General features: G+C 37.2%; 1 protein-coding gene across 1 annotated transcript; it reads right to left on the bottom strand.

Moving 5' to 3' along the window:
- Positions 1 to 61,617: 61,617 nt before the first annotated feature.
- LOC149217154 (uncharacterized) lies at positions 61,618 to 105,896 on the bottom strand. The gene is made up of 3 exons (XM_089390145.1): positions 105,345 to 105,896; positions 104,957 to 105,258; positions 61,618 to 61,781 (listed from the first exon to the last, which is right to left on the bottom strand). Exons 1-3 carry the CDS (start codon positions 105,773 to 105,775, stop codon positions 61,618 to 61,620), a joined length of 897 nt encoding a protein of 298 aa, XP_089246271.1. The 5' UTR covers positions 105,776 to 105,896.
- Positions 105,897 to 144,179: the final 38,283 nt, after the last annotated feature.

The following is a 144,179-nucleotide window of genomic DNA, read 5'->3' as shown; positions in this document are numbered from 1 at the left end:
GGGTTGAAACCCTTGGGTTTGGGTCCAACCCTGAGGCTTTAGTACCTCTCATGCATTCTTTCCTTGTTCTTCTTAATTCATTGTATTTCATTCCTTGTTTAAGTAGGAATTATATTACAAATATTTCATTTGTAGGATTAACCACCACCTCTCTTTTGGGAAGTGTGGTTGGAGGATCTACAACAACAAGCCAAAAACATGTGTTTATGATTTCTTGGAAATTGCTAAGTTTTGGATTGTAACTCTTTTGCATGCTTGGTTTCTGCAACTTAGAAGTTAGTAGCATTGATTTGACAATTAGAGTAGGTATATGTTGTAGGATAGAGTAGATCTTAAAGAAATAAAATTCAACTCATCCTTTCCACTTTGATTTACTTTGCTACAATATTGATCATTTAATGCATGCACTTGATTAGTCTGTTGGGGTTGTTTTTGACTTGCAGGGGTTGGAACACTCATCCAAATTCACTTATACAAATCCATCTTACTCGTGGACACCTCATACTGCTCTCAAACTCTACCACCGAGATCACCCTTTCATGGCCAATCAAGGACACCGCGGGTATGCACTTTTGTGCAAGATAGGCATTCGAGGGGTATTATGATTAACAAAAAGGGCTCCCACATCCTTCATTCACCTTAATCCATCTTCCTCCACTTTCAAGACACCATCCTTACTCTTAGAAATCTCTCAGAACCACTCTCGTCACAAAAAATGGCACTCATGTAGAAAAATAGGGCTTCTTGTAGCGCTTCTTGTAGAAGTCCTGTAGCACTACTTAAATCCAACTAGATTTTCCCTATGACCTTGACTCTTGCATTTTGAAGTTGAATAATAGCTCCTAGGCTCTAATTTCATAAATAAGGAGACTCCAAGACCACTCCAACCCTGTCTTTTCTCCACTGCAAACACAAAACAACAATTGGATTAGACTTAGTTTTTTTGAATTCCATAGTGTGTTGAAGTTTGAATTCCTCCTTCTCAAGCAAGTTGCAATTAGATAAATGATTCATGCAAGTAGAATATTGATTTGGTTAGTGTGCAAATATAGTAGCATGATTTACTGTTGGCATTATGATGCATGTGTTGTCCTTGATGGAAACTCACTTGTATATGGTAACTAGATGAATCTACAGGAAAGATCAGAGGTGCCAGAATGATGGAACAGAATAATGTTTGATACAGGGAGATTGTGTTAGTGTTGTCCTTGATAAGCAACCTACCTGATGAGTTTTCCTTAATGACAACCTATTTGATGAATTGAATAATTAATAAAGTTATAAACAGGATGTGATAGAATGCATGGCAGTTGTGTTTACAAATGTGACAAAATGGAGGGTAGTTCAGAGGAATCAGTTCAGAAACGATAAATTCATGACAAATCACATTGTAACATGTCTATTCAGAGGTAACAAAGTAATGGCAGAGAAGAACAAGATGATGGAACAAAGGATTTCAGATCAGAATCAAGCAATTGAAGAAAAGAATGTTTTAAGTTGTATTAAGTTGTATACATTGTTTCACCTAGTCCAAGTAGTGTATAGAAGAGGGTACACAAAACAAAAGGAGCGTATACATATGCACACATTTTCACAAGAGGAAAAGAGCGTAGGGGATGGAAAATTAAGGTTAAATAATACCAAGGTTCCATACCATGGTATTAACCCACAATATTGAGTGGAATAATGGTTACTTGATCCCGACTAAGAATAACACATGTTCTAAGTGTTGTTTTGGTCTGAGGTATTGATAAAATACTAAAACTATATAAGGAAGTGAATATCAAAGTGTGAGGGCATGCAAGAAATGAATATCTTATGAAGAGTTAGATCAAAAGAAAATATGCATGTTATGGGTTTTGGTTCTTTTCTTGATCTGAACTAAGTATGCACCTGAGTGTTTGATGATGGATGAGATCTAATGATGGATCAGGATCATGAGACGTGAAATGACTTATCATTATATGATCTTATAATGGATATTCTAAATCTGAGTGCTAACAAATGTTTTGTCCTTTAAATGCTATGATATGGGTATATTTGAAGTCTAGAATAGCTACGAAGTTATAAGTTATTATTTGCATATCTATACCCTAGTTCGCCTTGGCAAAGGTGCGTATACACGTTAGTTTAGAATTTCCAAGTAGCGTATGCAGAAGAAAAGCTTGTTGTTCAGATATGACTAATCTATTTGATCAGTGTTATTGTTTTACTGTTGTTTGTCAATATGAAAGTAAAACTGATTGTATAAGGAGATTGAGTTTGGTTGATTTATTGATTGAGTAAGAAGGGTGATCTTTACTACTACCTATTTCAAACTCTATAACATGATAGTAGATCTTTAGAATGTATTTGGGTAATACAGTTTTTGGTTTAGAAGTTTTATGATTCAGTATCTTTAGAGGTATACGCAGGTTGGGTTACAAAAAGTAGCGTATACATGCAGGTTGGATTCAATGAAGTAGCGTATACATTCTGACATATGATTTTTGAGGTTGCAGTTGGTTCTAGTTGTTGATGCAATTTTATAGGTTTAGTTATGTGTTCTGGTGACAATGATCTGACTGTTCTAATTTTGATTAAGTGTCGGTTGATTGGGTTTTGAATGAATGGTTGATTCAATTTTATCAGAAATTGATGATTGGGCGATTCAGTTATGTCAGAGGTTTCAGTGATTGATTGATTCAGTTGTGGTTGATTCAGGGATTGATGATTGAGTTTCAGAGTTGATGAGTTTTAGTGATTATTTGACACAGATGTATTTTATGGGTGTATTACAGTTGTGGTGATTGATTTTTAGCTTCAATGTTACGGATGGGTCCAGTATGAAAATTTGATGAAACTTGGCCTACATATTGTGTTGATGTGTACCAGGAGTATCCAGTCTGAAAAAAATTATGAAATGTGGTCCCTGGAGAAAGAGTGAAGGTAGTAGCCTTCTGTAGGTTGGTGCCTACGTACTGGTAAACATATCAGCTAGTATAAGAGCTAGGGGGTTGGATCTCCCTTCCAGTAGCAGCTGGAGAACGAGTGAAGGTTGTAGCCTTCTGTAGGTCAAAGCCTACATATTGGTAAACATACCAGACAGTACAAGAGCTAGGGAGTTGTAGCTTCCTTCTAGTAGAAGCTGGAGAACGAGAGAAGGTTGTAGCCTTCTACAGGTGGGTGTCTACGTACTAGTATGAGTCTGCGGTAGTACAAGATTGTAAACAATTTTTTTATATTAAAAATAAGACAAAGATAACAACAATAGGTGGTTTTCTCTTGCATTGGGTTTCCACCTTAAATCTTGGTGTTCATGTGTGTCACTTACGTGTGATGGTTTATTTATTACAACACATGGTTAATGTTTATCTAATGGTTAATAAAGTACTAATGCACTAGTTGAAGAAAAACATATGATGGATTAACTTAATTGTAAGTTCACTGAATATACGCTAATTGTCTTAAGAGCAGTAGCGTGCACACGTAGGTATGGTATGTGAGGGGTGCATCCATGTTATGTAACCATAAATTAATGATAGAATGTTGTTAACTTTGATTGAGTGTTAACCAATTGATTCTATTTATGCATATAATTTGCAGATACCTCATCAGTCTACGATCTTCCAATTGATAATTTAATGTACACCAATTTAATCAATTAATTTTTCCATCATTTTTGGCATCGTTTCTAGGGAGGTGTGAAGGAATTATATTTTGACTAGTTTGATGCGTGACTAGATCCCTTTGCCTACAATACCTGAGCATCCTAGAACATAAAGTGGTAGGAAATCTAATATGAGAGGTAAGAACTTGCACGTTTATTTTCATGAGTTAGCCTACCTTGCTGGATTTAGATGATGTTGTTACTATATGAGCTATAAGGGAAAGGTAAAAATGTTAGGGGTAAGGTAAATTATAGTACTCCAACTAGTGAAGTTAAAATGAAGAAACCCCACAATACTAACTTGTCAGGTAATAGTTCGGATAGGAGGAAAGATGGTGGAGCATTGGAGAATTCATAGGGGATATCAGTAGTTGGGAGAGTGATTCATGCCACTACTTCTTCCATTGGTCCTAATATCGAAACATTATGGGTAGGAGGAGCATAATTACTACTTCACAACAACCCCAGTACTGGTCTGTGGCCCCCTAGAATTTGAGTATAACTTTTTTGTAGGAGAAATGATGGCCAAGGGTGAAGGTGATAAAAATCAACCAAGGATTTAGGATGAGACAAATTTTGGTTTCCCAATTATCAATCCAACTTCCAATGTACATATGAAAAATATCTCTCCAACAGTGCTTCAGCAATTTCAAAGATTGGTAAGTGAGGATTCTGACACTTTCTTATTTTAATTTGATGTTATATGTCATAGCATGGATTATTCGACCGAAACCCAAAATTTGAAGTTATTTCTGGCTACCTTTAAAGAGTCTTCCCTGCAATGGTTCATGGGATTACTAGAAAATAATATCACAACCTGGGATGACATGAGAAATGCATCACTTAAGAAATATCAAGATTACTACAAGGCTCAAGAATTGAAAGAGGAAATATTTAGAATGGTGTAGAAGGAAGATGAGAGTTTGGAGGATTACTTGGAAGTATTTTTAGATCATCTTCTATGTGCTCGGTAACATAAATCGGACCCTAACATAAATAAAATTATTTCCTTGAAGGGTGTGATATAAGAATCAATGGATATACTTAATCTGATGGAGGCAGGTGATATCTTTGTGTATTCCTTTGATGGAATTATTGATATTTGTAGGATATATTCTTGTGGACAAGGGTGAATAGTGAAGAGATCTCAAGATCCCCCTAAAAATAAGAATACAACCTCTAATAGGTTGATAAGAAAAGAATTATGGAATCTCTTGGAATATTCTAAAACTAGCATATTAAGTACTCTTAATTTAAAACTCAAAACTTGATTTTTTAAGGAGAAGCAGGAAAAAGAACATGCCTCCCTTGCCATTTTCCACCCAAGATGGTAGAAGAAGCACCCCAGGAAATATTTTACTCTTGATAATGTCACCATTTTCACCATTTGTGCAGAATATCACTCCACAAATAGTTTTCCTTCTTTAACAGGTCTTAAAGCAGTGTACCACAAGGATGAGCAAAAAATAGATCAACTTTACATGTTAGCGACTAGGAAGTCATGGAAACTTAGACCTTAAGGTACATATTTCAATTCTACTATTGCAAAATTTTTGAATTTTAAAAATTCACAATATGCACCTTACAGTGTCACAACACCATGGAAGAAGTGGCTACAACAACCACCTTAGAACCAACCTTGGCAGTAAGGTTGGTGGGGATTAGGTTATGGGCCTATACCTCTGTATTGTTATCCGTTAAAGCCTAAGTATCCCTCAAAATCTCAACCATTTTTGCAAATATACCAAACACCAACATCTACCCAAGAACAACCTCTGAATACGCAATTACAATTACCCTCTACTCAACCTCTTAGGCCAAACCAACTACTTATTCAACTTTTCACTATTTCGAATAATAAAGCATCCCATCCTATTTTGCAAGTTGAGTTGCATCCCTTGATGACCTATATCATTACTCTTGTACAACTGCAATATATCTATTTGTGGTTAGGGAAGTTTTTTCTAGATTCCGACCCCATTAATGTAGAGGAAGAAAGAGAGGAAGAAGCCCCTATCTCAGTAGAAAGAACTAGTAGTCCTATAACCCCTCAACCAAATAATAGACCCTCAAAACAATCATAAACTTTGGTAAATCCTCATTATCAAGAGAGTTTGAAAGAGAGAAAACTAATAAAACCCTCTTAGTATTATATAAAATGAATTGAGGAACATTTTTGTCAATATTCTCTTACTACAAAATATCTAGGATATACCTATTTATGCTAAAATAGCGATGGATCAATGTCTTAAAAAACCAGGGAGGAAATCGAAAGATCCAACTATTATTCATCTTGTTGGGGAGTGTGTTGATGTAATCACTGGAAATAGTTTAGCAAAGAAATATATTGATCTTGGAACTCCTATCATCTCTGTGCATATTAATGAAGTATGTGTTCCTAATACTTTGATTGAACTTGGAGTGGCCATCAACATTATAACTGCACACACCATGAAACTAATTGAATTGACTGATCCTTATCCTACCCCAACCGTTCTCGAATTAGAAGATAGATCTAGAATCAAGCTAGAAGGAATTTTGGACAATGTGACAGTTTCCCTTGATTTATGGGAATATCCAATGGATTTCATGGTTTTGCAAACTAAATAAAAAATTAGAGGACATCCTATAATCCTAGGAGGCCATGACTTGCTACGACAGATGCATTTATAGGATGTAGGTTAGGTAGCATGTTTATTTCTCATGGGGGAGTTATAGATCATATTATATTTTACCCTCCTACAAACTCTGTCATGGAATTAGAGGAAGACCCCTATTTTGATGACTCGTTGAGTGACGAGGAAATGGTTCAGCCAATGTGCGTGACAAACCAGGTAAAGAATTTTTAGCAATGTTATGAAGAAAAGAAACTTAATTTTTTTCTATGTAATTCAAGTTCTTCTAGTTTTGATGATCATCCATTAGAGCAGGTTTGAAAGAGTGATGTGTAGTAAGGGAATGATCTAACAATTTTTCCTTCATTGTGTAATGATGTTAATGTTTCATCACATGAAATAGAACCATTTTGCATTTATGCTAAACACAACATTGGTAAATTTTTGAATATTAGTAATGAATTTACCGATGAGCAATGAAAAGAATTGATTCATGTTTTACAGGAACAACTAAAAGCCTTCGCATGATATTACTTGGACATCAAGGGAATTGATTGTGGGGCTTGGGATCCCCCTAAGGCAGGTTTTGGGACTTAAAGCCCAAGATTTGACTAAGTCCATTGTAAGGACTTTGTGATTTGTGGGCGTGGAGCGCGAAGTTGTAATAGAGTCATAGGGTTGTCTGCCCTTACTTTTGTAAATGTAGTGTCAGTTTGAGAGATCTACCCATGGTCCGCGGACCATGGGATTGTATAAATTGAGTGAGGCTCTAAGTATAAAGAATCATCTAAGGATAGAAAGAAATCGATGAAGCATTGAGTCAAAGTGTAGAGTCATGTCTTTGGGTCATAGAGTAGGAGAAGGCTCTGTAGTTGAGTGCACAGAGGCCTAGTAGTCCGCAGCTGAGTGCGCAGACCCCTACAGCTGAGTGCGTAGGGTAGGTCTAGTCTATAACCATTGGGAGCATTAATAAAGAGAAGTTTTACCATATTTCTATGTATCGTTTCCTATTTTATGAATTTAAGTATATTAGGGATGAATTGCAAGTTTACTATTTATTTACTGCTCGAACTTATATAAATGTGTCGAGTAAGTGAATATATTATAAGGTATCTGTTTATGCGAAGATAAGTAAGATCCACGGTGTGACTTGGGGAAAATGTGCATATTGCTGCTCCAGCAACGTGAAAGCCCCATAGGTCAGGGAGGTGCGCGAAGTAACCTACGGGAAGGTATTCAGAGTTGGACTAAATCAAACCCTCAGACATCTCAAGAGTACGGAAACCTGCTTCCAGTATCCCCCCATACTACTTCGGGTGAGACCTCAGTTCGTGGTTCGCGGACTGTTGCCAAAAGGGCCAGTTGTACAGGGATTTGTTTGGCTAATTAAACTCCGAACTTGGGTCAGGCCCCAACAAGCCAACAAAGGGTTCTGCTACTGGGACCAGAATCTACATAGAGATGTCTGATATCGTATCTTTGGAATCCAACTAATAAATAAATTGAAGGTTAGTTGGACAGGAGAATTCACGAGTTCGCAACACAGGAGAACAGGAATCTGCGACTATCAAAAGAAGAGTGGTTAGACTGCTACCTGTACACAAAGATCCACGAAATTTTCTTCTCATATTTCCCTACTGATTTGTATGAGTGGATCGCGAAGTTAGCAGATAGCCAAGGAAGGTGCAAGCTAGACAGTCCTATTGTGTGGAACCAAGAGTTGGTGTGCAGATTGGAAGCATCGGAGGATAAGATCGTGTGCGCTGTCGATCATTGGCTTGATCGAATTATAGGAGGATTCATTATTGAGTTCGCGGTAGATACTTCAGTTAGCTATAGCAAGGCAGAGCGACGCTTCCTCAAAGGATCGCGAGGTAAGTATGTTAAGTCTCTGAACACTTGGATTAAAATGCTACTGTGTGAAAAGTGGATTATGCGAATACATTAATGTTCGGGGCTACGTGAAGTGGGAGAATTTACAGAAACAAAGGTAGTGCAGAACTAGAAACTAGCCCCTTGATTTCACCTTCACGAGGGGACGAGGAAGAGCTCGCGAAGGTCTCACCAAGAAGTGCAATCAATTTGATAAGGTAGAGGATTCCGCGCATACCACCCCCACCCACACCACCGCTAGTTTCACCACCTTCACCCCCATCTTCGTTCGTACCACCTCCGCCACCACCGCGAGTCAATATGGCAAGCACGATAAAGTTGTCGGTGTTCAAGGGAGTAGGAAAGGAAGATCCAAACTAGTTTTGGTTGGTAATAAAAGAAATATGGGAAGCGGAGGGAGTTACAGATGAAAATGTAAAGAAAGAGACGTTGGTCAGCGCTCTGCAAGATCGCTCACTGACCTTGTATATTAAGCATTCTAATGACAATCTGAATGTGGGGATCACGGATATCCAAATTGCGCTGAACAGAGAATTTAGCAGGTCGAAGTCAGAGGCGCAGTCGACCATTGGGTTCAAGGAGATCATGATGCTACCAGGCGAGACCGCATGGGAGTTAGATCAAAGACTGAAGTGCATGATTTGCAAAGCTAATATGACTTTGATGGATGGACAACACCGCGAATGGTTTGTAGCATCGCTAATGCCACATTTAAGGAACGTGCTGTCACAACAAAGGGTAACAACTTAGGAAATGTCCTTGGAGATCACAATGAGGCTGCACAAGACCGTGATATAGGATCCTAACCTGGGAGTTCAGCAGATCCACGCATAGTTGAAAAAATTGTGTCTTGAGATGCAGAGTCTGAAATAGGATAGGACAACTCGCCCGGAAGTACGCAACGAGGTATGGTGTGTTAAATGTAAGGGTTAGGGTCATGACAAGTACCACTGCCCAGTGTTTGTGAATTACCTCGTGGGAGGAGGACCGATGCCATTAAGACTAGAGGCCCAAGCAAGACCTAGCATGGTGCCTGCTTTGTGGTGCACGTTTTTTCAAATAGGAGGAAAGCATGCTATGGACAACTGCCATTTGTTGCAGAAGTACACGCAGAATTCACAATAGTTGTTATGTAATTTCTGTAGATAAATGGGACATGATGAATGCACCTGTATAAGCTATGAGCTAATGATGGATAGGACTCCCACCTACAGAGTTCAGGCCGAAACACGGTCCCTTGACCAGAATGCAGGAGTGGCGTGAACCGGATTTCAAGGGCACGAACGAGGCCGAGGTGGAGGAGAACTTGAAAGAGGTCGCGGACAACTGATATGTTATAATTGCAGGGGGCCAGGACATTATGCCCATGATTGTACGAGTCCAACGTGCTCATCATGCTTGGATTGTACCATGTTTGATCATGGGATAGAGGATTGTCCCCCACTCATAGCGAGGTTGCGTGACAAGGGAGCGCTCAAACCTCCCCCGACTCAAAACTCGCAAATGATGAGGTCTGAGTCGCGCGAGGAAGAACCTAATGTGAACATTGTGCTCCGAAGTGGAATTACGACAGTGGATGATAAAGGCAAGCAGCATGAAGATAGTACTTGGGTTTGCAAGGCTCCGACGAAAGAAACAGAGTTTGATTTGGAGCGCGCTAAGGAAACCTTCATGGAAGCTAGGAAGAGCTTCGCTAATGCCTCCACTTCAGGAAGCAAAGATAGACCAAAGCTAGAAATGGACCCATAAATGCTCATGACATTCCTAGAAACATGCATGAAGCTACTGCGTGACAATAAGGTTGTAAAGGGATTGTAGGAACTCATAAATAGATGTGCTAGCACCGCGCCAGGAGAACTGCACATAGTCCAGAAGATTGGAAAGCATGCGACGAGGACAGGAAGAGAAATGAGATTGACCGCGTAGATTGGAGAATATGAGATGGACCAAGTGATTCTGGATTTAGGATCAGATGTGAATGTTCTGCCGAAGCAGACATGGGAGTGCATGGGAAGGCCTATGCTACAATGGTCTCCTATCTAGCTACTAATGTCGAACCAACAAAAGATCATAGCTATTGGGAGATTGCAGGGAATCACCGTGGATATTGAAGGAGCAAGCGCGCTAGCAGACTTTGAAGTGATAGAGATTTCTGATGACAGCAATCCCTACCCCGCGCTATTAGGAATCGATTGGGTCACCGACATGAATGGGGTGATAAATTTGAAGAAGCGCAAGATGATTTTTGAAAAAAAGTCTCTACACATAGTCATACCTTTCAACCTGTTGTGGCCAGCAACAACCCCCCCCCCCCCCCCCCCTTTTTCATTTAAGTGTTGTCCAAAATACTAAATGAATGGGGACCCTTAGTTAAACTTTAGGAAAATCAAGAGTTTCCTTTCTTCAAAGTAAGGTTACCATCGTAAGCTTAGGAAGTTCTTTTGAATAATTTAAAACCTAAGTTTATGATAAGAAAAAATCTTTAAAAATTCGCATCATATAATGATAGAAAAACACCTCCATTTGGGTATAATCCCGGTATGTGCAAGATTCTCGTACTAAGCAATATATGGCATCGCAATAAGGTAATGCTAATGAGAAAGACTTCAAGATTTTCCGATTTGCGATAACCCCGATTGCAAGATCACATATCGCAGGGAATGGGCTAACAAAATATGGCAAGCATAAAACTTCTGCGATCTGCGATGTTGCGATATCACGATAAAGAGATGGTTGTGATATTAAGCCAAATCAACTCTGCGATGTTATATTTGTGAGTTGGTGTGAGAGCGCGATAGTGCAATAATGCGATGTTGCGATCTGCGACGATTGCGAACCAAATCACAAAATCACTCCATCACGAATCTTTTGGGCACGCTATTCAAGAAAAGCCACTTACCATAATCTGACTCAAGATCATGTGCTTTTAATGATAATAAAGGAATTAGTTGTCATCTATTAAATGTAGACGCGTGCTTTTGCAAAGAATTACTTCACGTAAGGTGGCATATTTGATATATCTACTGCATTTAAGACTCTCCCATCACCTTTCTTGATCAGTCATTTCCATTTCGCTTGTGAGCTATAGGAACGAAGAACGAAGGACGATACCAAGCCATATGCAGGAAGAAATGGGAAAGAAAAATAAGGCTCAGGGCTCTGAGGTGAAGGAAATGGTACCTTTATATACAGACACAGCTTGTAGCAGAGACGCAGGGATATCGACGTGGGAAAGCATGTACAGACTGCTTGAAGAAGAAAACCCCAGAATAATGAAGGTTACCACTATCGTAGACTCACAGGGCTCTTCCGAAGCATCCTTAGAAGAACTAGTGTGCTCATTCCTTCATCGGATAGCAGCAAGGCCTAAAATTCTCCCATATACGGATATGGTCAAGTGGATACTTGAAAATGCAAAAATGAACGACAGACAGTTCAAGATTCAAGGACATGGGCTCATCGAGTCATTCACTGCACAAGACTTAAAGCTCATGTATCATCTTCCTAAACCGCAGGCGACTTACAATGTAAAATTCATTAAAAAAATTTTGGCGGAGAACCCAAACCTATCAGAGACCACCAAAGATTGGTCCAGAAAAGATGAACCGCTCAAGAAAGATAAAAATGGTATGTACAGCACTGGTTCCCTCACCTCTTCGTATTGTTTTGCTGCGGCCATGCTTTGCAGATTATTTGGGATGCCAGATATCAATAAGTTTTCGTCTGAATGGTTACCATTGATCGATGCTACCACAAATGTCGTTATTATAGATTGGGCCAAGATCTTTTCTGATAACCTATTCACGGCTATTATCAATTACCAGTCTAAAAGATCCATGTCTCAAAGGATCTATCCTCCTTTTTACCTATCCACATATGTTATGGATTCTATTTGTTATGTGTCTAAATTTCCCACTATGGGTTGGAAATGGACAACTCAGGACCCATTACCCATCCATGTTTATCATAAGATATTATGGGATTCTCAGTTCATTCCACATTTCTACCAAATTTGTCATGGGCTTATCTTACCCATGTATAGAATGATGTATGATAAAGACCCCCAGAGGTGCTCACCTGAGGCACAGATAGATATCATCCCCATCGCAAGATGGTTTGGAGAAGAATGGTTCACCTATATTTGAGTATTTGGAAGCACCATCCCCCCTCATGTCCTGCCTTTGTATATTCCTGACAAACTTCTGGCTCAAGAAATTGCATATCAAACCTGTTCAGAAGGCGGCCTAACTAAAGACCTAAAAGACAAAAAGAAGGCCATATGGCCACAGTTTCCTGTAGCTTGTGGGGCCTTTTCATTGTTCGATGTAGGTCACGCGTTCATCGAAGTAGAGAATATGACATGTCTACAATTATTTAAATTCCCGGCAAGGCCATTTGACCCAAATGAGGTTGCCCAGGATTTCACAACGATAGTCAAGATAAAAGTGTTCGTTGGAAAGAAGGATTTATTTGATGATTTATTTCAGAGTAAAAGCTCACTCCAGGAAATTTTGCGGGAAGCTCAATCGCGATTGTCTCCAGATGACCTCCAAAGATTCATGGTATACAGGGAAAGAAGACTAGCCAGTGTTCCTCTAGAAAAGCTGCAACTACCTGCCAGAGAACCTACTCCAAGCATTAGCCTTAGTGGGAATGCAAGCGCTTCCGGATCTAAATCTAAGACTGGACAAGAGATGCCTGAGCATTATAAAAGATCTGAAAACAACCAAGATAGAGGCAAAGAGTCAGCTAAAGACACCGCTCAGTCAATGGAATTTCCACAACAGCAAGTTATCGCCTCCTCGCCAAGAGATGTCCCCCCTCTCGTCATTGAAGCACCACCCGTCACAACAGAATTAGATAAAGAATGGGAAACCTTCAACGAACTGATCAATCTTGAAGGACAGGCCCCAAAAACACCTGTGAGCAATACACAGGTAGCACAAGAAGTGGGCTCAGCGTTGCTCTTCAACGAGTGGGACGATCAAATCAGGGAGGCAGAACAAGCAGAATGGAAGCAGAAGGCGCAAGAAAAGGGAAAAGCGGTCCAAGCACTAAACAGGTTAAATTGGGAGTGTTACTGGGCATACTTGGTGAAGCCGCATAGTCAGTGGATGACTGTGAAATGTATCAAAAATGTGGTCGAAAAAGTGGTGCCATCTCTCATAGATTCTGTTTTCTCAGCCCAGCTCAAAGCAGAAGTCAGCCAGTCGACTCTCCTCAAACCAATGATGAATGTATGCAGCCTTAAAGATCAGATTCAGAAGTAGCTTAATTTAGAATGTTGTTTTTTATTAAAAATAAGATTAGAAAAAGGACGGTCATTTGAAAACCGCATCCTAAATTTTGTAAATAAACTATTATTAGAATTAGGAAGTAGTATTTAAACCCTTCTCATGCATTTAGAGAAGGGTCTAGAAATTTGTCAAAAACTTGTCCTCAGAACATGCACTTCTGCACCCTCAGAGGAGGTTTTGATGAATGAATGGATCAAGCTTTATTAATGTTTGCATTTGATATCTGCTACTGATGTTGCACTTCTGTACTCTTGGTAGATATTAGAACAAGTAGAGATAAATCATTGTTGCTTGAAGCTTATGAGTAGGACCAGTCATAAATGGTACTTTTATCTCTTGGCCATTTCTGCTTATATTCTTAAAGTGATATATAGTTTTTAGTTGTTTATATGTTATTGCATGAATGTTTGAGTTACCATTTGGCACTTTTGTACGGTGTAGTCATTTATTTATGTTTGATATATGAATAACTTATTATGCGATATGCTGTTCACAACTGTTTTGCCTAACTTTTTATGCAAAGTGGTTCATCTTAATTTATTTCCATTCTTATGATAGCTGAATGATCTTTATTACCAGTTATTATTTGAAATCTCTTTAGATCGCATAATAGAAGAAATACATCCCGGGTTAGCATAGATTAGATGTGCTGTTTTCATTAGATTACAATAGCATAGAATTAGATTAAAGTAGCTTAGATTAGAACTCTTAGATCAGCATCATCCAACTTTGCACACACACACACACCCTTAGATTGGGAAACTGGTCCCATTATCCCCAGTCGGACCCGCTACACCAAACGGATAAGGAGCTGCCAACCAAGGTCTGGACCGGGTGGGTATCCCCCTTGTTGTCGACTCGATTTTCGGGGCTTCAACATATTTGGCGCTAGAAGGAGGGCCTGAGCATAGTGTCTGTTGGAATGGTTTGAAATCATAACATTTGAATTAGGATGGCTGCTCACAAACTTCCCATTTGGAGTTGTATCCATGTTCGTGCCTCTTCCAACACTCCACCTGAAGTGGTAAGACTCTTGTCTCAGGTAAAATTCAATGGTAAGAATAATTCTTTTGCTTTTAATCATGCCCTTCAATTTATTCAAAGTGTTTCAAGTTCGAACGTTCAAAGAATTGATGAAGGCATTTTATGCAGAATTTTTACTCTCACATTCACGACGAAAGCTAGAAAATGGTGTAGAACCCTCCCAGTTGCCTCAATTCACAGCTGGGACCAATTTGTCAAGGCTTTCATTTGTAAATTTGATTGCTATGATTATGATCAGGTATATGATGAAATTGAGAATCTACGAAAAGAAGATGAATCTGTTAGGGATTTTAATATGCGATTTCATCTTGATTGTCCAAAATATGATCTTGAAAATTAACTCATGAATGAAGAATCTTTAGATTATGCTGAGCATTCCCTACCTCCTATGTCCGATCCATCAGAAATTAGTCCAAGTCTTGTTTTATTTTCTTCTAATAGGAATGAAAATTCCAATTTGAATGTGCGAATCACTCATGATGAAGAAACTTCCCAAAGCTTAGGAAACATGCCTGCTCTAATGCAAGAAGACAAAAGCGAGAACGTTGCAAGAAAGCCTGCCTTGGAACCAGAAAGCAACTTGGAGACAAGGCTAGATAATATCATCGCAAGTCAACAAATGCAGACGCCAAGGTTAGAACAACAAATTAATTCTCTTTTGGAAAATACAAACATGCAAAGGTATGATCTAAAGCCCGATGTCTACAATGAATGTGATGAACAAGAATTTTCTCACGATGATATTTTCAAATGCATTGTTTCGGAATCACATTTCTCTCTTTATCCTGATGTATTTAGTGATGATAATTTTTTCCCCCTCAGTATTAATGATATCTCAAAAAGTACAGAGGATTATTCAAACGAATCACCGTTAGGTTTTCAAGATAAAGAGGCAGCTATAGAACATCCTTTGGTCATTTACAAACAAGAACGACTTGACCTTCCTTTTCTGAAAATATTGGATGAAAAAGAAAAATCTAGAGAAACCTGTAAAATCATTTATGATAGCTACTTTGATGATGATGATGTTGATTTATCTCAAGTAACTCAATAGAGCTCAGATAATGAGAGATATTTTAATTCGAGAATCATATCAGTCGATCCTCATTCCAGAGTGACAAATCATTTGCATGATTTTACTATCCAAAACAATATCCCGATCTATGATTCGTATCATGAGCAAACCCCCATGCCTGTTCCCAATCATAACTTGTTTTCTCATTCACAAGACGTAATTTGAAATTACTCGGATCCCGTAATTCTGGCCAGTTCTTGTGAAAAATAAGATATTTCAAGTCAATCCCAGTTGTGCTGTAACATTAGTTGTACAGATAATCATTGCATTCTTTTTCGCTTGCACTCATTTTGTATAAAATCGGATTGTATTTTAAATTTTCAGACTTTTGATAGATTACTATGGTATATTGAGCACCTTATCAAAGAACATTCGAGAGATGTATTACCATTTTGGAAAACTAAATTATGTCAAGGAAATACAGAACTTTTTCAATTCCAAGATCAATCAATATCAGCCTTTCAGAAGAAACTTCTATGTCATCCAAATCGTCATCAACGAAAGAAAGTATTTTTGGAAACTTGCTAGCAATTCACGTTAATTGATAAATCTCTTTCCAAAAATTTCCATCTATTCTTCATTGATTTATTTAGTGATTTATATGTGGAAACTTTCCTTTTACGAGAAATTGCTAAAAGCTTGACTTTAACGCATAGTAGATTACAGGACATTAAAACTAAAAAATCATATTCGCAACCTGGCTTGTCATCTTTCCTATTACATGATCACCAATCCATAACAGAAATTCATCTTGATTTTTATGATCCAATAGGTATCCAATTGGACAGAAGATTTCATAAGAAAGAAATTTCAGGCGGAATTCCGACTGAAGTTACACTTTCTAATCCTACATTCAATATTCACAGTCCAAGAAAAGTTTTATTCTTAACGCTGATGTTTGAAAGGTACATACGTGTAGGAATAAAAATGAAAAGATGGTTGCACTGGAAATATCATTTTACCTAGTTAATTTTTCTGTGTATAGTTAGAATAGGAGTAGGGGTAGTTTAGCTAGGTTATTAGGTGGATAATTTAATTTTTAAATGTTGGTAGGCAAAATAAGAGAAGAAATTATCCCTATCATGTACATAATCCAAGGGAATAGTTACCTCTCATTTCTTTAAATATTTTCCTCCCTAATAAAATTTGCCTGTGGTTAACATCATTTGACATTTACTAAAGACACCATTTCTCTATCAGATTTTGAAATTATGCTTGTATAAATAGCAAATCTTTTGGAAACTTGATCTTTATTATTAATAGATACAGTTAAAAACTTTAAACCAGATATGATACTAGTTTCAACTTCAAAAAATTTGACGAAAGCAATCTTAGTGAAGAAATTGTTTTATATCAGTGCAATGAAAGGTATCAATAACAAAATGAGGATTCCCTGTAGAACAACCATTTCCAAAAAACTCTATTATTGTCATCCAGGGCTTTCTTAAGGAAAAAAATGACTTCCTCCCTACTAAAAAAAATCGCAGCATTTAGAGAAAGACCCAAGAATACACTATATCTTGAAGAATAAGAGGTCTCATCACGAGCCGGCTTATCATGATCACAGATATTATAACTTGTTGTCTTTGCCATTACTGTCCACCAAAACAGGGCAACGACTTAAGATTGTTGAGATCAAAAGACAAGGGGTCTCATCACGAGCCAGCTTGTTCAGAAAAATTGTAAATCAAGTGAATGACTGTGTCATAATTTGGCTACCAAACCAAGACATTGTTCTTTAAGAATAAAAAAGAAAAAAAAGTGTCAATGTGGATTTTTCTTTGAAAGTTGTAGATCGCCTTAAGCAGGATAAAGGATCATTACTGGGTAATAGTTAACCCTGTCGAGGCTATGAACGCCTGCTGGCAACAGAGGCTCTACCTATGACAAATGAGCATATTTAAAAAACTGGTACACAGGGAATACCTTATTTTATCTTTACAAGACCAAGTAATGGCTGATGTAAATGCAAGGACAAGCTGAGGAAGCAAATAATTAAAATAGAAAGAGGTTGAAACAAAATGTCATTGATAGTTTGGAGTATAATGCGCTTTATATTTTTATAATAAAGTTTAATTTTCTAAAAATTTTGTTTTGGAAATTTGAAAAGTTCAATAGAAAATCAGAGATAACTGGTTCTCCCAAGTGAATCGCCAATTGTTTTGGCCAGCAACAACCCCCCCTTTTTTCATTTAAGTGTTGTCCAAAATACTAAATGAATGGGGACCCTTAGTTAAAATTTAGGAAAAGCAAGGGTTTCCTTTCTTCAAAGTAAGGTTACCATCGTAAGCTTAGGAAGATCTTTTGAATACTTTAAAACCTAAGTTTATGATAAGAAAAAATCTTTAAAAAGTCACATCATAAAATGATAGAAAAACACCTCCATTTGGGTATAATCCCGGTGTGTGCAAGATTCTCGTACTAAGCAATATATCACATCACAATAAGGTAATGCTAATGAGAAAGACTTCAAGATTTTCCGATTTGCTATAACCCCGATCGCAAGATCACATATCGCAGGGAATGGGCTAACAAAATATGGCAAGCATAAAACTTCTACGATTGCGATGTTGCGATATCGTGATAAAGCGATGGTTGCGATATTAAGCCAAATCAACTCTGCGATGTTATATTTGTGAGTCGGTGCGAGAGTGCGATGGTGCAATAATGCGATGTCGTGATTTGCGACGATTGCGAACCAAATCACAAAATCACTCCATCACAAATCTTTCGGGCACGCTATTCAAGAAAAGCCACTTACCATAATCTGACCCAAGATCATGCGCTTTTAATGATAATAAAGGAATTAGTTGTCATCTATTAAATGTAGACGTGTGCTTTTGCAAAGAATTAATTCACGTAAGGTGGCATATTTGATATATCTGCTGCATTTAAGACTCTCCCATCACCTTTCTTGATCAGTCATTTCCATTTCGCTTGTGAGCTGTAGGAACGGAGAACGAAGGACGATACCAAGCCATACGCAGGAAGAAATGGGAAAGAAAAATAAGGCTCAAGGCTCTGAGGTGAAGGAAATGGCACCTTTATATACAAACACAGCTTGTAGCAGAGATGCAGGGATATCGACGTGGGAAAGCATGTACAGACTGCTTGAAGAAGAAAACCCAGAATAATGAAGGTTATCACTGTCGCAGACTCACAGGGCTCTTCCGAAGCATCCTTAGAAGAACTAGCGTGCTCATTCCTTCATCGGATAGCAACAAGGCCTAAAATTCTCCCATATACGGATATGGTCAAGTGGATACTTGACAATGCAAAAATGAATGACAGACAGTTCAAGATTCAAGGACATGGGCTCATCGGGTCATTCGCTGCACAAGACTTAAAGCTCATGTATCATCTTCCTGAACCGCAGGCGACTTACAATGCACAATTCATTAAAAAATTTGTGGCGGAGAACCCAAACCTATCAGAGACCACCAAAGATTGGTCCAGAAAAGATGAACTACTCAAGAAAGATAAAAACGATATGTACAGCACTGGTTCCCTCACCTCTCTGTATTGTTTTGATGCGGCCATGCTTTGTAGATTATTTGGGATGCCATATATTAATAAGTTTTCTTCTGAATGGTTACCATTGATCGATGCTGCCACAAATGCCGTTATTATAGATTGGGCCAAGATCTTTTCTGATAACCTATTCACGGCTATTATCAATTACCGGTCTAAAAGATCCATGTCTCAAAGGATCTATCCTCCTTTTTACCTATCCGCATATGTTATGGATTTTATTTGTTATGTGTCTAAATTTCCCGCTATGGGTTGGAAATGGACAACTCAGGACCCATTACCCATCCATGTTTATCATAAGATATTATGGGATTCTCAGTTGATTCCACATTTCTACGAAATTTGTCACGGGTTTATCTTACCCATGTATAGAATGATGTATGATAAAGACCCCCCGAGGTGCTCACCTGAGGCACAGATAGATATCATCCCCATCGCAAGATGGTTCGGAGAAGAATGGTTCACCTATATTTGAGTATTTGGAAGCACCGTCCCCCCTCATGTCCTGCCTTTGTATATTCCTGACAAAATTCTGGCTCGAGAAATTGAATATCAAACCTGTTCAGAAGGCAGCCTAACTAAAGACCTAAAAGACAAAAAGAAGGCCATATGGCCACAGTTTCCTGTAGCTTGTGGGGCCTTTTCATTGTTCGATGTAGGTCACGCATACACCGAAGTAGAGAATATGAGGTGTCTACAATTATTTAAATTCCCGGCAAGGCCATTTGACCCAAATGAGGTTGCCCGGGATTTCACAACGATAGTCAAGATAAAAGTGTTCGTTGGAAAGAAGGATTTATTTGATGATTTATTTCAGAGTAAAAGCTCACTCTAGGAAATTTTGCGGGAAGCTCAATCGCGATTGTCTCCAGATGACCTCCAAAGATTCATGGTATTCAGGGAAAGAAGACTAGCCAGTGTTCCTCTAGAAAAGCTGCAACTACCTGCCAGAGAACCTACTCCAAGCATTAGCCTTAGTGGGAATTCAAGTGCTTCCGGATCTAAATCTAAGACTGGACAAGAGATGCCTGAGCATTCTAAAAGATCTGAAAACAACCAAGATAGAGGCGAAGAGTCAGCTAAAGACACCGCTCAGTCAATGGAATTTCCATAACAGCAAGTTATCGCCTCCTCGCTAAGAGATGTCCCCCCTCTCGTCATTGAAGCACCACCCGTCACAACAGAATTAGATAAAGAATGGGAAACCTTCAACGAACTGATCAATCTTGAAGGATAGGCCCCAAAAACACCTGTGAGCAATACACAAGTAGCACAAGAAGTGGGCTCAGCGTTGCTCTTCAACGAGTGGGACGATCAAATCAGGGTGGCAGAACAAGCAGAATGGAAGAAGAAGGCGCAAGAAAAGGGAAAAGCGGTCGAAGCACTAAACAAGTTAAATTGGGAGTGTTACTGTGCATACTTGGTGAAGCCGCATAGTCAGTGGATGACTGTGAAATGTATCATAAATGCGGCCGAAAAAGTGGTGCCAGCTCTCATAGATTCCGTTTTCTCAGCCTAGCTCAAAGCAGAAGTCAGCCAGCTGACTCTCCTCAAACCAATGATGAATGCATGCTGCTTTAAAGATCAGATTCAGAAGTAGCTTAATTTAGAATGTTGTTTTTTCTTAAAAATTAGATTAGAAAAAGGACGGTCATTTGAAAACCGCATCCTAAATTTTGTAAATAAATTATTATTAGAATTAGGAAGTAGTATTTAAACCCTTCTCATGCATTTAGAGAAGGGTCCAGAAATTTGTCAAAAACTTGTCCTCAGAACATGCACTTCTGCACCCTCAGAGGAGGTTTTGATGAATGAATGGATCAAGCTTTATTAATGTTTGCATTTGATATCTGCTACTGATATTGCATTTCTGTACTCTTGGTAGATATTAGAACAAGTAGAGATAAACCATTGTTGCTTGAAGCTTATGAGTAGGACCAGTCATAAATGGTACTTTTATCTCTTGGCCATTTCTGCTTATATTCTTAAAGTGATATACAGTTTTTAGTTGTTTATATGTTATTACATGAATGTTTGAGTTACCATTTCACACTTTGGTACGGTGGAGTCATTTATTTATGTTTGATATATGAATAACTTATTATGCGATATGTTGTTCACAACTGTTTTGCCTAACTTTTTATGCAAAGTGGTTCATCTTAATTGATTTCCATTCTTATGATAGCTGAATGATCTTTATTACCAGTTATTATTTGAAATCTCTTTAGATCGCATAATAGAAGAAATACATCCCGGGTTAGCATAGATTAGATGTGCTGTTTTCATTAGATTAAAATAACATAGAATTATATTAAAGTAGCTTAGATTAGAACTCTTAGATCAACATCATCCAACTTTGCACACACACACACCCTTAGATTGGGAAACTGGTCCCATTATCCCCAGTCTGACCCGCTACACCAAACGGATAATTAGCTGCCAACCAAGGTCCGGACCGGGTGGGTATCCCCCTTGTTGTCGACCTGATTTTCGCGGCTTCAACATATTTGGCGCTAGAAGGAGGGCCTGAGCATAGTGTCTGTTGGAATGGTTTGAAATCATAACATTTGAATTAGGATGGCTGCTCACAAACTTCCCATTTGGAGTTGTATCCATGTTTGTGCCTCTTCCAACACTCCACCTGAAGTGGTAAGACTCTTGTCTCAGGTAAAATTCAATGGTAAGAATAATTCTTCTGCTTTTAATCATGCCCTTCAATTTATTCAAAGTGTTTCAAGTTCGAACATTCAAAGAATTGATGAAGGCATTTTATGCAGAATTTTTACTCTCACATTCACGGCGGAAGCTAGAAAATGGTGTAGAACCCTCCCAGTTGCCTCAATTCACAGCTGGGACCAATTTGTCAAGGCTTTCATTTGTAAATTTGATTGATATGATTATGATCAGGTATATGATGAAATTGAGTATCTACGAAAAGAAGATGAATCTGTTAGGGATTTTAATATGCGATTTCATCTTGATTGTCTAAAATATGATCTTGAAAATGAACTCATGAATGAAGAATATTCAGATTATGCTGAGCATTCCCTACCTCCTATGTCCAATCCATCAGAAATTAGTCCAAGTCTTGTTTTATTTTCTTCTAATAGGAATGAAAATTCCAATTTGAATGTGCGAATCACTCATGATGAAGAAACTTCCCAAAGCTTAGGAAACATGCCTGCTCTAATGCAAGAAGACAAAAGCAAGAACGTTGCAAGAAAGCCTGCCTTGGAACCAGAAAGCAACTTGGAGACAAGGTTAGATAATATCATCGCAAGTCAACAAATGCAGATGCCAAGGTTAGAACAGCAAATTAATTCTCTTTCAGAAAATATAAACACGCAAAGGTATGATCTAAAGCCCGATGTCTACAATGAATGTGATGAACAAAAATTTTCTCACGATGATATTTTCAAATGCATTGTTTCGGAATCACATTTTTCTCTTTATCCTGATGTATTTAGTGATGATAATTTTTCCCCCTCAGTATTAATGATATCTCAAAAAGTACAGAGGATTATTCAAATGAATCACCGTTAGGTTTTCAAGATAAAGAGGCAGCTATAGAACATCCTTTGGTCATTTACAAACAAGAACGACTTGAACTTCCTTTTCTGAAAATATTGGATGAAAAAGAAAAATCTAGAGAAACCTGTAAAATCATTTATGATAGCTAATTTGATGATGATGATGTTGATTTATCTCAAGTAACTCATCAAAGCTCAGATAATGAGAGATATTCTAATTCGAGAATCATATCAGTCGATCCTCATTCCAGAGTGACAGATCATTTGCATGATTTTACTATCCAAAACAATATCCCGATCTATGATTCGTATCATGAGCAAACCCCCATGCCTGTTCCCAATCATAACTTGTTTTCTGATTCACAAGACGTAATTCGAAATTACTCGAATCCCGTAATTCTGGCCAGTTCTTGTGAAAAAGAAGATATTTCAAGTCAATCCCAATTGTACTGTAACATTAGTTGTACAGATAATAATTGCATTCTTTTTTGCTTGCACTCATTTTGTATAAAATCGGATTGTATTTTAATTTTTCAGACTTTTGATAGATTACTATGGTATATTGAGCACCTTATCAAAGAACATTCGAGAGATGTATTACCATTTTGGAAAACTAAATTGTGTCAAGGAAATACAGAACTTTTTCAATTCCAAGATCAATCAATATCAGCCTTTCAGAAGAAACTTCTATGTCATCCAAATCGTCATCAACGAAAGAAAGTATTTTTTGAAACTTGCCAGCAATTCACGTTAATTGATAAATCTCTTTCCAAAAATTTCCATCTATTCTTCATTGATTTATTTAGTGATTTATATGTGGAAACTTTCCTTTTACGAGAAATTGCTAAAAGCTTGACTTTAACGCATAGTAGATTACAGGCCATTAAAAATAAAAAAATCATATTCGCAACCTGGCTTGCCATCTTTCCTATTACATGATCACCAATCCATAACAGAAATTCATCCTGATTTTTATGATCCAATAGGTATCTAATTGGACAGAAGATTTCATAAGAAAGAAATTTCAGGCGGAATTCCGACTGAAGTTACACTTTCTAATCCTACATTCAATATTCACAGTCCAAGAAAAGTTTTATTCTTAACACTGATGTTTGAAAGGTACATACGTGTAGGAATAAAAATGAAAAGATGGTTCCACTGGAAATATCATTTTACCTAGTTAATTTTTCTGTGTATAGTTAGAATAGGAGTAGGGGTAATTTAGCTAGGTTATTAGGTGGATAATTTAATTTTTAAATGTTGGTAGGCAAAATAAGAGAAGAAATTATCCCTATCATGTACATAGTCCAAGGGAATAGTTACCTCTCATTTCTTTAAATATTTTCCTCCCTAATAAAATTTGCCTGTGGTTAACAACATTTGACATTTACTAAAGACACCATTTCTCTATCAAATTTTGAACTTCTGCTTGTATAAATAGCAAATCTTTTGGAAACTTGATCTTTATTATTAATAGATACAGTTAAAAACTTTAAACCAGATATGATACTAGTTTCAACTTCAAAAAATTTGACGAAAGCAATCTTAGTGAAGAAATTATTTTATATCAGTACAATGAAAGGTATCAATAACAAAATGAGGATTCCCTGTAGAACAGCCATTTCCAAAAAACTCTATTATTGTCGTCCAGGGCTTTCTTAAGGAAGAAAATGACTTCCTCCCTGCTAAAGAAAATCGCAGCATTTTAGAGAAACGACCCAAGAATACACTATATCTTGAAGAATAAGAGGTCTCATTACGAGCCGGTTTATCATGGTCACATATATTATAACTTGCTGTCTTTGCCATTACTGTCCACCAAAACAGGGCAACAACTTAAGATTGTTGAGATCAAAAGACAAGGGGTCTCATCACAAGCCAACTTGTTCAGCAAAAGTGTAAATCAAGTGAATGACTGTGTCATAATTTGGCTACGAGGCAGACACCTTCTAGGTTGGCTTATGGAGAAAACACTGTAGTTCCAATAAAGCACAATATGCCTAGTCCACGCACAGCAGCATTGGTAGATATGATGGTTCAAAAAGCCCTGGAACAAGGGAGCGTGTAGCTAAATGAAGCAGAATGCTTGGGACTCGAGGAAGAAATCCGACATGGTGATCTTAGGCTCCAAGAACTCATGAAAGAAAGGGTGCGATTAAGGGAGAAAATCGCTTCGATAGAAGCAGAAGTCAAGAAGCTTGAGGAAAAAATAAAGAAGGATTTTCTAGATAAGAAAACCAGGGTGATAAAACAGGGTACGCATGATTACGTTGATGAATTTGGGGACTACAACCGAGAATTGATCAGTTTGATGCCTTGGATTGGACCATATATTACTAGAAGGATCACCCATGGTGGCGCAATGCAGAGGGTAAAGTGCACGACATGGACAGTAGAAATAAAAGGCAAATTTTCTCCAGGAAAAGTGACGGATGACCAGTTGGAACCCTATACAGGTGGCGCGGCCACCTGACTAGCCGTGGAAGTATAGTGTTAGCGCTCCCAGCAGTTGAAAGGAGACATGGGACTATAAACTACTCTGCCTAAGAGCTACGTGATGTCAAGGGTGTGTGCAGCAGCAAAGTGTCACAAGGTCCACGACTGCGCAAGGGGGGTTGTGCTACCGCGCGGATTGGCTGGAAAGTGACCGTTGTAGTCACTATTCACGATGTGATGCTTGATTTGAGACCAAATGGAGTGGGCGGCAAGTATTTAAGACAAGCTTTATGGGTAAGATTTGGGAAAATCTGCCACCAAGGGAGCATTAATGGACCGGATTTGGGGGGAACGGTCGAATTCAAATTCAAAAGGCGCTATAAATTACAAAGGGCTGCCCAACAAACAACACTTGGTCATTTGCGAATTGATTTGTTGTGCACCCCGCGTATTCCGAACCGAGACCTATTTATCCTATGGAGAGCATTAGTTGAGAACCTGAGTGAATGGTTGAGACATTTCTGGATGAACAAGATGGCAGCGTCTAAAGAAGCCAAGGAAATCACAGAGATGACTGCCGAAGAAGCCGCGCAGGCCATGACCATAGAAGATGCCCCTGAGAGTGCCCGTATTATTGAAGAAATCCCTAAATCACTACACATGTCAAGACTGAATAAAGACAAATAGCTAATGGTTCTGGTGTGTGTGTCCCCCTAAAACCTGCTGCGAACCAGATTAACAAAGGAGGAAACAGGGAAAGTGGTTAACATGGAAACTGATGAGGAGGACGAAGACCTGGAGGATATCATAATTGAAGAGGACGAGGACAAGGGCATGGAGGAAGAAACTGAGGGCGCAATCCCTCTAACTAAGCTTCCCGCAAACGTCCCTCTGCGGAAGGGAAAGGTGAAGGTGCCCAAGGATCTCGATGAGAGTAAGAGCTCTTTATAGACTCCGCTCCTCCCGGACGATATCATCTTTGAAGGAATGCACTTAGGAAGGGTGCTAAGCTTAAAATTCTAAGACTGGGATCTCATTGACCATGAGAAATTCCCTCATTTGGCAACCGTGCACCTTATGAAGCCAAAGAAACACATCGCGTCGAGAGTCATAGAACTGGAGCCATGCAAGTAGTTACGCGGAGTCAAAAAGGCAAGGTTGTTGAAACTGCTTTGGGTGCCGCATTACCATCGTGCCCCAGTGACTATCTTCGTCATCAGGCAGTTGCTCTGCCTGGTGTTTGTGGCTAGAGGAGCCCATCCCCATCATGGACCACCTAATCCATCGAGTTACCTGACTCCTGTGTAAAGGTGAAGACGCCGCAGACATTTTGGAGGGGAAGAGCAGTGATTTGGCCATCGCAGAGGCCATGAAAAGTAAATACAAGTTGGAGAAGAAAAAGATGGGCTACGCGATCTCCAGTATCAACAACAAAGCAGTCAGAGTGGTGACTCAGATACTTGCGGGTAAGGTCATGCGGAAGTGTCACGCCGATGAGGTACTTGCACCGGTGATGGCACTTGTTGAACAGTCCATAGAAGGAGTCTAGTTTAACTGGTCCGAATTATTATGCAAGGATTTCCTGGAGAATTTCCGTGAGGCACAGGAACAAGGAAAAACTTTCCACTATGCATGGCTTCTGCTATCCATGGTGTTGGTGGCTATGAAATTACTGGAGGACAGCCAGTTCCCCATAATTGCAAGGGATCTCCTGAAGGCTGCGAAGTACGCTTTGTTGTGGGCCACTAAGGATGTGAACCGGATCCGTGATAGTAAAATATTTTGGGTGTTCATGGAGATGAACATCAAAATGGGGATTAATGTAAGTCGTAGTTATCACCCACTATCTACAACAGCCTGCAGAGTTTCATAGAATTTAAAGGGGACTATCATCACATCTACCTCAGGGCGTGCAAGGAGCCTGCAAAGAAGTGGAAAAAACTACCTTATATAGCCATAGATGATGTGATCTTCGACATGCTTGAGACGTGGCCACCGGGGTGGCGCGCTCCAGACATCTCTGCGCTGGAAAAGTCTGCTATGCAAAAAAAGAAGGAGGAGGCAAAACTGCGAGTGGCGTAGTTGGAAAAAAAGAGAAGGAAAGAAGCAACAACAACAAAGGTATAGGAGGCGTGGGACGCTGCGCAGACAATAGCAGAACAAAAAAAGTCCATAGCAGCAGCATAGAAAGCAACAAAGAAGGAGTGCGAAGGCCAAAAGTCACCTTCACCTGAGCAGGAGCAAGAGATGGAAACAGAGGTAGAGGAGGGTGGCGCGGACCCCCAAGCAGTGTCAAAAAAATTGAAGCACCAAGGCCTGGGTGAGTAGATGGGGCCGCACAAGAAGGTAAAAGTGTCTAAGCTGTCTATCGGCCTGATCACCCTTACCGAAGGGGATCTGCATGATATAGGAGAGACAGTGCACGATGTCACCACAAAGGCCCTCCAGAACTTCACTGAGGAGAATCAGATTATGTTGGGGGCCCTCCAAGCACAAATTCATGAGTTGCAGGTGCGCACTCCTCAAGCTGGTACTCTCTCGACTAGCCTCCCAGTAGGAACAGCCATAGTTGAGGAAGTGTTACGCACTCATACGAACAACACAATAGTGCTACTAGAAGGGGAACTTGTTATAGTAAATGAGACCGATAGGCCTACAGTTAGTACATTGAAAGGTATAGGGATCAACATGGCTGCGCTCCCACAGGAGACACTCTATGTTCTGCAAGATGGAATTACTGCAGAACTGTGGGCTAGGGAGAGCCGCACGTTGCAGGTGCTGAGTGAGCAGAATATCAACATGGAGCAGTTGAGCTTGCAGCGCAACGAGGTCATGTCTCAACACATGCAGATGGTGCATGTACTTGAAGAATCTTGCCAGATGGTCCCTGAGCTGGCCATCCCAGCAAAAGCACTAGTAGAGGCGTGCATCTCAAGATTAGTAGCAGGGGTGCACGAGGCACGAGAAGAAATGGCCAAGGTTCAGCTGGAGCTAAACCTTCATATAGCAAAGTTGCAGTTGAAGGCACAACCTTCAACTCCTCCAAAGGTAAGGGAACAATGTGCCAACACCAATACATCAGGGCTAGAGGAGATTAGTAGTGCAGTAAGGGACTGCACTAGAATGTTGGAAGAATCATTCAAGGTCCTCACAAATTTGCAGGAGGACCCAAACATACATCTCTTAGAAACAGAGGCACGTGAGCTTTAGAAGCAGTACGACAACATTAAAGGGATCACGCAGACAGTGGCCCTCACTCAGAAGCTTGCATGAATGCAACATGCCAAAGCGCTTAAAGAGCAAGTAGACGCAGTGCGACACAAAGAAGCAGTTTTGAAGGCACATGTTTAGCCTTGGATAAATGAGGCCTTCATAATCACAGTAACAATTGAAGGCAAGCTCGCGAAGATGTAGGGAATGCAGGAACAGATATAGGGGAGCAGTTCTAACACCGCGGTCTCAGAACAACATGTACAAGAGATTCAGTAGGAAACTGCTTAGTGCGTTGCCGACCTTGTAGCAGTCCCAACAGAGTTGGGAGGTCTCTATGCGAAGATCCCCGCACAGACAGAGTGACTCAAGGGCGAGTCACAATGTTTGTGTTGGGGGCTTGTTGGGCGTGGGATCCCCCCAAGGCAGGTTTTGGGGCTCAAAGACCAATTTTTTACTAAGTCCATTGTAAAGACTCCGCGATTTGTGGGCGCGAAGTACGAAGTTGTAATAGAGTCATAGGGTTGTCCGCCCTTACTTTTGTAAATGTATTGTCAGTTTGAGAGATCTACCCATGGTCTGCGGACCATGGGATTATATAAAGAGAGCGAGGCTCTAAGTGTAAAGAATCATCTAAGGATAGAAAGAAATCGATAAAGCATTGAGTTAAAGTGTAGAGCCGTGTCTTTGGGTCATAGAGTAGGAGAAGGCTTTGCAACTGAGTGTGCAGAGGCCTAGTAGTCTGCAGATAAGTGCGCAAAACCCTGCAGCTGAGTGTGCAGGGCAGGTTGAGTCTGTAACCGTTGCAAGCATTAATAAAGAGAAGTTTTACCATATTTCTATGTATCTTTTCCTGTTTTGGGCATTGAAGTATATTGGGGATGAATTGCAAGTTTAATATTTATTTACTGTGCAAACTTATATAAATGTGTTGAGTAAGTGAATATATTTTAAGGTAACTATTTATACGAAGATAACTAACTGTTATAAGAAGATAAGTAAGATCCACGGTGTGACTTGGGGAAATAGTGGAAATCGCTACTCTAGTGGCGTGAACGCCCCACAGGTCAGGGAGGTGTGCGAAGTAACCTGCGTGAACGTATTCATAGTTGGACTAAATCAGCCCCTCAGACATCTCATGGGTGTGGAAACTTGGTTCCAACATCCCCCCATACTGCTTCGGGTGAGACCTCAGTCTGCGCTTTGCGGACTGTTGCCGAAAGGGCCAGTAGTATAGGGATTTGTTTGGCTAATTAAACTCCGAACCTAGGTCAGGCCCCAAAAAGCCAGCCTATTGGATGTTGGATCCCCTCAAGGTAGGTTTTGGGACTTAATGCCCAAGTTTTGACTATGTCCATTGTAAAGACTCCACGATTTGTGGGCGCGGAGCGTGAAGTTGTAATAGAGTCATAGGGTTGTCCGCCCTTACTTTTGTAAATGTAGTGTCGGTTTGAGAGATATACCAATGGTCCATGGACCATGGGATTGTATAAATAGAGTGAGGCTCTAAGTGTAAAGAATCATCTAAGGATAGAAAGAAATCGATGAAGCATTGAGTCAAAGTGTAGAGTCGTGTCTTTGGGTCTTAGAGTAGGAGAAAGCTCTGCAGCTGAGTGCGCAGAGGCCTAGTAGTCTGCAGCTGAGTGTGTGGACCCCTGCAGTTGAGTGTGCAGGGTAGGTCGAGTCTGTAACTATTGGAAGCATTAATAAAGAGAAGTTTTACCATATTTATGTGTATCTTTTCCTGTTTTATGCATTGAAGTATATTGGGGATGAATTGCAAGTTTACTATTTATTTACTGTGAGAACTTATATAAATGTGCTAAGTAAGTGAATATATTTTAAGGTATCTATTTATGTGAAGATAAATAATTGTTATAAGAAGATAAGTATGATCCACGGTGTGACTTGGGGAAATAGTGCAGATCGTTGTTCGCGCGAAAGCCCCACAGATCAGGCAGGTGTACGAAGTAACCTGCACGAAGGTATTCACAGTTGGAATAAATCAACCCCTTAGATATCTCAAGGGTACAGAAACCTAGTTCCATCATCCCCCAATACTTCTTTGGGTGAGACCTCAGTCAACGCTCCACGGACTGTTGCTGAAAGGGCTAGTAGTACAGGGATTTGTTTGGCTAACTAAACTCTGAACCTAGGTCAGGCCCCAACAAGCCAGCCTGTTGGGCATGGGATCCCCCCAAGGCAGGTTTTGGGGCTTAAAGCCCAAGTTTTGACTAAGTCCATTGTAAATACTCCGCGATTTGTGGGCGTTGAGCACAAAATTGTAATAGAGTCATAGGGTTGTCTACCCTTACTTTTGTAAATGTAGTGTCGGTTTGAGAGATCTACCCATGGTCCATGAATCATGGGATTGTATAAATAGAGCAAGGCTATAAGTGTAAAGAATCATCTAAGGATAGAAAGAAATAGATGAAGCATTGAGTCAAAGTGTAGAGTCATGTCTTTGGGTCAAAGAGTAGGAGAAGGTTCTGCAGTTGAGTGTGCAGAGGCCTAGTAGTCCGCATCTGAGTGTGTGGACCCCTGCATCTGAGTGTGCAGGGCAGGTCGGGTCTGTAACCACTGGAAGCATTAATAAAGAGAAGTTTTACCATATTTCTATGTATCTTTTTCTATTTTATGCATTGAATTATATTGGGGATGAATTGAAAGTTTACTATTTATTTACTGCCCAAACTTATATAAATGTGCTGAGTAAGTGAATATATTATAAGGTATCTGTTTATGCGAAGATAACTAACTGTTATAAGAAGATAAGTAAGATCCATGGTGTGACTTAGGGAAATAGTGCAGATCGCTGCTCCAGCAGCGCGAAAGCCCCATAGATCAGGGAGGTGCACGAAATAACTTATGCAAATGTATTCACAGTTGGACTAAATCAACCCCTCAGACATCTCAAGGGTGCAGAAACCTGGTTCCAGCATCCCACCATACTGCTTCGGGTGAGACCTCAGTGTGCCTCCACGGACTGTTGTCGAAAGGGCCAGTATTACAGGGATTTGTTTGGCTAATTAAACTCCAAACCTGGGTTATGCCCCAACAAGCCAACATTGATCTTGTAATTTTTTCAAACCATATTTATACGAAGATCAATGCTCATCCTGTCCAACAACCTTAGAGGCATATGAATCCAACACTCAAGGAAGTAGTAAAGGAGGAACTACAAAATCTCCTTGATGCTAATTTGATTTACGTGATCTTTGATAACAAATGTGTTTCTTGTTTAGTTGTGGTAACTATATCTAGGGAAATGGCATGTGTGTGTGGAATTTCATGAATTAAACAAAACTCCTATGAAGGATTATTTTCCCCTTCCTTTTATAGATCAGGTATTAGACACCCTAGTAGGAAATAAAAAATTTTCATTCTTAGATTGGTTTAGTGGGTATAACTAGATGCAGATAGCTCCAACGGACCAAGAGAAAACAAAATTTACTTGTTTCTGGGGAACCTTTGCTTACCGAGTTTTAATTTTTGGGTTTTGTAATTCCCCTGCCAACTCTCAAAGAGTGGTCTTGGGAATTTTCTTCGATTTGATCCATAATTGTGTGAAAGTGTATACAGATGATTTGACTGTTTATGGGGGTTCCTTTGAAGAATATTTAGTAAATCTTAAGAAAGTATTGAATAGGTATTAGGAAACACATCTTGCCCTGAAAAATATAAAATGTTGAACGATGATAACTAAGGGAATAATGCTTAGACATGTGGTTTTTGCTATAGGTAAGAGGTTGATGTTGCAAGTATCAAGTTCTTATATCAACTAGCTATTCCTACAACACAAAAGGAGGTATGAAGTTTCCTTGGTTTCAGAGGATATTATAGACACTTTATTGAAGGTTTTATAAAGATTTCTATGCATTTGTTGAAATAGTTGTCTAAAGATGCCACTTTCTTGTGGATTGACTAGTTCTAGTATGTGTTTAAGAACTTAAAAGAAAAACTCTCAGTTGCCCCTATTTTGAGAGGACTCAATTTGGATTTACCTTTCCATATATCCACAAACACTTAAAAAGAGGCTTTAGGGGCTATCCTTAGACAAAAATATGGCCGATGTTATTATACCATTTATTATATAAGTAAAAATATAAGCCCTGCTTAGTTGAATTATACTGTGACAAAGAAGGAGTTCCTAGCGGGGGTGAATTATATAAATACGTTTAGGAATTATACTACATGTTGCGAGGTCTTCATCCATTCAAATCATGCAACTATCCGGTGCCCCATGAATAAACAAATAACTAATGGTCAAATCATGAGATGGATTTTATTACTAAAAGAATTTAGTGTTACAAATGGGGATCAACTTGATATTGCAAATTATCTAGCTACAGGAAAACTACGGTAGAATATTCCCACTCATAAGAAGTGAAAAATTATAAATAGAAGTGCCTCTTATTCCTGGATCAATGACACTTTTTTTAATACAAGAGTTGACTTTATCATTAGAAGGTGTGTTTGATATGATGAGGTGCCAGAGGTTTTAAAGACTTTCCACAATGAGCCTTGTAGAGGTAATTTCTTTGATAAATGCACTCCCTATAAGGTGTTGCAATTTGATCATTATTGGCCCAACCTATTTAAATATGGAAATAAGTATGTGCGCCAATGTTATAGTTGTCAGAGGATGGGGAGGCTATTTCAGGTAGATGAAATGTCACTATAACCAAAAATATTGATCGAACCATTTAAAAGGTGGGATTTGGATTTTGTAGGTCCAATCATGCCAATGTCAAAGAAGAATAAATATATTCTAGTGTGCATTGAATACATCAAAAAATGGGTTGAGGCAAAGGTGTCAGATTGAGCCAATGAACAAGCAATTTTTTATTTCCTTTATGAAGATATTTTTACCAGGTTTGGTGTGCCTAAATAGATTTTCATGAACCAAGGGACGTATTTCACATCTAAAATGATGAAGGATATCATGGAGCATTACCGAATTATCAGCCAAAATTCCACTCCTTACAATGTGTAAGAAAATGGGAAAGTTGAGTCTATTAATAAAGTGTTGAAGGCCATCCTTATCAAGATTGTTCAGATTCATCATAAAGACTAGGCAGAAGCTCCTTAGGCGTACATGATGATGTGGAGATGCACTGCCAAATGCACACCGTATGAGTTGGTTTAGGGGGAACATGTCCTTATTCCAATCATGTTTTAGATTCATACCTTTCAAACTATTGCTTAGTTGGTAATGGATTTGAGTGAAGCACAATAACACAGATTGCTACAACTAAAATAGCTAGATAAAATCAAGCAGGATGTTATCCAAGGAAAATATTGGTATGGGAACACATAAATAATTGCACAAGAATTTTATTTGACAGAAGCAGTTCCAGTATGGACACTAGGTTCTCCCTTTTGACTCAAGATTTCAGTATTTTAAAGGAAAATTCAAAACCATTTGGCTGGGAGCATACTAAGTGGATATTGTCTTTGATAACAAATTAGTTCAAATCAAAACCACTGATGAGAAGCATATTTATTTACTTGTGAATGGGAATAGGCTAAATTTCTACTAGAAGTCGATGTCCAAAGTAGAATTCATAACAAAAATTTGTAAAGATAATGGGATGGAGGTAGTAAAGAAAGAAGATTATCTTCATTTCCCTATTTCCTCTTCTTTAATTCTTCTCTCTTTATTAAAACTAAAATAAAATAATAATAATAATAATTGGGGCCTAATTATGAAAATCACCTTGTGGCATGGTTAGGTCAATAAGTTGTTGTTATTTCTTTTTCTAATCATGAATCTTCAAAATTTCTATTTATTCTTGGGTTAGTTGATAAGGGATCCCTTAAGGCCTCATTCTAATGGTATTTTTCCCATAGATTCCTTCACATTAGCTAGGATAAAAGGCTAGATATTATTTGTAGTACCTTGAGGCTTGCAGGAATTAGTGGTAGGTTCTATTGTTGGTGAGAACTAGGAATACAACAATTTCTCCTAGTCATCGGTTCTTGTAGGTGGCTCGACTTCAACACATGTATTCATACCTTGCATGATGTACAAAGGTACCTTTTCTCCTATTGTCATCAAATATTACTAGCCACGTATCGATTAACAATATACATTAATGACCATAATCCAACAATTCTCTCATGTGCTCAACTTCAACACCTTTATTTTCATGATGAGAGATTGTACCCAAGGTGAACAGGATATGTGAAGACTTGTAATTTTGTTTATCATACAAAAACTATTGGATTCAGGATGAATGATAGGAATTACTAGAATTCATTGAAGGAGTATAAACCAGTCCCCTACTTAAAAGAACAACAGTCTATTGTGTAGATAATGTAACTTGCAGTTGAGAAAAGAAAGGAAGTAGAGAAGCAAAATTAATATCTAGCACAATGTGGGAATATACTTAGGAATCATCTATTGAGGTTTTCTTATAGAAGAATAATGGTTACTGGAAATGAGGCTTCTTCGTGAAAACTTGCTTGTTTCAGTAAGCCTGTGACAAAATAAGACTAGAAGCAATGTCTTGTTCCCATAACTACCGAGCATATATTGGATAGATGGACATAATTTCTTCGTTCGCAACAAAAGTTAATACTTCACGTGAATCTAGATAAAGCATTTTGGTAAGTGTGACTTATGTGGTATTTGTGTTAAGTTATTTTGTGCTTTAATACATGACTGATTTATGAAGAGTGTGATAGTTATATTAATCTTTGTACTCGCAGTTCTCAATATTTTTTTTCCACCTTATTCGATCACCACATATCACACATGGGCATTCCCTCCATGCATTTGTATGATTTGAACTTGGTATAATCTACTTAATCTCTACCATAGATCATTATAATAGGAATTATATCATCTTTCTCATTGTTCACCATCGTTCTTACGTAACCTTGAATATAGATAGGGAATTGTGGTTTCGTTGTTCTCCCCACATAGTAGACATTATGTTAAAACCTCCAATGCCTATGTTTGAGCCTAGTAGTGTTGAATTTATTAATGATTATCAACAAGGCTATAAATGTTTAGAGGATGGGTTTTTTATATTCTATGGAAAGTTTAGGGACACAATTTTAAGGTCACCAAGGCTTTCACAAAGGATTTCAATGGGACTATGGCCCATTTTAATTAGCTAGAATTGTTTGTCTCTAAAGATTTAATTGTGTAGTGCACAAACCTTCCTTAGGGTAAGGAATGTTGGTTTAAGAAAACTGTAAAGGAATTAAATTGTAACCATTTCATGATACCCAAGAAGTAGAATATGAATTAGAGAAAATGAATTCCTCATGCATGGGTAAAGGAAAAATGGCATGAAGCTTTGTATTTATTTTAGAAATGCATTACATGTGAGGGTATGTACGTCATGAATTTCATGTATCACATGAGGTTCTTCTCATGTTTTAAAGATAAATGCAAGATGAATCGTCCATTTTGTTGAAGAGAGTAACCAAGATGGACAAGAATGTTCAGGATCCACATGAACATGTGGAGACCAACATGTTCCATCATGGACTTATTAAAATTTTGGTGGAGGTTGAGTTAAGAAAATAGGGTAAGACATGGGACTAATTTCTGTTCGAGGGCGGGTTTGTTTAGACATCTCTCTTATCTCTTGTAAGAAAGGGGGGAACTTCTATGTCTAAAAGGAAGAGGAGGGTTGCAAAGGATGAATTATCCTATGAAGATTTGATTTTGGAAGAAAATGAGGTGGGTTCTGGTGAAGCCGAACAAACCCATGTTTCTAAGAAAATTAAACTTTCACAGAGAGAAGAAGAGGCATTAGCTGGTTATGAAAAGGAATCCTTTGTTGAGAAATAAGACACCTTATTCTACATAGGGAAAGTGTTTGTAGATGAAAAAGAAGAAGAATTAGCTAGAACAATGGATAAAACCTTGCTTGAAGAGGAATAAATTCTGGCTGAAGAAGAGAAAAAGCCTTAGAAAAAGTACCAACAAAAGAAGAAAAATAAGAAGAGTCAAGAAGAAGAGAACAAAGCTGAACTTAGGGAAGACTCGGATGAAGTGGTTGTGGTGAATATTTTTCCTCATCAACCTCATACTCATTCACTGAACTAAAAAAAGTGTAAGTCTAGAAATATCATCTTAATGTACAACTACTCTTTTGAGTACTGTTGCAGTACCAAATGCGGTGGATACAAATTTGGAAGTAGTAGTTGAAACAATGATGGCTCCTTCGAGTCCAACAATGGTAACAAATCTAGTAGAAAGTCTGGTATCTCAAGTATGTAAAGAAGTCAACCCAAATTTGTTTAATTTTTGTTATTCTAATTCATAAGAGGAGTGGGCTGAAAACCTAGTTATTGAGACTAAACCTATAATTGTCACCAAACATAATAAGGCCCAGAATGACTTTGTAATGGATGTTTTGAGATGTGAACTTGTCAATAATGTCCCAATGGTTGATGACCCTAAAGTTGAAATGAATGAGGAAATATAGGCACCAAGTGCTCCCCAATATGTGGTGTTAAGAGACCCTCAAATATGATTTCAAGAAGGAAGTCGAGATGCTACTTGGAGAACTAGTAGAGTTATGTGTACCATCATAGCTAGATGAAATCAAGCCTATGGAGAAAGGAGAATCATTAATTTTTTCATAGGTAAAGAAGATAGGATGCCCGAGGAGCCTAAATAAGTGTTAGAATCACAAGAGGCACAACAAGTTTTTTATTATGAAACATAGTAAATTATTGAAGAAGTAACAGACAAACCAAGTCCCAATAATCAGTGTAAGGCAAAGAAGCTTTAGAACAAGGTTAACAAGTTTAAAAAGAAGTGTACAAAGAAACTAGAGAGTTAATTTTTGATAGAGAATAATGAGCACTTGAGGAAATATAAAGACTGGATGTCTATTCGGAACTAGTTCTTGATTAAGAAAGACAATTCTTGGCATGCTAAGCTGGATCATATGGTACAATAATATAAATGAACGAATCTTAAGTATTCACAAGAAAAACATAAAGGGAGTCAGCAAAGGCTTGACCTTTTGGTTCATGTTGTAGAAGGAGTTGAGCACAAGGATTTGGAAAATGTTGGGCATGGGGGAGATGATGAGTCTCAACTTCATCCTATCCAAAGTACCTCCCAAACACCTTTTGTGACCCATTTACCTCCATTTCATCTCTTGTTTCCCTATACATCATTTTTTTTCTTATCAATCTCATGATTTTAATGATCTCGAGTACTAAGGTGATTATGCGTCATTATTATGCATTTCTTCACTAATTTGGACCATATTCTAAGTGTATTAGTTTACCTAATTACTTTGGGACATTGCAACTGTTTTGTGCAAGTTATAGTAAGGATGATCACTGGTTACCAGAACACGATGACCTTGTGTATCAAGTTCAAGTTACCATAAATGGCTATCAAGGAAGTTACTGGAATCAAGAACGATTGTATAGTTAGAGTCCCATCTATATATTCATTCCTACGATCATTCTAGCCAAAGCAACCTTGATTTTCATTGTTTAAGATATCTTTTGAGTACCAAATGATCTTCTTATTTAAGAAGTTTATTTTTATACATGTATTGCTGGTTGGACAATTGTGTTCTTTAGTTATATTTTTTTAATATTTGGCTACATAGTCAAAATTATGCATTCATGTTTTTTGGCCTGAACCTATGCTCCTTTAAGTGATATATCTCTGTAATTGATCGACCAAAGTTAACTATGATATTAGTGTTGGATTACTGTTGTAGCCATTTTTAACTTTCTGGAACTCTGTACTTTTCTATATATATATATATATATATATATATATATATATATATATATATATATATATATTGTTTTTATTATTGTGTAGAGTGTATTGCTCCTAGTAAGGTAGGGCCCCTTGAGTAGGGATGCACTTATAGTTTCGCAGCTATGTTTATGTGTGAGTAGCGTAAGTTTGCTTACAATGATGTATTCTTAAGTTTTGATCTAGGTGGATATTGGTGGCCACCCTCCTATTCCACTTGGACTCCCACCATTATTTCTTTCAGTTTTTCAGTTGCTTTAATTGTAGCACAGTTTAGTATTTTTGGTAGTTTTTCAGTTCCTGAACTTTTGAAGTTCTTGAGGCCCTAAGCGATGTTTTTTGGAAACTCACCAGTGGTGAATATGAGTTCTCAACTCAATATTTACTATTATTAGATGTATTCCTTGGATATATATTTCTAATGAGGTATTGTTTATGTCAAACAGAGATCGTATGCCAAAGTTATGACCCCGAGAAGTTGATGTACCAATTTAACCCAACGGGGCCCATAGTTTGGCTTTTCATCTCCTCGGTTTAGGTTTTTTGATGTTTGGTGTTTTCAATTGTTTCTCAATAATAAATAGGCCCTCAAGCCTCATTGTAACATAATTCAGAGGCATCTAGCCACGACATCTCTTCTCAGAGATAAGCTACCATCGCCCGAGCTAGTCTTATTTCCATTCTATTTGTAAGCATATTTCAGTACCTGATATTAATGAAATGAAGGTTATTTCTGCTGCATCTTTGTATTTATGGTTATATCTATAATTTTTTGCATTCTTGTTTAAATTTGGATTAGTGGTATCAAAGCATTCTTCTCTTTCTCCGTTTTTCTTTGCATGTCCCCAACTAGGTCAGGATATAAGTAGTTCGAGCTTGAACTGGTTGAACCTTTGCAAGACCAGCCTTGCAAATCTCAATGGCCTCCCACGGTGGAAGAAAAGAAAGATGAGGGGGCAAGAGATGCTGTCAAAATCTTGCTCAAAGAAGACCTTGAGCGACAGAGGAATGCAATGATGGACAACTTGGCCTAGATCCTTCAGCAGCTACCCAAGGGTGACGCATCTACTTCCAGCAGCTACTCTAGAAGCGTCACATTGTTTAACATACAAGTTAACTTTGAAATTCCCATATTTGAGGGTCTAATAGATGTGGATGTTGTAGATAAATGGTTAAATATGCTAGAAGGATATTTTTCTGTTCATGATTTTTCTAGTCGGGAAAAGATTAGTTTTTCTCTGCTCAAAGCCAGCCCCCACGTCAAGGACTAGTGGGAAACCTATTGTTAGAAGAAGGATGAAAGTAAACCCTCATTATTTTCAGCCACACCCACTTGGGATTCATTCCGGAACTCCATCAAGGAGCAGTACTACCCTGTCAGGAGATATGAGTATAAATACACAAAGTGGACCACGCTACAATTGGGAAGGGGCCAAGACGTTCCAGAGTTTACAATGTTTTTCATACCCTTCGCATGAAGTTGAGTATCATAGATTCTGAGAAACATTTGGTACTCAAATACTACGGCTTCCTACACAGATACATCTAGGATGAGATGGAGTTCCTTGACATCTCCTCGCTTAGCACAATGTACCAATACACTGTCAATATCGAGCAAAAGTTTAAATAGAAAAAGCGAGACTTTGGATCTGTGAATCTGAAGCAAGGGAAAGGTGCCCCAAAATTACAAAGCAAAGGGAAGAGCCAAGGTGGGGCAATCCAGGATAACCCGCCAAAGACGAAAGCAAAGAAAGACACTACGAAGACAAATAAGGACACGGGAAAGTGGTGTGAGTTTCATAAGAGCTCCACTCACAAAAATAGTGTTTTGGGACAAGCAGTCATTGGTGGTCGAGCTGAAGGCTTCTGAGTTCGATGCATGTTCCAATTCTGAGTCAGGACCTGACAAGAGGAATGAAAAAGGGAAGAAGATCATTGACGTGGAGCCTAGCGCTACTGTGGCAACCACCAAGATCCAAAAGATTGAGCCTGAAGATCCAGAAGAGGGGGAACACCTATTCCACTCACATATGCAGGTGAAGGGTTCTCTGTTATAGTTCATTGTTGAAAACGAGAGCCAAAAGAACCTCATTTCAGTAGAGGTCATGAAGCGGTTGAGCGTATTGATTACAGCACATCCACAACTATACACCATCGGGTGGCTTTACCAAGAACGTGATCTCCATGTCAGCTAGCAGTGTCGCCTTCCCTACAGCATCAAGCCCTTCATGGATGAGGTACTTTGTGATGTTTCTCCTCTTGAAGTATGTGATGTATTATTAGGTCAACCATACTTATGGAAGTGACATGTTGTATATGAGTTTAGACCCCGCTCTATTATTATTTCTTTGGGTACTAAGTTATACAGGATACTTGAGGTAGCTCCACCTGCCGCCATCACTTTGAACACTACTAAGAAATGCAGTAAGGTCATCTCCCATACTGGTAAATTTGTTTTCTTTCTGATTCACTCTCAAAGTAAAGGGAAGGTCGTAGCCACATCCATGGCCCCCAGTAGGGGATACTTCAAGTAGTAGAACTAGGTAGGTGGATGCAGTTGTGGATGAATAAATGGACATCTTCTCCTCATCCACAGGGGTACCCTTGCACTATCAAGTCAAGCATCCAACTGATCTAACTCCTAGAGCACCGTTGTCCAATGAGACAATATATTGCCGCTCCATTCTAGAAAACAAAGAGATCAAGCAGAAAATCTAGGAGTTGTTACAAAAATGGCACATTCGACCAAGTTCCTCACCTTATGGGAGCCTGATTGTACTTGTACAGAAGAAGGATGGGACTTGGAGGCTCTACATTGATTATTAGGTACTAAATAAAATCACTGTTAGGAACAGGTATCCAATCCCATGGATTGATGACGTGTTGGACCATCTCAAAGGGGCCAAATATTTCAACAAGATCAATCTGAAGTTTGGTTATCACCAAGTTCCAATCAAGCCCACGGATGTATGGAAGACCACCTTTAAATCCAAGGAAGGCATCTTTGAATGGTTGGCTATGCCCTTCGGGTTGACAAAAGCCCCTGCCACTTTTATGAGGCTAATGGATGACATCTTGCGGCCTTTCACCAACTCATTTGTGGTGGTTTATCTGAATGACATCCTCATCTTCAGCAAGAGTTAGGAAGAACAGTTGCAACACATTCGACAGGTCCTTTAAACCCTTCGGCATCAAAAAATATGTGCCAACTTGGAGAAATACACCTTTGGCATGAGCCAAGTCCAATACTTAGGTTACATCATAGATGAGCATGGAGTGCATGTGGACTCGACCAAGATCCAAGTCATTTGGGATTTGTTAGCCTCGACCACTCTAACGGAGCTTCGCGACCTTTTGGACCTTGCAAACTTTTATTGGAGGTTCCTGTTGGGATTCTCCCATATCACTTGGCCATTGAGTCAGATTACTAAGGGTGGGGCAAAAGAAAATTTCTCCTGGTCCAAGTCCCAAGAGAAAAAATTCATTGAGTTAAAGCACGCCTCTGCTCTGCATCGGTACTCACACTACTAGACCTGCAGCAACCATTCAAAATTGAGATAGACGCCTTAGACTATGCTATTGGTGTAGTCCTCACCCAACACAGGCATCCAATGGCCTATCATAGTGAGACACTTTTCGATACAATTCATAAGTACCCCACCTATGCTAAAGAGATATATTCCATCATGCAAGCTTATCGACAGTGGAAGCACTACATTCTAGGGAAAGAGATGGTCATCCACACAAATCACTGACCTCTTTAGTTTATACAGACACAGGGGAAGTTGCAAAACGATCGCCATCAGAAATGGTCTACATATCTGCAACAATTCCACTTGAACATTAAATACAAAAAGGGAAGCACCAATCATATTGCAGACTGCCTCAGCCGACCCCCATTTGCAGCACAGACTATTGTTCTCAACTCTTGTAGTCACGAGACTTCTAGATGGCTGCAACTATACAAAAATGATCCAGAGTTTGCCTCCACATACTAGATGCTAGTAGATGGAAAGCAAGTTCCTGATTTCCACCTCCAGGACACATTATTATGCTACTTGGGCCACATTTGTGTTCCTTCAAGAAAGTGTGCCAAGCTGATCTGGGAGGCGCACTACAGTCGGGTAGCAAGACACTTTAGTGTGGAGAAAAATGTGGTTGTATTACAAAAGTAATTTTATTGGCCTGAAATCTGACTGGATGTTGGTAAATATATCAGATCCTGCACTGCTTGCGCCATCGCCAAGCCAACCATCAAGAAGCAAGGCCTGTCCACTCCTCTGCCTACTCCCAACCAACTGTGGGAATCCATCTCCATGGACTATATGTCAGGCCTCCCTTCTACCAAGCATGGTAATGATTACGTATTTGTGCCGTGGACAGATTTTCTAAGATGGCTATATTGGCGGCCTGCAAGAAGAGTATCACAATAAAGCACACTTCTAAACTCTTCTTTGAATGAGTATGGGTACATTTTGGGATCCCACATACCATTATATCAGATCGGGATAACAGGTTCTTGAGCACATTATGGTCAAGCCTTTGGACACGATTAGACACCAAGCTCACAAAATTGACTGCCTTCCATCCTCAGATTGATGACTAGACAAAGGTCGTCAATAGGATGATAGTGCACATATTCCGCATGTACAACTCCAAGCATCCTCAAACCTGGGATGAGAGTCTTCCATATGCGGAACACAATTATAATAGAGCTCTCCCTAGCTCGACTAGTCGTATTCCCTTTCAAGTGGGTCTCAAATTTCAACCATTGTGTCCAATTGATGTTATCATGCCTCATGTGACTACGTAGACCGAATCCACACATGTACTATTTGAGGCTGATAAAGTGACCAGATTTATTGAAAGCATCCAACACATCTACCAGAAAGTCCACGTCATTTTGGAGTAATCAAATGCCAGGTACAAGCAACGACATGATCAACATCGGTTGCCACACAAGTTTCAGGTGGGTGACAAAGTCTGGTTGCATTTGTAGAAGGAGCGCCTTACCGGAGCCTATCGAAAACTCAAACCACTCTAATATGGTCCTTACACCATTAAAAAGTTTATGGGAGACAATGCATTTGAGCTCAGCATTCCCCCATTCCTTGGCCTGCACCTAGTGTTCAATGTGGACTGCCTTCGACCATACTTCCCACCATTTGCTAGACACATCAAACATTGCAAAACAGCTTACACCTACAATGTTAAATCCAGACTGCATGGGACAAGACACAACTAATCGGATCATAGACACACAGATCAAGAACACCCGACAACAAAGGATCCAACTATATCGAGTTGTCAAAGATTCAACCAAGGATAATTTTAGGGGCGAATGTTCGCCCTTTGGCGGAATTAAGGGGTTTTAAATTTTTAGTGGGCGAATATTTTGTATCATAGTACATTTTTACAAATCACCTCAAATAGCCCACCTTATTTTAAGGGAGAGGGTGAAAAAGGTAAATTTAGCCCTTGAAATTAGGAGTTACAACCTTCCATTCGCCCATTTTCAAGAATAGGTTTTATTTAAGTGAATCCATTCGCCCATTTTCAAGAATAGGTTTTATTTAAGTGAATCCTATGGGCCAAATACCATATTTATAAAAGAGGTATGGTAAATTAATAAAAATATAAATAAATGAGAGGTATGGTAAATAAATAAAACATTTTTTATATTTACTCCATAAGTCACCTGGTGTAAAAAAATAAAAATATAAGTAAAGTGGAGGTATGGTAAATAAATAAAACGTATTTTTATGCTTACTCAAAAGGTATGGTAAATAAATAAAAATATAAATAAACTAGACGTATAGTAAATAAATAAAACCTCTTTTTATATTTAGTCCATAACCCTCGTTCTATTTATGAAGGCTCAAGAAAGAGGTTTTATTTAAGTGAATCCTATGGGCCAAATACCATATTTGTAATAGAGGTATGGTAAATTAATAAAAATATAAATAAACGAGAGGTATGGTAAACAAATAAAACATTTTTTTATATTTACTCCATAAGTCACCTTATATTTACCATAACTTAAAAAATGGGTTATATTTAGGTGAAACCTATGGGAAAAATACCATGGACTAGATTGTTATTAATACCATGCAAAAAACCATTATTAACCCTAATATTAGAATTAATAAAAATAAAAATGGCACATGGTATTGACCCATGGTATTCACCAAAATGGCAAATGGTATTGACCCATGGTATTCACCTGGAATGTAGCCTATTTAAATGGGGGAATTAAACCAGCATAGATCCATCTTTACTCTGAATCTACTAACCCCCGAGAGGTATCAAATATCATGATATGCAAACTAGCATAGCATAGAGTGAAAAAATATTTGATCCTCTTGGGGCTTGGTCAAGAGTAAAAATGGATGTTGTAATTTAATGTAGGTTAAACATTTTAGCTTGGTTAAAATAAAAAATAAAATAAAAATCAACTATTAATTTTATTAATTTTTATAAATTACTAATAGTAATTTTTAAGCTCCAGGTTTATGATAATCCATGGTAATACCATGGTATTCATGTGAGCATAGACTATTTAAAGGGGAAATTCTATCGTCTTAGATCCATACAAAGTTTTATTATTTAGTGAAAGAATCGCCAAGATCTTACAAGATTTTATAATTGAGTAAAATATTTGCCATGCCTGGTGAGAGATTCGCCAAAAAATTATATATACATATTATATTATTGATAAAATCGCCTTCCATTTTTCCTATATACCATGGAGATTCGCCCATTTATTATATTTATAAATTTAGGGGGGGTTCTTAAAATTTTCCCTAGATTCAACCTCCTTCACTAGGGCAAGTGATTCGCCACGGACCAATTTCAACAGAATTTCCCTCATCTCATGGAGGAACTCAATGCAATGGGGATAATTTCTTCCTTGGGGGGGGGGGGGGGGGGGTGGTGGAGATGATCTAGGTGGATATTGGTGGTCACCTGCCTATTCCACTTGGAACCACACCATTGTTTCTTTCAGTTTTTTAGTTTCCTTAATTGTAGCACAATTTACTATTTTTGGCTTTTTTTGGGTCTTGAACTTCCGGAGCTGTTTTGAGGCCCTAAACAACCTTTTCTTTGGAAAATCACTGGTGGAAAATATGTGAATTTAACTTGATATTTATTATCTACAGTTGTATTCCTCAGATAAATATTTCTAATGAGGTATCGTGTGCATTAAACGAATATCGTCTACCAAAGTTATGACCCGGGGAAGTTGATGTACCAAGTTATCCGAATGGGGCCCATAGTTTGGGGTTTCATCTCCTAGGGTTAGGTTTTTGGATGTTTGGGGTTTTCCATTGTTTCTCAATAATAAATAGGCCCTCAAGCCTCATTGTAACACAGTTCAAAGGCATGTAGCCGCCACATCTCTTCTCAGAGATAAGCTACCATCGCCCGAGCTAGTCTTATTTCCATTATGTTTGTAAGCATATTTCATTATATGATATTAGTGAAATGAAGTGTTATTTCTGCTACATCTCTATATTTATGGTTATATATGTAATTTGTTGCGTTCTTGTTTAAATTCAGATCAAGTTTTGAATTAAATTCTTTTCTATATCATTTAAGTGGCGTGCATTATTCACTATTATATTTTTGTTGCTGCAAATTTCATTGTTTTATTGAACCGAGTGATGGCCCTGTGTGGAGGAATAATGAGTCAGAGATTTGGTCAAAGTTATGATTACAACTCTAGGACTCAGACTAGTATTCCTCAATTGATTAGATCCTTTTATAACCAACATGGTGTGGTTTTTTGTATTCATGAAGTAGCTATATAAGTTAATAGATTGATTAGACATCTCTATGATGTTAATGGATAGAATACAATTTGAACTTAAATATTTAATTCCTTCATATGGTATGTGATGGGTGAATCCATGTTTCAAACCATAGACCAATGATAGAATGTTGTTACCTTTGATGGGATGTTAACCAATCAAGTCTATTTTCGTATATACTTTGTGGGTACCTCATTAGTTTATGAACTCCTGATTGATAATTTAATGTCCAGCAATTTAATAAATTAAATTTCTCATCATTCATCAAAGCATTAAAGAACAATTTCATTGTACCTCTTAATGTCTTATGATAATCTCATCATTTTTCTAAGGCATTAGAGAATACTTTCGTTGTACCTCTTAATGTTTTATGATAATTTCTACTCTCGCATACAAAGAATTAATCCAAAAAAATTAGAACTAATAAACTAGTTCCATCTTCATCCTTTTTTCTCTATTAATTAACCTTTTCCAAAATGTAAAAATAGTTTTGAGCCCCGAATAAGTTATACCTAAATCTTAATAATAAATTGGTTTCAGTCCACATTGATATAGTTCTACATTTTTTTTCTCAAAAATAGTTCTGTGACCCAGTTGCATCTAAATTTCATTAAAGACAAATAAACCATGATATTCAATATAGTTAGTGATCATTACACCCGTGGCTATTGTAACATCGTGCATTTTATGAGCAAAGTGATTGGAGAAGTGACACTCATGCCTATTATAACATAGCACATACATTTTATGAACGAAGTGGTTAGAGAAGTGATATTCAAAGGACATATGCAAGTTGGATTTTTAGAAGAATCATGTTGTATTTATATAAGTGTAATGTTTTTATAATTTTTTTTTTTTAAATGACATTTTTAAAGCATGACTCATGAATAAGGTATTTTTATGAATATTCGGTTTTATGTATATCTTTCTTTAATTAACATTTAAACATTTTATCTGTTGTTTTTATTGAAATTATATATACTTATACACACAAAAACAAATTTATTTTCAAATTTCTAATAAATATTATCATAACATATGAATATCCAAATTTTTCATTAGATACTAAGAATTAAATATTCAAGTTTTCCATTCTATTTTATTGTGGGTTGTCTTTATTTTATTGTTGTGGGTTGTCTCTATTTTATTGTATTACAGTCTATTACACTATTAACTTTCAATTTGATTAAGTATATGTATTTTTCAAAATATATCATTAAAATTTTTAAATCCATTTTTTAACTTTCTTTTTATTTATTTATTTATATAGTCAATTGTGAATATAATATTTTTTCCTTGTATTATTAACCATGGAACTAATAAAAAAACAATTATATATACATAATAATATATTTTTTTCTATTTATAATATAAAATGCGTTTTTTTTAATAATTAAAAATGTTAATTTTTTTACTAACATAGATTAAGTTTCGAACTAATATTATAAAATATTTTCACTCGCATTAACTTAAAAACATATAATAAAATATAGTAACATTAATCCATTTAAAGTAATATTATAAAAAATTTATGCGAAGAACAACATAAAAATTAAACATGAGATTGTTGTGAGTTTACATTTTTAATATCATTTAATAATTAAATCACATGCCTTTTATAATATTAGTACTTTATAATATATTATAACAAAAGAATCCAATAATTTTTTTAGCTTATCAATTGATAATAGGCATGCAAAGCATACATAACATCATAACGTCTTCACGGTTTCCCATCATGAATGGAGCATCATGATAAGGTTATATTTTCCTTTGAATTAAATGGTAAGTTTTTCTAAATAATAAATCATGTGTTTTAATTTTATTATAGATTTGTTTTTAATTTTTAGAATTATATCTTTTTTCTTAAAGATAGTATCTTTTTATCATTTAATTTTAAGTCAATTTATTAATGCCATAGGAGTATTTTTTATTTTATTTTTAAATTGTAATTGGGAAATTTTATTAATAAAAAAAATACAATTAGTTGGAATGGTCGACTACTATTTAAATTTTACAAAATACCCGTGAGTAGCTAGGTCTTCAAAGTAGAAATGAGCTGTATTATAAAGACATTAACGCTCTTAATGGTGTTACCATCCGAAGAAAAATCCAAATTTTGGCGATAGGGCTTTAGTAAATGAATTTGATATAGTGTGTGGAATTGGGGGTAATAATATTTTTAATTTGATTATATGTTAGAAAATATCTTTAAAAATGCAAACTTTTAATAATATAAACTTAATATATTTTTCAATTTAGAAAATCTTTATTTTCACTAGATATTATAAGTAAGCTTCATTAAATTTATTACACTTTGTAACATTAATTCTAGTAATATCTAGACTGACCTAAGCAAGTCTTCCTATACTATAACATTCATTAAGGGGTTTAAATCTGGGAACATTGACGCATTACGCGAAGCTATCTAGATAATTAACTAAAAAAGAAAGAGAACAAAGAACTAGAAGGCCTCCTTGCTTTATGTCTTCCAACTGGCTTTGTAGACACCTAACTTAATCTTCAACCTGATGAAACTATTACTAATGCTAGATCAAGATATCCATATCCATGATTGTTGTGAGACAAGCCACCAATCATTCAGCCTAAGTTTGCAAGTGTTGAATGGAAGCATGAAATTTGTCAATTTTAACCAGAAGAGCATGAAAACCCATGACAATGACATATTGAAATGGGGACATCCATATGCTAACCTAGAGAATATAGAGAGGACCAGAAGAGATTGCAATGAGGATCTTCGAGCGCTGCCAATTGCCATCACGATGGGCAGTAGCTGATATTACATCACGATGATGATAACCATGATCCTTTTCTTTAACTCGTCATTATTTGGCTATTATATTGTACTGTCCTTTGCTGCAAGGAAGATCATGTTGCTATCACTCTTTATAATTTCTAACATGATGCTTGATCAATCGGCTAATGGTACTGTGTCAATCTAATTACTAATGATTCCCCACATGTGGCAGCTTGGACATTGTGACATGTGGCGACATTTTTTATCAATCAAGGAATAGGTTAACTATAGTCCCGTCAATTAATGCACATGATTCCTTGCAACGCTTTCATTGTTTTTTTTTCTAAGGTATCGACTAGAGTATTTCCGTGAAGATCATGCTAGCAGTATGAACTATTCATGAGATAAAACTCAATTTGAAATATGAGGAGGATCCAACAGAGAAATGGGAAATTAAAATTATCGAATCTCTAATGATAATCAAATTATGGGGATTACTGAACTTTCTACATCAGTTCTATGTAAATTAATATATCTCCCATTCTATGCTGCCAAGAAACTTGGGTTAGAGTTTGGGTTCAGGTTCGAGTTTAGGTTCGGGTTTGGGGACAGGGATAGAATGGTGATGTCACTTTGTGAAAGAGGGTGCGTGGGTTTGCCATCTATATATATATATATATATATATATATATATATATATTATATTATATATGAATTTGTATATTTTCCAACTTAAAACAAGAAAAATTAAATATTTATGATTTAAATTTCAAATATTTAAACATGCATATTATTGAACAATGAACATTCACATTGAAATTTCAAAATTTCTAGTTTAATATCAATTGCAAATTAGAGTTTACATATTAATAAGAATCATGATATATGGCCATTGTCATACTACATTCAAAATTTGCCTTAAGGCATCTCTAAACATGAACAAAATTAAAATAGTGAACAATGACTTCCTCAAGCCCATCAACATCACTTAGATCTTCAATCAACATGCTCTCCAAGTAAGAATCGCTGTCATCTTGAGGCTCCTTCTCATCCATAGCAACTGAAGATAACTCAATAAGGCCATCTAGTTGTATGTCCTCATCCACACACATAACATCCTCTGTGTCTTAGTCCCATCTCTTGAAAGGACCCTCCCTGTACCCAAGGTCTTTTCGAGATATGAGACGAAGTATGATATGAATGTACACTAAATTCTCTGCTATCTTTAAGCCCAACGTATTTCTCTTTACTGAATGGATAAAGACATAAGTACTCCAATTCCTCTCGCAAGATGAAGAACTAGCTACCTGTAATATTAGGGGAAGCCCATTAAAATAATTTAAAAATTTAAAAATAAAAGCTAAAATGAAGAAATTTAATTGAAAAATAAGATGAGGAATTCCAAACTAGCTACCTGTCCAAGTAATCGTATGGAAAATTGTTGCAACTCAGGAGCATCAACACCATGAAGCCACCACCAATCAATTGGATCCTTCTTCTTGCGTCTATCGACCAAAGATGCATGTGAACCAAAGACACGTCGTCCACGTGAAAATTGGGCAAACTGAGATTGTAAGTTAGAGGCGTCTTCTGTACAATGATAAATTCTCTTGATAATGGTCGAGAAGCCTTTGAACACCTCTCTGTCTTGGGAAGGAAGCATCCTTCCTATTTTGGGATCATATTATTTTGGGTTAACTACGTAAGTTGCCATATGAAGAGGGGTGTTCAATATATTCCATCGCCCATCTATAAAATCTTTCAATTGTGGCCATAAAGTAGGATCCTTTCTATATGTGATGGTTTAGATCCTCTCACACATGGAGTCCATGTTCTCATAAATCTCAACTAAAGATGGACCATCTGTATCTACATAATGTATCATATCATAAATTGGTTCTATAAATTCCACAACAAATTTGGAATCAACCAAAAAATGATCATCCAAAATCAACCTCTTCACCTCCAAAGCTACATCTGAGGTAGATAACCTCCACTGATCCCACATGTCAGTAACCACTGTGGCAGATAAAGCCTCCTTCATCTCCACAAGCCGCCTAAGCAAAATGTAATAAGATGCAAATCTGCTATCTGCAGGTTTAAGAAGCTCCATTTTGGCATGCTTGCGGTAAATGGCTTGCAATTGATGATGATTGCATATAAACATTTGAATTTTATGGCCATTTTCAATTATTTCTCGGATCTATTCAATTTTTTCTAATGTCCTTCATGCATTATTCAAAGAATGCACTACACATGGTGTCAAAAAAATATGCCTGGGTACATCAGAGACAAAATTAAAATATTAATAAATCAAAATGTTTATTGTTAAAAATTAGAAAACAAATAAAACTTGTAATCAAAATAAAAATAAAAAAAATGTAATTAATGTAATACAATAATTTAAATATAAAAATTTAAAATAAATCAAACTTGAAAGTTGAAACAATGAAACTTGTCACTAACCTATACTTCTTCTAAACCATTGCCCCTACTGCTTTGCACACTGGAGCTACATCCGTAATAACTTGAACAACATTGAATGGCCTGATCTCTACAATGACATCACATAATTGGTCTTTTAAGAATATAGTGTTATTTTCTTGACCAAAACAATCAATGGCCCTGAGAAAAGAAGGACCAAACAGGGAAGAGACAATGATGTTTATCAATGGACTATTCCTACAATCAATCCATCCATCGATGACAATTGAGCATCTATCTACACTCCAAGATTCCTTCAAGGGTACCATTGTCTTCTCAAGACGAGTTTTCTCATTATCCACCAACACAGTTCAAAAATTCTCATAACTAGATGCTTTATATCCTAGAGGTCTATGATTAATAACACGAACCATTTGCTCAAAATAAGGTGAAAAAGTTGCATTGAAGGGAATGCCACATGCAAGAAAAAATATTACTATTTCAAGATCAACACCTTCCCTACCTTTCACATCAAACATGTCATAAAGGCCACCAACTTTAGGCTTCTTGTGTGCATGACTCATAGTGATTTTTGATCCTCTAGATGGCACATGTTCATCACCAAATTGAACTTCATCATCAGATGACAATTCTTCCTCATTGGAGTCATCATCTTCATCAACATTACGACATGGCTTTGAGATTTCCTTTCTTGCCTTACCATCATCCCTTTGTTGCTCTCTTTGTGCACTAGGAAGTCTAGTGGGATCATTTGGGTCTCTAGTGGAAGCATCAACACCCGTCCTTGGTATCTTCATAAAATGAGCTTTAACTCTAGTATAGCCCCCTTTCCATTCAAGCTTACATAAATTGCATTTTATTGTTGCTATCCCCCAACATCGACATCTTTTGGAGGTTTTTCTCTATCCACATATTTCCAGAGTGGATATTGTGGATTTGATGAAGACATTCTTGATTTTGGAAAGTAACTAAATGGCCAACCTGAATAGTGAAAACAAATACATTAGAGAATTAAAAAATGTGAACATTGAAGACTCAAAGTGAAATCAAAGAAAGAAAGAAAGAAAAAAGAACATACTTTTATAATTTAATATTTATTAACTTATTTCAAGTAGAAATAAAGTACATTGAACATTCTTGAATCTTTATATGTTGAGCTGTGAATATTGGTTGTGAAATTAAAAACATTGAACCAACCCCTCTATTTGAGAATGCAGCTAAATGGCTCATCTTTGTACAATGTAACCATTTCCAGAGAAAAATAACCCCCCTGCTGCTCAACACCAAAAGTGCTAGTTTTTATTATTTAATTTTCTATTTGGGTTTCTAGGGAAAATCATTCTTTATGAACTAAAGATTTTATCCAATCACGGAGTACGTTGTTTGAGACTCGAATGATTAAAACAATCTTGGTTAACATCTTCATGTTTATTTCAAATTAAAGAATAGGCTGCTCACCTGATTCTACAGGGTGTTTCTCTTCAAACCTAGTTTTCAGCTTAGAGATTTCAATAATTTCAAATGTCAAGGTTTACAAAATTACAAATATTTAAAATTTTAATATCACCATGGCATGTCTACCTCTTGGTGTGAATAAGGCATAGTGATGAAACACCTACACAATACATTTAACATATACAAAATTAAGTTGAGGTTATCTGAACTAGGGAATTACATAATGTTGAGCTGGAAAAAATATTATGTTTGTAGAGGAAGACAGGAATGGTGCTACTATGTCATGTGTGTAATTTTTTTTATTTTCTTAATTAGATCAATATAATAAGAAACATATTATAATAATAATAATAATAATATCTATTTTTAAGGTCACAGCCAAGCCAGACACCAAATTGGTGTATGAGACCCCTTGTTTGTGGGACAAGGGACCCACCTCCGCGCAGCGATTTGACTGCTAAGTCTACGAAGGCATACATACTCTACCCCCTCTGGTTTTGAACCTGTGACCTCTTCGGAGGAAACACATGCTCTTAACCATTAGGCCCACTCAAGTTGTATAAATAAGCTTACTGATTAATAAATGTTTAATTTCAAAATTTTCATGTAATAAAATTATATACAAATAATTTGTATTTAAAATATAATTATAATATTCTAGATTTTTGTGATTGATATTGATTTTGATAAAAAATTTCGGATTAATCACATCCTTAATTGTTGATCACCGAAATATTTTATCAAAATAAATTATATTTATTATTAAATAAAATCATAAAAATATGATGTGATTAATGAGGATTTTTTATCAAAATTATATTTATTTTTAAATAAAATCATATAAAAATAATTTGTATCTCAAATTTTACATTCCAAAAATTTGTTTGCATACAGAGGGATGAAACCTCTTGGCCCTAATAAATCTTGAATTAGATAAATCTAAATTAGTTATATTTAAAATTATTTAATCATTTTTTATTAATTATATGACACATAAAGATAATGTGACATAACATAATGCTATCAGCCTAGGGTTTTTTTGAAGGACACGATAATTGTTCAGAGCATTATTTATTTTATTAAAGGACGACGAATTTTCAGCCGAACGCAGCATGTGGAATGGGTTTCAGAATCTAACCCTAGTTCTAAAATTCGATCAGTGAACTGTCTGATCAGATTATTTACATACATTTTGAAGCAGCCACCGCAGACTTGGTGTCGAATCCCACAATGTGGTTGACCATGGGAACGAATATGCTTCCAGCCGATTCCACAATTCCAATAATTGTAGCCACGACGATCCTCCAACGGAACTTCAATTTCTGCACAACAAAATCCCCAAATCAAAACCTAAAATCCAGATTGAAAATGAAGCAGATTAGGACATGGATTTATGATTCGTGAATTGCTCACATGACATACTCTGCCGGTTCCGAGGGGGGAGACCCAAGAACTTCGAAACAGACACAGACTGAAAAAGGCCGAACAGATTATCCACAGCTTCAAATCCTTCTGTTCTTGTTTTATGAAATCTGGCATGCGTTTTGAATTTGGATTGATTTCTTCCACCGATGACAGCTTTTTCCTGATTTTAGGTTACAATAATCAAGTGGTCTGCCCGGTCTATAAAAAAAATATCAGATCTAAATATATTCTAGAATCCGTAGATTCTAGACTCTCTATGAAGAGCTAGAGAAATGGAGGAATATATGCACTGCTTTGTAATGAAACTCTGAAATGACTCTAAAGGGAAGAAATAATTGTCCCTGCTGCAAATATCCAGCATATATGCATGCAGGCACCCGTTGGTTCCACTTCACCTTTCACTTGAATCATTTCACCTGAATCACCTCAGATAACGTGTGAACGAAGAGTCCCTGGTGCACATAATAAATAGGATGCAATCAAAGGATAACAACTCCAACTCATGCTGGCTCATGGGTAATAAATGTACTGGGCTGTATATGCTTACTCTAATGATGGGTATATAGATTAAAATTTAATGATGGGTATATACAACTCTGGTGTATTTATGGCTTATTAATAGGCTAGTTATTTTCAGCCATCAAAAAACATTTCAGCAATCAAAAAATTAAGAAAAACTGGTTTGGTTATTTTCAGCTATCAAAAAACATTTCAGCAATCAAAAGACCGATACAGAAAAAACTTGTTTGGAAACTCAGACAAATAAAAGTAAAATTATGAAAGATTCTTTAGGGTAAATCACATAAAATATCATTTATCTATACATTTCAACCAACAACTGCAAAAAAAATTGAATTACCTCACATAAAGTGTGAACAGAGAATTCTTATTGTACATAAATTACATTGCATAAGCAAATGATACCTATAGTAATAGCTTGTCTAAATTTAACTGGATTGTGGATTTCGCAAATATTTTGAAAATTCATAAATAAAGGGAAATTAATTGTTTGATTTCCATATGAGATTAAAAATAGATGAGGTTAATGGGATTCAGAATAAAGTTCAAAATGAAGATATCGCTTCGATAGATATTAGAGTCCATGGTTAACAGTACAAACCTTCTCGAAAGGTATGGGACGATACCGCAGGCCAGACCACAGGTTCTCAGCGTCGCGATTACTGTAATTATTATATAGGGTGAAGATAATTATTACAGTAATAGCGAGGCTGGTTGTCGGCCTCGCCATTACTGTAATGATTATCTTCTCCATATCAATATAGGGAGTTGCTTGATGATGATCGAACTCGTTTTTCCTTACCTGTTACACAAAATTTCAGCATTCTGCAGATCAAGGAGAGCGCACTGTTGCGACAGCCCATCCAGCCTCGCGATTGCTGTAACCCTAATCTCCATATCAATATATAATAAAGATTTTCTTGATGACTACCGAATTTCATTTCCCAAAGTCCAGCATTCTGCACGATGACGACAACACACTGTCGCGACTCGACCTCGCCTGAGAAGGGTATCTATATCCTACAGCGTCCACATGGTTGCACTATGTTGGAAGCGTTTGACGCCACATTTGGAAGGCGTGTGAAGCACGGTGTCAAAATCGTTCATTGCATCTGGTCAATTTAGTTAGTTGGACGCCACATTTGGAAGGCGTGTGGAGCATGGTGTCAAAATCGTTCATTGCATCTGGTCAATTTAGTACATGTAAATGAGGTCAACAATCTTGGAATACGTATGTATTTTAGCGAGGCATCGGATAATGTAGTGCATGTCTTTAACCGAGATATGGGATAACGCATTGAATATGTTTAATTCAGGATTAAGGAAAAAAGAAAATAATTTTGATAGAAGATTGAAATGTAATATGAAATTAGTTGATTGGGCATGTAGGGTTTTGATAAGATTTATTTAATAAGAGAATAGTTTATTCTAAATGGAGTGTTAATGTTCAATTTTATTAGAAAATACGTAATTTTATTTCGTAATTTTCAAAAATACTTAGTTTTATTTCAGGGTAATTTTCGATGGGAGGTTTTTTTTGTTTTTGTTTTTCTCGTTTGTTTTATTATTATTATTATTGAATATAGAAATTGGGTTTAGAAAAATATTAATAAAAATAAAAAGTAACAAAAAAGTATGTGGAGTGGAGATATTGTGAATTTTACATTTAAAAAAATAGTAATAATATTAAATAATAGTAATAATATTAAATGGGGTTGGAGCATGTGTTTAAGGAAGGAGATTCCCCTTCACATGTTAAATTATTTTTAAATAGTTATATATGTTTATGGTTATGACAATGTAGAGTATTAAACTAGAAATTAATCATATTATTGCTTTATTTTAGTATTGTTGAGTTGTTTTACTTTTTTTTTTATAGAATTTGTTGCAACACTGGGATGCTTCTAGGATATTACTTCTCATGTATTCAGAATTATATTACTCCAGCAAAGGAAGACCTAGGCCCTCCTCATTGAGTCTTCTAACTTCCTCCTTTATAGTTGGTTGGATTGTTAGCGTAATTCAAACTAGCACAAGGGTGACTATAGTGGATCGAAATGGTAGTTGGTGGGAGGGCAAGCACCAGGATCCCATCGTCATCTTTTGGGACGTATCTACACTAGGGTTGTTGGTAAATTTATTTAATTTCGATTTCTCTTGTTGGTATTGTGATTACGGTGATATGGTTTTGATTTTTTGGTTCAAGAAATGGGACTCAATCCCCTAGACAAAGAATTTCATTTATTGTTGTTTGCAAGGAGACTACTTGGCTTTTCTATAGCTCAAGGAGGATCCTCTATTCGATAGATATTACTCCCCACCCATCCTCGCGTTTTCCCTAACTTTGGTTGCACTTGACTTTCCTGCTTTCGATGCTTTTCTTCTTGCATGCCTTATATAGGCCCCCCTCTAGTCTTCATTATCCTCCCTTCCTCTTATCTCTTGGGCTTCGTTTAGCTAGGAACTAGTCTTTCCCTTGTGAGATGCCACGGTAACATATTCACTGGAGGTATGGATCTAGTGGTAGGGGTCCTATTGGTAGGCATCGAGCTCTATCTCAGGCCTAATATGCAGTAAAAAATTATCATTCAAACAACACTCCCCCCTCCCACCCCCAAGACATTCAAGATTAATTTTTTCTTCTCGAAGCTTGAGTGATTCAAGACCAAAATGTCCATTCATACTTAGAGGTGTAAGATGAAGTTTCTAATTAGGTCTTAAATCCTTGACATAGTAGGGGTTAGTGAAGTTCCTAATTGGGTCTAAGATCCTTGACATAGTAGGGGCCAAAGCAACCAATACTTCCTTTCCATCACTATATATTGGTAGATGAAAACAATGTTGGGTCACATCATCAAGAAAAAGAAGGAGGATGATGATGAAATCATTGTTCATCTCAATGATATCCAATGGGTACAAGAGTGCTTGTGTTGTTGCCTCATCAACATGGATGCTTGGATGGAATATATAAAGATGCATATTTTGTCGGTGAGAGTCCCTAATAGGGCCAAGCACACAAGACCCCAACCCTGCTACTTCTTGTGAGCAATGATGATCACCTAGGTTCATTTGAATTCAATGTTTATGTCTTATATATTTCCTTTTATTGTTTTTTATGTTTTATAGTTATGGTTTGTTTGCAATACCCACTTGATATTTTGTAACCTCCATGAGAACTCTCCCAAATATATTTCATGGTCTAATAATAATGTCATAGTTTTGATTTAGTATATTTGAATAGACATAAGGACACTAAAATGTCTACATTGTTGTTAGTTTTGTTTTCCTTATGGCATACTAGGATAGTAAGATTGTTATTTTTGCATGTATGACGGATACATGATGTAATGAAAGAAGATAAATTTAAAGAGAAGAAGAAGAAATTGTAATGACACAAAAATATTCCAATATCAAATGTAAAAAAAAACTAATTTCATTTATAATTGCTTTATACATTTTAGTATGAAAGGTATGTATAACTATTTCACTGCACAATATGAAGTTGACATGTAGTATCTAAAAATATATTATAATCCAATATAAGAAGGACGTATACCTCATAATTTGTTTAGTTGACATTGGGTATTTAAAATAATATGTATTAGTAACCAAAAAAATATATTAGTATCAGCCATAAATAAAATATTTCAATGTTAATATCAACTAATATACTTTAATATCGACTACAAAGAAAAATAAAGTAGTTGAAATAATATGGAGTTGATATATGAGATTTTGAAAATATTAATAACATATAAGGTATGTAAGAGAGAGAGAGATGTTATTTCATTGAAAAGGGCTTTAAGGTATGAGGGAGTTCTAAAATCCATTCAAAGATTAATATAAAGTTCCTATGTAATATTGAAAAAAAAAGAAATAAAATCAGAGAGAGAGATGCACTCTAGTTTCCAATATTAAGAAGACCTATAAGCAAATTACAAATAACAGTTTAGTATGGACATTGTGGATTATAAATGAAATATTTCAATCACCTAAAATATTTCAATATCAACTATGTATATATTATATAAAACAAACAAAAATACAAGAAAAACATATTATTAAGATATTTTATTAGGGTATTGTTCAATGTGGAGATGTATGTATATATAATGAGAAAAGATCCATGTTAACCTTAAATTTATCAAGTTCCAAGTGGGATCAAATCTTTCAAGTTAGAATTAGTTTTTCAATTTTTATACTCTTAAAGAAGTTTACACTTCATCAAATTTGATCCATCTCAATCCTTGATAGATCAAGGATTATCATAGATTTGTCCTAGTCCATTATAGTGAAATTCATTCCCTTTTAAATCACCATTAAAAATAATAATTGCTATAATTTTTATTCAATAAAAAAAATTAATTGCTATAATTTTTATTCAATAATAATGTTAAATTCACATTAAATCCATAAATAATAACTATTTACTATACTTGATATCCACTAAAACTAAATTTTAATACATTTAAAAAAAAATTATAAACATGTGAAATGTCATTATAACTACTAATAATAATTTCACGTAAATCCATAAATGATAACTAATTACTATATTTATTATTTTTTAATAATTAAATTATTATAAATTTATAGTGTAAACTTCATTTTAAGAATAATGCACATAATATCGTTACTTCAATTATGACGTTAAATTTATATAAATCCACAAATAATAACTATTTACTATATTTAATATTCACTAAAGACTAAATTATAATATATATTTAAAAAATCACAAACATGTGAAATTTCATTATAACTAATAATGATAACTTTACATAAATCCATAAATGATAACTAATTATTATATTTAATTTTCTTTAATAACTAAATTATAATAAAAACTTGTTTTTGATAAAATTTCATTATAGCTAATAATGATAAGTTCAGATAATTACTATATTTTTATTTAGTAAGTAAATTATAATAAAAACTTGTTTTGATAAAATTTCATCATAACTAATAATGATAAGTTCACATAAATCTATAAATGATAACTAATGACTATTTATTATTCTTTAGTAACTGAATTATAATAAATTTATAATATAAACTTGTTTTTAAGAATATTAAATATATTAATTAACATATATATTCAAACATTTTATTTATGTTTGGAAATGATTTTTTTTAATAATTAAAAAAATTAATGTAATGTCTTCACTCGCAAATTTCTGCCGAATTATATACTCTCTTATCATTTCCCGACCCACTAATGACTTTACCGGTATAGTTCTAGCCCACGACTGGGAAAATTCAACCGCCAACTGGGTGTAGTCATGCCCATTGGCCCTTCGTGACCAATAAATACCAGATTTCCCTTTTTATTTATCATTCCAACCAATGAACTCAACATTTCTGAGTTTTCCGAGAAGATATGCTCAAATTAACTACAACAACTCATTTATGTACATAATCAAGCCATAAGACATGTTATCCATGGGCTACAGAGCAGAGGGCGTACTAATTAACACTTATGTGTAAAATCCAGGCACATTGCAAACAAATCCAAAATATACATATAAATATTCCACCATAATTAAAGCACAATTCCGAGCAATGAAAACACATAGTTTTACTTATGGTAAGCCAAAGCATAAAACATGTAATCATGTAACAATATAGAAAAATGAGCACATAACAAATAATTATCTATTGTTGAATGATTAACTGACTACAAATCTTTAATTTTTTCCACCCATCTATAGACCACACGGTTCATAATCTTTTAATTGCGGGTCACCATCTGAGTTGGGGCTTCGACTCCATGGGAAACAATTTATCCTAAACCAGAACATAAGCATATCCACACCTAACCAAGGTACCAACCCAAGAAGCCTCATACTTCAACCTACTCATTGACGCCTCCCAATCAACGTGCACCCAAGTGGTATACTTCTCTACACCCACATTAACCTGATTGTAACACCACCTCTAGGGCATATTACTTGGATAGGGATGATCTCATCTCTATGGCTCTAGGAGCTCCAAGTACCCTATAGGCCCAAGAATCAATTGTTAGCCCCTATATGAATCTTGCATGGTTGAATCTAGAATCCATTCCAGAATTCGTGAAACTCTAAATGACCCTGACACTGAATCCTCCTCTTAGGGAAAACAACCCTCTTTTCATGCATGACTTCTCATCTTATCACTTGGCACACTATAAAGCCACCATGGACTTTAGTAACTTTTCCCATACTTATTAAATTATATCTGCCTTATTGTATTCACATGGAGTCTCTTCCCCCCATACTCTTTTCATCGAATTGGTTTGTAGTTTGTTTTTTTATTATTATTGTGCATATATTGGCAACGTATTTACAATATTAGGCTTCCCAACCTCACAACCTATAGAGGTATATACCCTCAGGCACATCGGCCCCTAAACATACATAGCATATTCACATCAGCTACATGCCCCAAAATAACCCTCGAATCACTAGCTTAAATATCATATGTACATGGTGCTTATATCACACCAGTGAGGTAGGGGTTTTACAATTACACATCTTTCTCATGCTAGAAAGTGAAAAGAAAAAAAACTTTATCTTTACTTTCGATTGCTTTATTTCTCTATATAAAGTTAATATAATTCTATGTTAGTTAATATGAAAATTGATATATTTTATTTGCAGTTGAGAGTGAATAATTTTATTTCTTGATATTTTTTAATTATCATATTTTTGTTATATATATATATATATATATATATATATATATATATATATATATATATGTATATGTATATGTATATGTATATGTATATGTATATGTATATGTATATGTATATGTATATGTATATATATATATATATATATATATGTATGTATATATATATATATAGATATATATGTATATATATATATATATATATATATATATGTATATATATATATATACATATATATATATATATATATATATATATATATATTTCCTCTAGGAAAAATCGTAATTTTTGTTAATAAATTGATGAAAATTACATATTGTATGGTTCATAGATATCAAGACACTGTTGCGATAGTGTCATTTACTGCGATGCAGATATATATTCATGCACATACAAAGCTATTATAATTTTGAAAGTCAACCAAAATACTACTAGATATATGTGGACAAATATTCTGCTGGTGTCCCTAATTAGCCAAAATACCGTAGGTATCAGTGATCATCAATGTCTGTGTAGAAGTATCTGCTGATCATCGATGAAGGTTCTATGATAATATTGATAATGATCGGAGCCATTGACCTCTGATACCCGCCAAGTGCCAAATGCCTCCTATGCGCCTTCTTTAGATAGCTGATCTTCCATGTGGTTCCACTCCCTGTAAATGTGGAGACAAGATACAACATCAAAATGTGGTTTGAGCAATAGCACCTCAGCCAATAAACTTCTAAGAGTGTGTGTGTGGCATGTGTATTATAGATTGAACCAATCGACCAACACATTGGAGTCACCGAACACTTGGAGATAATTGCAATTTTTCTCAAGAGCGAATAACAATAAATGGTTTAGGTTGTGTCACTTTGCAGAGTTGTTTGTCCCCTGACCCAGTCCAACTTTTATTTTGAAGTGATGAGTTTGTGAGAGATAAAGGATCATGCCTCCACCACAATGACCTTGTTGTGAGGATCCTTCAAAATAAGCCCATGGTGTGGACTAGTCAATTTATTCCATGGCAATAGTATGAGGGGCAAATGGATTTGGATATTCAGGCAGGAGGGAGTAGATTGCAGTGATCTATGTGGTTGTTCTATCTGGGGAGAAGGGAATGCCTTGAAACATTCAATGTTTTTTTCCAATCCAAACTCCCCAGCAAGCAAGCAACGATATATCTCATTATTTATGAGAGGTGGACTCATTTGACCAAGATTCTCAAGCCGGGGAGATATTTTCGCCATGCCAATTTGTAGATATGTTTATTCCATGTTTCATGGAATTCCAAATTTGCTTTGTGACCTAACAGTGGAGAAAAATATGTTCTATAGATTCCTCTAATTCTCTACACAAAGCACACTAGGTGGGTCCATGATAAGATCGGTGTTTCAGATTTTCACTGGTGGGAAGTTTGTTTTCTAGTATGCACCAAAACAAAAATATGCATTTTGCTGGCCCTTTTAATTTCCAAAGTTGTTTCCACCACCAACAGATATCATGCAGTTCCTTTGATGCAATTTTATACATGTATCCAAATTTTGGAGTGTATAATCCAAGTTTTGAAGGGGCCCATACTAATTCATCCTCACTGTCTATTAATCGAATGTTGGTGGATGATAAAACCCTAGTGTAGTTGGCCCAATTATCGTGCCAATGTAATGGGAGTTGTAGCTTCGCAATAGTGAGCTAATGCTGTCCCAAAATGTCGGATTTCTTTGGATCCCCAATCTGATGTAAATATTTAATCCCAAGAGATATGAGATGGGAGATTAGCTCCGAAGGAAGAATATGGTTGTCTCCACATCTAGACCAAGGGTTGACACCAATCCCGACTTGATTCCCAGATCTAATGTGCCAAGCCAGACCAGGCGCGATGATAGGGAAGGACTTTAAGATGACTTTCCAGATGGTAGATATATTTGAACAGTGTTTGTTTGGTAGTCGAAACTAGTATGAAATTGTTAGAGGGTATATATATTTATGCTAAACCAAGTTGGTCAATAAACTGTGAGTAGTGAGCAACCACCATCCTACTTCGGATGTCAGAGCTTGGGAGAAGGAGTAGATATCTTTTAAGCCCCAGCCTCCCCAGGATTTGGGAAAGGAAATTTTGTCCCATCTGACCCATGCAAAGGTACGCCCTTCTTGTTTCCCATGCCAGAGGTATCCACAACATGAATTCTAAATAATATTGAGTATTCCTTTAGGGATCCATGAGAGAGACATCCAAACAATAGGAGTGGCTTTAATGATATATTTTATCAGTACCAAATTTCCAACTCTAGGCAACCACTTGTGACACCAAGATTTGATTATCTTTTCAATTTCGGCCACAAACCACATCCAGTCTTCCTTCAAGTAATCATTTGGCTTCAGCCGGAAACCCAAATATCTTATCCCCTCCTCTAGGGGCACAACTTGGGAAGGAAAGAAATGACGAGCATGTGTAATTTCTAATTCCGAACATTTACAACATGTAATAGTAGATTTATGCAGATTTGGGGACATACCTATAGCAGTGTTATGAAACCAGCTCACTAAAAGATAGAAAAGATAGATCAATGACTTAGTAATAAACCTCTTCAAGGGGGCAACCTCCTTTACATTACACAAATGAACAATTATTCAATGATTCAAATGACACAACCTCCTTTCTATATACAGGAGTCTAAGTGGTCACAATATAATCAGAGCCAACATAACAATAATAATGTAAGGGCACCACAATAACAATAGTGGGCTTCTATGGGGCACAACAATAACAATAAGGGGGTTACACTAATAACAATGAGGGAATAATGGGCTTCTATGGGGCACAACAATAACAATAAGGGGGATACACTAATAACAATGTGGGAATACACTAGTATTATAGGGACCTAACATGCCCCTCTCCTTCAAAAAAAGTGTTGTCCTCAATGCTTGAGTAGTTATGGATGCTTTTGTATAAAATTATCATCCTCCCATGTGGAATCTTCCGCGGGTAAGTTCTTCCACTTGATGAGATACTATGAAATTGATCGATTTCGTAACTGTCGAGTTCTTGTTTCCATGACTTCTTCAGGTTCCAATATGATTTTTCCTTCCTCGTCAAGTTTTGACAATATTGTTTGAACTCGAAGCTTTTCACCTATAACCTTCTTTAAGCATGAAACATGGAAAACTGGGTGCACTTTGGAAGATGTAGGAAGCTCCAATTTGTATAACATAGTTCCAAATTTTTGCAACGCCTTATAAGGACCATAATACTTTGGTGATAATTTATTATCTTTCTTAGCTTGTTTGAGGGACATTTGTTTGTATGGTTGTAGCTATAAAAATACCCATTCGTTTACATGAAAACTTCTTTCACTGTGATGTTGATCTGCGTGTTGTTTCATTCTATTCTGCGCCAAAGTGAGGTTATCCTTTAAGAGTTAGAGAACTTGTTGTTGATGCTCTATGTGGTCTTCCACTATTTGAACCTTGGAATTTTCTCTTAAAGATGACATGAGGGATGGTGGATGATATCCATATAGTGCCATAAATGGGGTCATTTTTACTGGAGTATGGAAGGAAGTGTTATACCACCATTTAACTAGAGGTAACCATTTGACCCATTATGTTTGTTTATCAGATAAAAAGCAACAAAGATATCCTTCCAAACATTTGTTTACTATCTCAGTTTGCCTATGTGATTGAGGATGATAAGATGAGCTATGAGCTAATTGAGTACCGAGAAAAGAAAATAATTCCGTCCAAAAATTTCGAGTTAAAATAGGATCTTTGTTGCTTACAGTAATCTTTGGGTTCCCATGTAGCTTTTGAATGTTTCCATAAATGAAGTAGCAAATGTACTAGCTTTAAATGGGTGAGATAATGCACAAAAATGTGCATACTTGGTAAGTCTATCAACTACCAACATGATGACACTCTTTCCTTCGGACTTGGGTAAACCTATGACAAAATCCATTGAAACCTCCTCCCAATGTTGACTTGGAATGGATAAAGGTTGTAACAGACCCGAGGTCTTAATTGTCTCAACTTTATTTTGTTGGAAAGAAAAGCATTCTGCCACAAACGTTTGAATATCGGCTTTAAGGCCATCCCAAAAGAAATCCTTCTTAATCCAGTGGTAAGTTTTTTAAAATCCCGAGTTCCCTCTTAAGGGAGAGGTGTGCAATTCCAGAAGAATATTTTGTTTGAGTTGGGAATTATTACAAAGGTATAAGCAATCTTTGTACCATAATGCATCATTTTTCTAGCTAAATGTATCAGATGTACTAGGATCTTGTTGCAACTTTTGAATGAGTTCCCACACATATTCATCATTCTTCCATTCATCCCTTGCTTTGGTTATCCAATCTGGTTGGATAATAAAAATGGCACAAAGAAATGCTTCCACATCCTCATCCTTTCTTGAGAGTGCATCTGCAACAACATTTTGATTCCCTTTTTTGTAGATGATTTCAAAGTCATAACCCAACATTGTTGTGACCCATTTTTTCTCTTCCTCTGAAGATAATATTTGTTCTAAAAAGTATTTAAGACTATCATGATCTGTTTTTACTTTGAAGTGCCTTCCCATTAGGTAAGGTCGCCATTTCTTAATTTCATGTAGTATTGCCAACATTTCCTTATCATAAATAGCTTTATGTAAATACTTTCTTTTGATTGGACGATCAAAAGCAATGGGTCTTCCTTCTTGCATTAAAACAACACCAATTCCATTTCCTGAGGCATCACATTCCACAATAAAGGTTTTTATGAAGTCTGGTGTAGCTAAGACCAGTGCTTGGAACATTGCCTCTTTAAGATGCTCAAAGGCCTTAGTTGCTTATGGAGACTAAGAAAATGCATCTTTCTTCAGTAATGTTGTTAGAGGTGTTGCTATTCTCCCATAATTCTTAACAAACTTGCGATAATACCTTGACAACCCGAGGAAATCCTCACAGATGCTTTATGGATGTGGGGATTTTACATTCCTTAATGGATTTAATTTTGTTAGGGTCTACCTTAACACCCTCATGAGATACAATCTGACCCAAATATTCCACCTCTTATACTCAAAAGAAACATTTGGAGGTTTTCGCATATAATTGCTTCTCCCTTAATAGCTTGAGCACCTTGTCAATATGTTGAACATGATCCTTCCAAGACTTTTTTTAGATTAATATATCATCAAAAAGTACTAACAAAAATTTTCTAAGGAAGGGTTTGAAAATGGAATTCATCAAACCTTGAAATGTAGAAGGTGCATTGGTAAAGCCAAAAGGCATGACCAAAAATTCATAATGACCTTCATGAGTTCTAAATGTTGTCTTCGGAACGTCTTCAGTCTTCATTCTTATTTGATGATATCCTGAACAAAGATCCAATTTTGTGAATTAAATTGATACATGCAATTCATCCAATAATTAACCAATGACAAGAATGGGAAATTTATCTTTAATAGTGAGCTTGTTGAGTTCCCTATAATCTAGACACATGCGCCATGATCCATCCTTCTTGTGCACCAATACTACTGGAGCATAGAAAGAACTTTGACTAGGTTTAATTATACCCACCTCTAGCATTTTTGCAACTATATGTTCAATTTCACTCTTTTGGGCATAGGGATATCTGTAAGGCCTGATGTTTGGCGGAATACTCCCTGGAATCAAATGAATAGCATGATCATGATCACGAATATGTGGGAGGCTTTTGGGAGTCTCAAATACCTTGGAATGACTGTCCAAGACTTTTTGGAGGTCTGGACAAATAGATGATTTCGATGTTTGAACCTCTAGAGAACATAATTGTGTAATTACGCCCTGCTGGTTTTTCTTTAAAGCTTTGTCATTCTATTAGAGTTGATTATCTTTCCTGGTTTCCCTGCAATACCCCTTAATTGAACTTCCTTTCCTTCCCAAAAGAATTTCAAGAAAAGTTCTTGAAAATTAAAAGTTATCGTACCCAAAGATTGTAACCATTGGACTCCTAATACAACATCAGCACCACCCATTGGAATGGAAAGCATTGGACTATTCAATACATAATATCCCATAGATAGCTTGATATTATGACACTTTCCAGAGCAATTTATGGTTCCTCCATTTGCAACCATCACTTGACACTTTGGTGTTAGATGTAGGAAGCAATTTAATTCCTTTTCTATCTTACAATGAATAAAATTATGGGTACTACCTGATTCAATCAACAATATTACCTTTTCCTTATTTATATGTCCTTCTATATTAAGAGTTTGAGGTGTGGTAATTCTTGCCAATGCATTACAAGATATGGTTGGATTCATTTCTTCTTTCTATGGGGTTGATTCTTGGTGTATATCATCCTATTTTGATGTTTCTTGTTTATTTTCTTCCTCCTCTTCACAATCTATGTAGAATAATTTCTTCTTAGCACACTTATGACCTTTAGTGTATTTTCTATCACAACTGTAACAAAGGCCTTTTGCTCTTTTTTCCTCCAATTGTTGTGGTGTCAACCTTGTAGGTTGTGGAATACTAGGACCAACAAAACTTCCATCTTTATAGTTTTGATTGGTAGGCTTCCTTGTGGCCATAATTTTGCTTTCAACTTTTCTTTTCACCCTGAATGCCTTCTCCAAGGAATTAGGTTCCCAAAGGTGAACCTCATGTTGGATGTTATATTTTAAAGTCCCTATGAAGATATCAATCGTATGCTTCTCTGGAATATCAGTTACCCTAATATTCAATTTTTGGAAGTCTTCAATGTTCTCTACCATTGAAGCCTTTTGTTTGAGATTTATCAATTGGCTAAAGAAGGTGTTGCTATTTGTATCTTCATAATATGCTATCATTTATTTCGTAAAACCTGACCAAGTGACAAGTGGTTTACGAGAACAAAGCTATATATACCATACAAATTGATTGGGTTCTAAATATAAAGATGTAATACGTAACTTTTGTGAGGGTTTCACATCTTGTAGATTAAAATATTGCTCCATCTGAATTATTCAAGTTACTAGATCCTTGCTATCAAACTTCCTCATCAATATCTTTGGAACGTGGTGGTTCCTAAACCCCACATGGGAGTCTCTAAATCATGATTGATATTTCTTTTGTCTTCATCATGATTTTCATGGATTTCCTTGTCACCAATGAGACACATTTTTGGAAAACTTTCTTTCAATCCTTATACCTTGGCATTCATCATTGCTTCCATGTCTGATTTTAAACCATCATTCAAAACTACCATGTCCCTTTTTATACCATGTATCTTATCATTCTTCATGGCTTCCAATTCATTTTTTGTTACTTTTTGCGAGAGCGAAATTTGTTGCATTTGGTCTTGCAATTTTGATATATCATGTTGCATTTCTTCCTCTTCTTCATGTGTCATAGTGGAGCTTGCGGGTTTCTTACTAGGTGTTTCCATTTACTTTCTCTGGGGCATCAATTAATGATAATTATGTTTCACTATGCCCTTTTGAATCACTTCAAACTAAATTTTCAAACGAAACTTATGAACTTTTTTTAAAAAGATTACACACTTTTTTTTTGTTTTGCTTCGTAGGAGCTCGATATTGAATCTGTTGTATCTATACAATTTCAGATCTCCAAGGTCTTCAATTTCGTACTATGGTATCCCTATGAAACCTCTTTCTAGCCCCACAGGGCTGATGAAGATTGGGGTCTTCAAGAAAGAGTTAGGCCAAATATCCCTCACTGACTTGATTATAGACTTCTTTAGTAGAGAAGACTTGTACGAAGTTCCATGTATCACTGTTTCCACCCTTAGACCCGAAAATGCTACACCAAAAACTACAGTCTGTCATCTTTCTTTAACTTCTCATGAAATGTCAATCTGATACTCAAAGAAAAATTTATGATGACTTTCCCAAGGTCCCCTGTTTGGGATGTAATTCAGGATCCTGCAAAAACCCTAACTTCCTCAAATCATATCTCTGAAAATATAGTGAGACAAGCGTTGAAATTAGGACCTGATGTTTAGAGCAATTTCAGCTTAAATGGGTTTTTTTTAGCTTCTGAAACTTCATAGAGAAAATGTTATAGTGAAACTTCCACAATGACCCGTTTGGAGCAGCGAAACCCTAGAATCCAAAGCTCTGATACCAAATGTTATGAAATCAACTCACAAAAAGATAGAAAATATAGATCAACGACTTAGAAATAAACATCTTCAAGGGGGAAACCTACTTCACATTACACAAATGAAAAATTCTTTAATGATTCAAATGACACAACCTCGTTTCTATATATATGAGTCTAAGGGGTCATAATATAATCAGAGTCGACATAACAATAATAATGTAAGGGTACCACAATAACAATATTGGGCTTCTATGGGGCAAAACAATAACAATAAGGGGGCTACACTAATAAAAACATGGGAATACACTAGTGTTATAGGGAAATAACAAGCAATGCAGAAAATTTGGAGGATCGATTGGAATTGGTTGATGTCACTATGAGTACCATCCAAGAAGATTAGGACATCATCAAAAAACAAAAGGTGTGAGAGGATTGTAGTGTTCCTAATTCAAATGCCTTTCAGAGTGCATTGAGAGATTGATCTATGGATTATTCTACTCAACCCTTCAACAATGATTAAGACTAGTAGGGGAGATAGCAGGAAACCCTGTATGAGTCCTCTTTCAACATGGAAGTAATGTGATGCAACACGACTGATTAATACTACAAAAGTGGCAGATGTGATACAATACACGATCCACTTGATAAAGGAGTTGTGAAATACCATATGGGAGATTCAATCTGATATAGAGCCAACTAATTCTGTCAAAAGATTTGGAGAGATCAATTTTGAGGATCATGTGCTTTAATAACATGTTTTTGATGTTGTGAAGCCCTTCTTGTGCGATGTCAATGACTTCATGGATTTGTTGGTCTTCAATAAAAGTGAATTTCTCCAAGGATATATGGCGGGAGAAAATAGGGTGGAGCCTGGTGGCGATTATTTTGGAAATGATCTTATAGATGATGTTGCAAAGGGAGATCAGCTGATAGTCATTGAAGGAGGATGGGGAGTCAGGTTTTGGTATCAGCGCTATGAAGGTAGCAATGAAAGCATGGTAACTTTGGCTTGAAGTGTGAAATTTTTCAACAACGTTTAGAAGATCATGTCCGATAAGTTCATAAAAATTGAGGAAGAATTCAATAGTTCATCCATCAAGTCCTAGACTCTTATCCTTTTTAAACCAATGTAGAATTGATTCCAATTTCGTAGATGTTATAGGAAGTTGTAGATCTGCATTTCTTATTCCAAGGCAAAACCTAGAAAGGCCTACGTTGTTTGCATGATTTCTCCCAGAGAGGTGTAACGAGGGGTCGTAAACAGGGACTTGAAGTGTTGTACACCCAGTCTGGCTAAGTCCTTAAAATTTGAAGTAGAGTTACTAGCATCATCTTTGAGAGACTAGATGGTATTGTAAGCACGCCTAACCTTTGCGAATTGGTGAACAAATTTAGTGTTATCATCCCCAACCTATAACCAAATAGATCTATTCTTTAATCTCCATGTTTATTCCCTAGCTTCTAGCAGTTATATCTTCTCTATCTCTAGTTGGATTAGGTGGAGCTTGGATTCATGTGTTTGATATCCCCCCCCAAGGTTGTTCCAACTTTTCAAGTTCAGATTCAATCGATTTTAGGGCTTCCTCATCTCTATGTTATTTCCCTTTGAGACATGTGAGGGTTTTCCTTTTAATGTTGCATAGGTTCTCATTGAATTGTGAGGTTAACAACTTATTTTCTGTAAGATCACACTTCCTCCTGTTGTCATTCAAAATACTTTGAAATTCCTCCTCCTTAAGCCATGTTGTATTGAAATTGAATGAGGCTCTAGTCTTGTCGAGTTGTCCACCCAACTAGAGGTATATGGGATGGTGACCCGATTTTCCTTCCAAGCCGATCCATTGCTTGAACCATGAGAGGTGTTCTAGAAGGGATTCCTTGATCAGAAAACGATCTATTCTTCAAGCAATGGCATCCTCTCCAACACGTCGGTTTCTCTAAGTTGGAAGGAGATTTTCCATGTCAATGTCAATGAGATTATGCGAGTCAATAAGTCATAGGAATAAATGTGATAAGGATTCCTCCTAAGAATGATGGCCCCAAAATTCTGCCCTACCCATGGAGAAGTTCAAATCACCTCCAATGATGAGGTTGTCTGAGGTCATGAAGGGTTGATTCATTAGTGTATTCCAAAAGATAGCATGGTTGTGACATGGCCCATATATGTTAATAATTCTGAGTGGTACCCCAAGTTCCTCAAAGAAAATATCAGCAGCAAGGTAGTTGGGATGACCCCATATATTGGATAATTTCATAGTCCTGGTGTTGAATCCGAGAGCGATACCCCCAAAACGACATTGCTCACTAATGGCATGAAATATCCAACCCTTAAATAATGCAAACAATATATTTTCTACCTCCAGGAAGGTTCCCAATGTTTCTTGAAGAAAGATGATATCAAGACAGTATGACAGAATCACTTGTTTTAGGGATATCTTTTTAGAGGGGCTAGCTAACCCTTGGTAATTGAAAGATAGACACTTCATGGGGGAACTGAAGATGGGGCATGGGCTCCTCTAAGGACCCCTTCAAGAGATAGTTGACAACCATCAACAATGTCCAGACTAGCTTGGTTCATAGCCTTTGAGATATGAGACTTTCATCCATGGGAAATTTTGGGTAGTTTAGATGGGGATAGAGGGCCCAATCTAGTGTCGTGGCTGGAGAGGAAAAATGGCCTGGTGGATAAATGAGTTGGGGATCAGAGAAAATAATGATTTCCCATACTAAAAGAGGAGGAGGAATCACCCTTTGATGGAAGGGTAGGGGAGGGAATCAAGCATAACACAAGGAGGGATATCGCTGGATAGGTTAAAGTCATCAAATGAATTGTCAGTGAGAGAGTGCTTAGAAAAGAGAGAGAGGATACAATAGGAACAACCAAATATGAAATAAGGAAAGAAGTATGAGGAGGGGTAAGGGATGAAATATCAAAAGGAGCCGAAGAAGGAGACAGATGAGGCCTCTATGCTGCCCTTGATCTTTACCTCCCATCCATGGTAGGTTGAGGAGCCTCCCTGGCTGTCGAGCCTACATGTGTAGTAGGGGTATGATGAGTCGGGATGTGAGGTTCCGATGTAGGGGCTGATGAAGGAGGAGGATCACTTGATTCTTACTACCTCTGAAGAAGCAAAAGATATTTGTACAAATGTCCAACCTAATGATACTGACGACATCGAAAGGGAACTCCCTCATAATCCAGAATTTAGTTTCTGACAAAGCCCTTGTAGTGTAGAATCATGTTCTCCACAATAACCTCCCTGGTATCCATTTAAACTAATATGCACACATAGGTCAGCCAACCAGATTCCAATTAAGTTTTGTCATGTTCCAAATATTGTCCAAGATAGTCCTTGATCAATCAAAATACATCCTCGGTCCATAATTGCAGTGGAAATCCTGACAAATGGACCCATATGGGGCCAACACCCAATTGTTCATGCTGTAGATCGAACAAAGGAGACCATCACTTTGGTAATACAGGGTCCATTTCAATATTCCATAAGTGAGTAAGGACCAATCTAACATGTTCATCCTGTGTGAAATGGAGTGCAAACCAACCCTTCTCCATAGTACGAACTGAGGGAAGGGGACAAATCACAATTCCCTAGATTTCCTGAGCCCATTTGTGAATCTGTGCAGCTGAGTAGTTTTGACCTTGGACCTTACCAACCAAAACCCTACCTTCTGTATCCATGATATCATCCAATCTGATGCCCTTCCAAATAACCAATGCCTGGTTTTTATCCTTTACTTTGGGGCATTTGGTCTTCTTGGGTCCTTTTTTATGGTTGCCATCTTGTTCAGGCAAAGTGACCTCCAAAGGTTGAGAGGAATTGTAAACTTGAGTCGATACCTCCAGCTCCTCTGTTAGAGGGGAGCGATATCTAGATATGGGTTCTTGGCCGAGTGGGGGACGTGTAGATGGAGAAACCCTAGCCACAGTAGTGTCATATGGAGCCTCCGAAAGGACTGTTGAGCCAGGAGGAAGAATAGGGGCATCAATGTGAGATAAAGCCCCAGGAAGAGAGGTCGCATGTGAGCCAATTTGAAGAGTCCAGTAGGCCTCTGGTAAAGGGATGTTTGCAGGTTGAGAGGGGTTGCATAGGTTTAAGTGGGATATAGAAAAATGAAGAGAATTAGAGGAGGTTCACGCTAGGGGATCAGGAGGGACAAGTTGGTCAAGCCAGCCAAAGGATGTGGAGCTGGAAAAAGAGTCCAATAAAGGAAAAGAACTGAGAAGAGGGGAAAAATGGAGAAGAAGAGGAGGGTTTGAGGTTACCATTTGGTAGAGGAGGCAGCAAAGCGAATATTCCTGACATAGGTTCACCAAGTGTTGAATCCATCTCCATCCTGGGAAACTGATGTGGCGGGCTTGCCGAGATAGATATTTATGGGGATGAATCAACTTATAAGTACACCAATTATTCATCCATGGAGATATTCCACCCCAGAAAACTGATATAAAACTGAAAAAATAGGATAACAGAGTCAATGGACAGGTGACGTGAAAGGTAGAAAGGTACCACCATGGCCTCTCTAAACAGTAGAGACAAGCAAGTAAAACCCTCCCGTAGGAAATGAAGCCATCTAAAAAGACCTGTTGAGTAAGTATGATAGGAGGAACTGACAAGCAAACCAAAGTAACGAAGACTGAAACTGTTGCGACAAAAAGCATAAAGAGGAGGCTAGACGAAAAACCCTAACCTCTATCCTCAAGAGGCTGCAACTTCGCGACAAAAAATCTCAGAGCCATTTTTCATATATCTATATATATATATATATATATATATATATATATATATATATATATATAGATATATATTGGAATTTTTTTATTATTTAAATTGCATCTTTGAAATCATAAATGGATACAACCCCTTCAAAATCCCCTTGGGCAATTGGAGGGTGTAGACTGCACAACTTAAACTTGCAACTCCAACAAATCTTTGCTAGATTTGAGACAAATATTTTATTGAACCACAATATCATTTTAATTTCTTTTTTGTTATTAATGTATTCATAAGTACAAGTTGATATTCGTTAATTTCACATCTTGAGATATTTTATTTATAAGTTACATTGATTTTTTTCATTTTTTTTACTATTGTTAGTATTTTTGAAATGTTGCATCTCAACACACATTCCTTTTATTATGAGTAAGTAGTTGATTTTTTTGTACTTTCAATTATTTATTTTGTTTGTACTTTGAAATATTTTATTATGGTAATATATATATATATATATATCTATATATATATATATATATATATATATATATATATATATATATATATATATATATATATATATATATATATATATAGAGAGAGAGAGAGAGAGAGAGAGAGAGAGAGAGAGATTATGCTACATAACAGTTAAATAAGAGTGAGAGTGAAACTATTAAGGTTTTATAATGATTTTAAATAGAACTAATGGAATATGTAGATTTTTTTTTTTGACGTGGTTCACGGACCCAAAGATCAGTGACCACTACATCGACAAAAATGGTCCCGAGTAGATCCACCCAAAGGGATCAGTCGCAATGGATCATTTCAAAGCCTAAACCTGAGGGTGTCGAGGATAATTGACCCCATGACCTCCCATAGCGAGGTGCTTATAGGATGGGTACTCGACCAATTGATTTTTATTTTTATTTTAATTATAGTTACATTATTTTTTATTTAGAGAATATTTTATGTGTATTTTAAAAAGGATATGTATAAACTCAAGATTAAGCACAAAAGGAATTACACATATCCTTATAGAATGTTCGACACAATCAACAATAATGGTTTTAATTAAAATGGACCAAATATGAAGATTTTATTTTTATTTTAGAAGGGGCACCTGTGTTAGGCTAATTAACTATCCTTAAATTCTTATCATTTAATTATGAATAAGGTTTTATAATCATATGAACCATAAAAACTATATTTGTAAAACTTAATAATAATTCCTAAGTATTAGCTATTGAATGGAAATCTATTAACATTAATAAAATACCTCAAGAACTAAGTATGAACCACTACATAAAACAATCTGATTTATTATTTAGTTACTTTATTTTAATATCTTTAATAAAGTTATTAATTGATGTGCAAACTTCCATGGATACTCCACTAGATGACTCATCACAATAGATCTACTAAAACATATTAGAAAACACGAAATATACACTATGAGGGTTTAATCGTCCTTAGATTTCTAGATCTATCGATTAATTTTTATTATGGATGCATGCAAATTATAATTATGCAGAAAATGTAGAAGAATGAGATAAAACTCATAAATTAAAAATTAACACAAGATATAACTAGGGAATATTTTTCAAAAGAAAAACTAACTAGAGGGTGAGGCTACTCCATTCTCTTTCTTTGTATAAAAAACTATTACAAGTATAAAGAATTGAGGTATGTGACTCATGGGGTGCTACAGGGTACAAATCCTCTCTGTTTTCTCTCTCCCTATCCACTTGTAACAACCCATGGTTGATTTTTCGTGTAAATAAAGTAAGACAAAGGTCATGGGGCACATATTCCAAGTGAAATGTTGGGGAAAGCACTTTAGTGGGCATCACTTGAGATTAATTAATGGCTATGGAAATTGGCAAAGGAAAAGTGGCAATATTTGACATTGATTTATGAAAATACAGGAAAATAGGAGAAATATAAGGTGAAGAGACACATATTTGCATACAACGGAGATTAGAGGAAAAATGAAGGAAAATGAAGAAAATAGATAGATCAATGATAAAAAGACATCAAAGAATCAGTTGCTAGCTTTTTTATAGCCTTTTGATAGTTTTGAGTTGAGCTCTTATTTCATTCACTCTCTCATACACACTTGAATGCTTAGAGTACTCTTGGAGCATGATTGGAGCACTCTAGCATTCACTTGGATTTGGAGAAAGAAGACAAAGGAAAGTAGGGACCGGAAGGAAATAATTGGATTAACAACTACAATTGGATTTCTTTACATGTAACAGGTTGAATGTGTGATCTCCTTCTTCATTTTGGGTGCATGGCATATGCATGTGGTTCCTTGGTTACATGTTCTAGTTGACATGGAGAGTTTCCTGGATTGACAATTGCTTTAGCCTTGCCTTTCCATTTCCTAGATAGCCATGGTGTTGTGGGTTTTCCACTTTTTTTTTTATCTGATTAGTGCTCAAGTTCTTGATGGATATGGGTTGGAACAAATGCTTTGGAAACAATATAACAACTTGGGTTGAGTTACTAGTTCTTGGAGTTGTAGGTTGACACAAATTCTCTGGAGCCCTTGGTGGGTTCAGTTACTTATCCCTCGAGTTGTAGTTATAAAAAACACTCTGGAGCACTAGAAGGTTGTGGGTTGAGTTACTAGTTCCTAGTGCCCTAGGTAGCTTTGGTAGAGACCAACATGGTTAATGTTATTGATTTCCGGACTGTAGAGGTGGAATCACCATGGATGAGGGTTGAGGTGGTTTGGCGTCTCGAAACCTTGGTTTGGTTTATTCCATGAGATCTGAAATTCCATATTGGAATATGGTGTGGGGGTGATTGGCTAAAAGAGAGATTTGGTTCATCTCAATAGATGGTCAAGCAGTACGTGAAAGTCCCTAACTTGGTTGGAATTTTCATATGTTAATACAATATATTTTCCTATTAAAATAATGAGCATTTGTAGTGATTATGCTGGTTATATTATGGCTAATTTTCCATGGTTTATATGCTCGTTATTTGTTTGTTATATGATGTATTCTATTTATGGCTCTTGACATCTTTTTATAAGTTATTGAATGGTTGATGAATGCATGGAATAACAAGTGTTATTGTAGCTAGCTAGAGAGGGCTTAGAGTCTTCTTGGTGATTCTCAAATGGAGACTATTAATTTATGAGAAGATATTCATTCATGGCCTGTAGCTTACATGTTTTCCATATGTTTGACGAAATGTCTATTATGGATTAAGAAATCTAGGTCAATCTCTTGCTTCAAGTTTGAATTTTTGGGATTGCCATCATGTTAATTATGATTTTTGAAAGTTACAGGAAGTTTTGGGTAGTGGTGTGGAGGCTATCCTGAAAAAGTGGCTTAGATATTGGAACCGATGGCATTGAACTAGAGGATTTAGGTCATAACCGCATGGAAATAGGCTTGTGCATGTAGTTGGGGCCTCATAACTGCACTCTTTCCTTGTTGTGTATGCGGTTTGAGGCGAAATTAGAGAAAAAAGGTTCCAACTTAGGGATTGATCACCTAGGGTGGTTTTTCAGCTCTTGAGTGATCTATAGTTTGCGTAGCATGTTAAATCTAAAAGACCATTTTCCTTAACTAGAACATGGATGTCAGGTCATGTCATAGTGAAACACATCTCATGTTTACCTGGGAAAGCTTGTGAATTTGTGTAAATTTGGGAGGAGGCATGATAGGGTAGTATCAGAGATTCCAGGTTAAAACACTTGGGCTGGATGGGCTAAATGTGATTATTAGGCATGCATGTTAGTTGTCAATATGTTTGCTATGCATGTATTGTGATGGTCATTGTTGCAGTCTTATGTCATCATGATGTTGTTGAGATGATTGATATGTTTATGTCACTATGTATATGTATATCATGCTAATATATATTGATTTTTGAAATGAGATGGCCTCCTCTAGACTACACTAAGTTCTCATTTTTATGTCTATATTTGGTTTATACAACATGACATGTTTGCAGGATATAGAAGACCAGAGATGACAAACATAATGTTGGATTACAGTTTATGTGAATCTCCTTATACATTAGTTGAGTAGCAAGGAGATGAGTATTCTCTTGATATAGCAGATACATTGAGAAGCTTGAAGGAAGAGATCAAAAGTTGTAAGGCATATAATTACAAGATAATTGAGTCACAGGAAAGACTTGCTAGAGCTCAAGAAAATAAAGTTGAGTTTAATTCAATCATCCTTTAGAGTATTTTAGATTTGTAGAGATACGGATAGCTAAAAATAAGTCATAAATAGGAGGAAATGACTAACAAGGCATATGGAAGCAAGTCTTGATCAGGATACAGGTTGGACAAGGATGACACAGTCAGAGGTGGCAAATGTTTTGATACATCTAACATGAGAGGTCGTGATTATGGGCTCTATTCTAGTTATAGTTTAGAGAGACATCATGGTCATCACTGTCATCATCCTTATAGGATGATCCCGGTCTGGGTGTGACGAAGGACCCTTCCAAGACCTTTTACTTTCATGATGCGTTAAATTTCATTTTAAAAGAGCATTAATGAATACATCTGCATGCTGTAAAGAAGAGGAACATATCAATCATCAACACATGAAAACATAAGCGTTGATAACGGAGTTTGTCCAGGAGGGACTACATCTCCGGGCCCCGGTGTCAAGATGGTGTAGGTCGTTGTATTAAGTGTTGTCAATAATGGTGATGTACACTAGAGATGATGTCGCAATCATACAAGGAAAAATGCCCTCACGTAGGAGTGGCTCTAAGCGATGTTCCACAACTAGAACACTTAATGAAAAGACTCCTATCAGTATGAAACAAAAACATGCATGAAGAACATCTTGCCAACATGGCATAAAAGGGATTTCAAAACATGACATGCATGATGACAACAAGAGTATCCCAACAACATACAACAAGGGATCTCAAAACATAACATGATGAGTTATGACATCAAGTACATCACATAGAAGATTCCACATCAAATCAAGCAAGGAATCATGACAACATGTAATAAACAAGATCTTTGGTGGGCTCCAGTATTGCAGCAATAATGCTGCAACTCCTGGGACTCCCTTCTTTACTTTTATCAACCCGGTAGTTCGTAACAAACTTGGAAGCGACGGTGCTATATGCACAAGTACTAGCTCTTGCCGCAGCTGTCACTTGGTCAGCTGGCACAAGTCTGCTAGGGGCTTAAGACAACTTCTATGACCTCTTAGAAAAAGATTTTTAACTGATGGCTGGAATCTAATTCAAAGGAAACTGATCTACTTGCAGAAAGAAACTGAAAGCCAAAAAGTAACATAAACCCTAGCAAACCCTAATTCTACCAGCTAGTCCTACTGATGCAGAGGAGAGAATGCAAACCATTAAGAGAGATGCCATTACTTCTATGAAGGTAAAATGCACATGTCTAGGCTACCTCTACCTGAAGGAAACATCTTTTTTGTATTTTCAAATAAGTTATCAGAATTATCATGCATGTGTTTTAACTGGCTTTTTACTTGTGCAGGGGTGGATCAAGGAAGAGAAATGCTTGGAAAAAGTTGGGAAGGTTCAGGGAGGGTCTAAGGAGTCCCTAACACCCTTCCAGAGAGTTCCACAAAGTTTGGCTATCCAGCAACCTCATTTGTGAGCTTCTACAGGAAGTCTGCAGGGGTTCTACAGGATGTTTCAGGGATTTCTACAGGATGTTCAGAAATTTCTACAGGATGTTCTAAAATTGGATTTTGGAGGATGGGTGAGTGAGAGAAGATGCATGAATGGATAGGGAGGTAGGGTAGGGGCCTGAAATGACCCAGTGACCGATGGATGAAGCGATGAGAGGGTGTGGAAAGCTAACTTGACTTAAAGAAGGCTAAGACAATGGAAGAGTAGGAAGGTAGGGTTACATGGGCAGAAGAATAGTTGTGAGATGAGGAACCTAACTAGGAGATGGGGCAGCTGGCCTAGACGAAGATTAGGTGGATGAGAGAGTGATGGAGATGCCCTGCACGGTGTACATGGGACCGAATCAACCAAGTCCTGCACACAATCAAAATCTTAGCTAATCTATCCTAACTGTCAATGAAACAAATGAACAACAGCTTTATTTATAAAGAGAACCATGTACAATACTTAAGCAAAGAAACATCTCAAAAGGTCTGAATGCATGACTAACTCCTACAAATGAATACATTACACCAAAGATTGCATGGTCAAGCAAACTAGTGTTTTTGTTGGGCAGCACTTTTTCTGCAATTCCAGCCCCTGATCCAATAAGTGAGAGGTGAAACTGAGAGGGTGGACAACCCCTTTTCCTGGAGCTTTATCGATTATTATCCCATCAATCTATTCTACACATCTGAAGCAATTCTATTCCTCAATAATGACCTATTTAACCAACACAACTAAATCTTGCTCAACGAAACTACGTTTCAAATGCATAAAAGGAAAATCACAATGCATAAAGAAAAGATAACAATAAAATAAGGAGGCCCTAGGCTCTCAGGTTGGGCCCAACCCTGAGAGCTATGGCTCCTATAGAAAACTCAGAGCTGATATCAAATCTGACTGCTTCTCATTATAAAAAAATAATCATAAGTCAAGAGTTATGCCAACAATGGCTACAAGAGAACAAAATAGAGCTAGCAACATTGTAGTGCAAAGTATGCAAGAGTTTTCCAAAAGTCCCTCATGAAGGCTGAGGCCTTAACATTTATACACCACGAGGCCCTAGCTGGCCTCCTAAATCCATGGGACTTGGCTGCCCAAACTGTGAGTGAACAACTCCTTCCAAAAAATCTGTTTGGCTGCCTTCTAGATCCGGTTTTGGTGGCCTTTGGAGCTCGGAGTTGGGGGTGAAGATCCCAAGGGAGGCTATTTAATGCCATAGACAACCCCCCTACGAATCCTCAACCCAAGCTTGGCTGTCTCCTAGCCCATGACTGCTCGGTTTTGCTCCAACATGTGTCAAAAAAATCCTGAAATGAGCACGTGTTAGCCACCTAGGAAGAGTGACTACCCTTATTCGTACAAATGACATAAACATACTAAAAAATAATGCATAAGTTATGAAAAATGAAGGATTGAACAAGGATAATTAGGCCAAATGAGCCCAAAATGTTACCAAATTTGGGGCTCATCATCACCCGCCTGCTAAAATGATTGCTCATCCCTGAGCAACTAGTCCATCTCTTCGTCTTTCATTGCTTTAATCGCCACTCTCACATCCCAGGCTTCTGAAGTAGTATCCTCCTCACTGTCATGGAACCCGGCCCTCTTTTCCACCTCTTCCCACTGCTTATGCTCTTCCTTTTCTGTGCTTCCTTCTACCAATCCCAAAATCAAAGGTGGGCTTAGCTTGAGGCCGATCCAGCTGGCCTGGAGGTTCTGCATGGACTTCTTGTAGAGAGGCACCCGTACTAGGGCCTCCCTCATTCTGGTTGAGTGTGATACTCCCTGATTTTGAGGCCGTGGGACAATGTGTTCCACCTTCGGGTGCAAGCATGAACACAATTGTCCCCTAATAATCGCTCCATATCCTCGAAGTGTGCTATATCCTGAGCCTACTGATCCATGTATTTTAATAAAGCCTGAGAGTTGGTTGCTAGGTGTTGGTGGGCTGATATCAATGCAGTGGGGTCCCCTGGCTCTGCTCTAATCAGCAGTGGTCCATGTAACTGTCGGTTCATAACATCTTTGACCTCTGTCGCTCTCTTTTCTTCATGGTTTAACCATGATGTAAATGCCATCAGCTGCATATCTCCCACGACTGTGTTGGGGTCCCATGAAGTTACATTTGGAAGGGCCAAATTATGGAGGTAGAACTCTGATAGCTTGGCCTTGTCCTCTGTTGAGCTGCAAATAGTTTGGAACTAATTTAACTGAACTTAACTTAGTAAAATGAGTGATCTAATTCCAGCTCAATTTAAACTCATACTGGACCCCTTAAACTTAGGGAGAACATATACATGAATTCAGAAAGACTTCCAACTCGAAATTCCTAAGCTAATTAGTTAATTAAACTTAATTGACTATTTACAAGTTGCTATGAGAATAGAATTCGATTTTAATTCTTAGTTTAATTCAGGGACAAATTAAACTAGAATTTCTTGTTTCCATTTCTCAACACTCCCTCTCAACAAGAAAGGGATTATTAGCTACCCCGATCCTGTCTCTATGAAACTTGAATTTTCATCTCCACAATGCCTTTTTCAAAATGTCAGCGTCTTGCTTGTTTGTGGGAATGTACTGTAACAACATAATCTGCCTCACTACACAATCTCTCAGATGATGATATCGGATATAGATATGGTTGGACTGATCATGAAAAATTGGATTTTCAGAGATTTTGATACAACTATGATGATCACGGTAAATCACAGTTGGATCCATCTACTGACCAAAAAAACCAACCAAGATCTTCCTCATCTAAATGGCCTCACATGCTGCCTGACTCGCAACCATGTAATCTACGTCTGCCAAACTGAGTGCAATCGATCTTTGTTTCCTAGTGTACCAAGAAACTACCGTTAACCCAACACTGAAGATCCCTCTTGATGTGTTCTTCCTGTCGAATGGACTCCCTACCCAATCTGCGTGGGTGAAGCCTTGAAGCTTCACTCCCTCTATCTGTCTATACCATAATCCATACTGAGATATCTTCCAACCCATTTGTGCTAATAGTGCCAATATCGATCTAATTGACGAGTACCTTGCAATAGGAGAGAACATTTCATCATAGTCAATCCCCTCTAACTTTGAAAAGCCACAGGCCACAAATCTAGCGTTATACTTCTACACACTACCATCTGCAACTTCCTTTACCTTGTAAAGCCAATTTGAGCTTACCATTGACATGTCCTCCTATTTGAGGACCACATCCCAAACACTATTACGAACTATGGAGTCATACTCCACCATGGAATCAATCCAAACTGGCTGATGCAATGCTTCCTTAAAGGAAGGTGGCTCTGTAAAAAAAATTCACCCATAAGAGCCATGTATCTAGTGTACCTCTCAGGTGACCTCCTCTACCTTCTCTGAGAAGTGGGTGATCCCACATTCTCCCGTGCATCATCCAACAATATTTCAGCCTCTAGGGTGCACTTTCTTACCTCTCTGGAAGACTATGCCTAAGTGGATGTCTCCACTTCCAGATCCTATGCATGTTGATGCTCCACACCAATCTGAGGTTCCTCAACCTTAGGAGCTAAAATCTCCTTGTCAACATGTAGCTCAAGCTCTTTCTTAAGGGAAACTCACATGGACTTCTCCTCATCAAATTTGACATCCCTACGAACCACTGTCATCCTTCTGGTTGATAAGTACGCCTGATAGTTGTGAGGTGTATCAGTGTACCCCACAAATATCCCCAACTATGCTTTTGGCTCAAGCTTCTTCCATTCATCTTTGGTCACATGGAAATATACCGATGACCCAAAATTCCTTAGGTGACCAATGTCTAGCCTCTTACCAGAATAAGCCTCCTCTATTGTCTTCATTTCAATTATCAGATGTGGGCTACGATTCTGAACATAAACCACTCTGTTTCATGCCTCAACCCATAAGTGTAGTGGTATGCCCTGATCATGCAACATCACCCTCTTTGCCCCTACTATGCTTCTATTCTTCCTCTCAACACCTCATTTTGCTGAGGTTTATGGGGTGTTGTCAACTCCCATTTTATCCCTTCCATTGTATAGAGTTCTTAAACTCATTTGAGACATACTCACCGCCATTATCGCCCTGTAGAGATTTAACATTCTTTCCTGACTCTTTGTCCACCAATGCTTTAAACTCACAAAACTTTGTGAATGTTTGATCCTTTTTCTACATGAAAAATATCTATCATTTTCAAGAAAAGTCATCAAATGATATAACATAATACATGTGTTTGGACGTGGATGCTGTCGAGAATGGTCCACACACATCTAAATGGACTCACTCTAGAATAGCCTCTGCTCGACTATCTCTGTCGTGAAAAGAAGACTTGATGTATTTACCTAAAGTAAACCCCTTGCGTGTATCAACTTGCTCTAGTGTACCTTTGTAAAGACCGGTAGAGATCTGCTGCAATATATTCAAAGCCCCATGATGCAAGTGGTCAAATTGCCTGTGCCACAACTCGCCAATGTCTCGGCTCTGCACCATCTCTTCTTTCATGCTCAAATAAGCACACTCCTCTACCTCTATCTTATATAGATTCTTCACCCAAATCCCTATCTTCTTTATTTGACCCATGGCTATGTGTTGAAGGAACGTCTTTCCTTTCGAGAAGATCACATCATAGCCTCTATCCTCAAGCATGGCAATGGATACCAAGTTCTCCTTCAGCCCAGGCACATACAAAACATTCTTCAAGGTAAGTGGAGCCCCATGATCCCTCTGAAAAAGTAATCGTGCCCAATCTAGAAACATTATACTTCCCGTTGTCACCCATCTCGATATGCATTTGGAGATCTTTCTCCTCTAGGTCACTGAATAACTCTTTGTTGCCAGTCATGTGGAATGAAGCTCCACTATTGAAGTACCATACACTTCACATCATTGATGACACCATGCATGCAGTGATGGAAAAGTCCAATTCGAATTGACAGGCTAAAGCCTCACCTGCCGCTCCTCCTGAGGACTTCTTCTTGGACTTCTTGAGTGGACAATTTGTAGCAAAATTGCCCAGGTCATGACAATGAAAGAAATTAACCTTCATCATGTATTTCTTCTTACCTCCATGATAAGAATCTGATTTGGAATGGGAATCTTTCCATTTCCCCTTCTTCACCTTAATCGCTAAGGCACAATTCTCTTGTTCATCAGTCTTTGATGAAGAGCCATCCCTAGTGTTCCTCCTGATCTCCTCTTGCATCAAATTCAACCACATTTGTTCCCAATATGGGAGCTTCTACTGACCATTGGCAGATTCCTAATAACTATAGCAAATATACGGGAGTCCTAGAAGAGAAAGACTCACCATATCATTGTCAACAACCATGATTCCAACATTTCCAAGTTCATCACGACGCCAAGTGAGCTTGGCCAATTATTTTGGAATCATCTTGCCTTTCTCCATTTTGATCTTTCAAAGTTTTTCCTTCGGTGCCAATTTCCTTTGGTCACTATTGTCCTGATACAAGTCTGTATTTTGTTTGGGTATAATTTTCATAACATTTGGTATCAGAGCTTTGGATTCTACGGTTTTGCTGCTCCAAACAGGTCATCATGGAATTTTCACTATAAGGTTTTTTCTGCGACATTTCAGAATATAAAAAAGTGATTTCAGATCTTGTCTCCCTATATTTTCGGAGATACGATATGAGGAACTTAGGGTTTTTGCAAGCTCCAAAATTCCATCTCAAACAGGTCATCGTGCAATTTTCGCTATAATTTGTTTTCTACGAAGCTTAAGACTCTAAAATTAAAACCCATTTGAGCCACAATCGTGGGGAAGCTCGGGCCCGAATTTCAGATCTTGTTTCACTATATTTTCGAAGATACAGTGCAAGACATTTAGGGTTTCTGCAAGCTACTGAATTACATTCCAAATAGGTGACCTGGGGAAAATCGTCATAACATTCTCTCTGAGCATCAAATTGAAATTTCGTCAGAAGCTACAGAAAGAGAACGAACTGGAATTTTCTATGTATTGTTTTCAGGTTTGAAGGTCGACACAGTAACACATAGAACTTCGTACAAGTTTTCTCTACTGAAAAAGTATATAAGTAGGTCATCTTAGGAGATTGGGCTTAACTCTTTCTTGGAGAATACAATTTTTATCACACTGGTGGACATGGAAAGAGGACGTAGAGGGCTACTATAGCTTGTAACTTTAGTCCTTGGAGATCCAAAATTACAGAGTTACAATCATTTCAATTGAGCTCCTAAAATCAAGAAAAGGAGATATGAGGAAGTTTGATGGCAAGGATCCGGTAAATTGGATACTACAAATGGGGAAATATTTTGATCTACTTGAGGTGCAATTGTTACAAAAGGTACGTATTGCATCTTCATATTTAGAACCGAATCAATTTTTATGGTATAAAGGGATTTTTTCTCATAAACCACTTGTCACGTGGTCAATTTTTACGGAGGAAATGATAGCACATTATGAGGATACAAAGAGAAACACCTCCTTTATCCAATTGATAAATCTCAAACAAAAGGGTTCAATGGCAGAGTACATTGAGGACTTTCAAAAATTGAATATAAGGGCAAATGATATTATAGAGAAGCAAAGGATTGATGTCTTCATAGGGACTTTAAAGGATAACATTCAACATGATGTTTGTCTTTGGGAACCTGATTCATTGGAGAATGCATTCAAGTTGGAAGAGAAATTATGGAAATAAGAAATCCCACCACTCATGACTATAATTATGGAAGTCTTTTTTCTCCTAGCCTTCCACACCTACAAGGTTTACACCACAACAATTGGAAGAAAAAGAGAAAAAGGGTTTTGTTACAATTGTGATAGCAAATACACTAAAGGTCATAAGTGTGCAAAGAAGAAATTATTTTACATAGATTATGAAGAGGATGAATAAAATGATTAAGAAACATCAAAAGAAGAGGATATACACCAGGAACCAACCCCAGAGAAAGAAGAAATGGATCCGACCATATCTTGTAAAGAATTCGCAAGAATTACCACTCCTCAAAATCTCAAGATAGAAGGACATATCAAGAAGAAAAAGGTTGAAGAAGTGAAAGATCACATCGAGAAAGAAGAAATGAATCTAACAATATCTTGTAATGCATTGGCTGGAATTACCACTCCTCAAACTATCAATATAGAAGGACATATCAAGAAGAAAAATGTTCAAGAAGTGAAAGATCACATTGAGCATCAAGAAATGAATCTGACCATATCTTGAGTGCATTGGAAGAAATTACCACTCCTCAAATTCTCAAGGTAGAAGGACATATAAAGAAGAAAAAGATTCAAAGAGTGAAAGATCACATCGAGCATCAACAACAAGTTCTCCAACTTCTAAAGGATAATGCCACTTTGGTGCAGAATCAGATGAAACAACAGGCAGATCAACATCACAATGAAAGAAGTTTTGATGCAGGTGATAGGTTAGTTTTAAGACGACATCTCAAGCAAGCTATTTATGAGAAGGAAATGTTGGCAATACTACATGCACTTAAGAAATGGTGACCTTACCTAATGGGAAGACACTTCAAGGTAAAAGTGGATCATGATAGTCTTAAATACTTTTTAGAACAAAGATTATCTTTAGAAGAACAGAAAAAATGGGTCACAAATATGTTGGGTTATGACTTTGAAATCATCTACAAAAAAGGGAAGCAAAATGTTGTTGTAGATGTGCTCTCAAGGAAGGATGAGGATGTGGAAGCATTGTTTTGTGTTATTTATATTATCCAACCAGATTGGATAAACGAAGCAGGGAATGAATCGAAGAAGGACGAAGAAGTGTGGCCAGTCATTCAAAAGTTGCAGAAGATCCCAGTTCAAAAAATATTGTCAGAACTTGATGTCACAGAAACAAGAACCTGACAACTATGAAATTAGTCAATTTTAGAGTATCTCATCAAGTGGAAGAACTTACCCGCTGAAGATTCCACATGGGAGGACAAGAATTCTATACAAAAGCATCAAGAACTACTCAAGCGTTGAGGAAAACTCTTTTTGAAGGAGAAGGGCATGTTAGGTCCCTATAATACTAGTGTAACCCATTATTGTTATTAGTACAACCCCCTTATTATATTGTTGTGCCCATGTAGTCCCCATATTGTTATTATTGTGCCCTTACATTATTATTTTTATGTCGATTCTGATAATATTATGACCCCTTAGACTCCTATATATAGAAAGGAGGTCTTGTCATTTGTATCATCCAAGATTTGTTCACTTGTGTAATGTAAAGGAGGTTTCTCCCTTGAAGAGGCTTATTTCTAAGGTGTTGATCTATCTTTTCTATCTTTTTGTGAGCTAGTTTCATAACATCCACGCAACATACAAAGTTTCCTTGTTATGGAGGCTCGAGCCAATGTGGTCTTGAACTCCCTTAGGGATTATCTACATCGCCTTCGCCACACACTTATTCCATTCAACCAAATTTTGTGCATCTAATGCTTCTGGCTTAGGAATTTCTTGATCAACAAATTCCTTCAAGCCATTATCCCCTCCATTTTTTCCCCAAAGGCTATAAAATTTGAGCTTCCTTCCAAGGCATACTTGAGCCGCAAACTGTAGAACACCATATACCGCTCCTGAAGTATATATTTCAAATTCGAATTTCACCTGTAACCCAAAACTCAAAACTTCAAAATCTCCTCTAGTATATTGTTCTCAGCTCTGATACCCTATAGAATTTCCTATCGATTGACAAGCTCATGCAATTTACTAATGTACAGGACAAGAATCCACTTCTACTTTCAACTAGCGAAAGCCAATAGATCAATGAAAACAATATGAACAAGAAGAAGATAAATCAGTGGCACATAGAACAAGATGTATCTAGGGAAATCCATTGCTCAAAACCCTACTACTTGTATTACATAGATCAGAAATATGAGTGAATATACAAATCTTGTTCTCACTAGAACAATTCTGCACAAGTATGCTCAACTCTTTTAGCTCACAAGCAAGCTCTTAGCCAATACTTAGCCAATTTTGCATCTCTCCAAGCCCCTAATCTCTTGCGTAATTCCTAGGATCAATAACCCATATTTAAAGGGAATTCATGCTTCCAAAACTTCACAATCCAAATATAGGATAAATCTATGATGCATGCATGATATTTAGACTCCAGTAAATAATACAGTTCATAGTAGATTGTCCCTACACTCTAGTCTCAATTTGACCTTTCTCTGAACCGACATGCATGATTTTTTGATGAGGGAATCCTCAGTTAACTAGAGTAGCACTAGTGGATGAACTAGTGAACCAACTAACTGTTATTCCTATATTAGTTCCTCAAATAGTTTGAAACTAATTTAACTTAACTTAACTTAGTAAACTGAGTGATTTAATTTCCAACTCAATTTAAACTCATGCTAACCCCCTAAAACTTAGGGATAACATATACATGACTTTAGAAAGACTTCCAACTGGAAATTCCTATGCTAATTAACTTAACTTAAATTAATTAACTATTTAGAAGTTGCTATGAGAATAGAATTCAATTTTAATTATTAGTTTAATTCAAGGACAAATTAAATTGAAATTTCTTGTTGCTATTTCTCAAAAACTAGCTCATTTATGAGTTCCACTTCACCACTCCTAAAGGCAACATTCTATTGTTAATTGAAGCTATTTATCAATCATTTCCATAATCATCAATAATATAATGATTAATATTATATTCCTAGGACTTAATGATTAGGGGCAATCAATGTCCAATGTTAAGTTGTAGCCTTATCTCTTTCATCCAGGTGTAACTTCAACATTAATTTCTAGATTCTTTTATTTTATGAATAGCATAATAATTAAAAATTTACATTTAACATTTATCAGTAATACAATAATGAAAAACTATTTCCAAATAGGTCTTAAAAGTTCAGCAACAATCACACTAATCATATACAAATTTACAATATTAACCCCAAGTTAGAGTATATCACATCCTCCCTTGCTTGAGCTTGACACCATCCCAGTGTCTGCTCTTAAGCTTTGGAATTCATTGCAACATTCAAAATAGGGATGGATATGCTTCCTTAAAAAAATATTCCAATTCCCCAGTTGCTTCTTCTAGGTTGAGATGCTTCCACTGAACTTTAGCTTGGGCTATATTTCTATTTTATAGCATGACTTCCCTCTAATCTAGAATATGTATAGGTTATGTGAGGAAATCTCCCTCCGGTTCTACCTGTACAACATTACAATAAATTATATGAGTTTAGTCATGTACATTTTTCTTTAATAAAGATACATTAAATACTTAGGTTTGGATAACCATATGATGCATAATTTGAAAAATGACCTTTTCTATGAGTTACTTCATAATATCCCCAAGATGATGGAAGTGGATATTTGGAAAATATATAATTCATCTATAATTCCTTTCCATTACGTATTGTAATTCTTCCTATCTATTGAAATAATCTAGACATTGTGAGGTCATCTCTTGGTAGATTCGAAAGTTTAGACATCCAAAATTTATTTAAATAATTTTTTTTTATGGAAACCCAGATTTGGATGCTGGTAGGGTAGGACATGTGGTGGCAATGTGGAGCCATGCAACATGGAGTATGTTGTGGATGAAAACATGTCACGGATGATGTGGTACTCTTTAGTTGTATGATGTTGACATATATGCTAATGTGGCATGATTATGTGGCATTATAGTATGACAAAGTTGTCATGGTGGATTATGTGGTGCTTGCATGGAAGATATGAAAGGGAGGTCATCAAGTGGGGTTCACATACAAAAAAGATTGAGATTTTTGAAAAATTATATTTATTATTTTTCCTAGATATAGACGTGATTGATAGAATCTAGATCAGAATGTGTTAGTTGCTATCACAATGGAGAGTTCTCATCATTTAGAAAAAAATAGATTTCGAGTTTGTTAATCTGTAAATTCATCTTTTTGGTGAATTAAACTATTATCATTTATGTAGATCCATTTCTATTAAATGTTTTTAAATTGGGATCTTCCTATCACCTCTCAAAATTCAAATCCAGAATTCATTAATCCATAGATATGACATTTTTAGAGAATAGTATTTTAATATTTCTTTCTAGTTCTAGATGTGGTTGGTAGTAGATGTGTCTACCCTATGGAGGTGGAATAATGTGATGGTGACACATGAGTTCAAAACCACCATGTGTTATCCATGTTTTGTATAACATGGCATAATATGGTGGTAACACATGTATGAGCTACCATGTGTTAATCATTTGTTAGCTACTGGTGTGGCATAATGGTCTTATGGCCATAACTTTGTATCTAGAATTCATATTTTTGATTAAAAATTATAATATGAAAACATATTAACAAGCAGAGGATGATGGTGATATCAGAAATTTGTTTTAGGTGATTTCATGAAGAGGAATTTTTACAACCCCATATCTTTAAGATAAATTAAAAGGTTGGTACTTAAACACAATAATGAGAGCATAAAAAGAAATTGCATATCAAGTTCTATATATTATCATTCCTTGTCATATATTTTGTTATATTTGTAAAATTTAATTTTTAATAATTGGGTGTGTTACATGCACACATAAGTTTCTTGGTAATATGGGTGATAAGGGAGGTTATAGGGGGGTAGGAGGTTAGGTTTCCATCACACCACATAAAAAATGGGAAGGGTGTGTGATTCTGTCCTTTCCCTTTATAAGTAGACAAGAATCTCCAAGTAGAAAAACTTAATTATGAGATCAATTAACCCAAATGATTTCCTTCTCATATGATGATGATGTAGTGATCATACTCTAGATTTTGATGTAATAAAACCATATACACTCTTGGTTTTTTCAATGATGGTAATAGACTTCTTCTATTTTGTCCTTTATGCAAAGAGGATACTCCATCTCATAATTTTTCCCTCCTAGGATCTCCATCTTTTAATGTTAGCTACTTCCTTCCTCACATTATTTGGAAAGTGACTAGTTCCATTATGTATCTTATGCACCTAGAATTCTCCTTGAATGGTTTAGCCTTGAACTTCTCAATTCTTATGGGTGGCTCCTAAGCCTTCCCTCTCTATCTTAATCTTCCTTTTTCTTTCTACGTGGCTCTTGTCACTCCTTCGTCTATATGAAATATCCCCTATATTGGTGCCTACTCATTGCTCATATAGTAAATTTATAGGAAGACCAATTCCATTGAGGAGCTAGAAACTATAGAATTCATGGGGGTTCACATGTTAGGTTTAGAATGGAATCTTCTGCTAGGTTGTCTCACACTAAAAAACCTATTGAAATATAATAGGATCTTTATGAGGTAGATATGGAATATAATTTATATTATATTATGATATTGCTTATTAGGTCAAAACATGGTTCCCTAATGGAGAAAATAACAAAGGACAACATAACCATTATATTCACATGATCAACCTCTACTGGAAAATCAAGGCATTACTAGGTATATTGTTGTTAGAACAAGAAAATGCCAAGGCCCATTATGTGGCACATGTACAACTAAAGAAGCTAATGAAGATCACATTGAGATGGAACCCCATACTACTTCCTATATTTATGGTAGTTTTGAAACTTATGGCTCTCTACATTGTTAGTTTTTATAGCTACTTTATAACTTGTAAAACTTAGTATGTTAGCATTCTAGAGAATTATGGTTTTGAGATCAAGAATATTATCATATTTTGTACAAATTCCAATTTTAATACTCTTTTTAGTAAAAAGCCTCCCATTATCGCTGCTTTGGTTTCCCTAGTTGCATGCCAAAAGTTTAACATTGTTGATATCTAATCTTATTGAAAAAAATTAGAATTATATTATTCAAAAAAAATAAAAAAGAGCACAGATAATCATTATGATAATGATCCATAAACTTCCATTGATACTCCACTAGGTAGTTCGTCACAAAAAATATGATAAAACTATATTTAAAAGTTTGAAACCTACACTATTAGGGATTATTTATTTTTAGATTTTTGGACCTATAGATTATAGTTGATTGCATATGCATGTAAACTAAGATTATGCAACAAATAGGTAAATGAGACAAAAACTCACAAACCATCATTCGACACGAGATATGACTTGGGAAGCCCTTTCGGGAGTGTTGGGTTGTGTTATATTCTTTCCACGACTAGCCCACATAGTTAATCGGGGGGTAGGAAGGAGGGAAGAGCCCCCCCTTCGTTGCGCCGTTTGCATAGTAGGGGGTGTCACAAGGGGTTTGAGGGGTACTGGTAACCCCACTCTATGGGGTCTGGGGCAGTGCCCCATAAAATTTTGGTTTTCGACCCTATGTTAGGTTGGGCGGACCTACTTATGGTTTTGTGCATGATTTTTGCACATGGCTTTGGACGCGAAGGTTTTCGGTCCATGGTTTTGGACGCGATGGTTTTTGGTCCATGGTATTGGATGCTTTGAAATGTATAAATATGTATTGTAACATTGAAAGGAACATAATGAAAAATCAAGTTGGTAGTCCTGGTTTTGGGATCCAGGGGAAAATCTCCGTGTATATGTGTTTTATGTGTTATGCTCTCGCATTGTTTATTTTATGTGTTTTAGAATCTGTATGTAGGTAATTTCTGTATGGGGTTAAAACCTACATTTGGTATCAAAGCTGTTTTGGCTTCAAGGGAATGCCTTTGTTGCTGAGGGGTTTCACTCGGGCTTGTGGTAGACCCTGTTCAGTGGGAGATCTGCGGGATCGATTCTGGTGGTGAAAGAAGATGGCGAGTACTAGAAAGGTAAAGATCGAGAAATTTAATGGTCAGAGTTTTGAGTTGTGGAAGCTCAAGATGGAGGATCTGTTGGTGGATAGAGATTAGTGGATCACAGTAGATCCAGGTACTAAACCAACAAGAGTGTCTGATGAAGAATGGAAGAAGTTGGAGCGGAAGGCAAAGAGCACAATACGATTGTATGTCTCAGATTCAGTAATGCTGAATGTATCAGGGGAAGCTATGACGAAGGCTTTGTGGGACAAGTTAGGGACTTTGTACCAATCTAAGTCTCTGCTGAATAAATTATTCCTACGGAAAAATTTGTATAACTTGAGGATGAAAGATGGAGACTCGGTGACAGAGCATCTGAACCATTTAAGACTATGGTAAGTCAGTTAGCATCTGTTGATATTAAAATTTCACATGAAGATAAGTGCATCAGTTTTTTTTGTTCTCTACCAGATTCATGGGATAGTCTGGTTATTGCAATAGGTAGCAATGAAACTTCCTTGCAGCTTGATGTAATAGTCTCATCCTTGCTGACGGAGGATATGAGACAGAAAAATATGGAGAGCCAGAATGGTGATGGCTTGTCTGTACGACGATGGTCCCAGAACAGAAACAAAAATAAGTCATTGAGTGGAAGATCTAAATCTAGAGGGAGATCTAAATCTCCAGGAAAACCTATAAGGGTGGTGTGCTGGAAATGTAGAAAGGAAGGGCACTACAAAAGGAACTGTAAATCTAAAGCTCCTAATAAAGGAAAGGGATCTGATGATGCTCCTTTTGCAGAGGCAAAGACCACCTCAGATGAAGGCGGGGATGTGTACTTGGCTTCTTCAAGTACACATGTAGATCATGAGGCATGGTTGATTGACTCAGGTGCATCCTTTCACTTCACTCCCCATAGAGAGTGGTTCTTCGAGTAACATAAATAAGATGGGGGTGATGTCTTCTTAGGGGATGATAGGAAGGCTATAATCGTTAGTCGTGGAAAAGTAAAGTTGAAGTTGCAAGGTGGAATGGTTAGAACAGTTCCGGGTGTTCTGTATATTCCTGCATTGGCCAGAAATCTAATTTTTGTAAGCAAGTTGGATGATGCAAGCGTAAAAATAGTGTTCAAGAAGGATACCTGCAAGATGGTTCAGGAAGCACTGGTATCAATGCGGGGAGTTCAGATTGGAACTTTGTACAAGCTGCAAGGTAGCACTATTGTTGATGGGTGCAATAGTTCTATGGTTCCTAAAAGTGAAGCAGAAAATCTAGTGGTCTCTGGAGAGAAGACCATGCTGTGGCATCAAAGGCTTGGACATATTGGAGAGAAGGGCCTTCAAATACTTTATGGTAAAGGTATTGTAGAAGGTATGAGTAATAGCTCTCTGGATTTTGATTTCTATGAAAATTGTGTATATGGGAAGCAGAATCGGGTGAGTTTCCCCTCTGGTGGTAAGATGGCGAAACATATATTAGAGCTTGTGCACAGTGATGTGTTTGGACTTGTGAAGATTCCATCACTGGGTAAGTTTGTGTACTATGTATCATTTATATATGACTTCTCATAGAATACATGGATATATTTCCTTAAGAAGAAATCTGAAGTCTTTGACGGGTTTAAATAATTTAAGGCTCTAGTGGAAAACAGACAGAGAAGAAGATAAAGGTGCTGAAGACAGATAACGATGGAGAGTTTTCCAGTAAGGAATTTGAAGAATTCTGTAAGAAGTGTGGTATAGCACGAAAGAAGAATACTCCATATACACCTCAGCAAAATGGAGTTGCAGAAAGAATGAATAAGACGTTGATGGAAAGGGCAAGGAGCATGCTTAGTGGTGCTTGGTTAGGACAGGAATTCTGCGTAGAGGTGGTGGAGACGACATGTTACCTGGTCAATAGATCACCTTCATCAGCGTTGGAGGAGAAGACTCCACAAGAGGTATGGACTAGTAAGAAATCCTCTCTTTCACATCTGAGGGTATTTGGATGTGATGCATATGTACATGTTCCAAAGGAGAAACAAACCAAGTTGGATAGTAAGTTAGACAAGTGCATCTTTATTGGGTATAAGGATGGTTTAAAGGGTTATAAGCTTTGGAACCCAGTAACAAGGAAGGCTGTGTATATCTGAGATGTGGTGTTCAAAGAGGTGAAAGATGTTATTAAACATGAAGTCCAACCAAAGGAGCTTGAGAAGATAGAGTTTGAGCTAAAGGAGGAAGAATCTGACTCTACAACAAAGGAGGAATTAGAAGATGAAGAGCCACAAACTCTGGGTGTGAGAAGATCAGTTCAAGAAAGAAGGCAACCAGAAAGGTATAATACATCTGCTTTTTGTTCAAATTGTGCTTTATCTATTACTGATGATGATCCCAGAACTATAAAGGAAGCAACAGATTCAGAGGATGGAAAACTCTGGAAAGAGGCCATGGTTGATGAAATGGCATCTTTGCACAAAATTGAGGCTTGGGATTTGGTGGAGTTGCCGGTTGGAAGGAAACCCATTGGCATCAAATGGGTTTTCAAGACGAAGACAAATGCAGAAGGAAAGGTGGAGAAATACAAAGCTCAGTTGGTAGCAAAAGGTTATTCCTAGGTGCGGGGAATTGATTTTGGTGATACTTTCTCTCATGTTGCCAAGGTAGATGAATCTATTAGATTACTTTTATCTGTTGCTGCTGCTTTTGAGTTTGAGGTAGAATAGATGGATTTGAAGACAACATTTCTTCATGGGGATCTGGAAGAGGAGATCTACATGAAGCAACTTGAAGGCTTTGCGGTGAAGGGTATGAAAGAAATGGTATGCAAGTTAAAGAAGTCTTTGTATGGGTTAAAACAATCACCAAGGATGTGGTATCAGATATTTGATACATTTATATAGGGACTTGGCTTCACCAGAAGCAAAGCAGATCACTGTGTGTATTTTAAATTAATTGGTGACCGTGTTATTTATTTGGTCTTGTATGTGGATGATATGTTGCTGGTTGGAAATGACAAAGAAATTATCCAGGATTTGAAGACCCAATTGTCCTCCAAATTCAACATGAAAGATATTGGTGCTGCAAACTATATTTTGGGCATGGAAACTAAAAGAGATTGGGCAAAGAGGAAGCTCCGGTTAAACCAGAGGAAGTATGTCGAGACAATATTGCAGAGGTTTAATATGCAGGATAGTAAAGCGGTTAAGGTTCCTATTCCTATAGGTGTAAAGTTATCTACTAAATAGTGTCCCAAGACACAAGAAGAGGAAGAGGATATGTCTTGTGTTCCTTATGCAAGTGCAGTCGGTAGCCTAATGTATGCGATGGTCTATACTAGACTAGACATTGCACATGCAATGGGAGTATTGAGCAGGTTTATGTCGAAACCAGGGAAGAAGCACTAGACAACAGTGAAGCAGGTTTTTAGGTATTTGCATGTCACTACTGATTATGGTTTGTGCTACCAAGGAAGACCAGGATTGGACAGAGTTTTGGATATCCGTGGATTTTTTTATGCAGACTGGGCTGGAGATCTGGATCAGAGAAGATCTACAAGTGGGTATGTGTTTAACCTATTTGGAGGTGCAGTCAGTTGGATGAGAAAGAAACAATCTGTAGTGGCACTATCAACTACAGAGGCAGAATACATGGCAGCCACTCATGCAAGCAAGGAAGTAGTTTGGTTGCAGAGATTGTGTTCAAGTATGGGGTTAGTACAGGGAGCTATAAGGATAGACTGTGATAGCCAAAGTGCAATTTTCTTGGCAAAGAACCCTGCTTACCATTCAAAGACAAAGCACATTGATTTTCAATATCATTTTGTGAGGGTTATGATAGAAGACAAAAATATGTTGCTGGTAAAGGTGGACACCTTGGAGAATACTATAGATGCATTGACAAAATCTATGAGCTTTGAGAACTTCTCTTGGTGTAGAGAAACAATGGGCATTGCAGGGCTGGATAAATGACTAAGCTCTCTCATGGCCCCCTGTGGAAAGAAAACAAAAAGTGGGAGAATGTTGGGTTGCGTTATATTCTTTCCATGACTAGCCCACGTAGTTAACTGGGGGGTTAAAAGGGGGGCAGAGCCCCCCCTTCGTTGCACCGATTGCATAGCAGGGGGTTTGAGGGGTGCAATTAACCCCACTCTATGGGGTCCGGGGCAGCGCCCCGGAAAATTTTGGTTTTGGACTCTATGTTAGATTGGTTGGACCTACCTATGGTTTTGTGCATGACTTTCACACATGGTTTTGGACACGATGGTTTTCGGTCCATGGTATTGGATGCTTTGGCATGTATAAATATGTATTGTAACATTGAAAGGAACATAATGAAAAATCAAGCTGGTAGTCCCAGTTTTGGGATCCAGGGGAAATATTTGTGTATATGTGTTTTATGTGTTATGCTCTCACATTGTTTATTTTATGTGTTTTAGAATTCATATGCAGGAAATTTTTGTATGGGGTTAAAACCTACAGGGAGAAAATCCAGTTGGAATGTGAGGCCACTCTACTCTCTTTCTCAAAATAGAAAATTGCTACGAGTGTAAAGAAGTATGTCCTGTGACTCATGTGCTAGTACATTGTACAAATAATCTCTATGTGTTATATCTCCTATTAATCTCAACTGTTTTTTCTCATATATGGAACAAATTCACTAAAAAAGAATGAAATCCTATTTCCTCCTGGTGGCTTGGTTATAACACAACTCGATAGCCTATTAGTGGTTAGTTTTGACTACACCAAATCTTAATTAGAGTTATAATATGGAATCTTCTAAATTTTTATTCATCATAATCACGTGGATAGCCCCTTTTCCATGAACAATAGGGGATGATGTAGCATCCTCTCAAATTATATGGTGAAATAAGGAAGTTCAACTTCTGAGTGGCATAAATTTTGCATACACTATGATTGAGGTGATTCTTGCACCATTAGGAACATATCTATGTGTAGAGTATGAAAATAATGTGTGTCACTAAAGCATAAAATATTTACCCCAAGAAAATATCGTTTGATGCGTCAAAATTCTCCCGAAAGGTTTCAACCCTTGATTTGCCAAACCAGGTCTCGTTGGTAAAAATGATCCTATGGGCTCATTCCTCCACTTTTTCCACTCTAAAAGCATTGATATGTATGGAAAAATCTAATGATCCAATACGAATCTTACAAATAAAACTTTAACTTTTATTATTAATTTGAACATTGGAGAAGATACAAATATAATTGTTTAAATTTGAGAATATCAAAATATAATTAAAAAATTATTTAGTTCTTATGATGTCAATTTTGTTTTTTTATTTTTAATTATTATTACTTTAAAAGGTATTTTTAAAAAGATATTAATAGAAAAAAACATTTCAATATTGACCATAATGAAAGTAGAAAAAAACTTATTTTATAAATCTGTGTTTTTCACCTTCAGGTATGAGAGTAATTTGGAATTTCATTCATACATGGAAGGGAGTTGACACATGACATTTAAAATAAATTAAATCTTAATAAGAGAAGTTAAGTATTATTATAAACAAAATATTTCCATATAAATCCTCCCCCATTCCCTATCTATATAAAAGTAATTAAGTATAAACTTATTAGGAAGAGAAAGACTTTTTGCAATACAGTTTGAGGAAAATGTGTAATTATTTCCCTACTCAATCATGAATAAAATATTTTAATATCTACCATAACAAAAACATTTTGATATCAACCACATGTTTGTATGTGTGTAAAAAAATGAGAAACTTCCTATTGTTGTAAAATTTCAATGGTGTGCAACTGACTATTAGGAGGATGTGTAATTCCTTCTATGCTCAACATGGTGTTGACACATGCAATTTAAAAGTATATTAAAAATAAATAGAGGAAGAGAGAGAGAGAGAGAGAGAGGAATTGAAGTTTAATAAAAATTATAGTTAAAACATTTCAATGGTGCGTTTATGAAGGTATTCCATTTGTGCGTAACATGGAGTTGACATGTGGCATATATCACTGTCTATAACAATTAATGTACCTCAATGTTGACGCTATAACTATCATGCATGGAGAAGGAATACCTTTTTGAGAGTATGAAACTTGAGAAAAGGATAGAAATAATTATTGACAAGAAACTATATTTTAAATTCTATTAAACATACCCATATAAATGCGTCAAACATTGATGTAATATAAACACACTATATTAACCACAAAATCAACTAGTTGAGAGAATATCTCGACCAAACACTAATATAAAAGTTATCTTAGTTGGATTAGATCTCTCAAATCAAATAACTAACAATCTCCTAAATACCACAAATAGTACAAATCATGTAGAGATTACATATGATAAGGAATATCAAATATTAAGCACCAGACATGTAGGAGTTAGCATATCCAACACCCTCTCTTAAGGAGTACTTGTCTTATTGTTTTTATTTTATTTTTGAGTCTCCACCAACTTCTATAATCATTTGGAAACCTTGTGGACTGAGCTCCATCATGCTATATGTTAGGCCTGGAGGTAACTCCTCAAATGAGATTATGTTATTCATTTAGGCTGTTCATTATTATATACATGAGGGAATGATTGTTGAATTTCATCTCCCGATGACTCTCCATTTTCTGTATTATTTATTTACACTATTTACAGTTGTTCACCCAATCACTATGATTAGGTTTCAACACTCCCCCCCTTAATATGAAGGGATGTTGGTGAGTCCAACCATCATTATGAATCTTTGAAGCTTTTCTCTTCTAAACGCTTTGGTGAAGATGTCTACAATCTTCTCATTAGTAGAACAATGGCGAAGATGGATTATTTTGGCCTCAACATGATGTTGAATCAGATGATATTTTGTATTACGTTCGATCATGGAACTTTGGGTTCTTGGCAAATTTTATTGCCGAGGTATTGCCAATCATGAGTGGAGTCGAATGTACTTGTTTTACCTAGAAATTTTCCTGAGCCGCATAATTTTTTTTGTTGCCTCAGTTGCTGCCACATATTCTGCCTCTGTTGTGGAATCTTGTGGAACTAATTTCCTTCATGACCTTAAGGAGACACCTCCTGATCCAAGACTCATAGCATAGCCAGAGGTAGATACCTCAATTCCTTTGTCTCCATCGAAGTCTGAATCAGAGTGTCCAATCAAATTGAAGTTGCCCACCTGTGTATACTTGAGTTCAAAGTCTTGAGTTCCCTTTAAGTACTTTAGAACTCTTTTTGTAGCAGACCAATGTCCCTCACAAGGCTTTTACATAAACCTGGAGAGGATTCCAACAAAAAACGAAATGTCTAGTCTGGTCATAGTCAGGTAGTTGAAACTTCCTACAATATGTCCATACTTTGTTGCATCCTCAAATTCTTTTCCTTCAATGGATGTGAGCTTTAAAATTTGTTCCATTGGAGTAGTTAGAGGATTGCATTCAGCCATGCTAAACCTATTCAACAGATCTCCAATGTACTTCTTTTGAAAAATGAATATGGACTTTAGATGTTGAGTTACTTCAATACCAAGATAGTAATGAACATAGCCCAAACCAGTCATTTCAAAACCTTTCCTCAATTCCTTCTTTATGGATGCAATGTAGCTCTCATTGTTCCCTGTCATCAAAAGATCATATACATATACCAAAGATATACAACTGGTTTTCCAACTTTATTGACAAACAAAGTTGCATCATCAAGATCATAATGTTTGAAATTGAGTTTCAGAAGATGCTCAGTTAGTTTTTCATACTAGGCTCGCGATGCTTGTTTGAGGCCATACAACGATTTCACAAGTTTTCATACCTTATGTTCATGTCCTTTCACAACAAATCCTTTAGCCTGGGACATAAAAACATTCTCTTTTCGATCTCCATTCAAGAAAGTAGTTTTTGCATCCATTTTATGGACTTTCCGACCATTCTGAGATGCGAGGGAAAAGAGTGTCTGGATGGTAGCCCATTTTTCTGTGGGGGAAAAATTCTCCTCATAATCGACCCCTTCCTTCTGTGCAGAAATTTTTGCCACAAACCTGGCTTTATGCTTTTGAAGTGAGCCATGAGCTTTATACTTGTTCTTGTAGACCCATTTGCAGCCAATTGGTTTGGTTCCAAGTGGAGGATCAACTAGCTTCCAAGTGCCATTCTTTATCAAGGTATCATACTCCTTTTGCATTGCTTCTTTCGATTCATCATGAGAAGAATATTTGTTGAAGGAAGTTGGTTCAAAATCTATAGACAAATTCAATTCAAAATCATAAGAAACATCCATATCAACAAGAGAATTAGAGTCATCTACATCACCTCCATTTTGTCGGGTTGAATTTCTAGTTCCTGTCTTCCCAACCTCATCAGGATGAACACTTTCAAGTTTCTTTGTCAGCCACTTTGGGGGACCTTCCTGAGATGGTCCAGGTTGCTCAGTTGATTGAGTTGGGACTGAATCAATATTGAGTCTCCCAATTTTGTCAATCACATCACTCAAAGTATCATCCGTTGTTGGAGTTTCATGTAGGGGAGAGAGTGCTTCAGAAGAATATTCCACAGGTTGATCTAGTATAGGAATCCCCCCTTCACGATGTGGAATCTAATTATCAAATTCTTGAAATGATTTTCATTTGTGAATCTATCTAAGCGATCAAGTTTTCGCTCAACAACATTACCAGTTTTGAATGATTCAAGAAAGATTACATCTCTAGATATAACAAACTTTTTATTGAATTCATCATAGAAACGATATGCTTTGGAGGTGTTTGAATACCCCGGGAAGATACACTTACGACTTCTTGCACCAATTTTGTTTCTATGTACCTTTGGTATCAGTAACATGTGGAACCAAAGACCCTGAGATTCTTTATCGAAGAAATGTGTCCATACCACATTTCATAAGGAGTTTGGTTTATAATAGCATTAGATGGACATCTATTCTTTACATATACAACAAATAGAACTACATCAACCCAAAACATCATTTTTTTTTTTTGAAAAACATCATGGAGTGCACCATATTTAAGATTGTCCTATTCATTCTTTCAATTACTCTATTTTATTGGGGATTATAAGGCACACTTGTTTGATGTTTTATCCCATGTTGGCGAAGATAGTTTTCAAATTCATTTTAAGTGTATTCTTTTCCATTATCATTGAGAATAGAGCCAATATGAGATTGTGCATCATTTTCAATCCATGTATGAAAGTTCTTGAATGTTTGAAAAGCATCAGATTTGTTCTTCAATAAATAAACCCAACACATTCTTGTGTAGTCATCAATAAATGTCATGATATATTTATTTCCATTTGCAGAAGTAAAAACCATTGGACCACATTAATCTAAATGAATGAGTTCAAGTTTTCTATGTGCTCTAGAATGTGAATCTTGAAAATATTGTTTGTTATGCTTTCCTAGAATGCAAGCATCACATTGCTTAAGTTTCCTAGGAATTGTAGGCAAACCAGTAACACCATTTTTCTTCAATAAGTGGAGGTTGTCATAGTTCAAGTGTCCAAATCTAGCATGCCATAATAAACTTGATGTAAATGTACCTTCATCATGATGAGAATTGTATGATAAATTTTGTGCATGAGCAGAGGTACCCTACAACTTGAGAATCCTTTCTTCTTCTATCCCTATCATGACAAGTGAGCGGTCTAATGCATTTCTTACCTAAACCTTGCCATCAAACATGTGAATGGAATGTCCTTGCTAGCAGATGTGGACCAAGGAAAATAAGTTTCTCCTCAACTGTGGGAGATATAAAACATGATGTAGAAGAAAGTCTGGAAGAATAGGTAATTTAAGCTTGATTGTGCCAAGCCCTGATGGCTTGAGTTTTTATTTGTCTACAAAGTATACTTCTCCAACAACATTGTTAGTAAGTCTTCAAAAACATCTCTTCTAAAATTCATGTGGCAAGTTGCTCCTGAATCAAGAAAGCAATTGTTTTTCCAAGGAGCAAGTGAAGCATTAAATAAGTCTTCATTTACTCCAATATTACAGTGTGCCACAACATAGTGAGTGGATTTAGGTGTTTTAATCTTCCCTTTGTCATTAGTTTTACCTCTGGGTTGGTTTCTTTCCTACTCAGTTTTGTTCCAAGGAAACTTGCATGTGGATGCATCATGTGATCCATCTCTTTTGCAACATATGCAATGTAAATCTAGCTTTTCTCCTTGAGAGTGTATGCCCCCCCTGCCTCTGAAATTTCTTCTTCCTCTTCCTCTTCGACTACCTCTTCCTGTGGAAGAATCTTGAGAAAGACTCTTCTCTCTATGTACAAGACACACAACCTCTTCAGAAGACCGAGGCGTTGTCTTCTTCCCAAAAGATTTCTCTCTTTCAACAAATTTTTTCACAAGGGAGTCAAAGGTAATATCTTTGAGGTTTCCATTTGCTTGCATTGACTCAATATAATTTGAGTAAGTGGGATAAAGTGCCTTGAAAAAAGCTATCAGAGGAATGTCCAGTTCAACATTAGTGACTTTGATATCAAACATAATATATAACAATGTAAACTTTGAAACGGGAACTGATACTGTTACCCATTTTGTAGAGGTGGCAAAAAAATGACCCGATTTTCAAAAGTGTTGATGCAGAATACACATGTTTTTTTAAGAACATGCTTTTTGGAACTTTAATTTTTTTCATGTGCATTAAGTGGGTGAGGCTCGGTGAATGGTAGTGATTTTCATCCTGATTTTAAAAAGTGTGTATTCTGCATCACACCCTTTTTTTAAAAGACCTATTTTTTGACTTTAAATTTTCTAGTGTGTGAAATGTAAAAAATTATTTTCTAAATTTGATAGTTTTTGAAGTCGTCATTGTATTCATATTTTCTTGTTCTCTATCTTAATTTTTTTTTTTTTTAGTGGGCTTTTTATTGTTTTGCGTTTTTAAATTATAAAGTCGATAGTTTGAATTTTAGATAATCTACATATTTAGACATCTTTTCAACCCCCTTAATTAATTTTTCAATCCACATGAAATAATTGTTTCTAAAAAACAACATTTTTTAACAATGGACATAAAAAATAACCATTTTTAACATAAATATAACAAAAAAACTAAACGTTTTGATAATTTTTTGCTAGAATTAACATGTCAAAATCACAATTTTTATACAAAAATATTAACTAAAAATGGTCAAATAATAGTTTTTTTTTATGAATTTCATGTCAAAAAGATAATAATAACTACTTTTTTTTCAAAAAAAAATGATTAACTTAAAAATCAATGCAAAAATCACATATTACCAATATTGAATGTATAACAACCCTAATTGAATGTTTATTCTTCTCATAAAATGTCAAAGTCAAATCATTGCAAAGCTTGAGTTACAAGCATAACTTAAATTTAATCAAGAATGTCACGTAATCCAAACTCTTCGTCCTCTAGAGTTTCATCATTGTCCTCTTCCACAATATTTTCTGTTTCATTTTGCTCATTTTCCTCTTCTAATGGGTCTTTCATGTCTGCAAATCCCCCAATATGTGTCTTTCCATACATTCCATGTAATGGTGGTTGGGGTTCCTTTGCCTTTTTTGCCACACGTGATTCACTAAAGTACCCTTTCTTCCACCCAATTTCTTGCATTGCATCTGGAAGAAATTGAAGAGCATTAATTCTTTGCTGAATGAAATTGCATTGTAATGGATCTTTCTCAATTGCAATGCAATTTCTTCCTTTTTGAAGGCAGCATGCTAGTGTTGTACCTAATTATCAAGCACAAAAAAATAATGAAGTAAATTAGTACAATGACATATTAATTAAAAAAAAGAACATATTGAAATTCAATTCCATGTGGCAAAACGTACCTGAGCCAGAAAATAAATCCAGAACCCAATCTCCTTCATTTGAACATATGTCTATAAGATAGTTAATCAATAATTGTGGTTTCTGATAAATGTTAACTATCTCTCCTTTCATTTCTTTGTCTTCATATGTTAGTTTTCTCACAACAGCATCATAAGTCAGTATTTGGCTATGACTCTTTTTGTCCACCCGATTAAAAATCATAGACATATGGCTATCATCTTTTGCCCAACTATCAATATGAATGAACTCACAGTCATTTATAAATTGTTGATCTTCATTGTCAAGAAGATTTGACTTTTGCCTGTAACATAAAATAGTAAAAGTTCAATTAACTTGTACATAAATTATTTTTTCAACATTAATCAAATATAGCTTTAAACATCTTACCATGTAAGCTGCATCCTTGAATTTGTTTTCCCCTTGAAGCTTGACAATAACATTGCCAACTGTGTGTCTGAATGAAATGTCACAAATCTCCATAATGGTGATGACGTCACTTCCTTAAATCCCGCCACCACTTTATTAAAAGCTTGATAAGTATAAGGGTCATTATCATAGCAAATGTTTGGAATATTGAAACCATGGGGAATATCTGCAATAACGAGGGCATAATCCCTTTTTGGTATGAGTTTCGCAATGTCTTCACAGTCGCCTTGTATTACTTGATATTGAATAGTGTCTAGCCCATTCCAAATGAAATGATTAAGAGTTGGATCAAGTTCAACATTCTTAATACGTTGCTTTCTCAGTCTTTCAATCTTTATTTTTTCAATAAAAGTCTTGAAACTGTCTGGTGCTCCATTATCTTCTTTCTTCATCTTTTACCAAACAAACAAATGTATGTGTAAGTTTTAATTTAAATTAAAAATAGTACACAGATGATTAAAACTGAATGTATAAATCAAGTTACCTTTTTAAATGCAAGATAAAAAGCTTTCAATGTTGATGTAGAACTTGAATCTGGATAGTTGCGTACAACATCATCCCAACTATCTTCATTCAACAATTTAACCATTTGTTCCTGAATTTTCATGTAAACTTTGTGACTGCATAGATAAAGTAAGAAAAAGTTAATATACTGATATGTATAACAAATACTACCAATAACAACATGTTTTAGTTAAAAGATAACTATAATCCTGGAAATAAGTAAAAATAATTCAGCAAACTTACTTTTGAAATTCTTCAGACATTTCTTCCAATGATAATTCCCCCGACTTCACACGAGATAATATTGTTTTGACAATTTTTTCATCTTTCACTCCTTGCATCGCCCTCCAAGGCGTGATGGTCATATCGTCTGGAAGTTGCTTCAGTTCAGGCGCTGATTTATTGTTGCTACATATCAATGGCTTAGACTTTCTGACCTTCTGGTTTTTAATGCCAATGTCTTCCCACATGCTAAAAATGTCATCAATCAAATTCCAAATATCTCCAGTTCTAAATGCCAATTGGAAAATGTTATCAACACCTCTGAATAAATCGCTAGATCTGTTGTCTTTTCCATTTTTTGAATTGCCTTTAGCTTCAATTTGATAGCCTATTTCCATACAACATTCCTTTCAGAAATCTGTAGTAATATTGATCTTATCCCCACCACATTTTTCTAGGAATTCACTATGAATAAATCTAACCTTTTGGACCAAAGTCATAGACATCCTATATTCATTATCTGAATTATGATCCCATGCCACTAGCTTTGCTTCTGTTTCATTTAAACCAGCATAAATGATACATTTCATCGTTTCAAAACGTGGGTTATTAGGATATTCCTCCATCAATTGTCTTTGAGCTTCAACAGAATGGTTCCCCCCAAGCACATAATAATTGTATTCAAAACATTTTGACTTATCAAATGCTTCTTTGTTGGGAACTTGAAGTGGATCAACAAGAAGCACATAACTAACCACATGAGCATATGGATTGTACCTCATCAATGTCTTCAAGTTGTGAACATGCAGATGATCCGACTTTCTGACTTGATATTAGCATTGTCCTTCACTTGCCTTATAGGTTTGTGTCACATTTAACTGAAATGTATGACCACCATCAACTAAGTTTCTCTTTGTCAAATTCTGTCGAATGGCATTTTGTTTTGTTTTGATAATGCCATCACCTAAATCAACTCCTGGTGTAATGATTTCTCTGCTTTCTTTTGAAGTTTCACTAGGTTCTTGACTGCTGGTAATGACTACTTCAAGATCTTCAACTCTACTTTTTTTCGTCTTAACATTCTGAAGAGATCTATTCTTGGCCATTGTTACTTTTGGTCTTTTACAACCTTCCACAATTTCAATGTCATCTTCAGTAATGGCAACATATGCTTCATTGTCAACTTCATCGTCCTCAAAAGTAACTTGTTTACCCTTGCTAGATTTATCCACCAGAGGCCTTTTTTCTGATTCTTTGGATGTAGTTTTGTAGCATCATCAATTACTACATTTTCCATGTTTTGCATATCTTCCTCTGACACTGAGTAAAAATGGCTGACAACATTCATGATATCATTCTCTATGTAATGAATGCCTCCCACCATAATTGAACAGCTTTCAACAAAATTCTGCCAAACAAAATATCATATGTTAATATAATCAAAGTTAAAAAATATAGCGAGACATTTTCAAAACGCAAAATAAAAATACAAATAACAAGACTTACCGTGTTTTGTGTCATATCATTTACGATTTGTTTACACAACTTTGTAGATACCTCTCTCCTATCATATAATGAATATGATAGTCGGTATTTAATCCTTTCATGTGACTTGGCAGTTTTTGTAAGTATGTAAACAACTTTAGTGTTTGGTACCGAACACATATCTATGAATTTTCCCATCACCTCCAAATTTTCATTATTATTGCGTGTATCAATGTATAGATATATATTCACAGTTGTGCTCTCTCTTTCTTTCACATACCAGGCTCTTGATGGAAATTTCACCTCTTTTGAACTTTTCCAATCTGAGATTAGCTTCTTATCACTTAAAGCAGTTGACATATTTGTAGGTATGAGCTCAGGTGGAGTTCGTTCACCAACGTTTTTTGAAGATACACCTTTAAGACTCCTTGCTCCAGAAAGATTCACAAAAATTTTTCTTGATGCCATTTTCCTAAAAAAAAAACACATAAATTAGTAAATAAAAAAATTGCTGGGCAGGGCTGGGCGGGGTGGGCTTGGCTGGGCTGGGCGGGGCGAGCGGGGTGGGCTGGGCGGGTGGGCTGGGCGGGGCAGGCCGGGTGGGCTGGGCGGGGTGGGCGGGGCGGGCCGGGTGGGCTGGGCGGGGTGGGCTGGGCGGGTGGGCGGGGTGGGCTGGGCGGGGTGGGCTGGGCGGGGCGGGGTGGGCGGGTGGGCTGGGCAGGGTGGGCTGGGCGGGGCGGGCCGGGTGGGCTGGGCGGGGTGGGCGAGTGGGCTGGGCTGGGCGGGGCGGGCGGGTGGGCTAGGCGGGGTGGGCGGGCCGGGCCGGGCGGGCGGGGTGGGCGGGTGGGGTGGGCTGGGCGGGGCGGGCCGGGCGGGGTGGGCGGGTGGGCTGGGCGGGGTGGGCTGGGCGGGCGAGCGGGGTGGGCTGGGCAGGGCGGGCGGGGTGGGCTGGGCGGGTGGGTTGGGCGGGGTGGGCTGGGCGGGCGAGCGGGGGTGGGCTGGGAGGTGCGGGCGGGGTGGGCTGGGCGGGGTGGGCTGGGCGGGTGGGCTGGGCGGGGCGGGCCGGGTGGGCTGGGCAGGGTGGGCGGGGTGGGCTGGGCGGGGCGGGCCGGGTGGGCTGGGCGGGTGGGCGGGGTGGGGTGGGCTGGGCGGGGCGGGTGGGCTGGGCGGGTGGGCGGGGGGGGCTGGGTGGGGTGGGCGGGGGGGGGCTGGGCGGGGTGGGCGGGTGGGCTGGGAGGGGCGGGTGGGCGGGGTGGGCTGGGCGGGGCGGGGCGGGTGGGCTGGGCGGGGTGGGCGGGGAGGGCGGGGTGGGCTGGCCCACCCCACCCGCCCCGCCCAGCCCACCCGCCCACCCCGCCCGCCCCGCCCAGCCCACCCGCCCACCCCGCCCAGCCCACCCGGCCCGCCCGCCCCACCCAGCCCACCCCGCCCAGCCCACCCGCCCACCCCGCCCAGCCTACCCCGCCCGCCCCGCCCAGTCCACCCGCCCACCCTGCCCAGCCCACCCGCCCACCCCGCCCCTCCCAGCCCACCCGCCCCCCCCCGCCTAGCCCACCCGCCCGCCCCGCCCAGCCTACCCCGCCCGCCCCGCCCAGCCCACCCACCCAGCCCGCCCCGCCCAGCCCACCCGCCCACCCCGCAGCCCACCCGCCCACCCCGCCCCGCCCACCCCACCCGCCCACCCCACCCAGCCCACCCCGCCCACCCGCCCAGCCCACCCCGCCCGCACAGGGCCACCCCGGGCCGCCCTGCCCCGCCCGAGGGCGGAGCGGGGCGGCCCGGGGGTGGCCCTGTTCGGGCGGGGTGGGCTGGGCGGGGCAGGGTGGTCGGGTGGGCTGGGCGGGCCGGGCGGGTGGGCTGGCGGGTGGGCTGGGCGGGTGGGCGGGGTGGGCTGGGCGGGGCGGGCCGGGTGGGTTGGGCGGGGTGGGCGGGTGGGCTGGGCGGGGCGGGCGGGTGGGCGGGGTGGGGCGGGCGGGTGGGCGGGGCGGGATGGGCTGGGCGGGGCGGGCGGGGTGGGCTGGGCGGGTGGGCCGGGTGGGCTGGGCGGGTGGGCTGGGCGGGTGGGCCTGGCGGGGTGGGCGGGCGGGGGGGTGGGCTGGGCGGGGTGGGCGGGGCGGGCGTGGTGGGCGGGTGGGCTGGGCGGGGTGGGCGGGTGGGCGGGTGGGCTGGGCGGGCGGGCGGGGTGGGCGGGTGGGCGGGGTGGGCTGGGCGGGGTGGGTGAGGGGGAGGGCGATGGGGAGGGGGGAGGGGCGGGAGAGCGGGAGAGGGGGATGGGGAGGGGGAAGGGGAGGGGGGATGGCCGGGCGGGGGAGGGAGGGGGATGGGGAGGGGGGAGGGGGCAGGGGTGCGGCGACCCGGGCGGGGGGTGGATGGGGCGGCCCGGGCGGGGGAGAGGGTGGGGCGGCCCGGTGGGAGGGAGAGGGTGGGGCGGCCCGGGGGTCGGAGGGGCAGGGGTGGGGGGAGTGCGGGCGGGGGGAGGGGGGTCGGGGCGGCCCGTGGGGCCGGAGGGGGAGGGGGGCGTGGCGGCCCGGGCGGGGGACCTAGGGGTTGGCCCGGTGCCGGGTGGGCCCGGGGTGGGGTGTGGTTGGAATTTTTTTTTGGCCGGGGTGGGGGTGGGTGCCAGGTGGGGTTGGAAATTTTTTTTTTTTTAAATTAAAAAATGGGTGGGGGGAGGGAGTTAGGGGGGCAGGGGTTGGAGAAGGGGGGAGGTGTGGCGGGCTGGGTGGGGTAAATAGCAAGATTAGGCTAGAAAGTTACCGATTCACCATGTGGTATAAAAAAAAAAAATTGGCTTGGAAAATTTTTTAATTTAAAAAAAAATATATTTTTCATTAACGTAATTTAATATGAAAATTTCGAAAAAATAATTGTACTTGCCTTTCAATTGCGACAATTCTTCGTTGTATATATTGTTGATAGCAATATCACTGCTCCACAAATTCATGAGTCTTTCAAGGAATTTCAGAAAACCTAGATGTGAGGCGAGTAATAGTGATAGCGAAATTTATTATATAAGTGAAATTACGAAGATGTTTTTCCATACGATTAATGTGGGATAATTTGTTTTACATTATTATAGAGAGAATATTGTAGAGTTGTTTTACAACGGATTGAATGTGGGATTAATATGTTTGAGAATATATTATAAAAATTAGAAAAAAAAGAAATTGTTAAGTAAATATGATATACTTTAACTATTAGAATAATTAATGTACAAGTTGTGATTTACAATTTGAATTTTAGTGATTTATTTCATAAAAATAAATTAGTTTATGTTTTTCAATCAATTGTAGAATAAAATAATAAAGGTAAATAAATCTAACAAACTTTTGGAGGGAAATATTTCCGCGAAAATTTTTGGAGGGAAATATTTTCGCGAAAATTTTTGGAGGGAATAACTTTCGAGGGAATATTTCATTCTTTAAGCTATATAATACTCTCAGGAGACTCCATTTGTGTCATTCAACATTTTCTATTTGAAAGTGATGGATTGCTCTGATGGTGAAGTTTCGGTTTATACACCATCAACATCTTCATCGCGTAACAACTCTATTCATATTGATGAATATAGTGGGAATCCTTCCACTATGAATAGAAAGTCAATTCTTCCACTTAGTCCCGATTCTAAGGACTACGAGAGCAACACTGATGAAAGAGGGGATGGAGAATTTAAAGAGTCACAGATTCCACTTAGTCCAAATTCTAAGGACTATGAAAGCAGCGGTGATGAGGAGCATGATGGTGAAGTTCAAAAGAATGGGGTGTCACAATGTCCACTTAGTCCTAATTCTGAGGACTATGAGAGTATCAGTTTTGAAGAATGTGATGGTGAAGTTCAAAAGAATGGAGGGTCACGATGTCCACTTAGTCCTAATTCTGAAGACTATGAGAGCAGCAGTTTTGACGTGCATGATGGAAAATTTCAAAATAATGGAGTGTCAAAGTGTCCACTTAGTCCTAATTCTAAGGACTATGAGAGCAGCAGTGATGATGAGCATGATGATGAATTTCAAAAGTATGGATTGTCACAGTGTCCAGTTAGTCCTGATTCTAAGGACTATGAGAGCAGCGGTGATGAAGTGCGGGATGATAATTTTCAAAAGATTGGAGTATCACAATGTCCTCTTAGTCCTAATTCTATGGACTATGAGAGCAGCGGTGATGAAGCGCGGGATGATGATTTTCAAAAGATTGGAGTATCACAATGTCCTCTTACTCCTAATTCTAAGGACTATGAGAGCAGCGGTGATGAAGCGCGGGATGATGATTTTCAAAAGATTGGATTATCACAATGTCCTCTTAGTCCTAATTCTAAGGACTATGAGAGCAGGGGTGATGAAGCACGGGATGATGATTTTCAAAAGATTGGAGTATCACAATGTCCTCTTAGTCCTGATTCTAAGGACTATGAGAGCAGCGGTGATGAAGCGCAGGATGATGATTCTCAAAACATTGGAGTATCACAATGTCCTCTTAGTCCTGATTCTAAGGACTATGAGAGCAACAGTGATGAAGAACATGATGATGCAGTTTGTCCTAATTCTAATCAGTATAAAGGTAGCAGTGACAAAGGACAGGATGTAGCATCTTCAATAAGTAAACAGCCACATTTTCAACATAGTCCTAATTCTATGGACTATGAGAGCAGCACTGACAATGTACATGAGGAAGAATATCCATTAAACATCGAGTCAGATTTTCCATTTAGTCTGAATTCTAAGGACTATGATAGTAGCACTGAAGAAGGGGAAGATGAAGGGTATCCTCTCAGTCAAAATTTGAAAATCAGAGCAGATCATAGTGTGGATAACGTTCCTCTTAATGATGAAAGTCCTTATAAAAATGAAGATCCAATGATGGAGATGTTGCCAAGAAATATTGTATCAAGGAGTAGGAGTAGACCTTTTCGTATCAATGCAAGCTATTCTAGTTATACAAGGGGTAGAGCAGAATATCTGAAGAGAAGAAGTTCTATCAGCGCTCTCATTTCAAGTGAATGTTGCCAAAAAAATTGCTTGAAACGTATGGATTTCACATTTGCATTAGAAAGCAGGAAGAGATATTTGTCAATGAATAAAAGCATGCAAAACTCATATTTAGTTGGCTGCATGCAATCTACATTGTCAGGTTATGATTATCATATTAGGAATTTTTTATTGTGTAGAAAAGCTTTCAAAATGTTTCATTCACTTGGGAATTTTCGTCTCTCGAGAATTCAAGAAAATTTGGAAAAGGATCCCACATTTTATTCAGAAGTACGTTATAAAAGACAGTTTGGGCCATTATCAAATACTGCAATGTCATGGATGAAAGATTTCTTTTCAAAGCATGGAGAGTGTATGCCAAATAGAGAGACAATACATATTCTAGATAATTTTTCAAGACGAGAAATCTACAACTTATACAAAGAATATGCAGAAAGTGCTGAGGGACAGGGCCACTTTATTACATATCAATATTTTGTGAAGCTATGGAAGAAAGAATTCAATAATGTTCGTATTCCTAAGAAGACAAGGATGGGGATTTGCAGTACATGTGCTTCTCTTAAATCAAAAAGGGACAAATGTGAAGGCTCAGAAAGAGGTAAGTGTTCATAACTTTTACTTTTAAAATTGTATAGTCATCAACTATGAAAACATATTTCTTAATGAATTTCTTTTATGTTGTGTAGATTTAATTCTCAAAGAACTTCAGGAGCATCGCGAACAACAAACAAATGAAAGGAAGAAGTTGTACAAGCATCGAAAGAAGTGTTATGATAATCCAAATAAATATTTGGGTTTGATAATTGATGGTATGGACCAGAAGAAAACACTTTTACCACATTTTGTTCGCACACCCAAAAATCTACAAGAGGAAAATTTTATTCAGTTTCACTTGGTCGGTTGTATGGTCTTCAATGGGAAAATGTTGCCAAGGGTGTACTTCACAGCTCCAAATATTCATAATGATGCAAATCTGACCATAACCATAATTCATGATGTCATTTCTCATTGGTCTGGTAATCTTCCTGAAGTTTTGTATCTACAATTGGACAACACTTGCCGTGAAAACAAAAATCAGATTGTTTTTGGGTATCTGAACATGCTTGTTGAATTGAGAATTTTTCAAAAGGTAAAGGTTGGTTTCCTTCTTGTTGGGCACACTCATGACCATATTGATCAGATGTTCAGTCGTTTTTCAGTCACATTGAGGAGGAAGGAAGTTGGGAGCTTGCCATCACTAATTGAATGTATTAAGAAATCATACATGCCAGAGCCTGCTTTTGAAGTGTTGGAAGAAACTGTTGACATGCGAAGGTTTATTCTGGGATCATATTATGGTGAGGGGAAATGCATTGAACAACTTAATGACATTAGCTTCCAACATCAATTTCGTATCAAAAAAATTGATGGGAAAACACTAATATGGGGCAAGAAGTATTCAACTACTACAGAGTGGGCACCGTCATCAGGATTGCAATTTTTTAAGTTCATTCCAGATCATCCAATATTTGCATCAAAAATATTGTCATTACAATCAGTTGGTGAAGTTCAGAATGCACGTAGACAGAACAGGGCTATAAATTATTCTGATTGCCTGGAAGAAATTAAAAAATGTATTAGATATACATATGAGTACTTTGACATTGCTGATTCAGTTTGGTGGGAGTCGTTTTTCAATAATCAAAGTGATCTCATTTCGACAACAATAAATGAAGATATACCTTTGAAAAATCCATTTATTTGGCCACAAAATGTGTCGAATGAACATGAGGAAGTAAACATTGTTGAACAACAACAATCTCAGGGTATTATTAATTCTTCACAAGCAGAGGAAAGAGAGATGTATATAGGTTCCAGAAGATCTCGTGCACAACGTGAAGCCATGGAAGACCTTTATAGGGGTTCAGTACAGGATATTAAGGAGGGTTGCATGATTGCAGTGCTAGCAGATGGAGATCCCAATGGCTATCCATTTTGGGTTGCTAAAGTTTTAAAGGTCTTTACAGAAAATGAGGATGTTACAGGTGTTGAAGTACATTGGTATGCCACAAATACACACCCATTCAATGGTGTGTATAAGCCAGAGATGGTAGTTGACAAAAAAAATGGTGGAAAAAGAAAAAGAAAGGGTACAAATATAAATTGCCACCGCACAGACATATTACAATTGAAGGATGTTGACATACTTGTTTATGACTTCAATTTAACAAAGAGAGGAACTCTTCGCTTCAAGACGATAGAGATTCTGAAAAGGTTGTTGCCAGAAGGAACAGTGTTGACATGGGACTCTGCTGAAACCAGTCGTAGATCTAGAAGACTTTTGAAACCTGGAATCTTGGGCATGCATGTGGACTCAGATGGGGCACTAGTTGATGACAGAGAAGAATATGGAACATCTTCGTCAGCATCCAGTCACTCATCTGAAGATGTGAATTCTGATGGTGTGCAAGAAAATATGAGTGATTTTGAATAATTGTTTAAGACAGTTTATATAACTGATGTATGCATCGTATCTTCAAATAAAATGGATGTTTTCCATATTTTGTTAAATGAGAAGTTATGAAGCATTTTTATGTTGTTGGATTATGTCGTAAGTATGATAAATCTTATTGTTTAAATATCTACAATGCAATATCAAATTAGAGATATAATGTCTCTTTTATTCAGTGTACAAATAAAGACTTTTGAATTCATTCAGTGAAATAATTTGTTCATAATGTCATGTTTTTTTAGTTTTGTGGTTGAAAACATGTTAAATTTATACTTAAGAAAGAAAAATGATATTCTACCAGAAACATTAATGTGTTTTTCCTTAAAAGTTAACTTTGTTTGAGACATAAAAAATTGGTTTTATTAGCATTGTTTAAAAAGTATGAAAATTGACCCTAAAAAAAAAAAATCATTATTCCAGTATCAACACTTTTTTTCTGAAGCTATATTTTGCAGGAAAATTTCGTAGAAAATTTCGTAGTCGCTGCCATTTTTAAAACAACCGCAAAATTGACACCTAAAAAAAAAAAACATCGTTCCAGTATACACACTTTTCGTTTTTAGCACTGTTTTTGTGGTTTTTTTGGGGTTTTTGGGCCAGAGTTCTCGTTTTGAGTTTATAGTTCCCGTTTCAAAGTTTACATTGTTATATTTTACTTCTGATGCAAGAGCAAGAGGATCATCATTTTGTAATTCAAGGCTCGACAATTCAATCATCAGTTGAACAACTTCAAGTGCAGAGTGTGAGTCATATAGTTCCTTCAACTTTTGTAAGCCTTCGAAAGCATTTGAAAATGGAAAAATATGGTGACTCACCTCTTCATTTATTGATGTTGCTATCAATGCATAAGGCTTGTTGTCTTTATTTTCCCAATGGCGAATTCCTTATCTGAGGTAGGTTGTTTTGGTTCTTTGTCTCTGTCTCCAACACACACTCCTTTCCACAAATCATTAAAAACGAGAGTGTGTTTAATTTTCCTTGACCATTCTGGATAGTTCTCTTTCCCAAAGAGAACTACTCCAACAATAGATATTAGTGAATGCATTCCCAAAAAAAATATCTACTTTTGATTTCAAAAACAAAACACAACCTTTATAGATATCTTTTATTTAGGGGGAAAGAATTCACTATATTAAGACTTTTAATGTAGCATATATTCCTCCACTCACAAATATATTATATGATGTTTTCAACATATAAACCATATAATATATATCTAAGAAAAATACCATCCAAAATTCTCATTCTATTATCACCATTCAAAAATCTCAACGAACTTTAATACTAGCACCATTTTCAATACCTTGAACTTTTTTCTGCAGAATTGTAGCAGGGAATTTGCAACCAATTTGAAAAATACCCCAACAGTCTTCCTCGTTGTGATAATTAGAGCTGAGGAACAGGCGCAGATGCGATAGAATTTGGCAAGGATGATAGTTCCTTTCGCAGAAATGGTTCAGTTCAATGGGAAATGGGAATGACCATTCAAAAATCCACTATGATAGCATAACTGTGTGATTGTATGGCCCGGTGTCAGGAGCATGTATATGGAAATGGTATCACAGTAAAAAAAAATGCATTTATATATAGCAGGGATTTATATGCGCTTTCAAAATATTCATATTGAAATATCAATATATACATCATTTTGATATCGCACCAGCGTATGCAGTGTTTTGATATCATACCAGCAACACAATCATTCAATGCATATAACTAATTCGTACCAACGGTATGCAACGTTTTGATATCAGACCAACAACACAATCATTCAATGCATATAAATAATTCGTACCAGCAGTATGCAACATTTTCCAACAGTCTCCAAATATTGATATAATGGAGGGTCATTTGGTCTTCTACCAAACTCAGAGCATACTTAGTCCAACACCACGCTTTAGGTAATAATAGACTCAAATGTCGTTGCAGTCACAGTGTGCCATAACACCATGCTTCCAGCCGTGTCACCCTTCCAACAGATAGTCGTAGCACTTCCTGGCATCACATGACCATTCCATGCAACAACTGGCTCCAGTATCCACAGTAGGCAAAGAAATGTAACAAATCGATGCTTTAACACTCCCACTACATTTAGACTAGTAAATTCAATAATGCACAAAATCCTGCAAGGATAAGATAGAGAAATCACCACCGCAGGTGTACAGGATGCAAAGAAGGTGAGAGTTTTGCAAAAATAGGCAGAACATGACAGAGTTACAGAGGGAGGAAAGCTAAAATTAGAACTCACTCTCATACCATGTCAGGCCAGGAGGTACCTCCTCAAATGAGATTATGTTATTCATTTAGGTCATTCATTATTATATACATGAGGGATTGAACCGTTGAGCTTCATCTCCCGATGACTCTCCATTTTCTCTATTATTTATTTACACTATTTACAGTTGTTCATCCAAACCCTGTGATTAGGTGTCAACACTATATCCTAATCTTCATAAAGGTGTATTTCCCAAGTTGAATTCTTTAGTTTTTCTCCTAGACTCCTGATTGAAGGATCTCCCTAAGTCAATTACTTGAACACGCTATATCATATAACCTCACTAGTAAACCACTACCACCCCTTTAATAACTAATGATGGATAATTACTGATACAAGAAAATCCACTTTTCCTGCATCTTCAACTTCTCCATTAAAGTTCTTGTAACACTTACACGAATAGTTACCAGCCATGTCGTCATTCACTAACATCTCCTATAATGATTTGACCAATGATTCTTGGTCTCCACCATTTAACACATGCAATAAATTTAATTTCACTAAATCTTCAATAAGATTTTTCTTCCCAATCCACACACATAGACACATAATTCTACCAATTCCATATTTTAAGAATTCTTCAATTATCATGCACATAAAAACTTGATACATAGAAGATATGAAACCTCATTTCATTACCAAAACCTGTACATACAAAAAAACAAAAAAACATTTATTTATCTCTATGATCCCGATTTCACATTCATTTGGATATTAGTTTTCCCCTTAGGCTTACACTGTTTTAAATAACATATATAAAAAAATAAACTTTCCTAGATCCATAAATCAATCAACAAATCACTAATGTTTTTCAAGGCATACTTTCTTTTTCCTTATTGAAAAAATATTTCATATACTTTTAGATTTTCTAAATCATAAAAGCACTCTAATAGTTTCTAATATTTATAAACTTTTTCCTATCCTAACAACTTGTTAATTACTCCCAAGATTTTTTCTCCTACAACCTTTCACATGCATATTTTCTTCTTAAAACTCTTATTTAATCAATATTATCTCTATCCATAGTTGTTTTAGAAATAAAGAAATTAAAATTATTTACAATAAGGAAAAAAAATTTCCATGTTGAAACCCCGTTTGGAGCTTTGTCTCCAAAAATATTGATGACTTGGAAGCTCTAATGCTTCTACATAGGACTCCCAAGGTAGAAAAATTCCATGACCTCCTAGTAATGTGTCATTAATTTTCAAATCCTCTAGGATCTGAAATTTTTTTTTGTAGTTAATCATCCATCTCATCATGTTGTTGTCTATATTATTTTGCTTCTTTCACCTTCAATATTCTCAGTTTCCAAACCTTTTGTTGTTTTTGTCCACTTTCCTTTCTAATTCAAAGTCCTACAGTTAGATTTTCCTTGTTTTTGGTTGTCCTTTTTGTCTCAATGTACATTCTCCTAGTCATCCTGTTCATCAAAATCCACAACATGTCTATTTCCTCTTCTAACTTTGTCTTTGATTTTTATAACTTGATTTCATCTCTCACTTGTTGTTGCATTTCCATTTTTATAAGAATCACAAAATTCTTATTCACCTTTGGTTCATTCTTCTTTTGCTTACCATACCTTATAGTATCATTCAACTTAGTATCATTGAAGGGAACTTCACTTTCCAGTTCCAGTTGTGCATTTTGGGTATGCACCTTTGGATCTAATAATTTATCTTCCAAATAAGCTCATTGGTGATCCAAATCAGTAAACCAAACTTGATATGGTTTTATAAACTCTTTGCAACATTCACTACCTTTGCCTTTCACGAACCACTCTTCCAAGACCTTTTCTTCTTATTCAAATTCCACATCTTCTTCCTTTAAAAGAATACTTTATTCTCAATTCCATTTCTTGGAATCTCCTTGAGTATGCCTTCATAAGGCAATTCCCCATCTTCAGTACCCACATTCATAGAAAATTCATTAGTTTTAAAATTATGAATTCCTTGGATCTCATCAATTCCTTCATCCTCTTCTTCACCAAGAATTTTTCCTTGTTCTATTTCACAATAGTGCACTTTTTCTACCTCATAATCAACTGCTTTGAGTTCCCCTTCTTTCAACCAGCTCTTATCATGTGCCTTGTCCTCTTCTACAACTTTCTTGCAAACAATTCCTTAACCGGCCATTTAACTTTCTTCTTAAAAATCCATCTGCATTTCTAGTCTTCAACTTCTTATTGTCATAGTTCCATACGCACATCCAACTATACCTTCATCTCAGTCATATTTTTCTCAAAATTTTCATCCTTCATCTTCCTCTTTATGTCATTTTCCTTGACATCTTATTTCCTTCTTTTGTGACTTTCAGCTAAACCTATGTAACGACCCTCTGTCATCATCCTTCTCTATATCTTTGTGATCTTCTTTGTGTTCAACAGTGAATTTCAACCAAGTGTCTCCTCTATAGCAAGTCTCCTCTTCTTGCTACTCAATAACTCATCAAATTTTCTTCACTAGATTAACATTTTGTTAGTTTGTCTCATTATCTATTTAGAACCTTCTCAAGCACTCCTCTAATCCCTTGGTTATTGCACTTATTTGGATTACTTCTTTTGATAACTTCTTGTTCCAGGCTTCCTCTATTAGAAGGTTCTTTTGCCACAATTCTTTATTCACTTGTTCTCTTGATCACACAACTTCCAAGCTATGGCCCACTATCACTCTCCTTGAGCTACTACTTGAAAACATCAATTCCTCTGCGCAAATCAATTTTGAAATATAAAGGCCAGTTTACCTATTGCACTGCTACAATTATCCAATCTCCTTATGCAGTGCAACTCTAATGTTTGTATAATCAACTATCCTTTCTTCTGATCTCAAAGAGAATAATCATCTCTAACTCTCTTCTATGAAGAGCTAACCATCTATGATACCACTTGATACATGAAAATACACTTTTCCCGCATCTTCAACTTCTCCATTAATGTTCTTGTAGCACTTGCATGAATAGTTACCAAATATGCCTTCATTCACTAACAACTCGTGTTAAAAATTGACTAATGATTCTTGGTCTCCACCAGTTAACACATGCAGTAAACTTAATTTCACTGAATTTTCAATAAGATTTATCTGCCCAATTCACACATGTAGGCACTTAATTCTACCAATTATAGATTTTAAGAATTCTTTAATGGTCGTGCACATAGACTCTTCATACACATAAGATATGAAACCTCATTTCATTACTAAAACATGTACATACAAAAAATACTCAAAATCATTTCTTTCTCAATATGATCATGATTTCACATTCATTTGGCCATTATGTTTCCAGTTAGGCTTACAAAGTTTTGAAAAATATATACAAACAAAATAACTTTTCCTAGATCTACAAATCACTCTTGATTTTCAAGGTAGTCTCTATTTTTCCTTATTTACAAATTCTTTCTTATCCATAGCTTTTCTAAAGCCTAAAATCACTCCAATAATTTCTAAAATTTCTAAATTTTTTCTTATCCTAACAAATTGCTAATTGCTATCAAGAAATTTTCTCCTACAACCTCTCACACCTGAAAAGGAAAATTTTCTTCTTAAAAATCTTATGTCTATCCATAGCTCTTTTAGAACTAAAGAAATTAAAATTATTTACAACAAGGAAACAAAAATCCTTTTCCATGTTGAAACATAGTTTAGAGCTTTGTCTCTGAAATATTGATGACTTGGAAGCTCTATTTCTCCCGCATCACTTCCCCACATCCAAAACTATAAAACTAACTAGAAAACCATCCATATTAAGCTTTACTTCCACTTGATATTTTAAAGATACAATTGCTTCATAGTATCAATTCACTATTTGTAATGACTAAACTACTGGTCATTATATACTTTCATCTAGTGGGATACATGGATACCATCTATGCTACTCACCAATTATCTAGGAAAGTAATCTAGATATTGAATGACACTGACTCAATATTACACTATGACTTATTTATCTCATTTTTTGAAATTCTTCATCATCTACTTTTAAATAAGACATAAATACAATATTTTCTCCAACTAAAACTAAATTAAATATACCACCAAAAATAATTTCTTAGTCATGATTCAAACATCTCAGATAAATGATCCTAATTGGCACATTTGATATTCTTTTTATTTACTGTCCACAACAAACCAAAAAATTATGTAGGAACATCCTTAAATACTGTGCACCCCTTAGAAGGGAGAAAGTTCATGACTGTAACTTACATCATTTCACCATTACTCATTTAACAATATGTTTAGTTGAGAGAAAATGACTTTGTGGAAATTTCTCTGATGTTTTCAACTTATCCTCCTCTTATAAGTTGCAAGTGCCACATGGGTAAATAAATGCATCAAATTTCTGAAATGTGATAGCAAAAACTACTAACTTGGTTCCGATAATAAAGCAAGGGATGAAGGCCTGACAATAAAATCCCCACAACATAGTAATCATATTGATGAATAAATAACAAGACGTTGCAACAAATTTAGAGTGAACCCACAAATAATTTTGTTTAGTAGTTAAATATAATGCCTCTCCCCTCATAGGCCCCCCTTGCTTCCTCTACTGATTCAGCACATTGGCAACTAGTAGATTTATTCTAATGGAACACATGCAATGTACAATATAAGACTAAATGCGATAATAGAAGATGAGATGGGATTCCATATGATCATTTCATCCCTTCCCTCTTCTCCATCTAATAGTTATTTACATGCATAGATCTTTCAACATACCCATGCACATAGCCACACTGAGCTATTCACACAGCTATACTAATCTAACCACCTCTTCATCTAATAGTTCTTTACATCCATAGATCTTTCAACACAGCCATTCACATAGCCACATTTAACTATTCACACACATATACTAATCTAATATATACGTAAAATAGATTAATCTTACATCTCTCACTTATTCATGGGCCCTCCCATGAGGGACTTACACCCAGTTTGGCTAGTTTTGAAGTGAAGAAAGAATTGTTCGTTAAAAAATATATTTTATATTTTACTAAAGATAAGTAATTATGCCCATTGAAATATATCAAGTATTGATGTAATATAGACACACTATCTGATATATTGTTCTTAGCTCTAATACCCTGTAGAATTTCCTGTCAATTCACAAGCTCATGCAATTTACTAAAGCACAGGACAAGAATCGACTTCTACTTTCAACCAATGAAAGCCAATAGAGTGATGAAAACAATGTCAACAAGAAGAAGATAAATCAGTGGCACATAGAACAAGATGTATCTAGGGAAATCCATTGCTGAAAACCCCACTACCTGTATTGCATAGATCAGAAATATGAGTGAATATACAAATCTTGTTCTCACTAGAACAATTCCACACAAGTATGCTCAACTCTTTTAGCTCACAAGTAAGCTCTTGGCCAATAGTTAGCTAATTTTTCATCTCTCCAATCTCCTAATCTCTTGCGTAATTCCTAGGATCAATAACCCATATTTAAAGGGAATTCATGCTTCCAAAACTGCACAATCCAAATATAGGATAAATCTATGATGCATGCATTATATTTACACTCCAGTAAATAATACAATTGATAGTACATTGTCCCTACACTCTAGTCTTAACTAGACCTTTCTCTGAATCGACATGCATGATTTTTTGATGAGGGAATCTTCAGTTAACTAGAGTAGCACTAGTGGATGAACTAGTGAACCAACTAACTGTTATTCCTCTATTAGTTCCACAAACAGTTTGGAACTAATTTAACTGAACTTAACTCAGTAAACTGAGTGATCTAATTTCCAACTCAATTTAAACTCATACTAGACCCCTAAAACTTAGGGAGAACATATACATGACTTTAGACAGACTTCCAACTCGAAATTCCTAAGCTAATTAAGTTAATTTAAATTAATTAACTATTTAAAAATTGCTATGAGAATAGAATTTGATTTTAATTATTAGTTTAATTCAAGGACAAATTAAAATGGAATTGCTTATTGCTATTTCTCAAAAACTATCTCATTTATGAGTTCCACTTCCCCACTCCCAAAGACAACATGCTATTGTTAAGTGAAGCTATTTATCAATCATTTCCATAATCATTAATAATATAATCATTAATATTATATTCCTAGGACTTAATGATTAGGGGAAATCAATGTCCAACGTTAACTTGTAGCCTTATCTCTTTCATCCAGGTGTAACTTCAACATTAATTTCTAGATTCTTTTATTTTATGAATAGCATAATAATTAAAATTTTACATTTAACATTTATCAGTAATACAATAATGAAAAACTATTTCCAAATAGGTCTTAAAAGTTAAAGCAACAATCACACTAATCATATACAAATTTACAATATTAACCCCAAGTTAGAGTATATCATATCCTCCCCTGCTTGAGCTTGACACCATCCCAATGTCTGCTCTTAAGCTCTGGAATTCATTGCAACATTTAAAATAGGGATGGATATGCTTCCTTAAAAGAATATTCCAATTGCCCAGTTACCTCTTCTAGGTTGAAATACTTCCACTGAACTTTAGGTTGGGCTATATTTCTATTTCGGAGCATGACTTCCCTCTAATCTAGAATATGTATAGGTTATGCGAGGAAATATCCCTCCGGTTCTACCTGTACAACATTACAATAAATTATATGAGTTTAGTCATGTACATTTTTCTTTAATAAAGATACATTAAATACTTAGGTTTGGATAACCATATGATGCATAATTTGAAAAATGACCTTTTCTATGAGTTATTTCATAATATCCCCAAGATGATGTAAGTGGATATTTGGAAAATACAGAATTCATCTAATAATTCCTTTCCATTACATATTGTAATTCTTCCTATCTATTGAAATAATCTAGACATTTAGAGGTCATATTTTGGTAGATTCGAAAGTTTAGACATCCAAAATTTATTTAAATAATTTTTTTTTATGGAAACCTAGATTTGGATGCTAGTAGGCTAGGACATGTGGTGGCAATGTGGAGCCATGCAACATGGAGTATGATGTGGATGAAAACATGTCACGGATGATGAAGTACTCTTTAGTTGTATGATGTTGACATATATGCTAATGCGGCATGATTATGTGGCATTATAGTATGACAAAGTTGTCATGGTGGATTATGTGGTGCTTGCATGGAAGATATGCAATGGAGGTCGTAAAGTGGGGTTCAAAATACAAAAAATCTTGATATTTTTGAAAAATTATATTTATTATTTTTCCTAGATATAGATGTGATTGATAGAATCTAGATCAAAATGTGTTAGTTGTTATCACAATGGAGAGTTCTCATCATTTAGAAAGAAATAGATTTCAAGTTTGTTAATCTATAAATTCATCTTTTTGGTGAATTAAACTATTATGATTTATGTGGATCCATTTCTATTAAGTGTTTTTTAATTGGGATCTTCCTATCACCTCTCAAAATTCAAATCAAGAATTCATTAATCCGTAGATATGACATTTTTAGAGAATAGTATTTTAAGATTTTTTCCAGTTCTAGATGTGGTTGGGTAGTAGATATGTCTACCCTATGGAGGTGGAATAATGTGATGGTGACACATGGGTTTAGAACCACCATGTGTTATCCATGTTTTGTATAACATGGCATAATATGGTGGTAACACATGTATGAGCTACCATGTTTTAATCATTTGTTAGCTACTGGTGTGGCATAATAGTATTATGGCCATAACTTTGTACCTAGAATTCATATTTTTGATGAAAAATTATAATATTGCAAACATATTAACAAGCAGAGGATGATGAAAAAATCTATAGGATGCAACTAGAGTTGAGGTTGACGCGCGAGGAACAGCTAGGGTTGAAAGTTTGTAGCAGGCATTTAACTCCATGGAAGGGCGGGGAGGAGGGAGCTCCACTCCCTCCTACAAGCAGGCTGTTGCCAGCCGAGGTAAGAAGCCAATGGAAGAGGTTAGAGATCTTGCTGAAGAAGGAACAAAAAGTAGGGAGGAAGAGCAAGAGGGAGTCAAATATCAGGAGAATGAATGCACGAAAGAAAAGGGGGAAAAAGACAAGGAAAAGGGAGCAAAAACCAAGGCACAGAAAGGACCTTGTAAACCCAAAAATGAGGTCACTCCCAGAGTAGTTCTGAATGATCCTGCTCTGCAGGCACACAGGGACCACATGCGGACTTATGCTATCATTTGTAAATTCATGGGAGTATGGCCCACTGAAAAGGCTTTATAGACTTGGATTAAATACCATTGGAAACCAAAAGGGAGCATCAAATTACATCTTGGGACAAAAGGATTCTTTATTGTGGTCTTCACAAATATTGAGGATAAAGATACAGTGTTTGAAGGAGAGCCCTACTTCTACGTAGCTGTTGGCCTCTATATGAGGCCGTGGATGATGAATTTTGTCACAGAGTAGGAGACTTTCACATCAGTTCTAGTTTGGGTAAGACTTTACTCCCTTCCTCTTGATTACTGGCAAGCAGAATAGTTAACAGCCATAGGTAATAAATTAGGATGTTTTTCCAAAGCTTCTAAAGCCACTAGAAAAGGAAAATACACTTCCTTTGCACGAATTTGTGTAGAAATGGATCTCTTCGGAGCTCTACCAGATGAGGTGATATTATAAGTTTTTGATGAAGAATGGGTGCAAACAGTAGATTATGAACGTATTCCCTTTAGATGTCACAGATGCCATGAGCATGGACACCTTTATAAGGATTTCCCTCTTAGTAAAATAGAGAATAAGAGCAAAGCTTCCATAATGAAAGATACGAAAAGCTTTCAAAAATTGAGCCATAGAGGAAAAGGAGACAAAAGGGGACTTAAGCAACATCAATTAGAAGGGCCTCAAGTTAAGCCGAACAGATTCCAAGTTCTCGAGGAGGAAGAGGAGATGACAAAAGGAGATCAGGGAATGGAGGGAGGTCTAGAGGAGAAGGAGTTAGAGGAAGACAAAGACCAAACAAAGAATAATAATACATAGAAAGAGGCTACGATAAGTGAGGTAGAACTGGATATGGACCAGTAAATGACCCAAAGCGAGATGGAAATGGAGGACCATGAACTGTAGGAGATTCTGGATAGAGAGCATCTAGATTTGGAAGGGTTCTTAAAACAGGGAACCATGGGAGGGTTAGACTCGTTACCTCAAGAAGAGTTCTCTAGAGTACAGTAGTTGTACCTATGGAAAACCCAGGCTAAAGGGGTGGACAGGCAAGGTAACATGGCAAAACAGGGTAATGAAGGTGTGAAATCTTTAAAAAACACCCCAGGGTTAGCACCTAGAGGTCCAGGAAAGAAAAGAGGTAGAAAGAAATAGAATGAACTGCTGATGGAATGTGGAAAGCTAATGATAGATTCAGGTAAGATGAAAGACCTGACAAGTTACTCTTCCACAAATCTTTAATGATGAAGTTCACTTCTTGGAACATCAGGGGTCTAGGTAGTAAAAGGAAGCAAATATTACTTAGTAACAAAATGAAACAAGAAGCTCCAAATATTATTTTTTTCCAGGAAACTAAATGCTCCATTTAGAGAATAAAATAACTTTATAGCAAATGGCTCAATCGATTTGAGTTTTTAGAAGTCAAGGGATAAAACACAACAGGTGGAATTCTTACTCTTTGGAATCCCCTAAAGATTGGTATCATAGATGTTGAAGCTTCTAGAAATTACTTATCAGTGGTTATTCAACCGGTGGGGGATCAAGAGACCTATCTGGTCACAAATGTTTATGGCCCTCAGAGAATGGATGACAAACTTAGGTTTCTGGATTCTCTTATGGAGCTCAGAGAAAGATATGCAGAGATACCATGGATTATGGGTGGGGAGTTCAACATGATCAGATCAATATCGGAAAAAAAATGGGGCACCAGATCTCTAAACAAATATTCCTTAGCTTTTCATTCTTTTATGGATACTATGAAGCTAGTTGACATTGTTTCAAGTAATGGTCTCTTTACTTGGAACAATAGAAGAGGTGGAGAGTCCCTTGTTGCCTCAAAGTTAGATAGATTTATCATGTCTTAGGACCTTATACTCAATGATAAAGGAATGGAAGGAAGGATTCTCCCCTATGGAGGATCCGATCACTGGCCAATTCAACTGGAGATAAGAGGCGTGGGTACTCCGAGGAATAGACCTTTTAGATTTGAGAATATCTGGCTCACCCATCCAGATTTCATCAGTAATATTTCAAGTTGGTGGTCTGAAGATTTACATATTCAGGGTACAAGTATGTTTCTTCTTCACAAAATACTAAAACATATCAAGCTCAAGCTAAACGATTGGAATTCTTCTTCACAAAATACTAAAACATATCAAGCTCAAGCTAAAAGATTGGAACAAGAATGAATTTGGAAATATTTTTGAAGGAAAAAAAGCTATAGAAAACAAATTGTAGATTCTCAACCAATCTCTTATCAAAGATGGCTTTGATAAGAGAGCCACCATACTCCAGCAACATTTGGAGGACCTTTGTAAACAAGAAGAGACATATTGGAGACAAAAATCTAGAGTGCAATGGTTAAAAGGAAGAGAACTAAACACCAGATTTTTCCACAGCAAACAAAGTTCATAATAGAATCTCTTCGATCAAGGATAAAGGAGGGCAACTGCTCAACGCCCAAAAAGAAATTGATGCTTTGTTAGTTCAGCACTTTCGTGGGATTGTAAAGGAAACCAATCCAAACAGAGAGCCTTTCATCAAGGAACTAACAAGACATATACCAAGACTAGTGTCCAGAGAGGATAATTTCAACCTCAATGAGCCAATAAGTGAAGAGGAAATCAGTGAAGTCCTCAAGGAAATGTAGAATGGTAAAGCGCTGGGCCCTGATGGTTTTAATGTGGATTTCTTTAAAGCTTGCTGGAATATTGTAAAACAAGATATTTTGAATGTAGTAGAATATTCCAGGAGGAATAGAACTATTCTGAAGGAAATCAACACCTCCTTCATCTCTTTGATCCCTAAATAAGACATTGCCCTAACTCCGGATAAGTTTAGACCCATAGCATTGTGCAATGTGGTTTATAAGATCATATCCAAGGTTGTGGCCAATAGATTCAAACCTCTTCTGCCCACTCTTGTGTCCAAGGAACAATCTGGTTATGTGGAAGGCAACAAAATTCTCAACAATATCATTCAAGCACAGGAGGTGGTGCACTCTCTGACTAGAAACAAGAAGGTTGGAATGATCATGCAACTGGACCAAGCCAAGCCTTTGATAAGTTGAATTGGACCTACATAAGGAGGGTTCTTATTGCTTTTGGGTTTGATCATAATTGGGTTAGATGGGTCATGGCTCTGGTAACATCTTCTAGCTTTTCAATTTTGGTAAATGGTTCTCCCTCTGAGATTTTTATTCCCTCAAGAGGCCTCAGGCAGGGAGATCCTCTCTCTCCCTTTCTCTTTATACTCATGATGGAAGGACTTGGTAGATCGATTAAGCAGGCAAAAGAAGAAGGCAAAATCAAGGGTTTGCAACTTTTTGAGAATGGACAGACCTTGACTTATCAACAATTTGTGGATGATACCATGCTGCAGGGAATCCCTACAGTCAAAGAAGCTTTGGCATACAAACAACTTCTAAGTGACTTTGCCATGGCCACAGGTATGGAGGTTAATCTTTCCAAATCTAAGATCTTTTTCTTCAGTAATGATATTGCTATTCAAAGGAATATCTCCAAGATTCTAGGCTTTCAAAGGGATTCTCTACCTTCAAAATATTTGGGAGTCCCTCTAATTGCTAAACCTCTACATAAGAGCATATGGGAGCCAGTGATTAATAAGATGCAGGATAAAATCAAGAATTGGACCATCAGATCCTTAAACTTGGCTGGTAGGTTGGTGCTTACAAAGGTTGTTCTCCAATCTACACCAGTTTTCATGCTATCAGCACTCCCAACACCAAAAGGAGTCTTACAACAATTCAGAACCATTCAAAGAGACTTCCTCTAGGGTAAGGGAGGGGGGGGAAGGAAATGGGCCTTGGTTTCTTGGGAAAAGATTTGCAAACCCAAAAATCATGGAGGTTTAGGTTTGGGTGATCCAGAGGTTTTAATCAGGGCTTTAGGGGTTAAATTATGGTGGAGATGGGTCAAAGAACCAATGGCTTAGTGGGCTAGTATCTGGATAGAAAAATATGCCAACTCTTGGCAAATTAATGACCATATAAGGATGTCTGGAAATATAAAGGGCTCATACATCTGGAATAAGGCCTGGGAGAATAGAGACTTAGTACAAAAGAATAGATTCTTGGAAATTAGAGAGGGGGACCTAGCACAATTTTGGGAAGATAAGTGGCAACAAGAACCAATACTGCTAAAAGAGGAATTTGTGGACCTCAAGAGAGAGACAGACATCAAAGGATTATCAAAGGTAAAATATTTTTGGGACCAAACCAATAATGCAGGCAAATGGAGAAATTGGAGGAAAATGGTTTACAGGGAAGATAGCCCCTTAAAAGCTAAAGCAGAGGCTCTTATGCAGATGTTGGAACAAAGGAAGATTCTAATGACCAGGGGCATGACCAGTTGAGGTGGGGTAACAACAATGAGGGAACCTTTAATCTTAAGGAGGCAAAATGCAAACTCCTTGAGATGGATTCTCTTGCTCCAGATAGAATTTGGCAGAATCTGTGGAGGCATCAAGGCTGGATGAAGATTAAACTCTTCATGTGGCTAGTTTATCTTAAGAAAATCCTAACATGGAGTAACATAAGGAAAAGGGGTGTTATGTGGCCTTCCAGATGTCATCTCTGTGAGGCCCAAGAGGAAACCATGGAACACCTTCTCAATAATTGTTTCTTCACCTCTAATTTGTGGGATTCTTTCGCCAACGTATTCCAAAATACCGACAGGGATAAAGGGAGTATCATCAACACCCTAACCAATTGGAGGCGAAATTTTTCGGATGATGAAATTCTTAGCTCAACTTGGGCTCTTACATCCATCTTCATTATTTGGAATATCTGGAATGAAAGGAATAAGAGAATTTTCCAAAATGAAAAAAAGACCCTTCCAATGTCTTTTTGAGCAGACTTTGGCTCAACTCAAGAAAATGGTTGGTACCATTGTGCGAAATCCCTCTAAGAATCCACCTACAGATGCTAATATGAGGATTCTAAGATATTTCGGCATGCAGGGGCTTGTTCTGCAAGGCCTAAGTAGAACGATTAAGTTAATGGATACTAAGAAGGACTTTTGGCATCCTCCCCCTATGGGATTTCTAAAATATAACATAGATGGGGCCTCAAAAGGAAACTCGGGTAAGGCGAGATTTGGAGGGGTGTTAAGGGATAAAACTGGTAATATTATTTCCATTTTCCATGGCCATCTAGGCAGAGCCACAAATAACATGGTAGAATCCATGGCTATGGAGTAGTGCTTAGAACTCCTGGTGCAGGATAATCAGCAAAATGTGATTATTGAAGCTAACTCTGAGTTAATCATCAACACAGTAAAAAGAATTGGTTGGGGCTTGGAGCCAGAGAAGGTTTCAAAACACTGGAGGCTGATTCAAGTCTTTCAAAGGATCTAGCTCCACCTTAGAGGCCTACGCACGATAAGTTTTAATCATGTGCGTAGGAAGGCCAACAAACTAGCGGATCTACTGGCTAATCAAGGAGTGAAGTGTACCAATAACAGGGTCGTGATGGGTTGGCAAGGGTTGCCTCAGGATGGTCTCAAGGAACAGTGTGCCTGCCAAGCCGACGATGACATGAAGGTGTATCATAACAATACCATGGCGGCTCTATCCTGTTAATTTGGTTTTGTTATGAATTACAAGTTTTTCCTCTTTTTGTTCTTTCATGGGTTGCTCAGCAGTTTCTGCTACCTGGGTAGTTGGCCAGAGGGTTGGGGATTTAATTCACATAGGCTCACAATTGGGTGCAAAGGAGAAGGCGTGAGTGGCCAGGATCAGGGCTCTAGTTGCGGCTAGAATATTCCTGATTATCCGTACAAGGACGCTAATCCACCCGCAGAATGGCTTTCAGCGTATCAGGGGCCTCTCGAGAGGAAAGCGGTTTCTAAGATTTGGGAGCGATCCCACTTATTGTCTTACACATGGCCGAAGAGTGGTTTAGTTTACCACCCTCATCGCACGTTAACTAGCAGCACTATTGATCCGTGTGATATGATCCTCGACCATCAGATCAAGTACGACAGATCAATGGCTATGATTCATCGTGTATGTCAATGGCTAGGTGAGCTTAGTTTTTTGGTTGGTCAAACAAGGGGAAGGACCAACACAGTTCATTGTTTCAGGTTAAGGCAGAAAGATTTCATCCCGAGGGACTCCAATCTTTCTGGCGGCTGGAATTCCCTAGATTCACCTTTTTGGGATGCAAAACTGCTCCCCTGGCAATTTTCAGGTGATCGCACAGCTCTCAAGCAGGATGTGGCATTCGCTATTTTGGTGCGATTCCACTCAGCTAATTGCACATGGCAGGAGGTCTGGATCAAATACCGCACTTATCACATGCTATTATTTGGTGCTTTAGCACCACGTGATATCATTCCCAACCATTGGATCTTGTGGGGCATATCAACGGTTGGGAACGATTGTGAAGTTTGGTGGGGCCGAGTCATTAACCACCGAATGACTGTGCTATGCAATATCATCCTCAACCATTGGATGTAGGGAGGAGTTTGGACGGTCAAGATTAACAGAGGCTTGTTTGGTGATTTTGGCACGTATCTTTGTCTTTTGCCCAAATTTTTGGGTATTATAAAGGTTTAGTTTTCGAGATGTAAGGTTAAGCGTTCTTGCCTTTCGCAGTTGGATCTTAATTTTTCAGGGGTCCACAGATCCTTGTGGATGATTGTACTTTATTTAAATTATTTTCTTACTTAATGAAAAAGAAGGACCGACTCTTACTTCAGCAAAAAAAAAACAAGCAGAGGGTGATGGTGATATCAGAAAAATTGTTTTAGGTGATTTAATGAAGAGGAATTTTTACAACCCCATATCTTTAAGATAAATTAAAAGGTTGGTACTTAAACACAATAATGAGGCCATAAAAATAAATTGCATATCAAGTTCTATACATTATCATTCCTTGTCATATATTTTGTTATATTTGTAAAATTTTAATTTTTAATAATTGGGTGTTACATGCACACATAAGTTTCTTGGTAATATGGGTGATAAGGGAGATTATAGGGGGGTAGAAGGTTAGGTTTCCATCACACCACATAAAAAATGGGAAGGGTGTGTGATTTTGTCCTTTCCCTTTATAACTGGACAAGAATCTCCATGTAGAAAAACTTAATTATGAGAACAATTAACCCAAATGATTTCCTTCTCATATGATGATGATGTAGTGATCATACTCTAGATTTTGATGTAATAAAACCATATACACTCTTGGTTTTTTCAATAATGGTAATAGACTCCTTCTATTTCATCCTTTATGCAAAGAGGATACTCCATCTCATAATTTTTCCCTCCTAGGATCTCCATCTTTTAATGTTAGCTACTTCCTTCCTCGCATTATTTGGAAAGTGACTAGTTCCATTATGTAGCTTATGCACCTAGCCTTCTCCTTGAATGGTTTAGCCTTGAACTTCTCAATTCTTATGGGTGGCTCCTAAGCCTGCCCTCTCTATCTTAATCTTCCTTTTTCTTTCTATGTGGCTCTTGTCACTCCTTCCTCTATATGAACTATCCCCTATATTGGTGCCTACTCATTGCTCATACAATAAATTTATAGGAAGACCAAATCCATTGAGGAGCTAGAAACTATAGAATTCATGGGGGTTCACATGTTAGGTTTAGAATGGAATCTTCTGATAGGTTGTCTCACACTAAAAAACCTATTGAAATATAATGGGATCTTTATGAGGTAGATATGGAATCTACTAAGGGAATATAATTTATATTATATTATGATATTGTTTATTAGGTCAAAACATGGTTCCCTAATGGAGAAAATAACAAAGGACAACATAACCATTATATTCACATGATCAACCTCTACTAGAAAATCAAGGCATTACTAGGTATATTATTGCTAGAACAAGACAATGCCAAGGCCCATTATGTGGCCCATGTACAACTAAAGAAGCTAATGAAGATCCCATTGAGATGGAACCCCATACTTCTTCCTATATTTATGGTAGTTTTGAAACTTATGGCTCTCTACATTGTTAGTTTTTATAGCTACTTTATAACTTGTAAACCTTAGTATGCTAGTATTCTAGAAAATTATGGTTTTGAGATCAAGAATATTATCATATTTTGTACAAATTCCAATTTCAATACTCTTGTTAGTAAAAAACCTCCCATTTTCACTGCTTTGGTTTCCCTATTTGCATGCCAAAATTTTAACATTCTTGATATCTAATCTTATTGAAAATAATTAAGAATTATATTATTCAGAAAAATAAAAAAGAGCATCGATATCATTATGATAATGATCCGTAAACTTCCATTGATACTCCACTAAATAGTTCGTCACAAAAAATATGATAAAACTATATTTAAAAGTTTGAAACCTACACTATTAGGGATTATTTATTTTTAGATTTTTGGACCTATAGATTATAGTTGATTGCATATGCATGTAAACTAAAAGTATGCAAAAAATAGGTAAAATGAGACAAAAACTCACATACCATCATTTGACATGAGATATGACTTGGGAAGCCCTTTCGGGAGTGTTGGGTTGTGTTATATTCTTTCCACAACTAGCCCACGTAGTTAACTGGGGGGTTAGAAGGGGGGCATAGCCCACCCTTCATTGCACCGATTGCGTAGCAGGGGGAGTCACAGGGGGTTTGAGGGGTATAGGTAACCCCACTCTATGGGGTCCGAGGCAGCACCTCAGAAAATTTTGGTTTTGGACCCTATGTTAGGTTGGGTGGACCTACCTATGGTTTTGTGCATGATTTTTGCACATGGTTTTGGACGCAATGGTTTTTTGTCCATGGTTTTGGATGCGATGGTTTTCGGTCCATGGTATTGGATGCTTCGGCATGTATAAATATGTATTGTAACATTGAAAGGAACATAATGAAAAATCAAGCAGGTAGTCCCAGTTTTGGGATCCAGGGGAAAGTCTCTATGTATACGTGTTTTATGTGTTATGCTCTCGCATTGTTTATTTTATGTGTTTTAGAATTCGTATGTAGGTAATTTCTGTACACGGCTAAAACCTACATTTGGTATCAAAGTTGTTTTGGCTTCAAGGGGATGCCATTGTTGCTGAGGGGTTTCGCTCGGGCCTATGGTATACCGCGTTCAGTGGGAGATATGCGGGATCGATTCTGGTGGTGAAAGAAGATGGCGAGTACTAGAAAGGTAAAGATCGAGAAATTTAATGGTCAGAGTTTTGAGTTGTGGAAACTCAAGATGGAGGATGTGTTCGTGGATAAATATTATTGGATCGCAGTAGATTCAGGTACTAAACCAATAGGAGTGCTTGATGAAGAATGGAAGAAGTTGGATCGGAAGGCAAAGAGCACAATATGATTGTGTGTCTCAGATTCAGTAATGCTGAATGTATTAAGGGAAGCTACGATGAAGGTTTTGAGGAACAAGTTAGGGACTTTGTATCAATCTAAGTCTCTGGTGAATATACTATTCCCGTGAAAAAAGCTATATAACTTGAGCATGAAAGCTGGAGACTTGGTGACAGAGCATCTGAACACATTTAATACTATGGTAAGTCAGTTAACATCTGTTGATATTAAAATTTTAGATGAAGATAAGTGCATTAGTTTGTTGTGTTCTCTACCAGATTCGTGGGATAGTCTAGTTATTGCGATAGGTAGCAATGCAACTACCTTGCATCTTGATGAAATAGTCTCATCCTTGCTGACGGAGGAGATGAGACAGTAAGATATGGAGAGCCAGAATGGTGGTACCTTGTTTGTACAAGGACGGTCCCAGAACAAAAACAAAAATAAGTCATCGAGTGGGAGATCTAAATCTAGAGGGAGATCTAAATCTCTAGGAAAACCTATAAAGGTGGTGTGCTAGAAATGCGGAAAGGAAGGGCACTACAAAAGGGACTGTAAATCTAAAGCTCCTGATAAAGGAAAGGGATCTGATGATGCTCCTTCTGCAGATGTGAAAACCACCTCAGATGAAGGTGGGGATGTGTACTTGGCTTCTTCAAGTACACATGTAGATCATGAGGCATGGTTGATTGACTCAGGTGCATCCTTTCACTTCACTCCCCATAGAGAGTGGTTCTGTGAGTATGAGAAATACGATGGTGGTGATGTCTTCTTAGGGGATGATAGGAAGGCTAGAATCATTGGTCACGGAAAAGTAAAGTTGAAGTTGCAAGGTGGAAGGGTTAGAACACTTCTGGGTGTTCTGCATATTCCTGCATTGGCCAGAAATTTGATTTCTATAAGCAAGTTGGATGATGCAGGTGTAAAAATAGTGTTCAAGAAGGATACCTGCAAGATGATTCGGGGAGCACTGGTATTGATGCGGGGAGTTCGGATTGGAATTCTGTATAAGCTGCAAGGTAGCACTATTGTTGACAAGTGCAATAGCTCTGTGGTTCCTGAAAGTGGAGCAAAAAATCTAGTGGTATCTGGAGAGAAGACCATGATATGGCATCAAAGGCTTGGACATATTGGAGAGAAGGGCCTTTGCATACTTTATGGTAAAGGTATGGTAGAATGTATGAGTAATAGCTCTCTGGATTTTTATTTTTGTGAATGTTGTGTATATGGGAAGAAGAATCAGGTGAGTTTCCCCTCTCGTGGTAAGAGGGCGAAACAAATATTAGAGCTTGTGCACAGTGATGTGTTTGGAGCTGTGAAGGTTCCACCACTAGGTAAGTCTATGTTGTATGTATCATTTATAAATGACTTCTCAAGGAATACATGGATATATTTCCTTAAGAAGAAATTTGAAGTCTTTGACAGGTTTAAAGAATTTAAGGCTCTAGTGGAAAACCAGACAGAGAAGAAGATAAAGGTGCTGAGGATAGATAATGGTGGAGAGTTTTCTAGTGAGGAATTTGAAGAATTATGTAAGAAGTGTGGTATAACACGGTAGAAGACTACTCCATATACACCTCAGAAAAATGGAGTTGCAGAAAGAATGAACAAGACATTGATAGAAAGGGCAAGAAGCATGCTCAGTGGTACCGTGTTAGGACAGGAATTTTGGGCAGAGGCGATGGAGACAACATGTTACTTGGTCAATAGATCACCTTCATCAATGTTGGAGGACAAGACTCCACAAGAGGTATGGACTGGTAAGAAATCCCCTCTTTCACATCTGAGGGTATTTGGATGTGATGCATATGTACATGTTCCAAAGGAGAAACGAACCAAGTTGGATAGTAAATCTGAAAAGTGCATCTTTATTGGGTATAACGATGGTTTAAAGGGTTATAAGCTTTGGAACCAAGTAACAAGGAAGGTTCTGTACAGCTGAGATGTGGTGTTCAGAGAGGTGAAAGATGTTATTAAACATGAAGTCCAACCAAAGGAGCATGAGAAGATAGAATTTGAGCTAAAGGAGGAAGAATCAAACTCTACAACAGAGGAGGAATCAGAAGATGAAGAGCTACAAACTTCGGGTGTGAGAAGAGTAGTTCGCGAAAGAAGGCAGCCAGAAAGGTATAGTCCATCTGCTTTCTATTCAAATTTTTCTTTATCTATTACTGATGATGATCCCATAACTGTGAAGGAAGCAGTAGATTCAGAGGATGGAAACCTCTGGAAAGAGGCCATGGTTGATGAAATGGCATCTTTTCACAAAAATGAGGCTTGGGATCTGGAGGAGTTGCCAGCTGGAATAAAACCCATTAGCACCAAATGGGTGTTCAAAAAGAAGACAAACGCAGAAGGAAAGGTGGAGAAACACAAAACTTGGTTGGTAGCAAAAGGTTGTTTGCAGGTGCCGGGAATTGATTTTGGTGATATTTTTTCTCTTGTTGCCAAGGTAGCTGAATCTATTAGATTACTTTTATCTGTTGTTGCTGCTTTTGAGTTTGAGGTAGAACAGATGGATGTGAAAACAACATTTCTTCATGGGGATCTGGAAGAGGAGATCTACATGAAGCAACCTGAAGGCTTTGCGGTGAAGGGTAAGAAAGAACTGGTATGCAAGTTAAAGAAGTCTCTGTATGTTTAAAACAGTCACCAAGGATGTGGTATCGGAAATTTGATACATTTATATGGGGACTTGGCTTCACCAGAAGCAAAGCAGATCACTGTGTGTATTTTAAATTAATTGGTGACCGTGTTATTTATTTGGTCTTGTATGTGGATGACATGTTGTTGGTTGGAAATGAAAAAGAAATTATCCAGGATTTGAAGACCCAATTGTCCTCCAAATTCGACATGAAAGATCTTGGTGCTGCAAACTATATTTTGGGCATGGAAATTAAAAGAGATTGGGTAAAGAGGAAGCTCTAGTTAAACCATAGGAAGTATGTCAAGACAATATTGTAGAGTTTTAATATGCAGAATAGTAAACCGGTGAATGTCACTATTCCTGTAGGTGTAAATTTATCTACTGAACAGTGTCCCAAGACACAAGAAGAGGAAGAGGATGTGTCCTGTGTTCCATATGCAAGTGCGGTTGGTAGCTTGATGTATGCAATGATCTGTACTAGACCAGACATTACACATGCAGTGGGAGTATTGAGCAGGTTTATGTCAAACCATGGAAGAAGCACTAAACAACAATGAAGCGGGTTTTTAGGTATTTGCGTGGCACTAGTGATTATGGTTTGTGCTACCAAGGAAGACTAGGATTGGACAGAGTTTTGGATATCCATGGCTTTGTTGATGTAGACTGGGTTGGAGATCTGGATCAGAGAAGATCTGCAAGTGGGTATGTATTTAACCTATTTGGAGGTGCAGTCAGTTGGATGAGTAAGAAACAATCTATAGTGGCACTATCAACTACAGAGGAAAAATACATGGCAACCACTCATGCAGGCAAGGAAGCAGTTTGGTTCCAGAGATTTTGTTCAAGTATGGGGTTAGTATAGGGAGCTATAAGGATAAACTGTGACAGCCAAAGTGCAATTTTATTGGCAAAGAACCCTGCTTACTATTCAAAGACAAAGCACATTGATGTTCAGTATCATTTTGTGAGGGATATGATAGAAGACAAAAGGGTGTTGCTGGTAAAGTTGGACACTGGGAATAATACTGTAGATACATTGACAAAATCTGTGAGCTTTGAGAAGTTCTGTTGCTGTAGAGAAACAATGGGCAATGCAGGGCTGGATAAATGACTAAGCTCTCTTGTGGCCCCCTGTGGAAAGAAAACAAAAAGTGGGAGAATGTTGGGTTGTGTTATATTCTTTCCACGACTAGCCCACGTAGTTAACCGGGGGATTAGAAGAGGGGCAGAACCCCCCCTTCGTTGCGTCGATTGTGTAGCATGAGGTTTGAGGGGTGTAGGTAACCCCACTCTATGGGGTCCAGGGCAGCGCCCGAGAAAATTTTGGTTTTGGACCCTATGTTACATTGGGTGGACCTACCTATGGTTTTGTGCATGAATTTCACACCTAGTTTTGGAAGTGATGGTTTTCAGTCCATGGTATTGGATGCTTCGGCATGTATAAATATGTATTTTAAAATTGAAAGGAACATAATGAAAAATCAAGCTGGTAGTCCCTGTTTTGGGATCCACGGGAAAATCTCTGTGTATATGTATTTTATGTGTTATGGTCTCGCGTTGTTTATTTTGTGTGTTTTAGAATTTGTATGTAGGTAATTTCTGTACGGGGTTAAAACCTATAGGGAGAAAATCTAGTTGGAAGGTGAGGCCGCTCTACTCTCTTTCTCTAAATAGAAAATTGCTACGAGTGTAAAGAAGTATGTCCTATGACTCATGTGCTACTACATTGTACAAATAATCTCTATGTGTTATATCTCCTATCCATCTCAACTGGTTTTTCTCATATATTGAACAAATTCACTAAAAAAGAATGAAATACCATTTCCTCCTGGTGGCTTGATTATAACACAACCCAATAGCCTATTAGTGGTTAGTTTTGACTACACCAAATCTTAATCAGAGTTATGATATGGAATCTTCTAAATTTTTATTCATCATAATCATGTGGATAGCCCCTTTGCCATGAACAATAGGGGATGATGTAGCATCCTCTCAAATTATAATGGTGAAATAAGGAAGGTCAACTTCTGAGTGGCATAAATTTTGCATACACTATGATTGAGGTGATACTTGCGCCATTAGGAATGTATCTATGTGTAGAATATGAAAATAATGTGTGTCACTAAAGCATAAAATATATACCCCAAGAAAATATCATTTGATGCATCAAAATTCTCCTGAAAGGTTTCAAACCTTGATTTTCCAAACCGGGTATCGTCGGTAAAAATGATGCTATGGGCTCATTCCTCCACTTTCTCCACTCTGACAGCATCGATATGGATGGAAAAAATATAATTATCCAATACAAATCTTATAAATACAACTTTAACTTTTATTATTAATTTGAACATTGGAGAAGATACAAATATAAGTGTTTAGTTCTTATGATGTCAATTTTGCCTTTTTATTTTTAATTATTATTACTTTAAAAGGTATTTTTAAAAAGATATTAATAGAAAAAAAACATTTCAATATTGACCATAATGAAAGTAGAAAAAAACTTATTTTATAAATATGTGTTTTTCACCTTCAGGTATGAGAGTAGTTTGTAATTTCATTCACACATGGAAGGGAGTTGACACATGACATTTAAAATAAATTAAATCTTAATAAGATAAGTTAAGTATTATTATAAATAAAATATTTCCATTAAAATATTCCCCCATCCCCTATCTATATAAAAGTAATTAACTATAATCTTATTAGGAAGAGAAAGACCTTTTGCAATACAGTTTGAGGAAAATGTGTAATTATTTGCCTACTCAATCATGAACAAAATATTTTAATATCTATCTTAACAAAAATATTTTGACATCAACCACATGTTTGTGTGTGTGTAAAAAAATGAGAAACTTCCTATTGTTGTAAAATTTCAGTGGTATGCGACTAACTATTAGGAGGATGTGTAATTCCTTCTATTCTCAACATGGTGTTGACACATGAAATTTAAAAGTATATTAAAAATAAATAGAGGAAGAGAGAGAGAGAGAGAGAGGAATTGAAGTTTAATAAAAATTATAGTTAAAACATTTCAATGGTGCGTTTATGAAGGTATTCCATTTGTGCTTACAATGGAGTTGACATGTGGCATATATCATTGTCTATAACAATTAATGTACCTCAATGTTGACTCTATAAATATCATGCATGGAGAAGGAATACCTTTTTGAGAGTACAAAACTTGAGAAAATGATAGAAATAATTATTGACAAAAAAATATATTTTAAATTCTATTAAACATACCCATATAAATGCGTCAAACATTGATGTAATATAAACACACTATATTAACCACAAAATCAACTAGTTGAGGGAATATCTCAACCAAACACTAATCTAAAAGTTATTTTAGTTGGATTAGATCTCTCAAATCAAAATAACTAACAATCTCCTAAATACAACAAATAGTACAAATCATGTAGAGATTACATATGATAAGGAATATCAAATATTAAGCACCAGACATGTAGGAGTTAGCATATCCAAGACCCTCTCTTAATGAGTACTTGTCTTATTGTTTTTTAATTGTTGAGTCTCCATAAACTTCTATAATCATTTGGAAACCTTGTGGATTGAGCTCCATCATGCCATGTGTTAGGCCAGGAGGTAACTCCTCAAATGAGATTATGCTATTCATTTAGGCTATTCATTATTATATACATGAGGGAATGACTGTTGAATTTCATCACCCGATGACCCTCCATTTTCTGTATTATTTATTTACACTATTTATAGTTGTTCACCCAATCACTATGATTAGGTGTCAACATTCCCTCCCTTAATCTAAAGGGATGTCGGTGAGTCCAAGCATCATTCTGAATATTTCAAGCTTTTCTCTTCCAAACACTTTTGTGAAGATGTCTACAATCTGCTCATTAGTGGAACAATGGCGAAGATGGATTATTTTGGCCTCAACATGATGTTGAATCAGATGATATTTTGTATTGATGTGCTTTGTTCGATCATCGAACTTTGGGTTCTTGGCCAATTTTATTGCCGAGGTATTATCAATCATGAGTGGAGTCGAATGTACTTGTTTTACCTAGAAATTTTCCTGAGCCACACAATTTCTTTTGTTGTCTCAGTTGCTGCATATTCTGCCTCTGCTGTGGAATCTAGTGGAACTAAATTTTTGTATGACCTCAAGGATACAACTCCTGATCCAAGACTCATAGCATAGCCAGAAGTAGATACCTCAATTCCTTTGTCCCCATCGAAGTCTGAATTAGAGTATCCAATCAAGTTGAAGTCGCCCACCTGTGTATACTTGAGTCCAAAGTCTTGAGTTCCATTCAAGTACTTTAGAACTCTTTTTGCAGTAGACCAATGTCCCTCACAAGGCTTTTGCATAAACCTAGAGAGGAATCCAACAAAAAATGAAATGTCTAGTCTGATAGTAGTCAGGTAGTTGAGACTTCCTACCAGATGTCCATACTTTGTTGCATCCTCAAATTCTTTTCCTTCAATGGATGTGAGCTTTAAAATTTGTTCCATTAGAGTAGTCAGAGGATTGCATCCAGCCATGCCAAACCTATTCAACATATCTCCAATGTACTTCTTTTGAGAAAGGAATATGGACTTCAGATGTTGAGTTACTTCAATACCAAGATGGTAATGAAGATAGCCCAAATCAGTCATTTCAAAACCTTTCCTCAATTCATTCTTTATGGATGCAATGTAGCTCTCATTGTTCCCTATCATCAAAAGATCATATACATATACCAAAGATATACAAATGTTTTGCCAACTTTATTGACAAACAAAGTTGCATCATCAAGATCATAATGTTTGAAATTGAGTTTCAGAAGATGCTCAGTTAGTTTTTCATACCAGGCTCACGGTGCTTGTTTGAGGCCATACAAGGATTTCACAAGTTTTCATACTTTATGTTCATGTCCTTTCACAACAAATCCTTCAGGTTGGGACATAAAAACATTCTCTTTTAGATGTCCTTTCAAGAAAGCAGTTTTTACATCCATTTTATGGAATCTCCAACCATTCTGAGATGCGAGGGCAAAGATTGTCCGGATGGTAGCCCATTTTACTCTGGGGGGAAAATTCTCCTCATAATCGCCCCCTTCCTTCTGTGAAAAACCTTTTGCCACAAACCTGGCTTTGTGCTTGTCAGGTGAGCCATCAGCTTTATACTTGTTCTTGTAGACCCACTTGCAGCCAATTGGTTTGGTTCCCAATGGAGGATTAACCAGCTTCCAAGTGCCATTTTTTATCAAGGTATCATACTCCTTTTGCATTACTTCTTTCCATTCATCATGCGAAGCATCTTTTTTGAAGGAATTTGGTTCAAAATCTGTAGACAAATTCAATTCAAAATCATAAGAAACATCCATATCAACGGGTGAATCAGAGTGATCTGCATCACCTCCATTTTGCTGGGTTGAATTTCTAGTTCCTGTCTTTCCAACCTCATCAGGATGGACAATTTCAAGTGTCTTTGTCAGCCGCTTTGGGGGACCTTGCTGAGATGGTCCATGTTGCTCAGTTGATTGAGTTGGGATTGAATCAATATTGAGTCACCCAATTCTGTCAATCACATCACTCAAAGTATCATCCATTGTTGTAGTTTCATGCGGGGGAGAGAGTGCTTCAGAAGAAGATTCCATAGGTTGATCTAGTATAGGAATCCCCCCTTCAAGATGTGGAATCTGATTATCAAATTCTTGAAATGATTTTTCATTTGTGAATCTATCCAAGTGATCAGTTTTCGCTCAATAACATTATCAGTTTTGGATGATTCCAGAAAGATTACGTCTCTAGATACAACAAACTTTTTATTGACTTCATCATAGAAACGGTGTGCTTTGGAGGTGTTTGAATACCCCAGGAAGATACACTTGTGACTTCTTGCACCAAGTTTGTTTCTATGTACATTTGGTATCAAGGCATAACATGTGGAACCAAAGACCCTAAGATGCTTTACCAAAGAAATGTGTCCATACCACATTTCATAAGGAGTCTGGTTTATAATAACATTTGATGGACATCTATTCTTTACATATACAACAAATAGAACTGCATCAACCAAAAACATCAATTTTACGTTTTTGAGAAACATCATGGAGTGCACCATATTTAAGATTGTCTTATTCATTCTTTCAGTTACTCTGTTCTGTTGGGGATTATAAGGCACACTTGTTTGATGTTTTATCCCATGTTGGCGAAGATAGTTTTAAAATTCATTTGAAGTGTATTCTTTTCCATTATCAGTGAGAATAGAGCCAACATGAGATTGTGCATCATTTCAATCCATGTATGAAAGTTCTTGAATGTTTGAAAAGCATTAGATTTGTTCTTCAATAAATTAACCCAACATATTCTGGTGTAGTCATCAATAAATGTCATCATATATTTATTTTCATTTGCAGAAGGAAAAACCATTGGACCACATTAATCTAAATGAATGAGTTCAAGTTTTCTATGTGCTCTGGAATGTGAATCATGAAAAGATTGTTTTCTATGCTTTCCTAGAATGCAAGCATCACATTGCTTAAGTTTTCTAGGAATTGTAGGCAAACTAGTAACACCATTTTTCTTCAACAAGCGAAGGCTGTCATAGTTCAAGTGTCCAAATCTAGCATGCCATAATAAACTTGATGTAAATGTACCTTCATCATGATGAGAATTGTATGAGAACTTTTATGCAGAAGCAGAGGTACCCTACAACTTGAGAATCCTTTCTTCTTCTATCCCTGTCATGACAAGTGAGTGGTTTGATGCTTTTCTTACCTCAACCTTGCCATCAAACATGTGAATGGAG

Source organism: Pinus tabuliformis, chromosome 1_1 (assembly GCF_031772625.1).
Source record: "Pinus tabuliformis cultivar Carrire ecotype Pingquan chromosome 1_1, CPIR1, whole genome shotgun sequence".
NCBI lineage: Eukaryota > Viridiplantae > Streptophyta > Pinopsida > Pinales > Pinaceae > Pinus > Pinus tabuliformis.
The sequence above is the reverse complement of the archived record's forward strand: the minus strand, read 5'-3'. Positions and strand labels throughout refer to the sequence as shown.

Excerpts from the sequence above, each read along its gene's own strand:
- LOC149217154 (XM_089390145.1), bottom strand. The coding sequence starts at position 105,775 with ATGAAGAAAGAAGATAATGGAGCACCAGACAGTTTCAAGACTTTTATT. Across the intron at positions 105,259-105,344 it reads TCAAGGATGCAGCTTACATG|GCAAAAGTCAAATCTTCTTG; the intron begins GTAAGATGTTTA and ends TTTATGTTACAG. Across the intron at positions 61,782-104,956 it reads GGATTTATTTTCTGGCTCAG|GGAGTGGAACCACATGGAAG; the intron begins GTACGTTTTGCC and ends CCACATTTACAG.